This window comes from Pelophylax lessonae (genome assembly GCF_965119305.1).
Source record: "Pelophylax lessonae genome assembly, chromosome: 5".
Classification (NCBI taxonomy): Eukaryota; Metazoa; Chordata; class Amphibia; order Anura; family Ranidae; genus Pelophylax; species Pelophylax lessonae.
Window position 1 is genome coordinate 555,840,846 of NC_138772.1, and position 143,050 is coordinate 555,983,895.

Consider the following 143,050-nt stretch of genomic DNA (forward strand, 5'->3'; position numbering starts at 1 on the left):
CTGTGGCCATAGCACTTGCATCTTCGATGGCAAGCGTCCCTGCGATTTCTGAGCGCTGAAAAGTCAAGTTTGTAATATTCTATGGTTGAGATTTTAGTATTGCGGAGGCGGCCCTGGCAGCTCACTTTAGGACGCTCACTGGATTTCTGGAAGATCAAGTGTTGCTCCTCCCTCTTCTAATGCCCCATCTGCACTCTATGGCGCTACTGTATATCATAGGGAAGGTGACACTTTTTCAGATACTGCAGTGCTCCAGCTCTTACGTCACTGCCCAACATCCGGTCTGCTGTACTACTACCCCCCTGCTTATGAGTACCTCTCTCCCTCCTGCCCATCAGCTTGCAGAGCAGCAAGCCCAATTTCAGCTTTCAGCTGTTGTGTGGCAATTGAGCTGGCCTGAACTGAAACATGACTTTACAATCTTAAAGAAATATAAAAAGGATGAGAGCATCAAAGATTTAATACAAGTCTAAAAAGTCCTAATTGCACATGACAGGAAGTAAAATTCAATGCGTTTGGGGGCTCAGAACTCCTCCTTCATCAGGGCTTAGATGTTAGTAGTCAATGGGGAGAATAGAAGGCAACAAATGTCGAATAAAAGGATCTTGCTTTAGGTCAAAGATGAAATTCCTTTTATTTTGAATTTGTTATGCATTATTCTCTCCATTTATGGTCAACATCTAAGCCCTGATGAAAGGGGTTTTGGGCCCCTGAACCGTGATGGCTTTCAATTCGGACTTCTTGTCATGTGCAACAAAGTTTTATTTTTTAAGCTCCGCAGTGCAGTGCGCACACTCAAAACTGAAAACCAGGAGCAAAAAAAAAAAACCTTACTTACTTACCGGTGACGGTATTTCTAAGAGCCTTTCAGGACAGCACCTGGAGAGAGCGCAGCTCCACCCAATCCACAGGAAACACTGCAAATAAAAACTCCTCCTCTTCCACCATGCCTTAGTCATAGAGTAGCCTTCGACATGCTGGAAAACAAACTACCACAGGTTAAACATTTACAAATTATATTATAAACAAAACCAAGGGGGGGTAGCTGCTGCTGTCCTGAAAGGCTCTTAGAAATACCGTCACCGGTAAGTAACTAAGGTTTTCTCAGGTCGCCTTTCAGGACAGCACCTGGAGAGGATAAGCGAGTAACTTACACTTAGGGTGGGACCACTGCCTGCAGAACCTTTCTGCCCGAAGGCTTGATCCTGAGCTGACAACAAATCCAACCTGTAGTGTCTAATAAAGGTTGAATAGCTGGACCAGGTAGCTGCCTTGCAGATCTGATCAGGCGAAGCACCGGCCCTTTCAGCCCATGAGGTTGCCACAGACCTTGTAGAATGCGCCAAGATGCCTTCTGGAGGTTCTTCTCCTTGAGCTACATAAGCCTGTTCAATTGCCCATCTGAGCCATTTGCCTAAAGTGCTCTTTGATGCTTTTTCTCCTACACGGGACCCTGAGAAGATGACAAATAATGCATTTGTCTTTCTAAATTCCTTAGTTACCAGGAGGAACTGAAGTAAGCATCTCCTCACGTCCAAGGTATGAAAGGATTCTTCCCGAGTATTACTAGGAGTTGAGGAGAAGGTTGGTAAGACAATTTCTTGTGATCTATGAAAAGATGAAGCAATCTTTGGAAGAAAGGCTGGGTCCGTTCTTAGGACTACTCGATCTGCAAAAATTGTCAAAAAAGGGTCTGAAACTGAGAGGGCCTGGATCTCACTGATCCTTCTGGCCGAGGTTATTGCTATCAAAAAGATAGTCTTCAAAACTAAATTCTTCAGAGAAGCATCTTTTAAAGGTTCAAAAGGAAACTTAGTCAGACCTTGTAACACAATGGTCAAATCCCATTTGGGAAATACTTTAAGGGCTATTGGCCTATTGCGGGCTAATGCCTTGAAAAATCGAATGATTAGAGTCTCTTGGGACAAAGTCTTTTCGAAAAAAACTGAAAGTGCCGCAACTTGCGTTTTTAGAGTGCTCGCTGCTAGTCCTTTCTCCATTCCCTCATGGAGGAACTCAAGCACTGAAACTAAATTTTTTAATTCAAAATTTTTGCTGGAACACCAGAAGTTATATTTTCTCCAGACTTTTAAGTAAATATCCCTAGTCACCTTCTTCCTGCTGGAGAGAAGGGTGGAGATCACTTTTTCTGACAGGCCTCTGGCTCTTAAAAGGTCTTCCTCAGTAACCACGCTGTCAGTTGTAAGCGGTCCAGTTCTGGATACACCAGGTTCCCCTGTGTCAAAAGATCTCTCCTGTATGGAAGTCTCCAGGGAGGTTCTGAGGCAAGATTCAGCAGGAAAGCAAACCAAGGTCTCTTTGGCCAATAAGGTGTGATCAGAATCAAGTTGGTCTTTTCTTCTCTGAATTTTTTGAGAACCAACGGAATCAGCTGGAATGGAGGGAACGCGTAAGAAGGTTTTGTGACCCCTTCAGATGCACCGCTGTCAGAGAGGCTAGATTTTCCTCCGCCTAGGAGAGTAGCTGTATTGCCAGGTCTGATAGCTGCCTGCTTCTTGTGCCTCCTTGCTTTGACACATAGGCCACCGCTGTCATGTTGTCCGACAGAACTTGCACATGATGGCCCTTGACTGTCTGTTGAAAGGACCAAAGACCCAGAAGGATGGCTTTCAACTCCCGCCAGTTGGATGATTTCCTGGACTCTGCTTTGGACCATGTTCCTTGCATTGTCCGACCTTCCAAGTGGGCGCCCCAGCCCCACGAACTGGCATCCGTGGTCAGACGTTTGCTCGTCTGGAAAGTCCATTGCAGACCTTCTTCCAGATTTCTGGAATTTCTCCACCACCACAGAGATCTCTTTGCTTTCGTGGTGATTCTGATGGATTTCTCCAGATATTCCGGGTATGACCAATTCTGCAGAATGTCTCTCTGGAGAAGACGGGAATGCAGCCTTGCCCACTGTACTGCAGGGATAGCGGCTGTGAGCAAGCCCAGAGCTGCCATGGCCGACCTGACAGTAACCTGATGATTGGTTTGTAATCGAGCAACTGCGTTCTGAGTTTTCTCGATCTTTTCTTGAGGTAGAAACACCTTCTGGAGGACCGAATCTATTCTGTATCCCAGAAATTTTATCTGCTGAGATGGAATCAAGCTGGACTTCTCCAAATTCATGAGCCACCCCCAGACTCTCTAGGTGGTCCTGAGTCTCCTGAAGGTGTACCAACGCCTGGCTCTTGGACTCTGCAAAAATTAGCAGATCGTCCAGGTAAGGGACAATTGAAATACCCCTCAGCCTTAACGGCTCTAGGACATCCGCCATTACCTTGGTAAACACCCTTGGAGAAGATGAGAGGCCAAAGGGGAGGGCCCTGAACTGTAGATGCCAGACCGATTCCACCAGATTGACCGCCAGCCTTAGGAATTTCTGGCACTCCTGATTTATTGGGATGTGCAGGTAAGCGTCCCTCAGATCCAAGGATGCCATGAAACAGTTTGGGGACAACAGTTTGGTCACTGAATAGATGGTGTCCATCCTGAAGTGCTTGTACCGAATTGATCTGTTCAGGATCTTTAAATTTAGGATCATTCGGTACTTGCCTGAGGGTTTTTTCACTAGAAAGATCTGAGAATAAAACCCACAGCCTTGTTGCCCCTTGGGAACTTGGATAATCACTTCCTGTTGAATCAGCTCTTGTAAAAGAGACATCATTGAGGAAGCCTCTTCCGGATCCCTTGGAAGGGGAGTAACATGGAATCTGCTTGGAGGTGTCTCTGAAAATTCCAGTCTGTATCCTTGAGCCACTATATTCCTCACAAAGGGGCTTGCGGATACCTCTTCCCAACGTGGGAGGAACCATAACAGTCTTCCTCCCACTGGAAGACTGCTGTCACTTGCCTTTATTGGCCTGGTCAGGTGGTCTGAAGAGGACTCCACCTTTCCCTTTGCCTTTTTGGGAGGCCCTTCTTGATCTCTGATCTTGTTCACGACCTCTGTTGGTTTGCTGAACAGAACAAAATCTCTTTTTAGGAGGCGATTTCTTTTTTGACGGAAAGGCCTTCTTATCCGCCGTCCTGTCAAGGATTGCTTCCAATTCTGGCCCAAAAAGCAAGTCACCGGCAAAAGGTAAACCACAAAGTTTCACCTTAGAAGCTGAATCACCTGACCAGGTTTTCAACCAGACCGCCCTCCTGGCAGAGTTGACAAGGGCTGCTGACCTGGCGGACATTTTAATGGATTCAGCAGAAGCATCGGCCATATACTTTACTGCCTTTAGGAGCAGCGGAAACGAATCCAGGAGATCTTTCCTTGCTGTTCCAGCCTCCACATGCCCTTTAAGTTGTTCGAGCCAGCACTCAAGATTTCTGGCTACCACAGTGGAGGCCATGGCCGGCTTAAGGCTGGACGTAGAGGAATCCCAAGCCTTTTTAAGGAGAGAATCTGCCCTTTTATCCATGGCGTCTTTCAGAACACCCATGTCTTCGAACACCAAATCCGTGCGGCGAGACACCTGAGAAAAAGCAGCATCCACTCTGGGCTTCTTGTTCCATAAATGCGCCGTATCCTCTTCAAACGGAAATCTCCTTCTTAGGGATTTAGAGAAAAAAGGGGCCCTCTCTGGGTCCTTCCACTCTTTTTCAATAGATTCCGTAAGGACTTTATGAACAGGAAAAACCCTGCGTTTTGTCTGTTCAAGGCCTGGTACATTTTGTCATGAAGTGAAACTTGCCCTTTTTCTTCTGCGATTTCTAATGTGGTGTAAATCGCCTTCAGCAAATCATCAACCTCTTCCAAGGATAATTTGTATCTGGAAGATGTGGCCACCTCTTCCTCCTGCTGGGGCTCTTGTCTTCACTGTGGCTTTAACCTGGTAAAGAAAAAGCCACCATGAATCCCCAGTAACCACCAATAATAAAAAAACCACCACCTAGTGATTTTTTGCAAGGGAGAAAAAATCGTGACCCACACCAAAAAGGATCAGAAGAAAAGACTCCCAGATGCATATATATCCTGTTAGACTGGGAACAGTTACTCAGTCTACAGGGCAGGCTCCAAAGGAGGGAAGGAAGAAACCCCAAATTAAAAGCTCACAAAGTAAAGAAAAAAGAGGCACCACTGCACCTCTCCTACCTGAGCTTGGCCGGCGCTGGCGGTGCCTGCTTCCACCGTCGCTGCAGACTTTTCCTCCATGTTTGTTGAAAAGTGCAGCTTGCTGGCAGATCTCTCCATTTAAATACTGCTTCCCGCGCCCTCCTCTGTGGAGCGGAAGCGCCGACCTTGTGACCTGCCTCTGACCCCTGCGTGTATTGCGGTTGGAGCAAACGCCGCCACGCCCGCACCGGAAGTCCCGTCCACCGGAAATGACGCCGCGCGTCCCCGGGATCAGAGTCCGAAAGTGCGGGAGATTCGAATGCCAAAAGCGGCTCCCTGCCCGCCGACCGGCTGAAGCGCGGACCTCTGACACCCGGACCGGATCCTCCGATGGGACTCCGCTCCCCTGAGCGAGCGAGGTAAGAGGCTCCGGAGCGTACCCCCTTTGAAAACTCCAGGGAGGGGAGCTGGGATGGTCTCCAATCCAGACATAGAAAATGGGCAATTACTCCTATTCTCCCCCTGGAGAGAGCGCAGCCCTTCTACACAGCTCCTGCAATGCTTCCACCATGGCGGAGGAAACACAAATGACTGAGGCATGGTGGAAGAGGAGGAGTTTTTATTTGCAGTGTTTCCTGTGGATTGGGTGGAGCTGCGCTCTCTCCAGGTGCTGTCCTGAAAGGCGACCTGAGAAAATTGCTCACTTTTTAACAAAGTGCACTGGGTGTACACATGGAGGAGAAAGGACCCGAGTCCTGGTTCCCCCGGGGTGCAAGACTCCTGATAGGGACCGGGGAACTCGTGTCCCACCCAGCCAGACACCATTTTTTTTCAAGGGACCTGCCGAAGCAAGGTCCGTTCAAATGCTAGTACATACCGCCAAGTCCGGGGACCTACACCAGGGGCAGGAATGCCCAACCTATTGAACAGCCAGGGCCACTTAAGTGATTTGGTAACTGGTCCCGGGCCACAATGAGCAGAGCGGGTGGATGACAGGTCCATGTCCACTCTGCATATGCAGAGCAGACACGGACAAACCTGGCTCTATTCTATGGGCCCTCTGATCCGATCAGACGGAGGAGAACAGATCCCCTTCTGTTTTGTTTTAGCGGATCAGATTAGAGGTAGGCGGTGTGAATGGACACAAATCTGTTTACATCTGCCACTCCATAGAGGTGAGTGGAGTTTCTGATTGGGTCCCCCTTAAAAACAGACAGGGGGACCCAATCAGACTGATCGTGTGAATGGGGCCTAAGGCTGCTTTCACACTGATGCACTGCGGTTTACCCGCACCGTGGGTGCAGCGTAGTGCACCTGTGGCTTTCCTGCGAGTATCACTGGCGGCTGCTGTCCCCCAGGGCGGGTATGGCTGGTGGCTGCTGCTGTTCCCCAGGGCAAGTATGGCTGGTGGCTGCTGCTGTCCCCCAGGGCGGCTATGGCTGGCAGCTGCTGCTGTCCCCCACGGAGGTCATGGCTGGCGGCAGCTGCTGTCCCCCAGGGCGGGTATGGCTGGCGGCAGCTGCTGTCCCCCAGTGCGGGTATGGCTGGCGCCTGCTGCTGTCCCCCAGGGCGGGTATGGCTGGCGCCTGCTGCTGTCCCCCAGGGCGGGTATGACTGGCGCCTGCTGCTGTCCCCCAGGGCGGGTATGGCTGGCGCCTGCTGCTGTCCCTCAGGGCGGGTATGGCTGGCGCCTGCTGCTGTCCCCCAGGGCGGGTATGGCTGGCGCCTGCTGCTGTCCCCCAGGGCGGGTATGGCTGGCGCCTGCTGCTGTCTCCCAGGGCGGGTAGGTCTGGCGGCTGCTGCTGTCCCCCCACGGAGGGTAGGGTTGGCGCCTGCTGCTGTCCCCTAGGGCAGGTATGGCTGGTGCCTGCTGGTGTCCCCCAGGGCGGGTATGGCTGGCGCCTGCTGTCTCCCAGGGTGGGTATGGCTGGCGGCTGCTGCTGTCCCCCAGGGCGGGTATGGCTGGCGGCTGCTGCTGTCTCCCAGGGTGGGTATGGCTGGCACCTGCTGTCTCCCAGGGTGGGTATGGCTGGCAGCTGCTGCTTTCCCCCAGGGTCGGTATGGCTGGCGGCTGCTGTTCCAGGAGTGCATTTGGCATTCTAATGCCTGTGACAGAAGCCTGCGATATACCGAAAGCATCGGCTCTGCTCTCTACTGCAGCCACATGCTTCCACTACAGCCGGCTCCATTCTTCACCCTGATACTCTGGGATGGCAAGTCAGGAACCCACGATCTGGGCTTGCCAACCCACCATCCCAAAGCAAGAGGTCGCAGGCCATATCAGAGGGCGCCAAGGGAAGCAGTTGGGCACCCCTGACCTACACCCTACTAAATCGGGAGCGAGTAAAGTGCGTAGTGCCCTAAACAGTAAAACTGCCAACTCTGGGGGAACGAGCACAGTGGGCTTTTACTTACTGGACTTGCCCTTAATCTGTGGCCCTCTTATCCTTTTTATATTTTTTTGAGACTACGCCAGGATCTCCCCAGCTTACAGAGAGCGGCCTTTAAAATCTGGACTCCAAAACCTATATCATTGCCCACCATTGGGTTCAGTGGTCTGCCAACACTCCCTTTGTTAAATCACAACTTTAAAAAGGATAAAGGGAACTATATAGTTTTCTATATATTTGCCCGGACTTTTAGGCATCCTGAAGTTCTATAGATGAGAAGAAAGCAGATGAAGACGTGGACTCATGTAGATGCACACATTTATTTACAGATACAAATAATACATACAAAATAAAGCATATAGACAGCCAAGTAAACAAAGTGTATAAAAGCATTGGATAAAAACTGGAATGCAAAAACCACAAAACACACAATCTCCCCTGGCACACACGCCAATGCTCAGCAATGATAGAAAAAAAAAAAAAAAGCCTTCAAAGAAACGCACTTCACTGATCTAAAAAGGGGAGAACCTTCAAAGCCAGCCGCCAAACATTCTGATTGGACAGTAGGGATCATCCAATGGGCAGAAGAGCTGATTCATCACTTGAATTCTCCAGAATATAGTTGGGTTGGTGGAATATCAGAACATTTGGGAACCCGGGCAATCGCGATCTATGAAATGTATGAGTTGCGTCCATCACCATTGGACAACAAGAGAGAAGAACTCAGAAAAAACGCAATTTAGATTTCCTGTTGACCAACCGACAATGTAAAAAAGGACAATGGAGCTAAAGACTGAGGTGGGTGGAGGAACGTTGGAGCTGGCTGGCACACACCATTGGGTGGAGGAACGTTGGAGCTGGCTGGCACACACCATGCAGTTTCATGGAGTAGTCGTAAAGCAGGCTTGCGGTGCATTCAGCTAAGAAAGTGGTCTCCAAACTGTGGCCTGAGGGCCAGATGCAGCCATTTGCTTGCCTTTATCTGTCCCTTGGGACACTTCCTCCAGCTGACACCAATGATAGGACACCATTGATGGAGCATTATTTCTCCCACTAACACCAATGATGGGGCATGGCTTACTCCCACTTACGCCAATGGGTCACTATTCCTCCCACTGACTCTAGTGATGGGACACTATTTCTGACACCATCAATAGAGCACTTTTCCTCACTGCTGACACCATTAATGGGGCACTTTTTCTCCCACTAACACTATCAATGGGGCACTAGTCCTCCCACTGTACCCATCAATGGGGTACTAGTCCTCCAAAACACCATCAATGGGGCACTAGTACCCCACTGATCCCATCAATTGGGTACTAGTCCTCCTCCCACTGACACCATCAATGGGGCACTAGTCCTCCCATTGATACCATCAATGGGGTACTAGTCCTCCAAAACACCATCAATGGGGTACTAGTCCTCCAAACCACCCTTAATGGGGCACTAGTCCTCCAAAACACCATCAATGGGGCACTAGTACCCCACTGATCCCATCAATGGGGTATTAGTCCTCCTCCCACTGACACCATCAATGGGGCACTAGTCCTCCCACTGTACCCATCAATGGGGCACTAGTCCTCCCACTGTACCCATCAATGGGGCACTAGTCCTCCAAAACACCATCAATGGGGGCACTACTCCTCCCACTGACACCCTTAATGAGGCACTTTTTCTCCCGCTGACACCATTAATGGGGCCCTAGTCCTCCCACTGTACCCATCAATGAGGTACTAGTCCTCCAAAACCCCATCAATGGGGCACTAGTACCCCACTGATCCCATCAATGGGGTACCAGTCCTCTAAAACACCCTCAATGGGACACTAGTCCTCCTCCCACTGACACCATCAATGGGGCACTAGTCATCCAAAACACTATCAATGGGGCACTAGTCCTCCCACTGAAACCATCAATGGGGCACTAGTCCTCTTACGGATACCAAGAATTGAGCATGGTTTGCTCCCACTGACAAGAGACAGCCCCAGGATCCCTTTAGACATGCATGCTCCTCCCTACTGGCCGCTGGGTGCTGCATGACTTCAGCCATCATCAATGTTTCCTTCTCCTGAACAGTACCTGTCGTTAGCAGGTCCTTCAAAACTATTGGCTTTCTCTGCCATCAGTCATTTTTGGCTATTTTTCATGCGTCGGTGTGATCTTTAGGGCTGGCTCTAGTCAATGTTCAGGAACAGCAGTACAGTATTTGAAAGAACACATCCCCAGAATCCCTTTAGACATACATGCTCCTTCCTACTTGCCACTGGGTGCTGCAGACTTTAGCTGTGCAATCTGCTGATCAGTAGCTTTACTAAACCCTAACAGAGTAATCAGAAGATTTTACGGCTAAAGTCTGCAGCACCCAACGACCAGGAGCATGCATGTCTAAAGGGTTCCTGGGGATGTTCGGGAACAGTAGTACGGTGACTAGAGCCAGCCCTAAAGATCACACTGATCACTATGACAATAGCAACAAATTACTAATGGCAGAGAAAGCCAATAGTTTTTGAGGACAGGCTAACAACAGCACTGTTTAGGAGGAGAGAAGATTGATGGTGACTGAAGTTATTAGAGTAGGAAATGAACGAAGGCTCAAGCCACCATGCTAGCTCAGCATCCACAGCACAAAACTAAAACAAGGCAAAGTGCTCCATCCACAGGGGGGACTTGAGAAGAGATGAGGCTTCTTTAATGATGTCACAGGTAAATGAAATCCCCAATTTTACATCATATGGTATAAATGGAGCATGGTAAAGATTGGTGGTGGTGGTATTGGTGGTGGTAGTATTGGCGGTGGTGGTATTGGTGGTGGTGGGGGAGTTTGTAAAGAGCACTGTAAGGCGAATCCTAGAGTTCAGCTTTAAATCACGATTAAACTTTCAAAAACAGAATAGGAAAATCTAAACACCCCGGGATTCTGCCAATCATTTAAATAGAAAATAAAAAACACACACATACACCACAAGTAACATTCTAACAGTAAAACTGCTACGGCCAACTTAATAAAAACACTGAAAACACCCTCTCGTGCGTAACAAGACCGGCTTTGGCACGCTGGTGGTAAACTGGGGAAGACGGACAAGTGGAGTCAGAAATCCGCCACTAGTAACCGACCAAATAAAGGTTGGCTGTTTCTTGTAAACATTACTTTGTATAAAGCGTGTAACAAACTGACGATCCAATTAAACTGCGCCTCGCCAAGTCCGCCCACTCCCCTCAAAAAAGTTTAAACGCCAGCTCCTGCAACCGTGAAACTAGCTGCAAAATTACAACGCCTTGTTTAGACTAATGCCACCAAAGTAACTGTGCATCTCTAAGAAGGCAGCAGAGCTCCGCTGCCTTCTTCAGGCACGAGCTCCGCTGCCTTCTTCAGGCACCGAGCTCCGCTGCCTTCTTCAGGCACCGAGCTCCGCTGCCTTCTTCAGGCAGAGCTGCCATCTTCAGGCATCAGAGCTCCACTGCCTTCTTCAGGCGGCGAGCTCCGCTGCGATCTTCAGGCAGAGCTGCCATCTTCAGGCGCCGAGCTCCCCTGCCTTCTTCAGGCAGAGCTGCCTTCTTCAGGCGGCGAGCTCCGCTGCCATCTTCAGGCGGCGAGCTCCCCTGCCTTCTTCAGGCAGAGCTGCCTTCTTCAGGCGGCGAGCTCCGCTGCCTTCTTCAGGCGCGGAGCTCCGCTGCCTTCTTCAGGCGCCGAGCTCAGCTGCCTTCTTTAGACTAATGCCACCAAAGTAACTGTGTATCTCGATGAAACTTTCTGGAACAATCAAGCTAATTACTTTAAGTGATGTGTTCTTTCAACTATGACAAAGTTACATGACTCTTCAACAAACCCAACTAGCAAGGAGTTCTGTTCCCCAGGAGAAAGAGTACTTGTAGTACTGTTTCTCATCCTCCTAGGTGCTGTCTAAGCCTAGATGTGAGGTTAGACAAGGGTACTGCTCCTCCCTCCATGACATTCCGACAACGCAACTAGCAAGGAGTTCTGTTCCCCAGGGGAAAGAGTACTTGTAGTACTTTGTCTCATCCTCCTAGGTGCTGTCTAAGCCTAGCTGTGGCATTGGAATGTCTTGGAGGGAGGAGCAGTGCCCTTTTCTAACCTCACATTTAGGCTTAGACAGCACCTAGGAGGGTTAGACGAAGTACTACAAGTATACTTTCCCCTGGGGAACAGAACTCCTTACTAGTTGCGTTGTTGAAATGTCATGGAGGGAGGAGCAGTGCCCTTGTCTGACAACCCAACTAGAAAGGAGTTCTGTTCCCCAGGGGAAAGTGTACTTGTAGTAATTAGTCTCATCCTCCTAGGTGCTGCCTAAGCCTAGATGTGAGGTTAGACAAGGGCACTGCTCCTCCCTCCTTGACATTCCCACAACGCAACTAGCAGCTCCCTCCATGACAGTCGGACAACACAACTAGCAAGGAGTTCTGTTCCCCAAGGGAAAGAGTACTTGTAGTACTTTGTCTCATCCTCCTAGGTCCTGTCTAAGACTAGATGTGAGGTTAGACAAAGGCACTGCTCCTCCCTCCATGAGATTCCAACAACTCAACTAGCAAGGAGTTCTGTTGCCCAGGGGAAGGAGCACATGTAATTCCCCCCTCCATGGCTTTTCGATAACGTAGCCACCAATGAGACAGCTGCTTTGGCAGACAGCAAGTTGCCTGCACCTGAATGAGACAAGCATCTCACGGGCAATGCAGATGGCAGTTTTCTTCGTATCCAAGCATTTTCCCCAGAACATTTTGCATACAAGTGCGGGCAAATTGCTGTCAGCCAAAGCAGCTGTCTCCTTGTTGGTTGCGTCGTTGGAAGGCCATAGAGGAAGTCTCCGTGCCCTTGTCTGAAGGCTTAGACAGCTCCTAGGAAGGTGGAACAAATTACTTGTACCACGTGTATTGTCCCGCTGGGGAACCGAAGCCATTAATAAAAATTAAAGTTAGAAAAAAAAAAAAATTAAGTGAGACGACTTCTTTAATAATGGCATAAAAACATTGATCCTAGTCAGCTAATAGATAACGAATTGTGAGTGAGGTGAGGAGCGAAGGAAGGTGTTCTTATACTTATTTTGTTTTTTTCATATCGATAAAAAGGCATGATTCAGCTTCAAACTGCACAGAGCTTCAATGTAGCCATCTGCTAATTTGGAGGCATTAGTCTACTCGACAAATTAATTGGTTACGAGAATTTTGGCAGGATGAGACGAAAACAGAGCTGCCTTCTTCAGGCGCAGAGCTCTGCTGCCTTCTTCAGGCAGAGCTGCCTTCTTCAGGCGCGGAGCTCCGCTGCCTTCTTCGGGAGCGGAGCCCCGCTGCCTTCTTCCGGCGCGGAGCCCCGCTGCCTTCTTCCGGCGCGGAGCCCCGCTGCCTTCTTCCGGCGCGGAGCCCCGCTGCCTTCTTCAGGCGCGGAGCCCCGCTGCCTTCTTCAGGCAGAGCTGCCTTCTTCAGGAGAGGAGCCCCGCTGCCTTCTTCAGGCGCGGAGCCCCGCTGCCTTCTTCAGGCGCGGAGCCCCGCTGCCTTCTTCAGGCGCGGAGCCCCGCTGCCTTCTTCAGGCGCGGAGCCCCGCTGCCTTCTTCAGGCGCGGAGCCCCGCTGCCTTCTTCAGGCAGAGCTGCCTTCTTCAGGCACGGAGCTCTGCTGCCTTCTTCAGGCGCGGAGCTCTGCTGCCTTCTTCAGGTGGGGAGCCCCGCTGCCTTCTTCTGGTGGGGAGCCCCGCTGCCTTCTTCTGGTGGGGAGCCCCGCTGCCTTCTTCAGGCGCCGAAAGCTACCATTTTAAGGAGCTACCTTCTACAGGAGCTGAAAGCTACCTACGTCAGGAGCATTTCCAGCATTTTTTTTTTATAATTTGCAGACCACGGCTTGACGCCGAATGCATTTCCACCCCGAGCACCCGTGCCAGGTACCTCTGGCGAGACCGTAGTCACGTACACATTGAGGGGATAACAAAACACACGTGCACAACAATCAGCATTGAACTAGAACTTTTCGCTCCTTCGCCATCCTCTTCCGACGGTCCTCTCCTCTCGAGCGATTCACATTGTGGTAAACGTTGACTTTTTCTTTTTTTGTTGTCTCTTATTTTACCCAGCAAGAACTTCTGTGCATAAAAAAAAAAAAAAAAAAAAACTTGTCTCAAGTGTAACAAAATAAGTTCATGTGCAAACAGGAAAAGTGTCACTTCAATGTACAAATCCGCCCGGGATTACTTCAACGCCGAGGGTTTGTCAAATGTAACAAAAGCACTTCAGGTTACAAACGTCATCCGTCTCATACACACAAGACCCAACCAAAACTTGGGCGCTAAAACCTTTCTGGTAACAGGGGTGGTGCAGCAGGAAACGGTCCGCTGCACTTAAAATCAATGTCAGACCTTTTCCCAGAATTCCATGCTGTGCGAACTCCCTACTGTGGTGGAAGCTGAAGAAATGTAAAGGCCAGATGAGGCTTTTGGTTATAGGGCCCCCTCCCCCCTGCTGGCAGTTACTGTGAGGGCATTGTAGGGTTGGACTTGGGAGTCAGGAAGTTGCAGATCCTTGGAGCGGATCCTGGTCCATGCTACATCCCAGAGCCTCTATGTCATTACTTATGTCTGAAATCATGCGGTCCCATTCGTCTCCTTCTGAGGGCACGGACTGGTCGTCTGAGCCTTCGGCCGCACCGTTGCCATTGGTGGTGGAGTTCGAGGCGGTGCTCATAGTCCGTCTGTATCTGCCAAAGCTGTCTGTGATTATGCCGCGCCCGTCCTTCACGCCGATCGTTTCCAGGAAGTTCTCGAAATGCTGACTGTCCTTTTCAGGTATAAACGGTCGGAGACCTGAGTGAATGAGGAAAGAGAAAAGTTACAGAAGGGGGAGGGGAGAATACCTGTGTAATACACTCCTACTCTAAATCATGGGCTTTCAGTTGCATTTTTATCAAGTACTAATTGAGCAAAAATAACTGAGCATTTAAACTGCAAGTCAATCATATTATAAGAACGAGCCAATCAGGTGACACATTTACTTCTCCCAGCCTCTAATGCCAGGTCACCTAGGGTTCAGGCACCATGGTCAATCAAATGACAGGTCTTCTAAATGGTGTCTCCTTAAAATGTGAAGCAACGTGTTGCTAAGGCCAAAGTCGCTTTTCCCGCTGCAGTAACCTTACCTGTCCTCCGTGCTTGGTGAATATACAGCTTCAAGTTTTTGCTATGTTGCCCATGCTGTGCCCAAGTGTGCCCATGTGTCTCCGGGGCCCCATGTCTAGAAGTGCACCTCAGAGAATCTTGAGTCATTTAGTGACTTGTGTCCACACCTGTAGTTTTGGTGCGCCCTGAAAGCATCCGCTGTCATCTAGTGCTCTTGTGCCTCCCATGACCCCACTGCACTACTTAGCAGTCCGAATCATCTAGTGACCCCAGTGCACCCATGACTCCAGTGCACCCCAGAGAGCATCCTGTGTCATATAGTGACCCAACTGTGGGCCCCTGGGCATCCTGTGACTCCACTGCACCCCAGAAAGCATCCAGAGTCATCTAGCGACCCCTAGTGCGTCCATAACTCCAGTGCATCCAGGTGTCATCTGAGACCCAACTGTGCGCCCCTGTGCACCCTGTGAGTACATTGCACTACTGAGCATCCTGATTCACATAGAGACCAAGGAGACTAACTCCAGTGCACCCCAGAGAGCATCCTGTGTTATCTAGTGACTCAACTGTGCCCCTTTGCACCCTGTGACTCCAGTGCAAAATGGAGCATCCTGAATCATAGTGACCCAAGTGTGCCCGCGACTCCAGGGAACAACCTATGTCATCTAGTGCCCCTGTGCACACTGACTCCACTATACTAATCCGAGTCACTGTATGAGCATCCTGTGTCATCTAGTGACCTAACTGTGCCCCTCTGCACCCTGTGGCTCCAATGAACTACTGATCATCCCGAGTCCTCCTCTAGTGACACCCTAGTGTGCCCGTGACTCCAGTGCACCCCACAGAGCATCCTGTGTCATCTAGTGACCCAAGTGTGTCCCTGTGCACCCCCTGACTTCAATGCCCCACTGAGCATCCCAAGACATCTAGTCACTCCAGTGAGCCCGTGACTCCAGTGCATTCTGTGTCATCTAGTGCTCCTGTGCATTCTGTAACCCAACTGCACTACAGAACAGCCCAAGTCATCTAGTGATCCCAGTGCGCCCATTACTCCAGTGCACCCCAGAGAGCATGCTGTGTCATCTAGTGACCCAACTGTGCGCCCCTGTGAACCCTGTGACTCCACTGCACTACTGCGCATTCTGAGTCATATAGTGACCCAGGTGACTAACTCCAGTGCACCCCAGAGATCCTCCTGTGTAATCGAATGACTTAATTGTGCCCCTGTAACTCCAATGCATCACTGTACATCCCAAATCATATAGTAACCCCAGTGCAACCTGTAACTCCAATGAACCACTGATAATCCAGAGTCCTCTAGTGACCCTAGTTCGCCCATGACTCCAATGCACCACAGAAAGCATGTGTGTCATCTACTGACCCAAGTGTGCCCCTGTGCACCACTGAGCATTCCCAGACCTCTGGTGACCTCAGTGCCCCCCAAAGAGCATTCTGTGTCATCTAGTGACCCAAGTGTACCCTTGTTCACCCTGTGACTCCAATGCACAACTGTACATCCCAAGTCATATAGTGACTCCAGTGCACCACAGAAAGCATGTGTGTCATCTACTGACACAAGTGTGCCCCCTATGCACCACTGAGCATCCCCAGACCTCTAGTGACCTCAGTGCACCCCAAAGAGCATTCTGTATCATCTAGTGACCCAAGTGTACCCCTGTGCATCCTGTGACTCCGATGCACCACTGTACATCCAAAGTCATATAGTGACTCCAGTGTGCCTATGACTCCAGTGCACCACAGAAAGCATATGTGTCATCTACTGACACAAGTGTGCCCCCTGTGCACCCCCAGACCTCTAGTGACCTCAGTGCACCCCAAAGAGCATTCTGTATCATCTAGTGACCCAAGTGTACCCCTGTGACTCCAATGCACCACTGTGCATCCCAAGACATCTAGAGACCCCAGTACTCCTATGACTCCAGTGCACCCCAGTGCATTCCGTGTCATCAACTGACTCCTAGTGCACTTCTGTGACACCTGTCTCTCCATGCAGTTTCAGCCATGCTCAGCAGTTGTCTGACCTGCTACGCTCTGCTGCCAGTACCCTCTGTGGTTACGATGATCAGATCTGCATCCGCAGCCAGGAAATGTGTATAAAAATCTCTGTAATAACATTTTATCAAGGAAATGAGTCATCCTGAGGGGGTGAGGAAACCGTACTGAGATTCATAGGACGTCCTCCTAGAACAGTGATGGGGAACCTTGGCACCCCAGATGTTTTGGAACTACATTTCCCATGATGCTCGTGCACTTTGCAGTGTAGTTGAGCATCATGGGAAATGTAGTTCCAAAACATCTGGGGTGCCAAGGTTTGCAATTACTGTCCTAGAACAACAGGGGTCCCGTCCGTTCGTCATTTTACAATGACACGGGCAGGAAGCAGTTAAAGTGTGTTCAGCATTTACAAACTGGAGCTACATGGTACTTTTAAAGCTGCAACAAAGCTCTGCAAATGTTTTGTGAAAGCTTGCAGTTCACACACTGCTCTCACACAAGCTGAAGCCCCGTGTGATACTGGCCTAAAAGAGCCCTAACAGAAAAGGATTGTGGGAGCACATGGCACAGCGAGATATTCTTTGCTACATGTTGTCAATGTTCCGTCTGATGAACACCAACACACAGGCTGCAATCAAACAAGCAGATCACGCCCAGTGTCAGGGGTTCCTGTGGGACGTCGGTACAATATTGGTGGCTGTGTGACTTCTTACCCAGAAGCAGAAACTTGCGGCTGTCCCCATACAGCTGTCGGAGATTAATGCAGAACTCGTGAATGGAGGCTCCATTGCGGTATTCATGGAGAAGCATCGCAAACTGCCGGATCTCTTCGGAGGACAGCTTGGTCCGCAGCTGAAAACAAGAAATACAGGAATGGATTAGATCTCAGATACAAATCTTTCTGGATATCAGTGGTCAGGGTCAGGTGTCCTCACACACCGGAAGTGCTCTGCTGTTTTTCAGCAGGAATTCAATGGACTTTAAGCACTTCCTGTCCAGCGACGTACCCCTACGTCACTGGATTTGTACCAGGATGATATGCAGCTGCATCACCCTGGAATCATTTATTTAGAGTGGGCAGATGGCTCTCTTGTAACAGCAATCGGAGCGGCTTACCAACTGCTCGATTGCTATTACAAGCAGTGGGAGGGGACATCCCCCCCCCCCGGCGGCTGTCCCATCCCACCGGGAGACCCCAACGACCAGCCGGTGGGTCCATCAGCTGGGTTTGGCTGTTCGTAATAGTAACCAGAAGCGATGACTATTCTTCTGCTCCCCGCTGTTTACAACAGCTGACCGTTCTTTTCTCTCAGCGGGGAGCGACCGCGGGTGCCCGGCGGCAATTAAGGCCGCCGGCGCTGTGGACTGGCATTCCTGCTACCCAGTGGGGGCCCCCATGAGCACAAGCTCACCACCAGGAGCGCTCCCGCAAACCAACGTACCCATACAAAACAACAAAATATACAAGTAGGCACTTCATACCCACTTTGATGGTACAGAGAGGAAGAGGAGGAGCTCCAAGAGGAAAAGGTGGAGCTTAAAGAGGAAGGTGTGGTTTACAGATGACAGGGCGGGTCTGAAACAGGAAGGGGTGTGGCCTTGACAGGAAGGGGTGGGTCGTAGTTAAATTAGGGGGTGCATGAGTTTAGTCCGGCCTAGGGCAGCACAAAACCTAAATACACCGCTGACTATATGGGTATAGCTTTTTTTCCCCATGTCAGCTTGAAACAATATGAACGCACACAATCTCCTTAGGACACACCCCTGATGAAGGGTATGAACCTGAAACACGTCGGGTGCTATGGAGACAAGTGCGCTTCCATTGTCCTTAACAACCAGGATGTATAATTTTACATTTATATGAATTGTGGTATATTTTCTGTATCTGTGTCAATATGACACGTCATCTATATTTTTAATGTGATTTAATAAATGTACAAACTTTTTATTATATTGGTGTCTTTATTGCCCTTAAAGTCCCCAATTCATAGGGGGGGGATCATTTTTGTTCAGTTTCATGAGAAAGCCCGCCGCAAAAAAACAATACCGGGGTTATGGCAGACAGCTTGAGCCATAATCCTAGTAAACTACTCGCCAACCACAATGCATATATATATATATATATATATATATATATATATATATATATATATATATATATATTGCAGTTAGCAAGTGGATAATGCACTTTCATTTTGTTGGCAAGTTTGGATTTATGCTTTTTAATTTCTTTTTTTTTTTTTTTTAATTGAAAACAGTTAGGCTACATTCACATGTGGGCGTAGCGGATCGCGGGCAGAATCACCGCGATTCTGCCCGCGATCCGGAAATCAATGCAAATAGCGGGACACCAGTGCGATGCCCGTGATTTGCAATGGCACCCCAAGCGCTGTGCGATGTTACCGCGATATCCGCCTGCCGAATCGTGGTAACATCGCGCAAACGAAATCGTGGGACGCATTACACCCCAAAGAAGCTCTTGTACCTTTTTTGGGTGTCATGCGTCCTGCGATTTTGTTTGCGCGATGTTACCGTGATTCCGCAGGTGGAAATTGCGGTAACATCGCACAGCGTTTGGGGTGCCATTGCAAATTACGGGCAACGCACAGGCATCCCGCGATCTGCATTGATTTCCGGATCGCTGTGATTCTGCCCGCGATCCGCTACTTCCACATGTGAACATAGCCTAAAAAATGTGAAAAAAAAAAAAAAAAGCAAAACAAAATGTCACTCAGGTCATTCTTTTTCATTGTTGTGGCTTGGGGTTTAACCACTTCAGCTCCGGAAAGGTTTTACTCCTTTCATGACCAGGCCATTTTTTTGCTATTCAGCCCTGTGCTACTTTAACTGGCAAGTGCACAGTCATGCAACATTGTACCCAAATAAAATGTATCAATTTTTTTCACATAAAATAGAGCTTTCTTTTGGTGGTATTTGATCACATCTGTGATTTTTTTTTCTGTTTTATTATATAAGCGGAAAAAAAACACTGGCTGGGAAGGGGTTAACATGTGTAATGTGCGCTGCTTTTACTTTCTGATCTGGCTGTTATCTCTCCCGGCTTTCCAGGGAGACATAACAGCCAGATTGCTGTTCCTGTGCACACAGAGTTCTGTCTGTTTGTAAACACAAACTCTGTGCTGTGATTGGCCACAGCTGATTTCGCCAAAATGATTGGCTGAAAAAATCTGCTGGTAAACTCGTGCTGTGTCCAGAGCCGTCTTAAATATTGATTGGACCCTGGGAAAACATTTTCTTGGGCCCTCCTGAATCAACTTATTAACTATTTGCAGGCAGTGCAGGCTCAAGGGGAAGCTGCCTTGGGCCCCAGAACAATGACTGGGCCCGGTGCGGCTGCCCCTTTTGCCCTGTGTTAAAGACGGCCCTGGCTGTGTCCAATCACAGCACGGATAGGCAGGAGGCACGCGCATACGTACCCCGGACCCAGAAGACAGGCAGCGACGCACAGGGTCATTGTCCAGCCTGCCTGTGCTGCCCAACCGCAGCAAATCTACTGTGGGCGGGTGGCAAGTAGTTAACCCCTTGGCGCCGCCCGCAAATATGTGGCCTCTCGGTGGGTGGGGTTACTTGTGATCAAGATCTTTCCAATCATGCGATAGCCAATCACGGCAGTCACATGATCATTAATCCAACCCCACCTCCCGGCATCCTAAACCCCTTTCAGGCTGGGAGGCGCCAACTCCACGGGGTCGTGTTTAACCAACTTGCCGATTGCCCCACGCAGATTTACTGCGGCAGGGCGGCTCGCCTGCGCATAATCATGTAGATCTACGTAATATGTGCATGCGGTTTTGGAGCTGCACTCCCGCTGTGTGGGAGGAGCGGGCTCGATCGTCACCGTCCTCCCGCAATCTTCGGCAATACTGACAGGAGAGCCGTCTGGAATGTAAACAATGCAAGACGGCTCTCCTGTCAGGCAGGGAAAGATCGTGTGTCTCAGCTAAGCTCACCGATCTCTCTCTTCCTCTTTACTGTGGCGGGATGGCTCGGCTACACATAATCACATAGATCTACGTTACACGTGCACGCGGTTTCCGAGCCGCGCTCCTGCTGTGCGGGAGGAGCGGGCTCGATTGCCACCAGCCTCCTGCCATCTTCGGCAATACTGACAGGAGAGCCGTCTGGAATGTAAACAATGCAAGACGGCTCTCCTATCAGAGAGGCAGGGAAAGGTTGTGTGATTCAGCTGAGCTAACCGATCTCTCTCTGCCTCTGTTCAATCCATCCCCCACACAGTTAGTAAGCACATATAGGGAACACATTTAACCCCTTGATCACCCCCCTGGTGTTAACCCCTTCCCTGCCAGTGTCATTTATACAGTAACAGTGCATATTATTCAGCACTGATCACTGTATTGGTGTCACTGGTCCCCAAAAAGTGTCATATTCGTCCACGGCAATGTCGCAGTCCAAATAAAAAAAAAAAAAAAAAATCGCTGATCGCCGCCATTACTAATATAAAAAAATAAAAAGTTCATAAATCTATCCCGCAGTTTGTAAACGCCATAACTTTTGTGCAAATATACGCTTTTTGGGATTTTTTTTACCAAATGTATGTAGCAGAATACAAATTGGCTTAAACTGATAAAAATGGAAAGTTTTTATAGCAGAAAGTAAAAAATTGTGTTTTTTTCAAAATTGGCGCTCTTTTTTTGTTTATAGTGCAAAAAAAAAAAAAAAAATAGGAGGGAAAAAAAAAAAAAAAAAAAAAAAAAAAAAAAAAAAAATCGCACAGGGGGGAAACATCAATTATATTTGGGTACAGTGTCGCACGACTTCGCAATTGTCCGTTAAAGCAACGCAGTGCCGAATCGCAAAAAATGGCCTGGTAATTAAGGGGCGTAAATCTTCTGGGACTAAAGTGGTTAATTAACTTTATTTATTTTTTATTTTTTTATTAAAAAGGAGTCTATCTCAACCAGCCAGACAATATTCAGTACGCAGTCACATGACCAGCACAGGTCGGGGTTCTTACAGTCATCATGTAATCATGGAGTAGCTCTGCCGCTGAAGTGCTGAGTTCGCTCTCGCTGGCCGTCTTGTTATGAGGAGGAGAATTTCCATCGGCGTCCGGAGACTCCTGGAAAGAGCTAAAAAGAAGAAAGATAAGAGGTTGAGTAATATATATATATATATATATATATATATATATATATACTGTACATATATACTGCTATAGCTGCATGACAAGTGCCCCCTATCCCGATTCTGGGTGGCACGCGGGGCTCTGCTTTGATTTCATGCAGGGATTTTGGTTCGGATTTCCTGGCTTATTGTATGTTGGGTGTCAGAATTTCTGTTGTTGCATCCGCTGCACCCTGCGTGCCGACTAACAGCCAATACCAGCCTTTAGTTTTAGCACAGAACAATCATGACAGGCTGTCTACAGGGTACCCCCCGAAACCCTGGGGGGACGCAAGGGACCCCAGAAATCCCAGGTAGGAACCATGGAAACCGGGGGGGGGGGACACAGAAACCCCTAGAGGGGGCACAAGGGACCAAGGAAACACCAGGGGGAACACGCAGGGGACCACAAAAACCCCAGGGGGAAGACAAGGGACCACAGAAACCCCAGGGGGAAATTGAGGACCACAAAAAAAAAACCCAGGGGCTGGCAGAGGATCAGGTAAACCCCTGGGGGGGCGCAGGGGCCAATGGAAACCCCAAGGGGAACACAAGGGACTACTGAAACTCTAGGGGAACCCCAGGGGGGGGACACAGGGGACCTCGGAGACCCCGGGGGGGACACAGGGGACCTCGGAGACCCCGGGGGGGACACAGGGGACCTCGGAGACCCCGGGGGGGACACAGGGGACCTCGGAGACCCGGGGGGGGGGGGGACACAGGGGACCTCGGAGACCCGGGGGGGGGGGGGGGGGGGACACAGGGGACCTCGGAGACCCCGGGGGGGGGACACAGGGGACCTCGGAGACCCCAGGGGGGGGGACACAGGGGACCTCGGAGACCCCGGGGGGGGGGACACAGGGGACCTCGGAGACCCCGGGGGGGGGACACAGGGGACCTCGGAGACCCTGGGGGGGGACACAGGGGACCTCGGAGACCCTGGGCGGGGACACAGGGGACCTCGGAGACCCTGGGGGGGGACACAGGGGACCTCGGAGACCCTGGGGGGGGACACAGGGGACCTCGGAGACCCTGGGGGGGGACACAGGGGACCTCGGAGACCCTGGGGGGGGGGACACAGGGGACCTCAGAGACCCCGGGGGGGACACAGGGGACCTCAGAGACCCCGGGGGGGACACAGGGGACCTCAGAGACCCCAGGGGGGACACAGGGGACCTCAGAGACCCCAGGGGGGACACAGGGGACCTCAGAGACCCCGGGGGGGACACAGGGGACCTCAGAGACCCCGGGGGGGACACAGGGGACCTCAGAGACCCCGGGGGGGGACACAGGGGACCTCAGAGACCCCGGGGGGGGACACAGGGGACCTCTGGAAAACCTGAGGGGGACACAGGGGACCTCTGGAAAACCTGGGGGGACACAGGGGACCTCTGGAAAACCTGGGGGGGACACAGGGGACCTCTGGAAAACCTGGGGGGGACACAGGGGACCTCAGAAACCCCGGGGGGGGGGGGGGGGAGAGACAGGGGACCATGAAAAATGCAGGGGGGACACAAAGGGAAGGAGGAGGTCCAGCTAGCGCTAATGTATACAGATTTCACACCACGGCGTAAACTTACAAAACTCCGGCCTCCAGCTCGTAGGATTCCTTCACCTCCACCTTGCTGGAAGAATCGTCTGAAACGCGTCAATAAGAAACTTTAAAACATCTTTCATTATTTTATAACCAATGACAAAATACGACAAGAAGGCAAAAAACTCTTCTCTGACCATCAGCTCTTCTCTCACCTGTATGAAATAAACACCTAAAAATCCGGCATCTCCAGCTCTGTAAATGTATGAATCTCTATATCCATAAGGGCCGATTCACACCACAACACGCACTCCAGATCCATTCCCGACGCATTTCTGCATGCGCATTTTTAATGCATTCCAGTGCATTTTTTTTATACGTTTTACTGCGTAGTACAGTTCAGGAAAAATGCAGCATGTTCTACCTTTATTCTGGAACTGATCGCACGCACTGGTGTGAAATACGCCATTAGAAACCATATGACCGACTTTCCATGCAAAATACGCACTGGACTGCATGTGGTGTGAACTGCCCCTCACTTCAGCTCCGGAAGATTTTACCCCCTAATGACCAGGCCATTGTTTGCGAAACGGCACTGCACTGCTTTAACTGACAATTGCGCGGTCGTGCGATGCTGTACCCAAATAAAATTGATGTCATTTTTTCCCCACAAACAGAGCTTTCTTTTGGTGGTATTTGATCACCTGTGCGATTTTTATTTTTTTTGCGCTATAAATAAAAAAAGAGCGACAATTTTGAAAAAAAAAAAAAAATGTATATATATATATATATATTTTACTTTCTGCTATAAAACATTCCCAATAAAAAATTTTTTTTAAAAATCTAATTTTTTTTCATCAGTTTAGGCCAATTTGTATTCTGCTACATATTTTTGGTAAAAAATAAAAAAAAAATAAAAAAAAAAAAAATCGCAATAAGTGAATTTTGATTGGTTTGCACAAAAGTGATTGCGTCAATTCTGAAAAAAAAAAAAAAAAACACAATATTTTTTACTTTCTGCTATAAAACATTCCCAATAATTTTTTTTTTTTTTTAAATCTAATTTTTTTTATCACTTTAGGCCAATTTGTATTCTGCTACATATTTTTGGTAAAAAAAAAAAAAATCCCAAAAAGCGTATAATAATTGGTTTGCGTAAAAGATATTGCGTTTACAAACTATGGGATAGATTTTCTGACTTTTTATTTTATTATTTTATTTATTTTTATTCATTTTTTTATTTGTAATGGCGGCGATCAGTGATTTTTATCAGGACTGCACCATTGCAGCAGACAAATTTGACACTAAGCCCCCATTCACACTGGGGCGACGCTACTTCGCACCGCGACCTCCGAGGTCGCGGTGCGAGCAGCGCGCCGCTACCTCGGAGCGGCCGCCACGGACTTCGTAACATTGAAGTCTATGGCGGTCGCCTCCTGGTCGCCCCAAAGAAGCTCCGGACCCTTTTTCTGAGTCGGAGCGACTTGTGTCGCTCCTATCAGAACGGGTCCGCAGCTTCCCTATGGGAGGCGACCTGCGGCGACCTGTGAGGCGACCAGGTCGCCTCACAGGTCGCCCCAGTGTGAACGGGGGCTAAGTGACACTTTTTGGGGACCAGTGACATTAATACAGTGATCAGTGCTAAATCATTGTTTTCATCATTTTAGGCCAATTTATATTCTGCTACATATTTTTGGTAAAAAAAAAGAAAATCACAAAAAGTGTATATTAACCGCTTGCCGACCGCCGCACGACTATATACTGCGGCGGTCAGCCCCTTACAGGCAGAGTGACGTATCGGTACGTCACTAGCCTGGGAGGGTCTGGGGAGCGAGCGCGCGGCGCGCTCCCGCGCGGTCACGGACCCCCCCGCGCGTGTGACCAGCGGACCCGATGTCCGCCGGCCACTCTGCGATCGGCGGGGGAGAGGGAGAAAGTCAGGCAGCTTGTGTAAACAAGACGCCTGTCATTCTCCTCGGTGTAAAGACACTGATCACTCGGATCTAGTATGTAGATCCGTTGATCAGTGTCCTTACAGCTCAAGCCACAGCCAATCACAGTAGAAAGCACGCCCCTAGGGACACACACAGCCCCTCCCTCCCAAATAAAGTTAACCCCTTCACTACCAGTGTATTTTTACAGTAAGTGCATATATATAGCACTGATTACTGTAGTAATGTCACTGGTACCCCCAAAGTGTCAAAAATGTCAGTCAAGGGTCCGATCTGTCCGTCACAATGTCGCAGTACTGCAAAAAAAAATCGCAGATCGCCGCCATTACGCGTTAAAAAAAAACAACAAAAATGACAAAAATCTTTCCCTTTGTTAGTAAACGCGATAACTTTTGCGCAAACCAATCAAAATACGCTTTTTGCGATTTTTTTTACCAAACATATGTAGCAGAAAACAAATTGGCAGAAAATGTTAAAAAATTTTGATTTTTACATTTTTTTGGGGGGTATTTTTACTTTACAAAAATGTGAAAAATATTGTTATTTTTGCAAAATTGACGCTCTTTTTTTGTTTATAGCGCGTGATCAACAAATCGCACAGGTGATCAAATACCACCAAAAGAAAGCTCTGTTTGTGGGAAAAAAAGGACGCCAAATTAGTTTAGGTACAGCGTCGCACGACCGCGCAATTGTCCGTTAAAGTCACGCAGTGCCGAATCGCAAAATATCCCCTGGTCGTTTAGCAGCCAAATCCTCCGGGGCTTAAGTGGTTAATTGCTTTGCGCAAAAGTTATTGTGCTTACAAACTATGGGATAGATTTTCAGACTTTTTATTTTATTATTATTATTTTTTTTTAATTTATTTGTAATGCCGATCAGCGATTTTTATCAGGACTGCGACATTACGGCGCACAAATCTAGCACTAAGTGACACGTTTTGGGGACCGGTGACACTAATACAGAGATCAGTGCTAAATCTTTTTTTTGCTACATATTTTTAGTAAAAAAAAAAAAAAAATCACAAAAACTGTATAATAATTGCTTTGTGAAAAAGTTATCGCGTTTACAAACTACACGATAGATTTTTGGACTTTTTATTTTGTTATTTTTTTTTTAATTTTTATTTGTAATGGCGGCAAGTAGTGATTTTTAATAGGAATGCGACATTACGGCGCACAAATCTAGCACTAAGTGACACTTTTTGGGGACCGGTGACACTAATTACAGCGATCAGTGCTAAATCATTTATTTTTTTTCATAATTTTAGGCCAATTTGTATTTTGCTACATATTTTTGGTAAAAAAAAAAAAAAAAAAAAAATCCCAAAAACCATATAATTGCTTTGCGCAAAAGTTAGCGTGTTTACAAATTACGGGATAGATTTTCGGACTTTTTTTTTTATTATTTTTTTTTTTTTTAATTTCCATTTGTAATGGCGGCGATCAGCGATTTTTATCAGGACTGCAACATTGCGGCAGACAAATCTGACACTAAGTGACACTTTTTGGGGACCAGTGACACCAATAAAGTAATCAGTGCTAAAAATATGCAGCACTGTTACTGTATAAATTGACACTGGCAGGGAAGGTGTTAACACTGGGGGTGATCAAGGAGTTGAATGTGTTCCCTATATGTGCTTTCTAACTGTGTGGGGGGGGATGGGTTGAACAGAGGCACAGAGAGATCGGTGATTCAGCTCATCGGTGAAGGGAAGGGGTTAATACTGGGGGTGATCAGGGGGTTAAATGTGTTTCCTATATGTGCTTACTAACTGTGTGGGGGTGGGTTGAACAGAGGCACAGAGAGATCGGTGATTCAGCTCATCGGTGAAGTGAAGGGGTTAATACTGGGGGTGATCAAGGAGTTGAATGTGTTCCCTATATGTGCTTTCTAACTGTGTGGGGGGGGATGGGTTGAACAGAGGCACAGAGAGATCGGTGATTCAGCTCATCGGTGAAGGGAAGGGGTTAATACTGGGGGTGATCAGGGGGTTAAATGTGTTTCCTATATGTGCTTACTAACTGTGTGGGGGTGGGTTGAACAGAGGCACAGAGAGATCGGTGATTCAGCTCATCGGTGAAGGGAAGGGGTTAATACTGGGGGTGATCAAGGAGTTGAATGTGTTCCCTATATGTGCTTTCTAACTGTGTGGGGGGGGATGGGTTGAACAGAGGCACAGAGAGATCGGTGATTCAGCTCATCGGTGAAGGGAAGGGGTTAATACTGGGGGTGATCAGGGGGTTAAATGTGTTTCCTATATGTGCTTACTAACTGTGTGGGGGTGGGTTGAACAGAGGCACAGAGAGATCGGTGATTCAGCTCATCGGTGAAGGGAAGGGGTTAATACTGGGGGTGATCAAGGGTTAAATGTGTTCCCTATATGTGCTTTCTAACTGTGTGGGGGATGGATTGAACAGAAGCAGAGAGATTGGTCAGCTTAGCTGAATCACACGACCTTTCCCTGCCTCTCTGACAGGAGAGCCGTCTTACATTGTTTACATTACAGACGGCTCTCCTGTCAGTCTAACGGAAGATTGCGGGAGGTCGGCGGCGATCGCACCCGCTCCTCCTGCGGTGTCTATATGATTATGCGTGAGCCCCCCCCCCCCCCCCGACGCAGTAAATGTGCGTGGGGCAGTCGGAAAGTGACGTGAACAGCTTCAGATGATGCACAGAGATGGAACAAATCTCCCTACATAAGTTGTACCTGTTTATCTGCTGTCTTCAGCTTTATATATTCTTTAGAAAGTGAACATCACATTAGAGACTTTCTCTTCCTGTTCAGCACTGGGAGTGTAGTGAAGTCTTACACTGTGTGACAGCTGATTGGAGGAAAGGCACTCCCCCCCCCCCCCCCACCACACTCCACATAGGCAGAGGAAGGAAGAGCTGTGCTGTGACAAGACCAGCTCTCTGCTAATCTATTTATAACATCCTCCCAGGACAGGAAATTTCAGGCTGGTTTTATCTCCATTGATGGAGAACTTGTCAGAAGTTCTCATCCTGACAATAACAGAAGAACAGAGCTGGAGAAAGGCAAGGGGACTCCAGGCCAATGGAGAGAGAGATAAGAAAACACTGCAGATAGATGCGCTTAGGTCAAATTACATGAATTAGGTTTACACCCACTTTAATGTCATCAACCGCTTCCGGACCGCCCGCCGTCCATTTACTGCGGCAGGGCGGCCATCCTGTGCAAAACAACGTTGGTCACGCGCCTGCAGCTAAGGGGTGAGCACGCACTCCCGCCCCCACTCGTCAGCGGGGACTCCGATTGCCACCGGACACCCGCGATCGCTCCCCGCTGAAAGAGAAGGACGGTCGGATGTTGTAAACACAGCCGACCGTCCTTCTCCCTGGAATGATCACAGAGCTCCTGTGATCCTTCTTTATAGGATCACATGTCTCTATGGTCATTTCACAAGCCACGCCCCCATACAGTTAGAATCACTCCCCTAGGCTCACATTTAACCCTTTGATCACCCCTAATGTTAACCCCTTCCCTGCCAGTGTCATTAGTACAGTGACAGTGCATATTTGTAGCACTGATTACTGTAGTAATGTCACTGGTCCGCCCCAAAAGTGTCAAAAATGTCAGTTAGGGCCGATCTGTCCGCCGCAATGTCGCAGTCCCGCTAAAAATCGCAGATCGCCGCCATTACTAGTAAAAAATAAATAAATAAAAATGACAAATATTTCCCGTAGTTAGTAGACGAGATAAAACTTTTGTTCAAACCAATCAAAATACGTTTATTGCGATTTTTTTTACCAAAAATATGTAGAAGAAAACAAATTGGTCTAAAATGTTAAAAAAAATAATTTTTACATTTTTTTTTTGGGGGGGATATTATTTGGCAGAAAGTGAAAAATATTGGTTTTTTTTGCAGAATTGTTGCTCTTTTTTTGTTTATACCGCAAAAAAAAAATCACACAGGTGATCAAATAAAAAGATCTTGCTGCCCCCCCCCCCCTCAATTATCATGCACCAGCCGCCACTGATGTGTGTCCTAGTAAGATATAGAGAGGGAAGAAAGAGGATTACATACCGCTGTGTAATGACAGATGGCGGGTGGGTGTGGACGCCCCATCGAATATTGCCCGGTCTAAGAAGTCCATGGTGGATTCCGTGTAGACGATCTGGAAGACCTGTCCCAGGAGAGTACAAAGCTCCTCGGCGGCGGCCTGCGTGTACAAAACAGGAAATCTGTCAGGTGAAAGGCTGATTGATCGACAACTAATCCATTGTGAAAATAGCTGTCAGCTGTTTTCATAATCAATAAGTTGGTCAGCCGATTGGTTGGCCTGCATACAGAATCTATTATTTGCCAACATATTAGAGCTGCACGGTTCTGGGTAAAAGGAGAATCACAATTATTTTGCTTAGAATAAAGATCACGATTCTCGGCATAACATCTTTGACATTATACAAAAAAAAAAAAAATATGGGGTAACTTCACGGTTTAGTTTTTTAAATTCATTAAAGTGTATTTTTTACCCATAAAACTGTGCTTGAAAGACTTCTGTGCAAATAGAGTGACAAAAAAAGATTGCAACAATCGCCATTTTATTCTCTAGGGTCTCTGCTAAAATATATAATGTTTGGGGGTTCTAATTAATTATATAGCAAAAAATGTATACAGCCTCCCCCCAGGTATATATACAGCCTCCCCCCAGGTATGTGTACAGCCACCCCCCAGGTATGTGTACAGCCTCCCCCCCGGTATGTGTACAGCCTCCCCCCAGGTATGTGTACAGCCACCCCCCAGGTATGTGTACAGCCACCCCCCAGGTATGTGTACAGCCACCCCCCAGGTATGTGTACAGCCTCCCCCCCCGGTATGTGTACAGCCTCCCCCCAGGTATGCGTACAGCCTCCCCCCAGGTATGTATACAGCCTCCCCCCAGGTATGCGTACAGCCTCCCCCCAGGTATGTGTACAGCCTCCCCCCAGGTATGTGTACAGCCTCCCCCCAGGTATATGTACAGCCTCCCCCCAGGTATGTGTACAGCCTCCCCCCAGGTATGTGTACAGCCTCCCCCCAGGTATGTGTACAGCAGGAAATCTGTCAGATGAAGCTCCCCCCCCCCCCCAGGTATGCCCAGGTATGTGTACAGCCTCCCCCCAGGTATATGTACAGCCTCCCCCCAGGTATATGTACAGCCTCCCCCCAGGTATGCGTACAGCCACCCCCCAGGTATGTGTACAGCCTCCCCCCAGGTATGTGTACAGCAGGAAATCTGTCAGATGAAGCCCCCCCCAGGTATGCCCAGGAATGTGTACAGCCCCCCCCCCCCAGGTATGTGTACAGCCCCCCCCCAGGTATGTGTACAGCCTCCCCCCAGGTATGTGTACAGCAGGAAATCTGTCAGGCGAAGCCCCAGGTATGTGTACAGCAGGAAATCTGTCAGATGAAGCCCCCCCCAGGTATGCCCAGGTATGTGTACAGCCTCCCCCCAGCTATGTGTACAGCCTCCCCCCAGCTATGTGTACAGCCCCCCCCCCTCCCCCCAGGTATGTGTACAGCCCCCCCCTCCCCCCAGGTATGTGTACAGCAGGAAATCTGTCAGATGAAGCCCCCCCAGGTATGCCCAGGAATGTGTACAGCCCCCCCTCCCCCCCCAGGTATGTGTACAGCAGGAAATCTGTCAGGCGAAGCCCCAGGTATGTGTACAGCCTCCCCCCAGGTATATGTACAGCCTCCCCCCAGGTATGTGTACAGCCCCCCCCCCCCCCCCCAGGTATATGTACAGCCTCCCCCCAGGTATGTGTACAGCAGGAAATTTGTCAGGTGAAGCCCCCCCTCCAGGTATGTGTACAAATGGAAGACTGAACATCACCTTGTTCTCTGTGGCCAGAATAACCAGACAGCAGGACTCCACCGGGCCGCTCCCGCACTCCGACAAGGACCCGGACGTCAGAACTTTGGCGCTCTCTGCAGACAGACTCTGACTGGGAGAGATTCCGGGATCCGGCGCTGAAAAGAGAAGAACCGCCATGAACTCTACACGCTACACATACAAACGCCGTAAGGCCTCAAGATTGCAGATAACTGACTATCACACCTTAATAAGCTTGTTGGACCTCCCCCTCCAACGGTAGGAGAACTGACGTGACCCCCCCCCCCCACCTTATTCGGGGCAAGCGCTAGATGATGCTGGGCGTCCTCCAGCCAGGAAATGAGGTGGGGTCTATCTGACTGCTGCTTCTAATGCACACTGAGAAGCTCACAGCGTGCATTCGATCGATATGTATTTCCTGTGTATTATTCTGGCATTTTTCTGGCACTGAAGAGCTATGGGCGCCTTCTGTTATCCAACGGTGTCCCATAGCGACTGGTAATGGCGGGTGAAATCACAGTGCCCAGCGGGGGGCACACTAACCAGCACACCAGGAAGTATCGTTCTTACCGGCGAGCCCGGGAATCGATCCGGTGGTTTGCACCGCTGGCTATAGAGGTGAAGGGAGACCAGATCTTCTCTGATGACCTCTGATCTGGGAGGACTAGGGAGACCTCATGATGTCACTTCCGGTTTAGGGAGGAAGAATTGTTTTTTTTTTTTTTTTAAAGCACAAGATCAATTTTGTTATTTTTTTATTTTATGCTTTCTATGGAATAGGAGAGATGTGGGGTCTTACAAACCCCCAGATCTCTTCATAAAGAGAACCTGTCATCCCTTATTTCTATTAAAAGGAATGCATACATTGCTTGTGATTAGAGATCGACCTATTATCGGCAAAGCCGATATATCGAGGGCCGATATGCACAATCCCCCCCCCCCCCGATTTATCGGAATCGGCCTTTTCATTTACCGATATTTCGGGAAAGTGCTGTACCGGAGTGATTCCTGCAGCTAGAGGCATCCCCCCGGCACCGGCGTCCATAGCCGAAGGTCGGCTGTCTTGTAATGACAACCGATGTGGCTGAGAAGCCGCTCGGCTGTCATTACAAGGAGCGGGAGGGGACGGGCATCCTACCTTCACCGCCGCCGTCTGACCGAGTCTCCATTTCTTTGAATTCGGCGCCGCCGAGTACCCAGAAGTGATGTCATGAAATGACATCACTTCCGGGTACTGGCGGCGCCGAATTCAAAAACTTACAGCATTCAAAAACAGCCAAACTTGGCGTTTTGAATGCTTTTAACCACTTAAGCCCCGGAGGATTTGGCTGCTAAACGACCAGGGGCTATTTTGCGATTCGGCACTGCGTGACTTTAACGGACAATTGAGCGGTCGTGCGACGCTGTACCTAAACGAATTTGGCGTCCTTTTTTTCCCACAAACGGAGCTTTCTTTTGGTGGTATTTGATCACCTGTGCGATTTTTTGATCACGCGCTATAAACAAAAAAAGAGCGTCAATTTTGCAAAAATAGCAATATTTTTCCCTTTTTTTTTATATGAAATTCCCCCCCAAAAAAAATGTAAAAATCAAAATTTTTTAACATTTTCGGCCAATTTGTTTTATGCTACCTAGGTTTGGTAAAAAAAAAAAAAAAAAAAAAAAAAAAAAAAAATATTGCAAAAAGCGTATTTTGATTGGTTCGTGCAAAAGTTATTGCGTTTACTGACTAAGGGAAAGATTTTTGTCATTTTTGTTGTTTTTTTTTTAACGCGTAATGGCGGCGATCTGCGTTTTTTTTTTGCGGTACTGCGACATTGGGGCGGACAGATCGGACCCTTGACTGACATTTTTGACACTTTTGGGGTTACCAGTGACATTACTGCAGTAATCAGTGCTATACATATGCACTGTTACTGTAAAAATACACTGGTAGTGAAGGGGTTAACTTTATTTGAGAGGGAGGGGCTGTGTGTGTCCCTAGGGGCGTGATTCTAACTGTGATTGGCTGTGGCTTCAGCTGTATGCAGAGTGATCAACGGATCTACATAGTAGATCCATATGATCAGCTCTCATACAGCGAGGAGAATGACAGGTGGCTTGTTTACACAAGCTGCCTGACTTTCTCCCTCTCCCCCGCCGATCGCAGAGTGGCCGGCGGACATTGGGTCCGCCGGTCACACGCGCGGGGGGGTCCGTGACCACGCGGGAGCGCGCCTCCGGCGGCGCGCGCTCGCTCCCTAGACCCTCACAAGCTAGTGACGTAGCCCTACGTCACTTTGCCTGTGAGGGGCTGACCGCCGACGTAGATCGGCGTGCGGCGGTCGGCAAGTGGTTAAGTGCAGAGGAGGGGGGTTTGGGGTCTTTTAGACCTCTAGATCCCTCCACCACAGTACCTGTAGACCTTAAAAATAAATTTCGGCCGATACTGATATCCGATGACCAAAAAACTATATCGGTCGATCCCTACTTGCGATAGGAATAAAAGTGATAAAAAAACATTTAAAAATAGTATAAAAAAAAATAAAAAAAAAAGGGACAGTATAAAAATGAAACAAAAATAATAATAATAAAAAAAATGTAAAGCACCACCATCCCTCTGTGCTCGCGCGAAGAAGTGAACGCATACGTAGGTCACGCACGCATGTTCGCACCACACATGTGAGGTATCGCCGTGAACGTTCGAGCGAGATCAATAATTCTAGTGCCAGACCTCCTCTGCAACTCTAAACAGGTAACCTGTCAAAAATGTTTAATGTGTCGCCTATGGAGATTTTTAAGTATTGAAGTTTGTCGCCATTCCACGAGCGCGTGCAATATTAAAGCGTAACATGTTAGGTATCTATTTACCAGGTGTAACATCATTTTTTAGGTGTTACCAAAAATTTGTGTTCTATAGTGTGTTTTTCTGCATTATAATTCATTAAAGTGTATTTTTTCCAAAAATATTGCATTTGAAAAACCGCTGTGTAAATAAACGTGGCAAAAAAATTTGCAATGATCGTCATTTTATTCTCTGCTAAACATTTTTTTTTATAATGTTTGGGGGCTAAAACTAATTTTCTAGCAAAAAAAAAAAAAAATCAGATTTTTGACTTAACCACTTGCCGACCGCCGCACGACTATCTACGGCGGCGGTCAGCCCCTCACAGGCAAAGTGACGTAGGGCTACGTCACTAGCTTGTGAGGGTCTAGGGAGCGAGCGCGCGCCGCCGGAGGCGCGCTCCCGCTCCCGCGTGGTCACGGACCCCCCCCCCGCGCGTGTGACCGGCGGACCCGATGTCCGCCGGCCACTCTGCGATCGGCGGGGGAGAGGGAGAAAGTCAGGCAGCTTGTGTAAACAAGCTTCCTGTCATTCTCCTCTCTGTATGAGAGCTGATCATATGGATCTACTATGTAGATCCGTTGATCACTCTGCATACAGCTGAAGCCACAGCCAATCACAGTTAGAATCACGCCCCTAGGGACACACACAGCCCCTCCCTCTCAAATAAAGTTAACCCCTTCACTACCAGTGTATTTTTACAGTAACAGTGCATATATATAGCACTGATTACTGCAGTAATGTCACTGGTAACCCCAAAAGTGTCAAAAATGTCAGTCAAGGGTCCGATCTGTCCGCCGCAATGTCGCAGTACCGCAAAAAAAAAAAAAAAAAAAAAAAAAAAAAAAAAAAATCGCAGATCGCCGCCATTACGCGTTAAAAAAAAAAAAAAGACAAAAATCTTTCCCTTTGTTAGTAAACGCAATAACTTTTGCGCAAACCAATCAAAATACGCTTTTTGCGATTTTTACCAAACATATGTAGCATAAAACAAATTGGCCGAAAATGTTAAAAAATTTTGATTTTTACATTTTTTTGGGGGGGAATTTCATATAAAAAAAAAAAGGGAAAAATATTGCTATTTTTGCAAAATTTATGCTCTTTTTTTGTTTATAGCGCGTGATCAAAAAATCGCACAGGTGATCAAATACCACCAAAAGAAAGCTCTGTTTGTGGGAAAAAAAGGACGCCAAATTAGTTTAGGTACAGCGTCGCACGACCGCGCAATTGTCCGTTAAAGTCACGCAGTGCCGAATCGCAAAATACCCCCTGGTCATTTAGCAGCCAAATCCTCCGGGGCTTAAGTGGTTAATGTAAAATTCCCTTCTCTGATGTTCATTGATGGAACACAGCTCCTGATCTTCTTAACCATTGGGGTATACTGCCCCCCACAGGAGTAGGACACTAGGCAGAAAAAGTCTGGCTATGCCCATGGGCAGTCCCAGGGGGTATAATCCCTCTCTCTGCTGTAAGCACACAGATTTGTTACAAGCAGTGTCAGAAGTATTATAACTCCACAGAGGGGAGGGGGGTGCTGTGTCCTTCAATGAACATCAGAGAAAAAGGATTTTACGGTAAGTCAAAAATCCCATTTTCTCTTTCGTTCATTGATGACACCTCATCTTCTGATCTTCATAACCATTGGGACGTCCCAAAGCAGTGTTAAACATGAGGGGTGGGAACAGCAAAAAGGAAATTCCCAAGGCTAAACTATAGCCAACCAGGTAAACAGGAGCTCAACCAAAACAACTGGAGCCCACCTGAAAAAAAAAATACACCCTCAAAGACGACCAGGTCCTCTAAACAGCAGCCTACAAAACCTTGAGGCCAAAGGAAGCATCCACAGATGCCAACACATCCACTTTGTAGAACTTTTTGAAAGTGTGCACCAATGACCAGGTGGCAACCTTGCAAACCTGCGCCACTGGCGCCTGATGACGGAAGGCCCAGGAGGCACTGAATGCCCAAGTAGAGTGCGCCTTAACAGGGAAAGGAGGAATCTGACTCATGATGGAATAGGCCTAGATCACAGTCTGTCTGATCCATCTGGAAATGGTCGCAGAGGAAGCGGACAACCCTTTCCGAGGCCCATCCATGAGCAAAAATAGTGAGTCTGACTTCCTAAAAGACTCCGTAGCAGCCAGGTACATCCTAGTTGCCCGGACAACAACCAAGGCATGCAAGGTAATTTGGCCTGGGACACAGGGAAGGCAACACAATGTCTTCACTGAAATGAAAATCAGACAACCTCTGGAAGGAACGACGGACAGGGGGCGAAGAACCACCTTATCTCTGTGAACCACCGAGTAAGGTTAATGACAGGATAACGCCGCCAATTCCGACACCCTGTGCGCAGAGGTGATAGCCCATCAAAAAGGCCACCTTCTGGGACAGCTAAAGCAGGGGAATCCCCCGAAGATTCTCAAAAGGAGTCTTCTGGAGGACTGAAAGCACCAAATTGAGGTCCCAAGGTGGCAACAGAGACCGCACTGGAGGGACCAAGTGCCTAGCTCCCTGAAGAAAAGTATGCACCAGGGAGTATATGGCCAAGGGCCGTTGAAAGAAGACCGCTAATGCCAACACCTGACACTTGATAGTACTCAAGGCCAGATTCTGCTCAATCCCTCTTCGAAGGAAGGTCAAGATCTGAGCCACCGCGAAAGAACGAGGATGAACCTCAAGAGACTCACACCATGCAATGTACAACTTCCATGTACGATGGGAGATTGGAAGTGGATTTCCTAGCTTTTAACAGCGTTGGAATCACCGACTCAGACAAACCTCTATCCATCAGCACCTGGCGTTCAACAAGCTGTCAAAGCCAGCGACTAAAGCAGGATGGAAGAATGGTCCTTGGGACAGCAGATCTTCCCTGAGAGGAAGCTTCCAATGAACGTCGGCGACCAGCTGCACCATATCGCCGTACCAAGACCGGCGAAGCCAGTCCGGAGCTACCAAGATGACCGGAATCTCTTCTGCCTCAAGCCTGTGTAGAAGTCTTGGCAGAAGCTTGAGAGGAGGGAAGGCGTAAATAAGACGATACTGACCCCCACCGGGCAACCAGCACGTCTGTGGCGTCCGCCAGAGAATCCCTTGACCGAGCCCCAAACCTCTTCTGTTGAGCCGAGACGCCAACAGATCCACCTCGGGGATGCCCCAACCGAGACAGAGCTGATGAAACACCTCCAGATGAAGGGACCACTCTCCTTGGTCCAACGCCTGTCGACTGAGGTAATCCGCCTGCCAGTTTTCCACCCCGGGAATGTAAACGGTGGAGAGGGCTGGAACGACCGTTCTGCCCACCTTAGAATGCCGGCTACCTCCAGAGCCGCCAGGAGACTTCTTGGGCCCCCATGGTGATTGACATAAGCCACGGCTTTGGCATTGTCTGATTGAATGCGCACTGGACATTCCTGAAGGGCATCCGTCCAATGGTGCAGGCACAGTCTGATCGCTCGGAGTTTCAAGACATTAAATCGGTACTCCAGACTCTTCCAGTGTCCAGAGCCCCTGAGCAGAATTTTTGCTGAGGACGCCTCCCCAGCTGGACAGGCTGGCATCCGTGGTGACCACTGTCCAATACAAGGGGAGGAAGGATATGCCCAGCCGAAGTGCCAGAGAACGAAGCCACCATATATCAGGGAATCCTTTGTTTCCGGCTCAGGAGCTCCCAGAAGGTACAAACCCCCCCCCAGCACAGCCGATCGCCCGGTCGCCGGCAGCGCATCCCCCCTGCCCCCACCTCAGGAGGTGGACCAGACCACCCACACAGCCCCAGCATAAATGGAGGGGGGGGGGGGACAGATGAAGGGTGGGGGAGCCTGACGGGAAGGAGGGGAACCCTGGGGTCCAACCGTCCCAAGGAGGTGCCCACCCCAAACCCTCAAGGGGGAGAGGGGGGACAGCTACTCACCATACCAGCACTCAGGTGGGCACCGCTCTAGACAGAACATCCTCGCCATCTAAATGGGGAGCTGCAGGGCCAGGAGGAACGCTGCCACTCGAGCTGAGACCCAGTCGTATGCAAGCTCGTGATGCATTTAACTCGCAGGCCAGCCCCGTCTGGTGGGGCTATGTCATGTCGGACCTAGCGTGGAGCTGAGGTCTATGTGCGCTCGCTGTCCAGAATGGGATGACCACTGGATCTATATATCCAGCCCCTCGCCCAGTCCGGCAGTTTATTGTAGTTCTCACAGGAAAACACCAGGAGAAATCTAAAAAGAAAAATAGCCAGGACCAGAGATCCCAGCAAGAAACTAGGTCCTTACTCCTGACTATAGCAGAGAGAGGGAGTATACCTCCTGGGACTTCCCATAGGTGTAAAAAAAAAAAAAAAAAAAACAAGAGAAGGGCGCAAGGGCTTAGTGCAATTCTATTAAGTATTTATTGAAAAGTAAAACAAGAAATGTCATTCATCATACTCACAAACGCATATCAATGCACTGTATGGATAAATCTCCTACAGGACATGGACTATTCCAATGCTGCAAGGAGGTCAGATGGCATCTATATAGGCTGGCTGACGCGTTTCAAGGGAGAACCCTTTTCTTCAGAGCAAAAAGACACCTGAAGAAGAGGGTTCTCTCCCTTGAAACGCTGTCAAATGGTTATAGATAAATGTTTTGGTTGGAGCTTTTCAGGATTCCACCCCACCTAGCTGAGCCTTTGCATCTGCCTCTAGAATATAACCTGTAATACATTTATTATCTTACCAGTTTTGAGAAGCACCAGGTGCAGACAGTCGTCTCGAATGTAGGAGACGGCGGCGATGTCGTGGATGGGAACCCTGAGAATGATGTCCTCTCTGTCCCTCCATACCACCTTCACGTTGTAGGCGGACAGGCTGATGAGAGCGTCGTGCTCCTGGGTCAGCTGTGCTGGGAGGTGATGCAATCTCTGCAGGAAGAACAGTTGGTGAGATTACCTGCAGTAGTTTGTGTCTCTGCCCCTCCCACAATGGTGAGATTACCTGCAGTAGTTTGTGTCTCTGCCCCTCCCACAATGGTGAGATTACCTGCAGTAGTTTGTGTCTCTGCCCCTCCCACAATGGTGAGATTACCTGCAGTAGTTTGTGTCTCTGCCCCTCCCACAATGGTGAGATTACCTACAGTAGTTTGTGTCTCTGCCCCTCCCACAATGGTGAGATTTCCTGCAGTAGTTTGTGTCCCTGCCCCTCCCACAATGGGGAGATTACCTGCAGTAGTTTGTGTCTCTGCCCCTCCCACAATGGTGAGATTTTCCTGCAGTAGTTTGTGTCTCTGCCCCTCCCACATTGGTGAGATTTCCTGCAGTAGTTTGTGTCTCTGCCCCTCCCACATTGGTGGAATTCCCTGCAGTAGTTTGTGTCTCTGCCCCTCCCACAATGGTGAGATTTCCTGCAGTAGTTTGTGTCTCTGCCCCTCCCACAATGGTGAGATTTCCTGCAGTATTTTGTGTCTCTGCCCCTCCCACAATGGTGAGATTTTCCTGCAGTAGTTTGTGTCTCTGCCCCTCCCACAATGGTGAGATTTTCCTGCAGTAGTTTGTGTCTCTGCCCCTCCCACATTGGTGAGATTTCCTGCAGTAGTTTGTGTCTCTGCCCCTCCCACAATGGTGAGATTTCCTGCAGTATTTTGTGTCTCTGCCCCTCCCACAATGGTGAGATTTCCTGCAGTAGTTTGTGTCTCTGCCCCTCCCACAATGGTGAGATTTCCCCTGCAGTAGTTTGTGTCTCTGCCCCTCCCACAATGGTGAGATTTCCCCTGCAGTAGTTTGTGTCTCTGCCCCTCCCACAATGGTGAGATTTCCCCTGCAGTAGTTTGTGTCTCTGCCCCTCCCACAATGGTGAGATTTCCTGCAGCAGTTTGTGTCTCTGCCCCTCCCACAATGGTGAGATTTCCCCTGCAGTAGTTTGTGTTTCTGCCCCTCCTACAATGGCGAGATTCTCCCCCAGTGGTTTGTGTCTCCGCCCCTTTGCTCACCTTTGCATTGTCTAGAAGCTGCAGGATTTCTGTCCGGCTGGAGGGGTTGAGGTATCCGGGGATGGAGGTCAACTGCCCCAAATACTGCAGAGAGAAGTTGTAGAACGGGGTCAGATAAAACAAAAAAACATTTAGTACATCTCTTTAACACCTTCAGTCATGTGACACCAGGGTCTACCATGATGGGGATATATCAGGTCATGTGACACCGGGGTCTGCTATGATGGGGATCTATCAGGTCATGTGACACCGGGGTCTGCTATGATGGGGATCTATCAGGTCATGTGACACCAGGGTCTGCCATGATGGGGATCTATCAGGTCAGGTGACACCAGGATCTGCCATGATGGGGATCTATCAGGTCAGGTGACACCAGGATCTGCCATGATGGGGATCTATCAGGTCATGTGACACCATATTCTGCCATGATGGGGATCTATCAGGTCATGTGACACCAGGGTCTGCCATGATGGGGATCTATCAGGTCAGGTGACACCAGGATCTGCCATGATGGGGATCTATCAGGCCATGTGACACCAGGATCTGCCATGATGGGGATCTATCAGGCCATGTGACACCAGGATCTGCCATAATGGGGATCTATCAGGCCATGTGACACCAGGATCTGCCATGATGGAGATCTATCAGGCCATGTGACACCAGGATCTGCCATGATGGAGATCTATCAGGTCATGTGACACCAGGGTATGCCATGATGGGGATCTATCAGGTTATGTGACACCAGGATCTGCCATAATGGGGATCTATCAGGCCATGTGACACCAGGATCTGCCATGATGGAGATCCATCAGGTCATGTGACACCAGGGTATGCCATGATGGGGATCTATCAGGTTATGTGACACCGTATTCTGCCATGATGGGGGATCTATCAGGCCATGTGACACCAGGGTCTGCCATGATGGGGATCTATCAGGTCATGTGACACCAGGATCTGCCATGATGGGGATCTATCAAGTCAAGGGACACCAGGATCTGCCATGATGGGGATCTATCAAGTCAAGGGACACCAGGATCTGCCATGATGGGGATCTATCAAGTCAAGGGACACCAGGATCTGCCATGATGGGGATCTATCAGGTCATGTGAGACCACTGTCACATACGCAGAATAGAGAGATCGCTCACCTTGACCTCTTTCTCGATATAATCGTTCAGCAGCACATCCGGGTCCACGCGATGCTCGGCCGGTGATGGTGACACCGTATGCAGTGGCCTCCGCTCCGTCACCTTCTCCTGGGCCTTCTTGTCGCGTCCCTTCTCCCCCTTCAGGAAGACCCGTTTGAATGGAGACACGATTCCAGGCTGCTGGGAGAGAGGACACCACACACCTTACACACGGAAAATACATGCCATCTATTCAGGAAAAAAACATGTCACCGGCATAGCGAGGAAAATGCCTAAACCTTAAACTGAGGATCACCTATAAAGTGAAATGATTTGGGGGCACACAGGACTCCGGTGTCAGGCGATGAACATATTCTCTATAAAGGGGGCCAGGCAAACTGATTCAGTCCAGAGATGGAAGGTGCAGGTTTTTCGGGAGCCTTCTCTGAGGTCAGGGAGAGGATCTGTGGGGCCTTCAGGTCTTTAACCACTTAAGCCCCGGAAGATTTTACCCCCTTCCTGACCAGGGGGTATTTTGCCATTCGGCACTGCGTGACTTTAACGGACAATTGCGCGGTCGTGCAACGCTGTACCTAAACGAATTTGGCGTCCTTTTTTTCCCACAAACAGAGCTTTCTTTTGGTGGTATTTGATCACCTGTGCGATTTTTTGATCATGCGCTATAAACAAAAAAAGAGCGTCAATTTTGCAAAAATAACAATATTTTTCACATTTTTTTATATGAAATTCCCCCAAAAAAATGTAAAAATCAAAATTTAACATTTTTGGCCAATTTGTTTTATGCTACATATGTTTGGTAAACAAATCGCAAAAAGCGTATTTTGATTGGTTTGCGCAAAAGATATCGCGTTTACTAACAAAGGGAAAGATTGTCATTTTTGTTGTTTTTTTTTTTTTTTTTTTTTTAACGCGTAATGGCGGCGATCTGCGATTTTTTTGCAGGACTGCGACATTGCGGTGGACAGATCGGACCCTTGACTGACATTTTTGACACTTTTGGGGTTACCAGTGACATTACTACAGTAATCAGTGCTATATATATGCACTGTTACTGTAAAATTACACTGGCAGTGAAGGGGTTAACTTTATTTTGAGAGGGAGGGGTTAAGTGTGTCCCTAGGGGCGTGATTCTAACTGTGATTGGCTGTGGCTACTGGTTTAGGAACAGTGATCAACGGTCCTACATAGTAGAACCGTATGATCACTGTTCATACACCAGGGAGAAGGACAGGCGGCTTGTTTACATTAGCCGCCTGCCTTTCTCCCTCTCCACCGACGATCGCAAGTGACCGGCGGACGATCGGGTCCGCGGTCACACGCGCGGGGGGGGTCCGTGACCGCGCAGGAGCATGCCTCCGGCGGCGCGCGCTCGCTCGCTCCCGAGACCCTCACAGGCTAGCGACGTAGTACTACGTCGCTTTGCCTATGAGGGGCTGACCACCGCAGTAAATAGTCGTGCGGCGGTTGGCAAGTGGTTAACCCAACACTGGGGGTCTCTCTTCAGGACAACCCTCGCTAAGTACTTGGAGGACCGGCTTTGGCAGGTCCTTAACTACCTCCAGTACGGGCCAATATCAGACATTTCTCTCCTACATGCAAAAATCATTAGAAAATTACTCAGAACCCCCAAATATTATGCCAGGTCCTTACGCAGAAAAAAAACTGGAGCCCTAAAGCAGAAAGTGATGGTAAACACTCTGGGACTGCCCCTGGGGCGTAACCAAAAAGGTTTCCGCCTAGTCCTACTCCTAAAGAGAGAAAGCTCACAGAATGGCGGCTAACTCCAGAGTCGCCAGAACACTTCTTGTGCCCCCCCTGGTGATTGACATTGTGTCATTGTCCGATTGAATGCACACTGGACATCCCTGAAGACGATCCGTCCAATGTTCCAGGCACGCTCTGATTTTCCAGTGTCCAGATCCCCTGAGCAGAATTTTTGCTGAGGATGCCTCCCCACCTGGACAGGCTGGCATCCATGGTGACCACTGTCTGGCTGAGCACATCCTTCCTCCCCTTGTTTTGAAGCGCCGGAGAACGAAGCCACCATATCAGGAAATCTTTCGTTCCCCGGCTCAGCCGGATTCCATTTCCCAGTGACTGTGGATTCATGTCCATTTACCCAGAATCTCCCTTTACAGGGACCTCGCATGGAACTGTGCAAACTTAACCACCTTAAAAAAGGTAGACACCATCAGGCCCAGCACCCACATGCAAGTCCGGAGGGATGACCATCTGGAGTTTGTCCAGAGGAAGGAGCACTCTGGCTAAGGCCGAGTTCAGAGTCAGACCCACATAGTCCAGCTTGTGGATGGAACCAAAGCAGACTGCTGAAAATTCAGAATTCAGCCAAACTCCCTCAAGCTCGTATGGTGATTTCCAGGTTTTCCACCAGAGCAGGAGACAACTCTGCTCGCAGAAGGAGACTCTGCTCGCAGAAGGAGACTCTGCTCGCAGAAGGAGGACGTCCAAGAAGTCCAGTAACACGATCCCCTGTTGGCATAACAATGCAAGCACTGGGGGAGTTTGTCCAGAGGAAGGAGAACTCTGGCTAAGGCCGAGTTCAGAGTCAGGCACAGATAGTCCAGCTTTGTGGACGGAACCAGAGCAGACTTCTGAAAATTCAGAATGCAAACTCCCTCAGAGTTCGTATGGTGATCTCCGGGTATTTCACCAGAGCAGTAGGAGACTCTGCTCGCAGAAGGAGGTCGTCCAAGTAGCCAAGTCCCGCAATCCCCTGTTGGCGTAACAATGCTAGCACCTAGGCTAACACTTTTGTGAAGACCCTAGGAGCAGAGGCGAGACCAAAGGGTAACGCCACAAACTGACTTATGCAGGGATGCCACCACCGTGGGAATGGACTCCATCCTGAACTTCTGCACTCGGACAAAGCAGTTCAGCGCCTTGAGGTCCAGGATTGGACGCACCTTACCTTCCTTTCTGGGAACTATAAACAGGCTTGAGTAAAACCCCTGAAAACGTTCCGATGTCAGAATCGGGACGATCACCTCTTGAAGGAACAGGTCTTGCACCTCCCCAAAAAGACCCTGCAAGCGATCCAGAGACAGGCGCAAGTTGCAAGGAAAGAACCTTTCTGAAGGGTAGGAACTAAATTCAATCTTGTAGCCAGACCGTATGACTGTGGATCCACTTGTCTTGTACCAGGGAAGTCCATGGGTCCGGAAACCAGCAAAGATGTCCCCCCACCCCTGATACAAGTGAGGGCACACTTTCATGCTGAAGGAGCCTTGTCCACGGGTCTGGAGAAGCCTGCTCTCGACTTGCCAGATCAAGTTCGCTTGGATCCTCCAGAGGAGGCCCTGAAAGGCTTTGATCACATGTCAGTCGCTCCTGAGGGTCAAAAAACTTCTTATGAGCCGAGAAGGATGGCCCACACCCATGACCAGAGTCCTTGCCCTTAGTAGCCTGCAGAAGAAAGGTACTCTTCCCCCCCCTGCGAGAACCTTAATGATGTCACCCAGGGTAGCTCCAAACAGGCGATCTCATTGAAAGGGGAGATCAGGTATGGCCTTTTTAAAAGTCTGGTCTGCAGAACAGCATTTGAGCCAAAAAATACCATAGAACCACTGTTGAAAAAGAGAGCATAGCGACTAGGGGAGCTACATCCAAAGAGGCATCACCGATACATTGCAGCCCCTGGACCAACTGGTCTGCCAGCTCAGCAGAGGCGGGGGGAGCTGCTCCCCTTCTAGGTCACGTCGTAAAAGCTTAGCCCACTCGGTCAGAGTTTATGACACCAGTGCAATGGTAAATACCGGCCTCAGTGTACATATTGTGGGCCACAGCCTCTCCCTTCCTGTCACCTGGGTCCTTAAAGGCCGGGGACTCCTCAACCGGAATCATGGTTGCCATGTTCAACCTGGAAACCAGAGGGTCCACCACTGGTGTAACAGTACACTTTTTAAGAAGGGTACCGTATAGCAAATCGCTTAGGGACCACAAGGGGACATTTTGGTCGTTCCCACTCTTTAGCGACAATTCTGTGAAAATAGGTGGGGAAAGGAAACACCTTTGCCGCTCTGGTTGGCTGGAGTGCCAAAGGGGACCGACACCTCCGTCGCAGCTTTAGCTGTGTCCTCTATTTTTAAAGGTCTCACGCACAGGTACAAACAGTGCATCCACCAGCGCCTTTTAGTGCGCAGCTACAGGAGTGGAGGAATCATCCTCGCTATCTGAGAATTTCCGGGCGCGTGTTCGCAGACCCAGCAGAGTGACCCACGTCCAGAGCGGCCGAATCAGATTCATGATGTAAGGAGACAGATGAGGCAGGGGAAGGTGGGGGGACGCTTTTTGCTAGCCCGTCGCCCAAAAACCACCTCCACCCGGGACACAAAGTATTCCAGGACCGCCGTCAGTGCATCAATGGATGGTTGGGACCCGAAGGGCCCGCAGCCTCGGAGAGGGGATCAGGTGGGGAAATGTGCTCCAAGGACTCCATGAGTCAATAGGGGGGCCCTACAAAATAAAAAAAAAAAAAACACCCTTTGGCTGACATCAGCTGCCAAACTCGTACAGTGTCCAATTATAGCACAGGTCAGCAGGAGGCATCCCAAACCTGGGAACAAAGACCATGAAGTACCAGTATTATGCCCGACCGGCAGCTGCTGCCCACGCGTGGGTCAACTACTGGTAACGGTTAACCACCTGCCAGCATTGGACGTACCGGTATGTCACTTGACTTAAAAGTGGTTGTTTCGGGATGATATGCAGTCGCAGGCATCACCCCGGTACCGTTTTGTTTTTTTTCTTTAGATCCAGCGGTCTGCTCTCTTCATCAGCGCCATTTAAAAAAAAAAAATATCTGATTTGGCGTTTTGAATGCTTTTAAGGGCAGAGGAGAGATTTGGGGTCTTACAGAACCCTGATCAGATTCCCTACATAAAAAGGGTACATGTCACGTGGCTGCCAGCCACTCACCCACCGCAGGGTGCCAGCCAGCCACTCAACCACCGCAGGGTGCCAGCCAGCCAGCCACTCACCCACCGCAGGGTGCCAGCCAGCCACTCAACCACCGCAGGGTGCCAGCCAGCCACCCACTCACAGCAGCAGGGAGCCAGCCAGCCACTCACCCACCGCAGGGAGCCAGCCAGCCACCCACTCACAGCAGGGAGCCAGCCACCCACTCACAGCAGGGAGCCAGCCACCCACTCACCGCAGGGAGCCAGCCAGCCACTCACCGCAGGGAGCCAGCCAGCCACTCACCGCAGGGAGCCAGCCAGCCACTCAACCACCGCAGGGTGCCAGCCAGCCACCCACTCACAGCAGGGAGCCAGCCACCCACCCACTCACAGCAGGGAGCCAGCCAGCCACTCACAGCAGGGAGCCAGCCAGCCACTCACAGCAGGGAGCCAGCCAGCCACCCACCCACAGCAGGGTGCCAGCCAGCCACCCAGCCACCGCAAGGTGCCAGCCAGCCACTCACCCACCGCAGGGTGTCAGCCAGCCACCCACTCACAGCAGGGAGCCAGCCAGCCACCGACCCACTCACAGCAGGGAGCCAGCCAGCCACCCACTCACAGCAGGGAGTCAGAGATCCACGCACCCACCGCAAGGTGCCAGCCACCCACCCACCGCAAGGTGCCAGCCACCCACCCACCGCAAGGTGCCAGCCAGCCACCCACTCACAGCAGGGAGCCAGCCAGCCACCCACTCACAGCAGGGAGCCAGCCAGCCACCCACTCACAGCAGGGAGCCAGCCAGCCACCCACCCACAGCAGGGAGCCAGCCACTCACCCACCGCAAGGTGCCAGCCACCCACCCACCGCAGGGAGCCAGCCAGCCACCCACTCACAGCAGGGAGCCAGCCACCCACCCACTCACAGCAGGGAGCCAGCCACCCACTCACAGCAGGGAGCCAGCCACTCACCCACCGCAGGGTGCCAGCCAGCCACCCACTCACAGCAGGGAGCCAGCCAGCCACTCACCCACTGCAGGGTGCCAGCCAGCCGTAGTTGACCCCTAGTCTTAGGCATCTATTTACTCGGCGTAACATCTTTACAAAAAACTTTCGGTATATATTGTGGGTTTTTTTGCTTTAAAATTCATTGTGTATTTTTTTGCAAATACCGTATATGTCATAAAATATTGCAACAATCCCCATTTCATTCTCTAGGGTCTCTGCTAAAAAAAAAAACACTATATAATGTTTGGGGGTTCCAAGTCATTTTCTAGCAGAAAAAAAAAAAAAACCTGATTGTTCCATGTAAACAAAAAAGTGCCAGAAAAGGCGCGGTCTTCTGGTGGGAGATGGATTAGCGGACGGGCAGAGGTTTTATCTCCGGCTAACACAGGGCGGCTTGTTGTTGGCACCGACTGTAAAAGAGGAAGTGAAAACCACACAGAGGAAACGGCTTCCCTTCTCCACCTAGCAGGTGGTGGGCGGAGTATGGTGGGCGGAGCGTGGTGGGCAGAGTATGGTGGGCGGAGCGTGGCGGGCAGAGTATGGTACCCACCAAGAGACATCTGTGGTCTACAAGGGAAGGTGAAGAGGTGAACCGGTGCCAAGTAAACTCTCACTTAGAGAGAGCTCAGGAAGCCCAAATCACACGGTTTCCAAGAAGCATTGTGGGCATTTCACCTCATTAGGGACTGCACAGAGTCTTATGAAGGTTCTGTGTGGGGTTTGGGTTTCATTTTTATGACTAATGGGGCACTGAAATGAAAATTCCAGATGAAAACATGGCCAAAAACCAAAATGGACAGTTTAACCAGTTCTGGACCGGAAGGATTTGCCCCCTTAATGACCAGGCCTGTTTTTGCTTTCTGCTATAGAACATTCACAAATAAATAAATAAATAAATAAAATCAAAATGTTTTAATATTTTAGGCCAATTTGTTTTCTGCTACATATTTTTGGTAAAAAAAAAAAAAAAAAAAAAAAAGCGTATTTTGATTGGTTTGCGCAAAAGTTATTGTGTTTACTAACAAAGGGAAAGATTTTTGTCATTTTTCTGTTTTTTTTTTTTTTTACTAATAATGGCGGCGATCTGCGATTTTTAGCGGGACTGCGACATTGCGGCGGACAGATCGGACCCCTAACTGACATTTTTGACACTTTTGGGGGGGAACAGTGACATTACTACAGTAATCAGTGCTATAAATATGCACTGTCACTGTACTAATGACACTGGCAGGGAAGGGGTTAACATTGTGGGTGATCAAGGGGTTAAATGTGAGCCTAGGGGAGTGATTCTAACTGTGGGGGGGCGTGGCTTGTGAAATGATCATAGAGACATGTGATCCTATATAGAAGGAGCTCTATAATCATTCCAGGGAGAAGAACGGTCAGCTGTGTTTACAACATCCGACCGTCCTTCTCTTTCAGTGGGGAGCGATCGCGGATGCCCGGCAGCAATCTAAGCCGCCTGCCCCGGAGTCCGTGCTGCCGAGAGGGAACGGGAGCGCACCGCCAGCGGCGCGTGCTCGCCCCCTAGCTGCAGGCGCGTGAACGAAGTATACCTATGGCGGTTCGTGCAGAAGGGCCGCCCTGGCGCAGCATTTCTGCAGCGGGCTGTCTGAAAGCGGTTAAAAAAAAAAAAAACACAACGTGTGTGCATATTATATATATATATATATTATATATATATATATATATATATATATATATATATATATATATATATATATATACATACATACATACACACACACACACATACACTATATTGTCAAAAGTATTGGGACACCTGCCGTTATACGCACATGAACTTTAATAGCATCCCAGTCTTGGGGGGGGGGGGGGGGGGGGGCATCTTGCAATCCCTCTGTACAGCAGAGCACAGACTGGGAGAAGCAGCACAAGGAGCCAATCAGTTCTGCTAACAAGACACATCCTGGTAGGAGAACTGAAAGCTGCGTCTCCTTCTCCGGTCACAGGCTGGGGGAAGGGACCAGACCTGTAAGTGAAAATGAAAATGCAACACAAAAAACTATGAGGCCTTGCTGTGCTGTGTGACAGAGCTGTGTAAATCACAGGACTGGATGTCTGGCTTTATAACGTACATCCTGCAGATGACAACACTGAGTATGAGTTGCAGATGTCTGCCATGAGGCGTGCTTAGTTCTGCAACAGTGATAAAACAATGCCACCCCCCCCCCCCCCCCCTTCCAAAAAAATAAAGGCAGGCTGCCTCCCTCCTACCTCAGAGTCCATGGGTCAGTCCTGGAGGCTGGGCTTATCACAGACACACTTTGCATTGCCCCCCCATCAGCCCCGTACCCCAGAGCTGACACTCGTCCTGTGTGTATACACGGCGTACACAGGAAGAGGAGCAAACCACAGCTTCCTCCAGACTCACCGATGTGGAAACACCCTCCTATGACGCAGCACAGACCTGACCTGAGGATCCGATACCAATGTGAGGAGTAGAACCTCATATATATATATATATAATCTCATCACTGTGTGCGGAGTTCCTTGTGCCTCCCATCCCCAGAGGGCACATTCCCCGGGTGCTCCTTACGCCTCCCATCCCCAGGGGGAATATCCCCAGGAGTTCCTTGTGCCTCCCACCCCCAAGGGGACACATCCCCGTATGCTCCTTTGTGCCTCCCACCCCCAGGTGCTCCTTCGCCTCCCATTCCCAGGGGACACATCCCCGGTTGCTCCTTGCGCCTCCCACCCCCAGGGGGAACAGCCCCGGGTGCTCCTTGCGCCTCCCATCCCCAGGGGGAATATCCCCAGGAGTTCCTTGTGCCTCCCACCCCCAAGGGGACACATCCCCGTATGCTCCTTTGTGCCTCCCACCCCCAGGGGACACAGCCCCGGGTGCTCCTTCGCCTCCCATTCCCAGGGGACACATCCCCGGTTGCTCCTTGCGCCTCTCACCCCCAGGGGGAACAGCCCCGGGTGCTCCTTGCGCCTCCCATCCCCAGGGGGAACATCCCCGAGAGTTCCTTGTGCTTCCCACCCCCAGAGGACACATCCCCGGGTGCTCCTTGTGCCTCCCACCCCCAGGGGACACAGCCCCGGGTGCTCCTTGCGCCTCCCACCCCCCAGGGGACACAGCCCCGGGTGCTCCTTGCGCCTCCCACCCCCCAGGGGGAACATTCCCAGGAGTTCCTTGTGCCTCCCATCCCCAAGGGGACACATCCCCGGGTGCTCCTTGCGCCTCCCATTCCCAGGGGACACATCCCCGGGTGCTCCTTGTGTCTCCCACCCCCAGGGGGAACATCCCCAGGAGTTCCTTGGAAAATACTAACTGGTGCCCCCCCACTGTTCAAAAGGACACCAGCTTTCTTCCTCCCGAAAACTGATAAGAACAGATACTACACTTGATCCTGACCATCAGTTTTAACTACCCTTAAAAGGTACACTTTGCATTTATGTTGTCTTCAAGGTTGGATCAAGTTGCTCTAAAGCTACCCACAGTCACCTGACCCAGTCATCACCACGGGATTGGGCAACAATCTTTTCTGAGGAAGGCCCTGTCTGGGAGATAGGGCAGTAAAGTTAGACATGGACAGACCCATTCCTTCAGAGGACCCAACAATGGATGGAAACGAGGGTAGGCAAACAGCAGCAGAACATTTTAGCTGTACGGGTCGATCCAATGGCTTGCGCTTTATGGGTATCATATCATACAGACCAGAATTACCCCCATGTTTCGCACTTCTTGCTGGATTGATACCATATAGATGGTGCAGGCAGTGGCATTTTGCGTGGGCGGGGGGCTATAGGTGCGGTTGCCCTGGGCCCAAAAGTCCTAGGTTAGGGAAATTATAGCTCCCAACCTCCCTAGATTCTGTGGGACCATCACAGGATTTCAACAAAATCCCAGTCCCAGAGCCCGGCACAGGAACATGTTATGGCACTTGGCTCCATAAAAATTACCTGCAGGGGTGCACCAGCGCTAGGCTACCCACCCCTACATCTCCAGCGGGGTCCCCCGAAGCATTACCTCTCTCTCTCTGCAGCAGCCAGCATTTCTCCCCACCGGCTGCCTATAACAATACATGTCAGAGCTGAGGAAAGCCTGGCTCCCCCTTGGCTCTGCCATGTATCATGCACAAGGGAAGAAGGATCTAGGAGGAGGGGAGTCCCCCTGTATTGTGCCACACTGATCTGAGGTCTCTTTCAGGGAGAGAAAATTGCACCTGGGTGGGGGGGCGGGCATATGACCTGGAGGGAGTGGGGCAGTTAAAAAGATTTATGCTGGGGGTGCATTTAGGCTGGAGGAAGTGATTGGGGGGGGGGGGGTTGTAAGAAGATTTGTGCTGGGGAGTGGATTTGTTGAGAGGGATAAAAGGTGGAAAAATGGGGGTGATAGATAAATGAGGAAGGATTTGCACTAGAAGGGGAGGGGGGAGAGGATTTGTGCTGGGAGGGGGGGGGGGCGCAGTAGAGTTTCAGAGATTTGCGATTTGGAGAGATTGGTGAAAGGAATTCAGGGAGTGCTAACAGTCCATGAGTTGGGGGGGCGCAATAGTTGCCTTGTCCCAGGCGCTGAACACCCACGCTATGCTGCTGGGTTTGCGTAACTTGGAGTAGGCGATTATGAGGAATACTTCTGCCTCCACACTGATCCTCGGGATCATTGTTTTGGAATTGCCTAATCCTAGTTCTATCAACTTTTTTAGCCCAGAGGAACCCCTAAAATAAAAATGTCAGGTCTTCAAAAGAACCCTTTCTATAACCAATTTATCGGGAAGTCGATGGCCCTTAACACTGATGGTCAGTAGTAAAAAAAGTGAAACCCTTACAGATAGCTAAAAAAAAAAAGCCAATTGGCGTCATGCTGGTGCGGGGCCCGACAAAGTTGCTTGAAATCTAGGAGCCAGCTTTTTTCCATGCATTCCGAATGGCCGGCTTCTGTAGGACCGGCTGCCATACACACAGGCCCAATGGCGGCCAGTTTTTAATGAGCCGGCTGATGTTGCCCGGAATTTGACCCGTTTGGTTTACTTCTCCTGAGAGCTATTAAAAAGGAACACCCAACCACCGTGACCACTTCAGTGATTTGAAGTAATCATGGTTGGAGGAGTCAGAAACACTGTACATACTGGGATATTAATTATGTGCTGGGGGCTAGTTGCACCCCTAGCACATGTGACTTACTGCTGGCTGGATACTGCTGAGGCATACTGCTGGCTGGATACTGCTGAGGCATACTGCTGGCTGGATACTGCTGGCTGGATACTGCTGGCTGGATACTGCTGGCTGGATACTGCTGAGGGATACTGCTGAGGGATACTGCTGGATACTGCTGGCTGGATACTGCTGAGGCATACTGCTGGCTGGATACTGCTGAGGCATACTGCTGGCTGGACACTGCTGGCTGGATACTGCTGAGGCATACTGCTGGCTGGATACTGCTGGCTGGATACTGCTGGCTGGATACTGCTGGCTGGATACTGCTGAGGCATACTGCTGGCTGGATACTGCTGAGGCATACTGCTGGCTGGACACTGCTGAGGCATACTGCTGGCTGGACACTGCTGAGGCATACTGCTGGCTGGACACTGCTGAGGCATACTGCTGGCTGGACACTGCTGAGGCATACTGCTGGCTGGACACTGCTAAGGCATACTGCTGGCTGGACACTGCTAAGGCATACTGCTGGCTGGACACTGCTGAGGCATACTGCTGGCTGGACACTGCTGAGGCATACTGCTGGCTGGACACTGCTGAGGCATACTGCTGGCTGGACACTGCTGAGGCATACTGCTGGCTGGACACTGCTGAGGCATACTGCTGGCTGGACACTGCTGAGGCATACTGCTGGCTGGACACTGCTGAGGCATACTGCTGGCTGGACACTGCTGAGGCATACTGCTGGCTGGACACTGCTGAGGCATACTGCTGGCTGGACACTGCTGAGGCATACTGCTGGCTGGACACTGCTGAGGCATACTGCTGGCTGGACACTGCTGAGGCATACTGCTGGCTGGACACTGCTGAGGCATACTGCTGGCTGGACACTGCTGAGGCATACTGCTGGCTGGACACTGCTGAGGCATACTGCTGGCTGGACACTGCTGAGGCATACTGCTGGCTGGATACTGCTGAGGCATACTGCTGGCTGGATACTGCTGAGGCATACTGCTGGCTGGATACTGCTGAGGGGTACTGCTGAGGGGTACTGCTGAGGGGTACTGCTGAGGGGTACTGCTGGCTGGTACTGCTGAGGGATACTGCTGGCTGGTACTGCTGAGGGATACTGCTGGCTGGTACTGCTGAGGGATACTGCTGGCTGGTACTGCTGGCTGGTACTGCTGGCTGGTACTGCTGGCTGGTACTGCTGGCTGGTACTGCTGAGGGGTACTGCTGGTCTAGAGCGTGAGGATCGGCGCAGGAGAAAGCATGCAGAGCCGATGCTTCCTATATCTCTCCTGTCACAGGCAGAGTGCATTTGATATCACTCCGCCTGTGACAGGACGGAGCCGGAACTATACAGAAAGTATATTAACAAGCCAAGATTGTTGCCTGAACCATCTCCAGTGCCATGCCTGAACCATCTCCCGTGCCATGCCTGAACCATCTCCCGTGTCATGCCCACAGCCCTGCATCTCCTGTGCCATGCCCACAGCCCTGCATCTCCTGTGCCATGTCTGCAGTCCCTGCACCATGCCGCAGCCGTTTTGGGTCTTGTGGTGGTCCAGTTGGGTCCAGCAGCTGCTGCATTTCCCACCCTAGGCCTATACTCGAGTCAATAAGTTTTCCCAGTTTTTCGTGGTAAGATTAGGTGCCTTGGCTTATATTCGGGTCGGCTTACACTCGAGTATATACGGTACATTAAAATAAAATTAGATTTAGAAGCCTAAATGAAATCCCTTACAATAATATAAAGTCATTTTTTTTTTTTTACAGGAAAAAAAAGACAAATGTAAACATTTTTGCTGGATTTTTTCCCCTTTGAGTCACTGCAGAAATAAGGAATATCATAGACTTCAGGAAGCTTAGCAGAGGATTAGTCCAGAGATAAAGCACAAAGCTGAAGCGCTCAGATAATAAAGCGTAGACGTACCATGCTATAGGAGGGTTATCTGACGAGGAACGCTGAGCCGTGTCCATGCCTGACCAGTGTTATATATAGAGTGTGAGCAGGCGAGGAGAGACAATGGGGGCAGACAGGCACCCCACCTCTGTGACGAGAGGAAAGAAGACAATTCCCAGGAATCGGCCAGCCCAGCTTCTATTCCGAAGGGACGGAGAACAAACTGACTTCCCAGCTCCACCCTGACAGCGGCAGGAAGGCCGAGCTCTGCTCTCTATCAGAGGTTCTGGGGAATGTAAGCAGGACATGAAAGTCCCCCCAGATCCCCCCCGCCCCCGAACATAACCAGTATGTAACATCTTCATAAAAACATGGGAACGGTTCCATACATCCAACTATATACGGTATCTGTAAGCCACATACTGGCACCTCTGCATGGTGTGACCCCTATTGTCAAATCCTGACAACACCAACACCAGGACATACAGTCAGGTCCATAAATATTGGGACATGGACACAATTCTAATCTTTTTGGCTCTATACACCACCACAATGGATTTGAAATGAAACAAACAATATGTGCTTTAACTGCAGACTTTCAGCTTTAATTTGAGGGTATTTACATCCAAATCAGGTGAACGGTGTAGGAATTACAACAGTTTGTATTTGTGCCTCCCACTTTTTAAGGGACCAAAAGTAATGGGACAATTGGCTGTTCAGCTGTTCCATGGCCAGGTGTGTGTTATTCCCTCATTATCCCATTTACAAGGAGCAGATAAAAGGTCCAGAGTTCATTTCAAGTGTGCTATTTGCATTTGGAATCTGTTGCCGTCAACTCTCAATATGAGATCCAGAGACCTGTCACTATCAGTGAAGCAAGCCATCATTAGGCTGAAAAAACAAAACAAACCCATCAGAGAGATAGAAAACACATTAAGTGTGGCCAAATCAACTGTTTGGAACATCCTTAAAAAGAAAGAACGCATCGGTGAGCTCAGCAACACCAAAAGAACCAGAAGACCATGGAAAACAACTGTGGTGGATGACCGAAGAGTTCTTTCCCTGGTGAAGAAAACACCCTTCACAACAGTTGGCCAGATCAAGAACCCTCTCCAGGAGGTAGGTTTATGTGTGTCACCTTCACAACAGTTGGCCAGATCAAGATCACTCTCCAGGAGGTAGGTGTATGTGTGCCAGATCAAGATCACTCTCCAGGAGGTAGGTGTATGTGTGTCAAAGTCAACAATCAAGAGAAGACTTCACCAGAGTGAATACAGAGGGTTCACCACAAGATATAAACCATTGGTGAGCCTCAAAAACAGGAAGGCCAGATTAGAGTTTGCCAAACAACATCGAAAAAAGCCTTCACAGTTCTGGAACAACATCCTATGGACAGATGAGACCAAGATCAACTTGTACCAGAGTGATGGGAAGAGAAGAGTATGGAGAAGGAAAGGAACTGCTCATGATCCACAGCATACCACCTCATCAGTGAAGCATGGTGGTGGTAGTGTCATGGCGTGGGAATGTATGGCTGCCAATGGAACTGGTTCTCTTGTATTTATTGATGATGTGACTGCTGACAAAAGCATCAGGATGAATTCTGAAGTGTTTCGGGGAATATTATCTGCTCATATTCAGCCAAATGCTTCAGAACTCATTGGACGGCGCTTTACAGCGCAGATGGACAATGACCCGAAGCATACTGCGAAAGCAACCAGAGATTTTTAAGGGAAAGAAGTGGAATGTTATGCAATGGCCAAGTCAATCACCTGACCTGAATCCGATTGAGCATGCATTTCACTTGCTGAAGACAAAACTGAAGGGAAAATGCCCCAAGAACAAGCAGGAACTGAAGGTTGCAAATCCTTTGCAGTCAATTACAACCTGAAGTCTGGAACGCATAGACATCACCAGACGCTGGGTTTCATCTCTGGTGATGCTCTGCCAGTTGCAGTAGAGGCCTGGCAGAGCATCACCAGGGATGAAACCCAGCGTCTGGTGATGTCTATGCGTTCCAGACTTCAGGCTGTAATTGACTGCAAAGGATTTGCAACCAAGTATTAAAAAGTGAAAGTTTGATTTATGATTGTTAATCTGTCCCATTACTTTTGGTCCCTTTAAAAAGTGGGGGGCACATATACAAACTGTTGTAATTCCTACACCGTTCACCTGATTTGGATGTAAATTCCCTCAAATTAAAGCTGAAAGTCTGCAGTTAAAGAAGATCTTGTTTGTTTCATTTCAAATCCATTGTGGTGGTGTATAGAGCCAAAAAGATTAGAATTGTGTCCATGTCCCAATATTTATAGACCTGACTGTACACCGATATACCATAACATCCAGACCACTGACCGGTGACGTGAATAACATTGATTATCTGGCCTTCAATGGCACCTGGAAGTGGGTGCAATAGATTAGGCAGCAAGTGAACAAGTTGTCTTTAAAGTTATGTTGAAAGCAGAAAAAAACAATGGACAAGTGTAAGTATTTGAGGAACTTTGAACAGAACCAAATTGTAATGTGTATAGGATTGGGTCAGAGCAACTCCAATACTGCAGCTCTTGTGGGATGTACCTGGTCTACAGTGGTCAGGATCGGCTAAAAGTGGTCCAAATAAGGAAAACTGGCTCGTTGATGGAGGTGGGGGAGGGAGGGCTGCCCGACGGGAGGTGGGGGAGGGAGGGCTGCCCGACGGGAGGTGGGGGAGGGAGGGCTGCCCGACGGGAGGTGGGGGAGGGAGGGCTGCCCGACGGGAGGTGGGGGAGGGAGGGCTGCCCGACGGGAGGTGGGGGAGGGAGGGCTGCCCGACGGGAGGTGGGGGAGGGAGGGCTGCCCGACGGGAGGTGGGGGACGGAGGGCTCCCCGATAGAGGCAGAAAGGGAAAGATGGCCTGTGTAGTCTGATCCAATAGAAGAGCTACTGGAGTTCAAATTGCTGAAAAAGGAAATGCTGGTTCTGACAGAAAGGGTTCAGAACAAACAGAGCATCGAAATTTGTTGTGTATGGGGGCTGCGTAGCCACAAACTGGTCAGCGCGTCCACAGCCAGAAGTCCCTACAATCGGCATGTGAGCATCAGAACTGGAGCATGGAGCAACGAAAGAAGGATAGCCTATAATGAATTCAAGAATAGTTGGAGGAACACAACGTTTGAGGTGTTGACTTGGCCTTCAAATTCTCCAGAACTCAATCCAAAATCGAGCATCTGTGGGATATGCTGGAAAAACAAGTCTGATCCATGGAGGCCCCACCTCACCACTTACAGGACTTAAAGGAGCTACTACTGACAGCTTGGTCCCAGATACCACAGCATACCTTCAGAGGTCTAGTGGAGTCAATGTCTGGACGGGTCAGGGCTGTTTTGGTGGCGAAAGGGGGACCTACTCAATATTAGGTGGGTGGTCATAACGTTATGGCTGATCATTGTATATTGCAATACTGCAATGAAAACATCAAGTGCATGCTCACCTGAAGAGGACCTAAAACTCTGGTGAACAACCTGCGACCCTTTGGTACTTTTTTTGTGCAGCCTTCGGGGGGCCCCTGCAGGCAATAATCTGGGTTTCCCTATCCTATTGCCATGGTATAGCAGTCATTTCTAGCAGTCCCATGAAACATGTCTGCAGCCTTCGACCACCTCCTGTATCGTGTCCAGCATTTCCAACCTCTTGTATCATGTCCGCAGTCTCTGACCTTCTCCTGTACTACGTCCGCAGTCTCTGACCATCTCTTGTATCATGTCTGCAGCCTCTGACCATCTGCTGCATCATGTCCAGTGTCTCTGACCATCTCCTGTATCATGCCCATAGTCTTTGGCTATACTCTGTTGTGTGTCTGCTGTCTCGATCACGCATTTCACAGAATTTTATGTACCGCCCTTTGGTGAAGGGACACATTTGAAGCCAAGAAAGTTGACCACCACTGACCTAAAACCTCATTAGGGCAAAGCAACATGTTCAATTCAAACCCCATAGTCTCTGACCATCTCCTGTATCATGTCCACAGTCTCTGACCATCTCCTGTATCATGTCGACAGCCTCTGACCATCTGCTGTATCATGCCCATAGTCTCTGACCATCTCCTGTATTCATGCCCATAGTCTCTGACCATCTCCTGTATCATGCCCATAGTCTCTGACCATCTCCTGTATCATGCCCATAGCCTCTGACCATCTCCTGTATCATGCCCATAGCCTCTGACCATCTCCTGTATCATGCCCATAGCCTCTGACCATCTCCTGTATCATGCCCATAGTCTCTGACCATCTCCTGTATCATGCCCATAGCCTCTGACCATCTCCTGTATCATGTCGACAGCCTCTGACCATCTGCTGTATCATGCCCATAGTCTCTGACCATCTCCTGTATCATGCCCATAGTCTCTGACCATCTCCTGTATCATGCCCATAGCCTCTGACCATCTCCTGTATCATGCCCATAGCCTCTGACCATCTCCTGTATCATGCCCATAGCCTCTGACCATTTCCTGTATCATGCCCATAGCCTCTGACCATTTCCTGTATCATGCCCATAGCCTCTGACCATCTCCTGTATCATGCCCATAGTCTCTGACCATCTCCTGTATCATGCCCATAGTCTCTGACCATCTCCTGTATCATGCCCATAGTCTCTGACCATCTCCTGTATCTTGCCCATAGTCTCTGACCATCTCCTGTATCTTGCCCATAGTCTCTGACCATCTCCTGTATCTTGCCCATAGTCTCTGACCATCTCCTGTATCATGCCCATAGTCTCTGACCATCTGCTGTATCATGCCCATAGTCTTTGGCTATACTCTGTTGTGTGTCTGCTATCTCGGTTACATATTTCACTGAATTTTATGTACTGCCCTTTGGTGAAGGGACACATTTGAAGCCAAGAAAGTTGACCACCACTGACCTAAAACCTCATTAGGGCAAAGCAATAGCTTCAATTTAAAGCCGACATGTAATGTATGCATACAACACCTTCCCTTGTTCACCTTGCTAGGGTGACAACACTGTTTATCCACAGACACAATACAGTAAGTGAGCGTTGTCACCCTACTGGCAGGATCACAGAGGGGAAAAAAAAAAAAAGTATGAAAAAAAAAAAAAGAAAACAAATGCAGCCGCCACATGTAAGGACAGTAAGCTGCAATATTTTGCTTTAGATTTGAACACCCTTTAAAATATACCTAAAATGTAGGACTTTCTATACTTCTGGTGGCCTGAAGTAATTTTAACAAATATTGACTTGGCCATGTGTGTAAATGAGAGACTGCTCTGATTGAGAGGTCTGGATGGCCGTACACACAGGGCCGGGCCGGGTGAAGAAGGATGAGAGGACAACGCCCGGTATGTTCCACTTTCCTGTTTTCTATAATCAGACACCTGCGTTGGAAGGAGATGACACGTGTCAAGAAGCTGCAATGTTTAATGGAAAATCTCAGACATGGAACAGCACCTGATCACACAGAGCAAACACCACCGACATTTACTGAGACCCACATCACATCCAGTGACTCACAATGCTCCACGACGGTATGATTTACTGTCTACTACAAGGATCAGACAATGGGAGTACCGGGGCCAAGCAGCCATACTTGTGTGCCAAGGTATAGGCCCTGACTTGTGAAAACTGCACCTGAGTGCACAGAGCTCTGACCCAGTACAGCTCCCATCTAGGAGCTCTGTACCAGTCTGACCCAGTACAGGTCCCAGCAAGGAGCTCTGCAGCGGTCCGACCCAGTACAGCTCCCAGCAAGGAGCTCTGCACCGGTCCGACCCAGTGCAGCTCCCAGCAAGGAGCTCTGCAGCGGTCCGACCCAGTACAGCTCCCAGCAAGGAGCTCTGCAGCGGTCCGACCCAGTGCAGCTCCCAGCAAGAAGCTCTGCACCGGTCCGACCCAGTGCAGCTCCCAGCAAGGAGCTCTGCACCGGTCCGACCCAGTGCAGCTCCCAGCAAGGAGCTCTGCACCGGTCCGACCCAGTGCAGCTCCCAGCAAGGAGCTCTGCACCGGTCCGACCCAGTGCAGCTTCCAGCAAGGAGCTCTGCACCGGTCCGACCCAGTGCAGCTCCCAGCAAGGAGCTCTGCACCGGTCCGACCCAGTGCAGCTCCCAGCAAGGAGCTCTGCACCGGTCCGACCCAGTGCAGCTTCCAGCAAGGAGCTCTGCACCGGTCCGACCCAGTGCAGCTCCCAGCAAGGAGCTCTGCACCGGTCCGACCCAGTGCAGCTCCCAGCAAGGAGCTCTGCACCGGTCCGACCCAGTGCAGCTCCCAGCAAGAAGCTCTGCACCGGTCCGACCCAGTACAGCTCCCAGCAAGGAGCTCTGCACCGGTCCGACCCAGTGCAGCTCCCAGCAAGGAGCTCTGCACCGGTCCGACCCAGTGCAGCTTCCAGCAAGGAGCTCTGCACCGGTCCGACCCAGTGCAGCTCCCAGCAAGGAGCTCTGCACCGGTCCGACCCAGTGCAGCTCCCAGCAAGGAGCTCTGCACCGGTCCGACCCAGTGCAGCTCCCAGCAAGGAGCTCTGCACCGGTCCGACCCAGTACAGGTCCCAGCAAGGAGCTCTGCAGCTGTCCGACCCAGTACAGCTCCCAGCAAGGAGCTCTGCAGCGGTCCGACCCAGTACAGCTCCCAGCAAGGAGCTCTGCAGCGGTCCGACCCAGTACAGCTCCCAGCAAGGATCTCTGCAACGGTCCGACCCAGTGCAGCTCCCAGCAAGGAGCTCTGCACCGGTCCGACGCAGTACAGCTCCCACCCAGGAGCCCTGTAGTAGTCTGACCCAGTGCAGCTCCCAGCAAGGAGCTCTGCACCGGTCCAACCCAGTACAGCTCCCACCCAGGAGCCCTGTAGTAGTCTGACCCAGCACCTGGAGCATTTGGCAGGCTTTTATTCAGTTACTTTTGCTTTGAAGGTATTGCAGGTATGAGATCTCCCAGAATGCACTGGGAAACCAACAAGCGAAAGATGTCATCAGCAATTCAGGTCCATGTGTATATATTCTGAGAGTGACTGGTGCAGATGTCACTGATCTGGTCATCTTTTGTGCAGCCTGGAACAGCAAGACGGTATGGGACTACTCAGGGGAAGGGGAGAAAATCGGCAGAGCCGGGGGGGTTCCCACTGAACGGGGGGATTTGGCAGAGCCGGGGGGGTTCCCACTGAGCGGGGGAATCGTCAGAGCCGGGGGTTCCAACTGAGCGGGGCAATCGTCAGAGCCGGGGGTTCCAACTGAGCGGGGCAATCGTCAGAGCCGGGGGTTCCAACTGAGCGGGGCAATCGTCAGAGCCGGGGGTTCCAACTGAGCGGGGCAATCGTCAGAGCCGGGGGTTCCAACTGAGCGGGGGAATCGTCAGAGCCGGGCGTTCCAACTGAGCGGGGGAATCGTCAGAGCCGGGCGTTCCAACTGAGCGGGGGAATCGTCAGAGCCGGGCGTTCCAACTGAGCGGGGGGGGAATCGTCAGAGCCGGGCGTTCCAACTGAGCGGGGGGGGAATCGTCAGAGCCGGGCGTTCCAACTGAGCGGGGGAATCGTCAGAGCCGGGCGTTCCAACTGAGCGGGGGAATCGTCAGAGCCGGGGGTTCCAACTGAGCGGGGGAATCGTCAGAGCCGGGGGTTCCAACTGAGCGGGGGAATCGTCAGAGCCGGGGGTTCCAACTGAGCGGGGGAATCGTCAGAGCCGGGGGTTCCAACTGAGCGGGGGAATCGTCAGAGCCGGGGGTTCCAACTGAGCGGGGGAATCGTCAGAGCCGGGGGTTCCAACTGAGCGGGGGAATCGTCAGAGCCGGGGGTTCCAACTGAGCGGGGGAATCGTCAGAGCCGGGGGTTCCAACTGAGCGGGAGAATCGTCAGAGCCGGGGGGGTTCCAACTGAGCGGGGGAATCGGCAGAGCCGGGGGTTTCAACTGAGCGGGGGAATCGGCAGAGCCGGGGGGTTCCAACTGAGCGGGGGAATCGGCAGAGCCGGGGGGTTCCCAATGAGCGGGGGAATCGGCTGAGCCGGCGGTTCCCAATGAGCAGGGGAATCGTCAGAGCCGGGGGGGTTCCAACTGAGCGGGGGAATCGTCAGAGCCGGGGGTTCCAACTGAGCGGGGGAATCGGCAGAGCCGGGGGTTCCAACTGAGCGGGGGAATCGGCAGAGCCGGGGGTTCCAACTGAGCGGGGGAATCGGCAGAGCCGGGGGTTCCCAATGAGCAGGAGAAACTAGCAATGGCGCGGCCAAGTCGTGGCAGTGTGGGAGCAATATAGTGGGAAGTTAGTGGGGACCAGAGAGAAGGGAGGATCAGCAAACCAGGGGTTCAGCAGAGCCAGGGGATACTACTGAGCGAGGCATCGCCAGAGCCGGGGGTTCCTACTGAGCGGGGGAAAAAAAATCGGCAGAGCCGGGGGTTCCTACTGAGCGGGGGGAGATCGGCAGAGCCGGGGGTTCAATGGTAAAGGAAATCGGTGTCCTGTAATGAGGGGGTGACGCTGTGAAGACGCAGTCCCAGGGGGGCGTGTCCATGACACCCTGGGCTCACAGGAAGTAGGCTGAATGACACTGAGCAACATTCAAACAAGCAGTGATATGTCAGAAAACACTGGGGGGGTGTGATGTCATATTTTTTTTGGGGGGGAAGGTAAGAGTTGGAAAAAAAAAAAAAACACCATCATGCTTTAACCCTTTCACAGCCACGGTGGTTTTTGAGTTTTGCATCCATTTAAAAAAAAAAAAATCTTATAAAGCCTGAAGATTACTTAAAACCCCTCAAAACATATTTTCTGAAAGCAGAGACCCCTGGAGAATAAAACGGTGGTCCTAATTTTTCTTTTAATGTCACACAGTATTGGGCGCAGATCTTTGCCGGTCTCCCTCTCTCCCTACCCGATGACAGCAGCCATGCCGGTCAGGATAAACATGGCGGGGTGAGGGAGGGGGGGCTCTACAACCATCAGATTACAGCCAGAATGGCAGATTTACAGCAGCCAGAACTGTGTATAACCCCCCCCCCCTCCCCTCCCCGCTGTCAATGCCAGGACAATAAGAAAGATATAATAGATATCATAATAATAATAATAATAATAATAATAATAATAATAATAATAATGAGAGAAGTAGAGAATTCAGTTCCTATAGGAGGTTACACTTTACAACAGAAATGTCACATGTAGGTGAAGCTTGACAGATACTTCATGTACCCTCCCATCCCAGTACATTCTTATTTGGGGACACGGGCCACCCTCGGCGGGTCAGCACGGGGACACAGAGCTGTATCCACTTTCAGAGTGTGGCCTGTGTACATGTTCCGACTCGCACAGCATGTCCTATGTGCATGTATCACCACTTAACCTGGCCCGCCCACGCTCAGCGTATAGAGGGCACAGCCCACGCTCAGCGTATAGAGGGCACAGCCCACGCTCAGCGTATAGAGGGCACAGCCCACGCTCAGCGTATAGAGGGCACAGCCCACGCTCAGCGTATAGAGGGCACAGCCCACGCTCAGCGTATAGAGGGCACAGCCCACGCTCAGCGTATAGAGGGCATAGCCCACGCTCAGCGTATAGAGGGCACAGCCCACGCTCAGCGTATAGAGGGCACAGCCCACGCTCAGCGTATAGAGGGCACAGCCCACGCTCAGCGTATAGAGGGCACAGCCCACGCTCAGCGTATAGAGGCACAGCCCACGCTCAGCGTATACAGGGCACAGCCCACGCTCAGCGTATACAGGGCACAGCCCACGCTCAGCGTATACAGGGCACAGCCCACGCTCAGCGTATACAGGGCACAGCCCACGCTCAGCGTATACAGGCACAGCCCACGCTCAGCGTATACAGGCACAGCCCACGCTCAGCGTATACAGGCACAGCCCACGCTCAGTGTATACAGGTACAGCCCACGCTCAGTGTATACAGGTACAGCCCACGCTCAGTGTGTACAGGCACAGCCCACGCTCAGTGTATACAGGTACCGCCCTCGCTCAGGGTGCCAATACATTACTGCCGTCTTCTTACCTTTTTGCCCTTCTTGCCGTCATCTTCCATCTCTCACCTTCGGAGTCTCCTCCTCCTGCGGTCCTGGGTGGCGGATGACGAGCCGGGCGAGGTGGCGGGTGGTGTCGGTGTCGCCCGTCTTGGGGGATTCAATGACATGCCTGCAGCCCAGGAGCTACAGGGGGCGTGTCCAGGAATAAGGTGGCGCCCTCAGGTGGGAGGGGCTGTCAGACAGGGCGGGGCAGTTGGCTGGGACAGGAAGTGATGTCAGAGGATGATTGGCGTCTGGTCACAGAGATCCTGGAAGACAGGAAGGGAAGATTTAGCCGAGGACAGAACTGTCTGAGCCGTCTCAAACCACCAATCAGAGGCCTGGATGTCCGTATACAGTATGAAGAGGATTAGGGAAACACAGACAGTTTTTTGTGCAGAATCTTCCATACATAGATATCAGTGTAACACTCAGTAATGATAATGAGGGGACAGATATCAGTGTAACACTCAGTAATGATAATAGGGGGACAGATATCAGTGTAACACTCAGTAATGATAATGGGGGGACAGATATCAGTGTAACACTCAGTAATGATAATGGGGGGACAGATATCAGTGTAACACCCAGTAATGATAATAGGGGGACAGATATCAGTGTAACACTCAGTAATGATAATAGGGGGACAGATATCAGTGTAACACTCAGTAATGATAATGGGGGGACAGATATCAGTGTAACACTCAGTAATGATAATGAGAGGACAGATATCAGTGTGACACTCAGTAATGATAATGAGAGGACAGATATCAGTGTAACACTCAGTAATGATAATGAGGGGACAGATATCAGTGTAACACTCAGTAATGATAATGAGAGGACAGATATCAGTGTAACACTCAGTAATGATAATGGGGGGACAGATATCAGTGTAACACTCAGTAATGATAATGGGGGGACAGATATCAGTGTAACACTCAGGAATGATAATGAGGGGACAGATATCAGTGTGACACTCAGTAATGATAATGGGGGGACAGATATCAGTGTAACACTCAGTAATGATAATGAGGGGACAGATATCAGTGTAACACTCAGTAATGATAATGGGGGGACAGATATCAGTGTAACACTCAGTAATGATAATGAGGGGACAGATATCAGTGTAACACTCAGTAATGATAATGGGGGGACAGATATCAGTGTAACACTCAGGAATGATAATGAGGGGACAGATATCAGTGTAACACTCAGTAATGATAATGAGGGGACAGATATCAGTGTAACACTCAGTAATGATAATGGGGGGACAGATATCAGTGTAACACTCAGTAATGACAATGGGGGGACAGATATCAGTGTAACACTCAGTAATGACAATGGGGGGACAGATATCAGTGTAACACTCAGTAATGATAATGAGGGGACAGATATCAGTGTAACACTCAGGAATGATAATGAGGGGACAGATATCAGTGTAACACTCAGGAATGATAATGAGGGGACAGATATCAGTGTAACACTCAGTAATGATAATGAGGGGACAGATATCAGTGTAACACTCAGTAATGATAATGGGGGGACAGATATCAGTGTAACACTCAGTAATGATAATGGGGGGACAGATATCAGTGTAACACCCAGTAATGATAATGGGGGGACAGATATCAGTGTAACACCCAGTAATGATAATGAGGGGACAGATATCAGTGTAACACTCAGTAATGATAATGGGGGGACAGATATCAGTGTAACACTCAGTAATGATAATGAGGGGACAGATATCAGTGTAACACTCAGTAATGATAATGGGGGGACAGATATCAGTGTAACACTCAGTAATGATAATGAGGGGACAGATATCAGTGTAACACTCAGTAATGATAATGAGGGGACAGATATCAGTGTAACACTCAGTAATGATAATGAGGGGACAGATATCAGTGTAACACTCAGTAATGATAAAGGGGGGACAGATATCAGTGTAACACTCAGTAATGATAATGAGGGGACAGATATCAGTGTAACACTCAGTAATGAGGGGACAGATATCAGTGTAACACTCAGTAATGATAATGAGGGGACAGATATCAGTGTAACACTCAGTAATGATAATGGGGGGACAGATATCAGTGTAACACTCAGTAATGATAAAGGGGGGACAGATATCAGTGTAACACTCAGTAATGACAATGGGGGGACAGATATCAGTGTAACACTCAGTAATGATAATGGGGGGACAGATATCAGTGTAACACTCAGTAATGATAATGGGGGGACAGATATCAGTGTAACACTCAGTAATGATAATGGGGGGACAGATATCAGTGTAACACTCAGTAATGATAATGGGGGGACAGATATCAGTGTAACACTCAGTAATGATAATGGGGGGACAGATATCAGTGTAACACCCAGTAATGATAATGGGGGGACAGATATCAGTGTAACACTCAGTAATGATAATGGGGGGACAGATATCAGTGTAACACTCAGTAATGATAATGAGAGGACAGATATCAGTGTAACACCCAGTAATGATAATGAGGGGACAGATATCAGTGTAACACTCAGGAATGATAATGAGGGGACAGATATCAGTGTAACACTCAGTAATGATAATGAGGGGACAGATATCAGTGTAACACTCAGTAATGATAATGAGGGGACAGATATCAGTGTAACACTCAGTAATGATAATGAGGGGACAGATATCAGTGTAACACTCAGTAATGATAAAGGGGGGACAGATATCAGTGTAACACTCAGTAATGATAAAGGGGGGACAGATATCAGTGTAACACTCAGTAATGATAAAGGGGGGACAGATATCAGTGTAACACTCAGTAATGATAAAGGGGGGACAGATATCAGTGTAACACTCAGTAATGATAATGGGGGACAGATATCAGTGTAACACTCAGTAATGATAATGAGGGGACAGATATCAGTGTAACACCCAGTAATGATAATGGGGGGACAGATATCAGTGTAACACTCAGTAATGATAATGAGGGGACAGATATCAGTGTAACACTCAGTAATGATAATGAGGGGACAGATATCAGTGTAACACTCAGGAATGATAATGAGGGGACAGATATCAGTGTAACACTCAGTAATGATAATGGGGGGACAGATATCAGTGTAACACTCAGTAATGATAATGGGGGGACAGATATCAGTGTAACACTCAGTAATGATAATGAGGGGACAGATATCAGTGTAACACTCAGGAATGATAATGAGGGGACAGATATCAGTGTAACACTCAGTAATGATAATGAGGGGACAGATATCAGTGTAACACTCAGTAATGATAATGAGGGGACAGATATCAGTGTAACACTCAGTAATGATAATGAGGGGACAGATATCAGTGTAACACTCAGTAATGATAAAGGGGGGACAGATATCAGTGTAACACTCAGTAATGATAAAGGGGGGACAGATATCAGTGTAACACTCAGTAATGATAATGAGGGGACAGATATCAGTGTAACACTCAGTAATGATAATGAGGGGACAGATATCAGTGTAACACTCAGTAATGATAATGGGGGGACAGATATCAGTGTAACACTCAGTAATGATAATGAGGGGACAGATATCAGTGTAACACTCAGTAATGATAATGAGGGGACAGATATCAGTGTAACACTCAGTAATGATAATGAGGGGACAGATATCAGTGTAACACTCAGTAATGATAATGAGGGGACAGATATCAGTGTAACACTCAGGAATGATAATGAGGGGACAGATATCAGTGTAACACTCAGTAATGATAATGGGGGGACAGATATCAGTGTAACACTCAGTAATGATAATGAGGGGACAGATATCAGTGTAACACTCAGTAATGATAATGAGGGGACAGATATCAGTGTAACACTCAGTAATGATAATGGGGGGACAGATATCAGTGTAACACCCAGTAATGATAATGGGGGGACAGATATCAGTGTAACACTCAGTAATGATAATGAGAGGACAGATATCAGTGTAACAATCAGTAATGATAATGGGGGGACAGATATCAGTGTAACACTCAGTAATGATAATGAGGGGACAGATATCAGTGTAACACTCAGTAATGATAATGAGGGGACAGATATCAGTGTAACACTCAGTAATGATAATGGGGGGACAGATATCAGTGTAACACTCAGTAATGATAATGGGGGGACAGATATCAGTGTAACACCCAGTAATGATAATGGGGGGACAGATATCAGTGTAACACTCAGTAATGATAATGGGGGGACAGATATCAGTGTAACACTCAGTAATGATAATGAGGGGACAGATATCAGTGTAACACTCAGTAATGATAATGAGGGGACAGATATCAGTGTAACACTCAGTAATGATAATGAGGGGACAGATATCAGTGTAACACTCAGTAATGATAATGGGGGGACAGATATCAGTGTAACACTCAGTAATGATAATGAGGGGACAGATATCAGTGTAACACTCAGTAATGATAATGGGGGGACAGATATCAGTGTAACACTCAGTAATGATAATGAGGGGACAGATATCAGTGTAACACTCAGTAATGATAATGAGGGGACAGATATCAGTGTAACACTCAGTAATGATAATGAGGGGACAGATATCAGTGTAACACTCAGTAATGATAAAGGGGGGACAGATATCAGTGTAACACTCAGTAATGATAATGAGGGGACAGATATCAGTGTAACACTCAGTAATGATAATGAGGGGACAGATATCAGTGTAACACTCAGTAATGATAATGAGGGGACAGATATCAGTGTAACACTCAGTAATGACAATGGGGGGACAGATATCAGTGTAACACTCAGTAATGATAATGGGGGGACAGATATCAGTGTAACACTCAGTAATGATAATGGGGGGACAGATATCAGTGTAACACTCAGTAATGATAATGAGGGGACAGATATCAGTGTAACACTCAGTAATGATAATGAGGGGACAGATATCAGTGTAACACTCAGTAATGATAATGGGGGGACAGATATCAGTGTAACACTCAGTAATGATAATGGGGGGACAGATATCAGTGTAACACTCAGGAATGATAATGAGGGGACAGATATCAGTGTAACACTCAGTAATGATAATGAGGGGACAGATATCAGTGTAACACTCAGTAATGATAATGAGGGGACAGATATCAGTGTGACACTCAGTAATGATAATGAGGGGACAGATATCAGTGTAACACTCAGGAATGATAATGAGGGGACAGATATCAGTGTAACACTCAGTAATGATAATGGGGGGACAGATATCAGTGTAACACCCAGTAATATAATGGGGGGACAGATATCAGTGTAACACTCAGTAATGATAATGGGGGGACAGATATCAGTGTAACACTCAGTAATGACAATGGGGGGACAGATATCAGTGTAACACCCAGTAATGATAATGAGGGGACAGATATCAGTGTAACACTCAGGAATGATAATGGGGGGACAGATATCAGTGTAACACTCAGTAATGATAATGGGGGGACAGATATCAGTGTAACACTCAGTAATGATAATGAGGGGACAGATATCAGTGTAACACCCAGTAATGATAATGGGGGGACAGATATCAGTGTAACACTCAGGAATGATAATGGGGGGACAGATATCAGTGTAACACTCAGGAATGATAATGAGGGGACAGATATCAGTGTAACACTCAGTAATGATAATGAGGGGACAGATATCAGTGTAACACTCAGTAATGATAATGAGGGGACAGATATCAGTGTAACACTCAGGAATGATAATGGGGGGACAGATATCAGTGTAACACATAGAGAGCAGACACTGTGGGGAGGAGGGGGGACAGATAATAGTGTGACACTCAGTAATGATAATGAGGGGACAGATATAACTGTTACACATACAGAGCAGACACTGTAGGGAGGAGGGGGGACAGGTAATAGTGTGACACTCAGTAATGACAATGGGGGGACAGATATCAGAGGGACACATAGAAAGCAGACACTATGAGGAGGGGGGACAGATAATAGTGTGACACTCACCCCAGTGACAGTCGTTCCTCTCCTCTCTCAGGCCCGGCTGCCCCCCTCCTCTCCTCTCAGCTGCCATGTTGGGTGTAGCTCTCCCATAATGCCCCGCGCCGGGCCCTCCGTGAGAGAGAAAGAGAGGGCGTGGTCTCCGTGAGCAATAATGGGCGTATCCGCCGCCTGGGAAACCGAGAAGGGGGCGGGACCGAAGGTTTGAAAGCTTGGGAGGGCGTGGCCACATGCCTGTACAGGGCCGCTCTATCTCTGAGTGCACTCTATGGTTCCTGTGAGTGAAGGGGGCGGGGTAAGTCAGACCGTTACCGCCGCCATCTTGGTGGAGGCATCCGAGGAGGTGAGGAGAGATGTCCCGGGTGTGTGCGGTGTCTGTAGTTCCCCTCCCCCCCCCATATGATGTGTGTCTCCCTGTTATTGGTGTCCCCTCTCCGGGTCTATACTATAGAGATGCATTGTAGTCTGATTCCCCCCCTCCCCCCATTACATTCTTCCTCTTTACTCCTAATCATGTCATCACTGGCTCTCTGTGCTTCTCTAGGCAATGCAGGCAGATCATGGCTGGTGGGAGTGGCTGGCACGTTGCTAGGTAACGCCCACAGGTGATGCTGAGCCTCCATGATTGGAAGAACTGAGTCCAATGAATGAAAGGGGCGTGGCCAGGGACAGGCAGGCTGGGGAGGAAAGGGTTAGATGATACAGGGAAACAGGGACAACCAGGGGGGGGAGGGGTGATCCCGAGGACAGGGGGGGGAGGTGTGATCCCGAGGACAGGGGGGGGAGGGGTGATCCCGAGGACAGGGGGGGGAGGGGTGATCCCGAGGACAGGGGGGGGAGGTGTGATCCTGAGGACAGGGGGGGGGGAGGGGTGATCCCGAGGACAGGGGGGGAGGGGTGATCCTGAGGACACAGACCATGGGAAGGTAACGCGTTTCACACTAACAACGCGCTTCTTCAGAAGCAGGTTGTCAGTGGTGGATGCAGATGGATAACTCCGCCCTCTTCCCTCCCCCGCAGATCATGTCCACCCTCTTCCCATCGCTCCTCCCACAAGTCACCGACTCTCTGTGGTTCAATCTGGATCGGCCGTGTGTGGATGAGAACGAACTGCAGCAACAGGAGCAACAGCACCAGGCCTGGGTGAGTCCCCTCCCCCACCGTGACCTCAGATTACCCCCCCCCCCCTGCCGTGACCCTAAATAACCCCTCTTCCCCAGTGTGACCCCCCCACACCCACACAGTGACCCCAGAATCTCCCCTAGCTCCTCATCGAAATCCCAGAATCCCCCCCCCCCCCTTGACCCTAAATCATCCCTCTCCCCCCCCCCCCCCCCCGTCCTTGACAACAAATGCTCCCCCACACTGTGACCCCCAGATCCTTCCCCTCTACAGTGACCCCAAAATATTCTCCATGGTGACCCCAGATTCCCCCCCCCCATCCCCCCACCACAGTGACCCCAGAATCCACCCCCACACCATAACCCCACCTCCCCCCAGAATCCTCTCCATGGTGACCCCAGAATATTTTCCATGGTGACCCCAAAATGTCTCCATTGGTAACCTCAGAATCAATCCAGAATTCTCTCCATGGTGTCCCAAGGATTCCCCCCACTGGGTGATCCCAGATTCCCCTCCCCCCCCCCCCCCCCCACAGTGACCCCGGGATACTATCTATGGTGACCCTAGTCCATGGCGACCCCAGTATTTTCCACACAGTGACCCTCGTTCATTGTGACCCCAGAATCCACCTCCATGGTGACCCCAAAACCCCCACAGTGACCCCAGAATTCTCTCCATAGTGACCTCTGGGTAACCCCAGATTTCTCCCCCCCCCCCCCCAAAATCCTCTCCATGGTGACCCCAGAATCCTCCATACAGTGACTACAGAATATCCTCCATGGTGACCCCAAATCCCCCACAGTGACCCCAGAACACCCCCCCCCCACCACAACCCCCACAGTGACCCCAGAACACCCCCCCACCACTACCCCCACAGTGACCTCAGAACATCCCCCCCCCCCCCACCACTACCCCCACAGTGACCTCAGAACATCCCCCCCCCCCCACCACTACCCCCACAGTGACCTCAGCATCCCCCATGATAACCCTAGAAAGCCCTCTCCCCTTTGGTGACCCCAGAATCCCCCCATGGTGTGTCCCCTCCCCCGTACTTATCACTATGTTGGTATTTTCTCCTCCTGCAGCTCCAGAGCATCGCAGAGAAAGACAACAACCTGGTCCCCATAGGAAAGCCCGCCTCCGAGGTGAGACCACGCCCCCCACAGAGGGAGACCACACCCTCAAATGCAAAAGCACACACCCCTTTTTAATCTTTCATTGCCAGAGCTGGAGTGGAGGGAGGATGGGGTGCATAGTCTGGGGGGCGGGGGGGGGTGTTTTAGTAGAACCTCCCCCGCCACCTTCCATGGCTTTCCCAGGCTCTCCCATCCCACTGGGACCCCTTTATCCACCTCTACACCACGCTGTATATGTGGGTTGCGGCTTGCACCTGGTTTGGCGGGGGCTGTCTATAAAGCCATCAGCAATAACCATTTTTTTGGTCGCAGAATCTTGCTCCTAAAAGCGATCCGAGCGGCTGATTAGCCGCTGGGTCACTTTTAGGAGCAGTGGGAGGGGCCTAACAAGCCGCCTCCCCATGTGCTCATCATTGAACAAACCTACGGTTCGGTTCGTGTGGCTGGCCATAGAGATGAACAGAAACCAGATCGTCTCTGATCACCTCTATGATCTTGGAGGACCAAACCAACATTATGATGACATCACTTCCTGTCTAGGGCGGAGCTACACTACTTTTTTTTTTTTTTATATATACTTCACCCCTAAAGTGGTTGCAAAGGCAGAAGGTGGATTCTATACAATAGGATAAAAAAAAGCCTTCTGTGTGTAGCCGACCCCCCCCCCCCCCCCTAATACTTACCTGAGGTCCCTCCAGCTCCAGCGATGTTGTAGGATAGTCTCGGCCATCAGGGACTCTCCTCCTGATTGGCTGAGACAGCAGCTCAGCGCAATTGGCTCCTGCTGCTGTCAATCAAAGTCAGTCAGCCAATGAGTATAGAAAGGGGGCCGGGGGTGCAGCTCCTTGTCTGAATGGATACAGAGGGAGCTGTGACTCAGCTCAGGTGCCCCCATAGCAAGCTGCTTCCTGTGGGGGCACCCAAAAGGAGGGAGGGGCCAGGAGGAGGGAGGGGACCCGAGAAGAGGAGGATCTGAGCTGCTCTGTGCACAGAGGAGGGAAGTATAACAAGTTTGTTTTTATTAAAAAAAAAAAAAAGAAGACTTTACAACAGGGGTGTACTGACTTTTGTTGCCAGCGGTTTAGACATTAACCACTTGCCGACCGCTCACGTTGAGCGTACTGCGGCAAAGTGGCTCGTTATCGTCCAGCGGCGTAGACCTACGTCGCTGGACTCCTCCCCTTTTGGGCGGCGCGCGCGCGCCGCCGGAGGCTCGCTCCCGCTGTATTCAGTCACAGCGGGAGTCGGGCCAGGTGATCACCGCCGCTCTTCCCCGATCGTCGGGGAATCGAGTCTGGAGATCCGCCCACTTGTGTAAACAAAGTGGGCGGATCTCCTAAGTGACAAACAGTGACAGATTACAGGGTTCAGCATAGCTCAACCTGCAATCTGTCCCTGTGTCACTCAGTCCCCTCCCCCCACACACGTCAGTAAGCACCAGGCATACATTAACCCCTCCCTCTCCAATAAAATTAACCCCTTCCCTGCCAGTGTCATTATTACAGTAACAGTGCATATCTTTAGCACTGATTACTGCAGTAATGTCACTGGTACCCCAAAAATGTCGATCACGGGTCCGATCTGTCCGCCGCAATGTCTCAGTCCCGCAAAAAAAAAACACAGATCGCCGCCATTTCTCGTTAAAAAAAAAAACAATAAAAATGACATAAATTTCCCGTAGTTAGTAGCTGCGATAACTTTTGCGCAAACCAATCAAAACACGCTTTTTGCGTTTTTTTTTTTATTTATTTATTTATTTTTTTTTTTTTTAACCGAACATATGTAGCAGAAAACAAATTGGCCTAAAATGTTAAATTTAGATTTTTTACTTTTTTTTTTTGGGGGGGGGGGGGATTTCATATAAAGAAATGTGAAAAATATTATTATTTTTTGAAAATTGTCGCTCTTTTTTTTGTTTATAGCGCAAAAAGTAAAAAAAAAAAATGACAGAAATCTTTCCCTTTGTTAGTAAACGTAATAACTTTTGCACAAACCAATCAAAATACGTTTTTTGTTTTTTTCCCTAACGTATGGTAAAAAAAAAAACAAAATTGGCCTAAAATGTTAAAAAATTTTGATTTTTACATTTTTTTGGGGGGGGGGAATTTCATATAAAAAAATGTGAAAAATATTATTTTTTCAAAATTGTCGCTCTTTTTTTGTTTATAGAGCAAAAATTAAAAATCGCACAGGTGATCAAATACCACCAAAAGAAATCTCTGTTTGTGGGGAAAAAAGGACATCAATTTCATTTGGGTACAGCATCGCACGACCGCGCAATTGCGTAAAGTGTCGCAGTGCCGAATCGCAAAATAGGCCTGGTGGTCAGGAAGGGGGAAAAATCTTCTGGGGCTTAACCACTTAAGATTTTTACCCCCTTCCTGACCAGGGCCTATTTTGCGATTCGGCACTGCGTCACTTTAACGGACAATTGCGCGGTCGTGCGACGCTGTACCTAAACAAATTTGGCGTCCTTTTTTCCCCACAAACAGAGCTTTCTTTTGGTGGTATTTGATCACCTGTGCGATTTTTTGATCATGCGCTATAAACAAAAAAAAGCGACAATTTTGCAAAAATAACAATATTTTTCACATTTTTTTTTTTGTGAAATCCCCCCCCCCCCCCCCCCCCAAATGTAAAAATCAAAATTTTGTAACATTTTAGGCCAATTTTGTTTTTTTTTTTTACCATACGTTAGGGAAAGAAAAAAAAAAAATTGCAAAAAGCGTATTTTGATTGGTTTGTGCAAAAGTTATTACGTTTACTAACTAAGGGAAAGATTTGTCATTTTTTTTTTACTTTTTGCGCTATAAACAAAAAAAAGAGCGACAATTTTGCAAAAATAACAATATTTTTCACATTTTTTTTTTTTTTTTTTGTGAAATTCCCCCCCAAAAATGTAAAAATCAAAATTTTTTAACATTTTAGGCCAATTTCGTTTTTTTTTACCATACGTTAGGGAAAAAAAAAAAAATCGCAAAAAGCGTATTTTGATTGGTTTGTGCAAAAGTTATCGCGTTTACTAACAAAGGGAAAGGTTTTTGTTGTTTTTTTTTTTTTTTTTTTTTTTTTTTTTTTAACGAGTAATGGCGGCGATCTGCGATTTTTTTTTTTTTTTGCGGGACTGCGACATTGCGGCGGACAGATCGGACCCTTGACTGACATTTTTGACACTTTTGGGGGGACCAGTGACATTACTGCAGTAATCAGTGCTATACATATGCACTTAGGCTACATTCACACCTGAGTGTAGCGTTTTCGCGCGTTTTTTACCGCGATTTACAGGCGTTTTTACAGGCGTTTTTTGTGCAGGTGTTTTTAGATTGAATAGAAACCAATGGAAAACGCCTGTAATCTGCCCAAAAAGAAGCTCATGTACTTTTTTGAGCGTTGGGCGTTTTGCTTACAGCGTCAAAACGCTCAGATGTGAACAGGGGCCATTGAAATGAATAGGATTTGTCTTGTTGGGCGTTTTGAGAGCTGATCCTAGAGCAGAAAAACTCCCCAAAAACGCCCCAAAACGCCTACATGTGAACGGAGCCTTACTGTAAAAATGACACTGGCAGTGAAGGGGTTAACTTTTTTTTGAGAGGGAGGGGTTAAGTGTGTCCCTAGGGGTGTGCTTCTAACTGTGATTAGAATAAACAAGAGGTGACCAGCGCTATGGAGTTTACAATAAATATATTTAAAAAAAAACTAAGGTGTAAGCTGCCTACAACCAACCCTAAGAAAGGGTTAATAAATGAAAACGGGTGCAAAAGGTTGAAACAGCGCTACCTTTCAAGTGATAAAGGTGCCAAGCGAATAAATAAATAAATAAATAGTGATATTGTGTATATTTTATATCATTAAAGAGGAAGTAAACCCTCCTCGGGAAGTTGTACCTATAGGTAAGCCTATATTAAGGCTTACCTATAGGTACTGTAAATATCTCCTAAACATGCACCGTTTAGGAGATATTTACCTTTAATGCAGCCAGTGACGTCACTGGCGCATGCGCTCTGAAGGAACGGCTGATCGTGCCGTTCCTTCAGAGCCCCGTGCCGTGACCGTCGGCTCCCGCGCGCGTGCGCGGGAGTGACGTCACCGCGGCTCCGGCCAATCAGATGACCGGATGCCGCGATCCCGGAAGACGGGCGACATGTCATGTCGCCCGTCATACAGGTAAGAGAGCGGCACGGCGGGGGCTCGTTCTAAGGTAAGTATTTCATAATGAGCTAGTATGCGATGCATACTAGCTCATTATGTCTTTCTCTTGCAGGTTGTAAAAAAAAAAAAAAAATTTTTTAAACGAGTTTACAACCTCTTTAAGTGCTCAAGTGATTGATGGTCAATATAATGACCGACCTTTATTGACCCCTGAAAGATGCACACTGATTGGGTGCAAATAAATCAATAAAAGTTGAATAAAAAACAGTGAATTTATTTAGAGGGAACCTGCTGTTAAACAGCGTGATATATCAGTGATGACCGTGATAGGAATTCATAAAATCAATTTGATAAATGAACTAAATAGATTCCAAAAACGGTGAATTTATTTAAGAAGAGCCCGCTGTTAAGCAGTGTGATGTACCCGTGATAATAGTGATAAGAGTTCATAAAATCAATTTAATGACTAGAATAAAATACTAACTAACTTTTTTAGCTGGCTCCTAGATTTCAGGCAAATTTGTCAAGCCCTGGCCTTAAAGAGGCAAACGGAGTTTCAAAATTTGTGTAGCTGAGGCAAACACGTACACTTTATTTGTAGAAAGACATCGTGGTAAATGGGTTTTTTTTGGACTTTTTTAAAACCTAATAAAACTAGTAAAAAATACCAGTAAAAATTAGGTTAAAATGTTTAGGAAACCCTGTTAAAGGAATGTTAAAAAATGGTAAAGGGAGCTATAAGTACCTGGGAGGATGAAAACTGCATTACTGGGGAATGTTGTGTTCCACTGGGCATAACAAGGGAGGCCTTTTTAGATCTATGTGGTAGTAAAAAATATTGGCAAAAAATGGTAATAAAAATAGTAAAATTATTAGAATGTGTTTAAAAAGTGTTAAAAAATGGGAGGGCTTTTTTAAAAGGATCTTAATAAAAACTTGTTTAATTAAAACCTATAAAAATGATAATAATAAACAGATAAAAGGGAAATGGTGCAACACAATAAAAAAGGATAAAATGTATATAAAGAGATAAAAGGGGAGCGGGTGATTATACATCTATAATACAGCAGATTCTTTGTTGCATGACCCTCTCTGTTCCCCATAAAAACTTTAGAGTGGTATTTTAGCAAAGAGGATATGATCTAAATTCCTTCAATGGATATTTTTTTATCTACATTTTTTTTTATTTTTCAATTTTAAAAGTTTTGGGTTATATAATAAAAGCCTTTTATTTTATTTTTTGCAATTTTTGCACTTTTTTAAATTTAACTATGTTCGGTACAGGCTGTCCCGAAATGATAAGGGATTAGCTGCCACTCCATCGTAAATTAGGCTGGCATTGCAGCGAGGCATAACATGTCCTCTGACCGGCTTCTATTTGCGAGCACCAATATGGTGGCGGAGGAGGCCGTATGGTTGCAGCTATTTAATAGCCGGGAGCTCGATATGTTGACGCCGCTCCAGCAGACGTCCTCTGACGAAACGCATAGGGTGGAGTCATACGTCATTACGTCTCTTCCGGTTTTGGAGCCAGGGCCGTGGAACGCGGAAGCTTCCCGGTTTCTCTGCTGATCGCGGACAGCCGTAACTGTGAGTCACTACCTCAGCCATTTAAATTGCACTATATACTATACCAAGGGGTCCCCCCTCTCTCTCTATATTTTTGAGGAACAAGGAGGGAGATCGCATCGGAGGAACCCCAGGACATTACCATCGGTCCCATTATTTCTAATATACAGCAGGTTGTATATGAGGTGCGACACCAAGTGGTCACACTTGTGATTGCAACCGAAGTTTCTTTCTTAAACCACTTGCCTGGTCACCTATATATACAATTCTTCCGGTTCTTATTGTTGGTTATTGTTTTCAAAAAGAGCCGGAAACCTATTTTATTCTAGTCATTAAATTGATTTTATGAACTCTTATCACTATTATCACAGGTACATCACACTGCTTAACAGCAGGCTCTTCTTAAATAAATTCACCGTTTTTGGAATCTATTTAGTTCATTTATCAAATTGATTTTATGAATTCCTATCACTGTCATCACTGATATATCACGCTGTTTAACCGCAGGTTCCCTCTAAATAAATTCACTGTTTTTTATTCAACTTTTATTGATTTATTTGCACCCAATCAGTGTGCATCTTTCAGGGGTCAATAAAGGTCGGTCATTATATTGACCATCAATCACTTGAGCACTTTATGATATAAAATATACACAATATCACTATTTATTTATTTATTCGCTTGGCACCTTTATCACTTGAAAAGTAGCTCTGTTTCAACCTTTTGCACCCGTTTTCTAACTGTGATTGGCTGTGGCTGTGTGTGTAAGAACAGTGATCAATGGTCCTACATAGTAGAACCGTCTGATCTCCATTCTTACACAGGAGAGAATGACAGGCGGCTTTGTTTACATCAGCCGCCTGCCTTTCTCCCGGTGTAACGGACGATCGCGAGTGCCCGGCGGGAACGGGAGCACGCATCCGGCGGCGCGCGCTCGCTCCCCAGAGCCTCACAGGCTAGCGATGTAGCCCTACGTCGCTTTGCCTGTGAGGGGCTGACTGCCGACGTAAATCGTCGTTAAGCAGTCGGCAAGCGGTAAAAAATACGCTCATTGGGAATTTGTTTTTGTCACAGACATGTAGCTAAATACATTTTGGCCTAAATATATGACAAAAATTGAATATATTGGATATTTTTTAACTGTCAAAGTAGAAAAATATTGTTATTTTTTCAAAATTGTCGCTTTTTTTTTTATTATCGCAAAAAATGAAAATTGCACAGGTGATCAAATACCAAAAGAAAGCTCTGTTTGTGGGAAAAAAGGACGTAAATTTCGTTTGGGTACGGCATTGCATGACCGCGCAATTGTCAGTTAGGGGTGTACTTACTTTAGTGAGATAATATAAATATGTGTGTGTGTGTGTGTTTTATATTTATATATATATATATATATATATACATATATATCTGTGTGTGTATCTATATCTCTATATCTGTAACTCTGCCTACCTCATCCCCCAGCCCTACGACGAGGAGGAGGAAGAGGACGATGAGGATGACGAGGACAGTGAGGAGGATTCGGAGGACGATGAAGACATGCAGGACATGGATGAGATGAACGATTATAACGAGTCTCCAGATGACGGTGAGATTGAGGTCAGTGGAAGAGTCCGGCTGTGTCTGCCTGAGCTTTCATCCTCAGAGCAGTACCGCCCCCTACTGCCTGTCCAGGGACACATCGCCGCAGTACCGCCCCCTACTGCCTGTCCAGGGGCACATCGCCACAGTACCGCCCCCTACTGCCTGTCCAGGGACACATCGCCGCAGTACCGCCCCCTGCTGCCTGTCCAAGGACACATCGCCGCATTACCGCCCCCTGCTGCCTGTCCAGGGACACATCGCCGCAGTACCGCCCCCTGCTGCCTGTCCAGGGACACATCGCCGCAGTACCGCCCCCTGCTGCCTGTCCAGGGACACATCGCCGCAGTACCGCCCCCTGCTGCCTGTCCAGGGACACATCGCCGCATTACCGCCCCCTGCTGCCTGTCCAGGGACACATCGCCGCATTACCGCCCCCTGCTGCCTGTCCAGGGACACATCGCCGCATTACCGCCCCCTGCTGCCTGTCCAGGAACACATCGCCGCATTACCGCCCCCTGCTGCCTGTCCAGGGACACATCGCCGCAGTACCGCCCCCTACTGCCTGTCCAGGGACACATCGCCGCAGTACCGCCCCCTACTGCCTGTCCAGGGACACATCGCCGCAGTACCGCCCCCCTACTGCCTGTCCAGGGACACATCGCTGCAGTACCGCCTCCTACTGCCTGTCCAGGAACACATCGCCGCAGTACCGCCCCCTGCTGCCTGTCCAGGAACACATCGCCGCAGTACCGCCCCCTGCTGCCTGTCCAGGAACACATCGCCGCAGTACCGCCCCCTACTGCCTGTCCAGGGACACATCGCCGCAGTACCGCCTCCTACTGCCTGTCCAGGGACACATCGCCGCAGTACCGCCCCCTACTGCCTGTCCAGGGACACATCTCCGCAGTACTGCCCCCCTACTGCCTGTCCAGGGACACATCGCTTAAGTCAGTATTATTTTTCCTCAAACCGATCTTCTTTCTTAGTGAGGTACCCAGCCAGAGGTCGGTGACGTCATCACTGTGCGATAGAAACTGTGCCCGGGAGAAGGTATTAGAGTGATTCCTCCACCCACCCAATAGCGGGGCACTTCCTGTGCCTAGGCGCTCCTGATATCGGGGCACTTCCTGTGTCTAGGCAGGGCACTTCCTGTGTCTGTAGCCCTACGTCGCTTTGCCTGTGAGGGGCTGACTGCCGACGTAAATCGTCGTTAAGCAGTCGGCAAGCGGTTAAAAATACGCTCATTGGGAATTTTTTTTTGTCACAGACATGGCGCTAAATACATTTTGGCCTAAATATATGACAAAAATTGTATATATTGGATATTTTTTAACTGTGAAAGTAGAAAAATATTGTTATTTTTTCAAAATTGTCGCTTTTTTTTTATTATCGCAAAAAATGAAAATCGCACAGGTGATCAAATACCAAAAGAAAGCTCTGTTTGTGGGCAAAAAAGGACGTAAATTTCGTTTGGGTACGGCGTTGCATGACCGCGCAATTGTCAGTTAGGGGTGTACTTACTTTAGTGAGAACACATCGCCGCAGTACCGCCCCCTACTGCCTGTCCAGGGACACATCGCCGCAGTACCGCCCCCTACTGCCTGTCCAGGGACACATCGCCGCAGTACCGCCTCCTGCTGCCTGTCCAGGAACACATCGCCGCAGTACCGCCCCCTACTGCCTGTCCAGGGACACATCGCTGCAGTACCGCCTCCTACTGCCTGTCCAGGAACACATCGCCGCAGTACCGCCCCCTGCTGCCTGTCCAGGAACACATCGCCGCAGTACCGCCCCCTGCTGCCTGTCCAGGAACACATCGCCGCAGTACCGCCCCCTACTGCCTGTCCAGGGACACATCGCCGCAGTACCGCCCCCTACTGCCTGTCCAGGGACACATCGCCGCAGTACCGCCCCCTACTGCCTGTCCAGGGACACATCGCCGCAGTACCGCCCCCCTACTGCCTGTCCAGGGACACATCGCCGCAGTACCGCCCCCTACTGCCTGTCCAGGGACACATCGCTTAAGTCAGTATTTTTTTTCCTCAAACCGATCTTCTTTCTTAGTGAGGTACCCAGCCAGAGGTCGGTGACGTCATCACTGTGCGATAGAAACTGTGCCCGGGAGAAGGTATTAGAGTGATTCCTCCACCCACCCAATAGCGGGGCACTTCCTGTGCCTAGGCGCTCCTGATATCGCGGCACTTCCTGTGTCTAGGCGCTCCTGATATCGGGGCACTTCCTGTGCCTAGGCGCTCCTGATATCGGGGCACTTCCTGTGCCTAGGCGCTCCTGATATCGGGGCACTTCCTGTGCCTAGGCGCTCCTGATATCGGGGCACTTCCTGTACCTAGGCGCTCCTGATATCGGGGCACTTCCTGTGTCTAGGCGCTCCTGATTTCGGGGCACTTCCTGTGTCTAGGCGCTCCTTATATCTGGCCACTTCCTGCGTCTAGGCGCTCCTGATATCGGGGCACTTCCTGTGTCTAGGCGCACTTTTTCTGATTCTCATAACTATATCTACAGTGTGAGATCAGCTACGGCACTGCAGCCTCTCTGATTGCTGGCCTCAAAAGATTTGAAGTGAGATTTGGGGATGTCACTACTGTGCTGCTCACTGTTCTCCTTGCTGGAGAGGAATCTGTACCTGAGGACCTGCAGTGCAAGGGCCTCCCTGCTTCTGCTTCATCCTTTCTGTGGATCTTCTCTTCAGTGCACTGGCTGGTGGTTGCAGCTGTGACCTCATCAGGTACAATGGAGGATCATCAGTCCTGCACTGTAAATACAGACAGTGAGGGCCCGCCCACAATCTAGAGTGTCGGAGGGAAGACACTCTTCCTCCCCCCCCCCCCCCCCCAAGAAGGCTACATCACCAGTGCCTCCCAGCTGCCCCACCTGAGAAGGCTACATCACCAGTGCCTCCCACCTGAGAAGGCTACATTGCCAGTGCCTCCCAGCTGCCCCCCCCCCCCCCTGAGAAGGCTACATTGCCAGTGCCTCCCAGCTGCCCCCCCCTGAGAAGGCTACATCACCAGTGCCTCCCACCTGAGAAGGCTACATCACCAGTGCCCCCCCCCCCTGAGAAGGCTACATTGCCAGTGCCTCCCAGCTGCCCCACCTGAGAAGGCTACATCACCAGTGCCTCCCAGCTGCCCCATGAGAAGGCTACGTCACCAGTGCCTCCCAGCTGCCCCACCTGAGAAGGCTACATCACCAGTGCCTCCCAGCTGCCCCACCTGAGAATGCTACGTCATCAGTGCCTCCCAGCTGCCCCACCTGAAAAGGCTACATCACCAGTGCCTCCCAGCTGCCCCATGAGAAGGCTACGTCACCAGTGCCTCCCAGCTGCCCCACCTGAGAAGGCTACATCACCAGTGCCTCCCAGCTGCCCCACCTGAGAATGCTACGTCACCAGTGCCTCCCAGCTGCCCCACCTGAGAATGCTACGTCACCAGTGCCTCCCAGCTGCCCCATCTGAGAATGCTACGTCACCAGTGCCTCCCAGCTGCCCCACCTGAAAAGGCTACATCACCAGTGCCTCCCAGCTGCCCCATGAGAAGGCTACGTCACCAGTGCCTCCCAGCTGCCCCACCTGAGAAGGTTACATCACCAGCGCCTCCCAGCTGCCCCCCAAGAAGGCTACATCACCAGTGCCTCCCAGCTGCCCCATGAGAAGGCTACGTCACCAGTGCCTCCCAGCTGCCCCACCTGAGAAGGCTACATCACCAGTGCCTCCCACCTGAGAAGGCTACATCACCAGTGCCTCCCAGCTGCCCCCCCCCTGAGAAGGCTACATCACCAGTGCTTCCCAGCTACTGATCAAGCTGCAACATTGTAACTTTGTACGCTTGATATGATAACCGGAGTGTATGAGATGTCTCGGAAGTCATGTGACCTTATACGCTGAGCCTTGTGCCACCCTCTGAATCTTCTCTTCTGTTTTTCAGGCCGACATGGAGGGAGCTGAGCAGGACCAGGACCAGTGGATGATCTGAATGGATGAGGCCTTTGACCATCTGCTGATACTTCGTCTTCTCATCAGTCCCCGAACATCCACAAAAAACTGCTTGTAAATGTATTTATAGTGTAGATCATGATGATCAACGTTCATCCGGAGCGGGGGTGGGGGGGTGTGTTTTCTGTGAAAATTGAAAGAAGAGGGTTTCTTGTACATATTTTATACGGCCCAGAGTCAGCCGCCATTGGTGACCCCCACTGGTGCGTGGGAGTGGATCTCTTCTTCGGGTGAACCCTACTGTCGTATGGGGGAGGGATCTCAACTACAGGTGACCCTTATCGGTGTATGGGGGAGGCATCTCTCCTCCAGGTGACCCCCACTGATGTATGGGGGAGGGATCTCTCTTCCTGGTGACCCTTGTTGCAGGGGCTTGGGATCTCTCTTCCTGGTGACCCTTGTTGCAGGGGGGAGGGATCTCACTTCCAGGGGACCCCCACTGGTGCGTGGGAGTGGATCTCTTCTTCGGGTGACCCCCCCATACTATCGTATGGGGGAGGGATCTCACCTCCTGGTGACCCTTACCGGTGTATGGGGGAGGCATGTCTCCTCCAGGTGACCCGCACTGATGTATGGGGGAGGGATCTCTCTTCCTGGTGACCCTTGTTGCAGGGGGGAGGGATCTCACCTCCTGGTGACCCCCACTGGTGTATGGGGGAGGCATCTCACCTCCAAGTGACTCCTCCCTTATACACCAGGGTGGGGGGGGGAGAAATCTCTCCTCCTGACGACCCTAGTTGCATGGGGGAAGGATCTCTTCCAGATGACCCCCCCACTGGTGTATGGGAGAAGGATCTCGCCTCCAGGTGACCCCCACTGGTTTATAGGGGAGGGGGTCTCTCTTCCTGGTGACCCTTGTTGCATTAGAGAGGGATCTCTCCTCCAGGTGACCCCCACTAGTGTATAGGGGAGGGATCTCTCCAGTTGACCCCCACTAGAGAATGGGGGAGGGTTCTCTCTTCAGGGTGTCCCCCCCATTGGTGCATGCTAGCTCTGTCCTCCATCTTGGGCAGTGACATCAGCTGTATATTACCGGTCAGTATTGTATGTCCTTCCTCTGTTTATCGATCATTTTTGTGTAATTGTATTTTTTTTTTTTTTTTTTAAACATGAAATAAATATTGTTTTCCCAGATTTCTTCTGACTCTGTATTAATCCCTTCCTGCCTCCTGGACATCACATCCACCAATCACATATACCAAACAATGTGGAAGGGTGGGGGCTTCCACAGGGCTGGACTGCATTGCGTGCAATGGCTTTTGTTTTAATGGCACAGAGCTGGAATGTGGCCCTCTCCTCTGGTGTCCTGTGTCTCCTACATCCCCTCCATTCCCTATAATGGAAGAGGTATTTGTAACGGAACCGTAACCCACACTACTTGTGGACTTCCGTCAGTATACGGCTTCCTCCCAGTCGTGAACATAGATATCAGATTTTCCAGCCGCCCCCCATACAAAGCTAGCCGACAACTTGGCTTGTATAGGTTTTGGAATCTTCCAGAATAAGAACTGTTTATTCAAACACAGGCACAAAGAGATATACACTGTGGGACAACCTCCCCCTTAGGAGCCAATCCACATACACATATACATTCCATAATAGGTTGATCTTAAGGCAGACCGCAATAATAGAACAATGGGATACAGGCACTTGCCAAAACCAAACCGCACCCCACCTCACTAGCAAGGGTCTATGAGAGACTCCAACAATTTTCAAACAATCTGAAAAGTCAAATTGTTTATCTTTATATATATATATATATATATATATATCTTAAGGGATATTGAAGGCACCTCCTGAAACTCCTGCAAGCTAGGGTGAGGAAATATTCCGCACTGCTATCGCCCGACACCCAAGACGGGTGTCCCCAAATCAGCCTAAACCTCGCCACCCTAATTCTTCTGTCTCTAGGATGCCGACTTGCTAACGTTGTGGTAACACTACTCTCAGTGCACCTGCTTGCAAGTTCAAGGATGTCGTTTGTTTTCTCTGTGGAAAGACTGATCATATTGGGCGCTACCACAAAAGGTAGACGTTAACAGACATTTCCTGTGGATACTGGCAATAACGGCTTCAGCTCTAATGAGGAGACCTGTGGCCAGCATGTTGGACTGTTTCAAGTAGCTGGGAGTACTCCTGTGATAAAAGTGGATGTCACACTCAATAGCTGGCCTGTCTCCATGGATGTTGATACAGGGGCGGCTGTGTCTCTCATTCGGACTGATTTAAAGGCATCGGGTCTGTCCCTACCGCTCCAACGTACAAATCTCACACTACAAACCTACCGCAAGGAACTACTACAACCCTTGGGTAATGTGAAACCCCTTGTTACATTAGGCAACCGCAGTCAGACTCTACGCCTTTATGTTGTAAGCAAAGGAGGTCCTCCGTTGTACGGTAGGGACTGGATCAAAGCCCTGGGCATGCCTCCTTTTGCCATTGCCCAATGTACATTGCTTTCTGAAGTAGACCATTGGGTGGAATCTCTGAAGTCACGCATTAAGGAAGTTTTTGAGGACTCTTTGGGCACTGTAAAAGGAAAGATGGCCCACCTCCTCTTGAAGCCTGGTGCTACACCTCGTTTTTGTAAGGCAAGATCAGTACCTTTTGCCTTGCGGAAGAAAGTGGAAGCAGAGCTGGACCACCTATTGGCTGAAAAGATCATAACGAAAGTTGATAGAAGTGAATGGGCATCGTTAATTGTACCGGTCAAGAAAAAGAATCGGGACATTAGGATTTGTGGGGATTTCAGCATTGCCCTTAACAACCAACTTCTTGTGGATCAATACCCATTGCCTCGACTTGAAGATCAATTTGGCTCATTGGCTTGGGGGCAAATTACAAAAATAGACCTTAAAGCAAGCTTAACTGCACGTACACCCAGATTCATGCCATCTGTTGACCATTAACACACACAAAGGATTATTCCAATATAACCGCATGGTTTTTGGCATAGCCCCAGCTCCAGCCATCTGGCAGCGGATCATGAATGAGGTCCTGGCAGGCATGCCTTTCACCCAATGTCTACTAGATGACATGCTCCTCACCGGTCCCACTGATGAAGAACACAGAATGTTGAACTTGTGCTAGAGAGACTCCAAAGGTATGGTTTACGTGTCAATATTTCAAAATGCGAATTTCTCAAGTCTCGACTGGAATTTTGTGGCCACAAGGTGGACCGACATGAGTTACACACTACTGAAGAAAAGGTTAAAGCCTTTACCCATGCCCTTACTCTCCAGAATGTCACACAGCTCAGGTCCTACCTTGGCCTCCTAAATTACTACCACCGTTTCTTGCCGAACCTAGCACACCAGCTCTACCCGTTACATCGCTTACTGGATGCAAGGGTTAAATGGATATGGACAGAAAAATGCGAAGAAGCTTTGCGGCTTTCTGAAGAACTCATTCTGTCTTCTCGAGTCCTGGTCCACTATGGTTTAAAGAAACACGTCACCTTGGCTTGTGACGCCCTCGCCTTATGGACTGGGTGCCGTGCTTTCCCATGTCATGCCAGATGGTACGGAGCGCACCATTTCTTTTGCCTCCAGGTCTTTAACCTCAGCAGAACAAAATTACTCCCAGATAGACAAGAAAGCTTTGGCAATTGAATAGGCCACAAAAAAATTTCACACGTACATCTATGGTTGGGAGTTCACACTTATCACTGACCACAAACCTCTGTTGTCAAATCTGAACCCTCAGAAAGGAATTTCTACAACAACTGCATCTCGCTTACAAAGGTACGCTTTATTTTTGGGAGCTTATACTTATTCAAAATAGCCGGAGGTTTTTCAAATGCCTTCTATTACCTCAGCTGCTAGCATTCTAGTCTTAAGGAAGCTCTTTGCTTAATATGGCTTGCCAACAGCCATAGTCTCGGACAATGGAACTCAATTTACATCGCATGAGTTTCATTCCTTCCTCAGTGGCTGGGCATCCAACACTACAAAATAGCTCCTTATCATCCAACCTCAAATGGGCTGGCAGAACGGTTTGTGCAGATGTTTAAGAAGCACTTACTGTCCACTCTGGACCAGGTCGGAATGTCAGAGGAGAAGCTGCTGGAGTTCTAGACCATGTAACGAAACATGAAACGCGCTACTACTGGGCTGTCCCCAGCTTTTCTTATGTTTGGCAAGCATCTCCGCACCAAACATGATTTAGTTCATCCACAGGAACAGTCACCAACACCTCCTCCGCCAGGCCGTCCTGGATTCAGTGCCTGTGATCTTGTATGGTTTCGGAATTAGAGTTTTGCCTCGTTGGCTTCCTGGCATTATTAATGGACCTCTTGGTAGAAAAATGTACCTTGTTCGCCTGGAGAATGGCGTTTATGTTCGACGACACCTTTCGCAATTGAGAAAGTGCATTTGCCGGCCACTAGAGACAAACCCGACCCTCTTTCTAACCAACCACCAGAGTCTACTCTGAGCTCTGCTGGTGACATATGGCATGGTGTCTGGCATGATCCCACAAGTTTGCAACCAACCCCTGAAACGGTTGGTGACCATATTCCTGAGGAGCCCAGACATGTGCCTGGAGTTACAGAGACTGATTTGTCTGTTGGACACCCACTGACATCTCCAGAACCTTTTACCGACTCTATCCCTCCCAGTGCTGTGCCACTTCGTAAGTCTACCCGCCAAAGACCTCAAACTCCTTGTTGGCAAAGCACTGAAATCTTACGGGACACATTGGAGGTCAGGAAACGCAGACAAAGGGCTCATGAAGTGCTGCGGAAATCACTGAACTGAGTTGGAGATACTACTTGCTGAACTTATCCTGCTTGCCTTATGTTATGTGTTCCAACATTTTGTTCTGTTTTTTTTTTTTATTTTTTGGGAAAGAGAGGAGGTGTGTTGTTTGTGCAGGATCACTGTGACCCTTGCCCTTTTTCTCCTGATGCATGATGGGGGGAGGGGCTGTACCAAGAAGTCAGACACAGTGTGTGTGGGACTGCAAGCAGCCACATGAGACTGAGAAGGGATTACATCTGGTAGGAACAGAAGCCTGTTGTATTAAGACTCCTCCATGTAAGAATGTCATCATGTTTCTGAGTGAGTAATAAACCTTTCTCTGGCTAAAAAGTACATCTGGCCTGTGTGTAACTTGCTAAGTGAATACTGGCAGCATTGCTAGCAACACCCCGAGAGACCTTGTGTCGAAGGGACATAACACTTCTTGGTTCACAAGAGGCAGTTCGTTCCTCAGGATCTCAGGACAAGGGATTGAAATCCGTTTGAACCCCCTCGGGAGGTTCCAGAGGCCCTGGTCTGGTAACCCGAACGCCGGTCCCTTTAGACCAGCAGACAAGCCATCTTCTGCCTGAAGGGGTGCCCTCACCAGTATCTTGGGTGGGGGGACGTCTTCACTTTTTTCTAGACCCGTGGACCTCCTTGATTCAAGGCCGGCGGGTCCACGAACTGATTCGGTCGGGGGACAAGATCGAGTTTTGGTCTTGGCCTCCGGCAAGGTTTTTCCCTTCCAGCCTGTGTTTGTCCCCAAATCACCTGCAAGGTCTCCTTGGGGAGGTGCAAGACTTACTTCTACAAGAGATCGTGGAAGTTACTGGCATTCTAAGGTGGACGGAACACTTTGTTCAAGCTCTCTCTGCTGTGCATATTCTAGAGTGGCAGGCAGACTACCTCAGTCGACAGGCGCTGGACCAAGGAAAATTATCACTTCACCCGGAGGTGTTTCATCAACGGTCTCCAGTGGGGATCTCCCAAAGGACCTGTTGGCCTCTCGTCTCAACAGGAAGGTACAGAGGTTTGTAGCAAGGTCTCAGAATCCTCTGGCCAAAGCCACAGATGCTCTGGTGGCCCATTGGGGCCAGTATTGTCTGATATACGCCTTTCCTCCTCTAAAACTTCTGCCAAGACTTCTGCGAAGAATCGAGGCAGAAGGGAATCTGGTCATCTTAGTGGCCCAAGACTGGCCTCGCCGGTCTTGGTACTCAGATCTGGTACGATTGGTGGCCGACGTTCCTTGGAGACTCCCTCTCAGAAAAGATCTTCTGGCTCAAGGGCCGATCTTCCATTCTGCTTTACAGTGACTAGCTTTAACGGTGTGGCTATTGAAAGCCAGGTGCTGTGAGGGATAGAGGGTTGTCGGAATCAGTGATTCCCACGCTGTTGAAATCTAGAAAGGGTACTTCTAGGAAGATTTATCATCATGTCTGGAAGGCATACATGGCGTGGTGTGAGGCTCGGGGGTCTCCCCCCTGTTCCTTTTCGGTGGCTAGAATTTTGGAGTTCCTCCAAAAAAGGATAGATCAATGCTTGGTCTTAGGCACCATCAAGGGCCAAGTTTTGGCCTTGGCGATTTTCTTTCAATCCCTGTTGGCTACGCATTCCTTGATTCATATTTATTCAGGGGGTCCGCCACCTGGCTCCCCCGGTGAGGTCTCGGTTGCCTCCAAGGAACCTCAATTTGGTGCTGTCGGTTCTTCGGAAACCGCTTGTTAAAAATATTCATGAGATTCCTCTTCTCACTTTGACACAGAAGGTAGGTTTCTTGGTGGCTATTTCTTCTGCACGCAGGGTGTCGGAGTTGGCTGCGTTGTCTTTTCTTTCACCTTACCTAGTTGTGCTTCGTCCCTGTCAGTCGTTCCTTCCTAAGGTAGTTTCTGGTTTCCATCTAATTGTAGAAATTGTGTTGCCTTCCTTGTGTCCCAAGCCTTAACACCCTAAGGAGATTGCCTTACATTCCTTCGATGTGGTTCGGACAATCAGGGTGTATCTGGCGGTGACTGAGTTGTTTAGGAAATCAGAAATTAGTCCTTACTGATGGATCTCGTAAAGGGCTGGCTGCGTCTGCTGTGACCATCTCCAGATTAATCAGGCAGACAGTGGTGCAAGCCTATTGCATTAAGGGTCAGAAACCTTCTTTCCCTGTTAAGGCGCATTCTCCAAGGGCGCTAGTGCCTCTTGGGCCTTTCATCATTAGGCGTCCATGGTGCAGGTTTGCAATGTGGCCACTTGGTCGTTTGTGCACACTTTCACAAAATTTTACAAAGTGGATGTGTTGGCATCTGCGACGCTGCCATTGTCTGCAAGGTTTTGCAGGCCGCTGTTTGTAGTCCTCTTTGAATGTGTATTTTTCAGGTGAGCTCCAGTTGTTCCTGGTTGAGCTTTTGTTACCTGCTTGGCTAGGTTTAGCATTTTGGGAATTTTCTTCTGCTGTGTTTTTTCCCACCCCCTCATGTTTGACACTGCTTTGGGATGTCCCAATGGCCATGAAGATTCTGGAGCTCTCAGTCAATGAACGAAAGAGAAAATTTGATTTTTGTCTTACCGTAAAATCCTTTTCTCTGATGTTCATTGACGGACACAGCACCCACCCCTCTGTTGAGTTGGGTTATATTTCTTCTGACACTGCTTGCAACAAAAACTGAGTGCCTGTAGCAGGAAGTGGGAGTATACCCCCTTGGACTGCCCCATAGGCGTGGTAAAGTTTTTTTTCCTGCCTAGTGTCCCACTCCTGTAGGGGGCAGCATAACCCAATGGTCAAGTAGATTCTGGAGCTGAGTCCGTCAATGAACATCAGAGAAAAGGATTTTACGGTAACCCAAAAATACAATTTTTTTTTATTTGCGGTTTACTACTGCTTTAACTGCTCGCCGACCACATCATGAGGATGTACGGTGGCAAAGCGGCCTCCCTGTGCAGGATCATATACCTAGTACTTGATCCAAGCACGCCTGCCTGTCCAGCTGTGCTGTGATCACTGTACATGCTGATCAATGGGTCCCGGCCAATGAATGACCGCCGGCAATTGATGATCTGTTCTGATCTTTCCCGAACACGGCTCTGTGGTGCAGTACTGGGAGCCTCTGGATGGTTGGGGGGGAATCTTCATGGGGGTCAGGGTATGGGGGGAGCTGTGCAATAATGGGCTGTAAGTGGGGTATCCTCATGGGGCTCAGGTTATGGGGGGCATCTTTCTCATGGGACCTGTGCAGTTCTGGGGGGCTCTGGGAGGGGGGGGATCCTACTCATTGAGCTCAGGATATGGGGAGCTCTAGGTTGGGGCATCCTTCTCATGTGTCTCGAGTACAGGGGGAGCTGTGCAGTAATGGGTGGGATTCTCATGGGGCTCAGGAAATGGGAGGGACCTGTGCAGTATTGGGGGCGTGGGGTGGGATCCTCATAGATCTCAAAATATGGAGGGAATGAAAAATACTGGGGGCATCTTCATGGGCTCAGGTTATGGGGGGGCATTCTTCTCTTGGGACTCGGGGTATGGGGGGACCTGTGCAGTGTTAGGGGGCTTTGGGTGGGGGGGGATCCTTCTCATTGGTCTTAGGATATGGGTAGCTCTGGGTGGGGGCATCCTTCTCATTGGACTTGGGGTACAGGGGGACCTGTGCAGTACTGGGGTGGAATCCTCATGGGGTTCAAGATATGGGGGGACCTGTGCCTTATTGGGGGGCTCTGGGTGGGAGGAAATCCTCATGGGCCTCATGTCTCATACAGTACTGTTGGCTCTGGGTGGATATCCTCTTGGGGGTTGCTGTGCAGTAATGGGCTGTAAGTGGGGGGACCTGTGCAGTATTAGGGGGTTTGGGTGGGGTTGGATCCTCATGGGGCTCAGGATATGGAGGGTCTGAGAAGTACTGGGGGGCTCTGGGTAGAGGGATCCTCATTGGCTCAGGTTAGGGGGAGCTTCCTTCTCATTGGACTCGGGGTATGGAGGGACTTGTGCAGTTCTAAGGGTGGGGGGTGATCCTCCTCATTGGCCTCAGGATATGGGGAGCTCTGGGTGGGGGCTTCCTTCTCATGGGACTCGGTACAGGGGGACCTGTGCAGTACTGGGTAGGGATCCTCATGGGGCTCAGGATATGGGGGGGGTGGCATGTGCAGTATTGGGGGCTCTGGGTGGGGTGGTGGAGTGGATCCTCATGGGGCTCAGAATATGGGGGGACCTGTGCAGTAGTGGGGGCTCTGGGTGGGATGTGGGCCTCATGTCTGGTACAGTACTGGGGCGCTCAGGGTGGGGGTCCTCATGGGGCTCAGGGTATGGGGGGAGCTGTGCAGTACTGGGTAGGGATCCTCCATGGAGCTCAGGATAATTGTGGGATCTGTGCAGCATTGGGGACTCTGGTGGAGTGGATCCTCATGTGGCTCAGGATATGGGGGGACCTGTGCAGTATTGGGGGCTCTGGGTGGAAGGGGATCCTCATGGGCCTCATGTCTGGTACAGTACTGGGGGGTGGGCTCAGGTTATGGGGGGACCTGTGCCGTTCTAGGGGGCTCTGCCTTGCTTCGCTTCTATGGCCTTGGAGGACCAGTGCGACTCAATAACTTCCAAACCAGGGTGTAAGTAAAAAAACATTATTATTGTTATTTCGTATCAACTCAACTCACCGTGTTTGGAGGAGGAGGAATGCTGCCTATGACCTCAATAACACCATCCCCACCGTCAAACATGGAGGTGGAAACATTATGCTTTGGGGTAGTCTTTCTGCTAATGCTTTCTGGATGGGGCCATGTACTGTCAAATCTTGAGTGAGAACTTCCTTCCCTCAGCCATGACCTTGAAAATGGGTCGTGGATGGGTATTCCTGCATGACAATGGCCCAAAACACACAGCAACAAGGGAGTGGCTCAAGAAGAAGCACATTAGAGTCCTGGAGTGGCTTAGCCAGTCTCTAGACCTTAATCCCATAGAAAATTTGGGGAGGGAGCTGAAGGTTCGAGTTACCAAACATCAGCTTCGAAGTCGATACCTTAATGACTTGGAGAGGATCTGCAAAGAGTAGTGGGACAAAATGCGTCCTGAGATGTGCGCAAACTTGGTGGCCAACTACAAGAAACGTCTGACCTCTGTGCCAACAAGTCCTTTGCCACCAAGTACTAAGTCATATTTTGCGAAGGGGTCAAATAATTATTTCACTCATTAAAATGCAAATAAATGTATAACTTTTTTGAAATGCGTTTTGCTTGATATTTTTATTGTTATTCTGTCTCTCACTGGTAAAATAAACCGACCAATAAAATTATAGACTGATCATTTCTTTGTCAGTGGCCAAATGTACAAAATCAGCAGGGGGTCAAATACTTTTTTTCCCCTCACTGTAATTTACCTCTTTACTGGACAGACAACGGAATAAATGCCAAGGTTTGTGCAAACTACCATTGTAAGCAGTGGGGCGGGTAAATTTAATAAAGATGATCTGGGCCCCACATCTCTTATATATCTTCCATAACTCACCTATGTGGATCTCTAACAACGAATTGGCTCTCAATTTTGTGATCTCATATATTGAAGAAGAGCGGGCTCATATCAGCTTGAATACCATACAATGTGGCAAAGATAGGGGGCGTGGGGGGGATTGGCGGTTCCACATTCCAAAATGTATTTTTGCCATGCCTTATGGAGTAGTTTGCAGGTTGGGGGGCTTAGGGACACTAATGATCCTATTGCTCAATTGGAGTCTGTGACGGTACTCACCGCCACTGGGAGTGAAAGACAGATACTTTATGGTTTGGATAACTTCAAATAGGAGAGTAATATTTATCAACAATATCTCTCAAGAAATATGTGAGGACTATTTCTGTTTGATTCTGAACATGTTCATTGAAAGAGATAATCACATTGGCCTCTATTCCATGTCCTTCAATGTCAGAGACAGGCTTTCCCTATTGTTTGTGTATTGAGATAATGTGTATTGTAATTCAGGAGCTCGAGGATGGAATGTATGCTAGTTAATTGGCTCAGGTTGATTGAATCTCTGTCATCTGTTAGTTGCTGAGTGGAAATGGTATACTGCAGAGATCCTCAAACTACGGCCCTCCAGCTGTTGCAGAACTACACATCCCATGAGGCATTGTAAAACTCTGACATTCACAGACATGACTAGGAATGATGGGAATTGTAGTTCCTGAACAACTGGAGGGCCATAGTTTGAAGATCCTTGGTATACTGTATGTGTTGGTTGTTCTTTAGATATGTTAATTCTATTACTGTACACAATTTCATCTGCATAAGATAATGTAATCAGGCAACTCCCTGACTTGTGTGTGGTAATCTGATCAGGAGGGGGAGGTCCATGCTGTATATAAATTCTGTGTGATTGTTCAATAAACTGTGATTCCAGTACAAGCTAAGTTGTCGGCTAGCTTTTTATGCAGGGCGGCTTGGAAAATCTGGTATATATGTTCAAGACTGTAGGAAGCCGTATACTGACGGAAGTCATAGTTACATAGTTACATAGTTACATAGTGAGGTTGAAAAAAGACATAAGTCCATCCAGTTCAACCTATGATGTGTGTGTGTGTTTGCTTTTAACCGTACATTGTATACCCCTGTATGTTGTACATTGTATACCCCTGTATGTTGTACATTGTATACCCCTGTATGTTGTACATTGTATACCCCTGTATGTTGTGGTCTTTATGGTGTCCATCCAATAGTTTTTTGATACTATTAATGCTCCCCGCTGATACGACTGCTTGTGGAAGAGAATTCCACATCCTTACCGCTCTTACAGTGAAGAACCCCTTACGCACTTTAAGGTTAAACCGCCTTTCCTCTAGTTTTAGTGAGTGGCCACGTGTCTTATTGTATCTCCTTTCTCTGAATAGTTTGTTCCTTATGCTAGGGTCTCCAGTACAGTATTTGTACATTGATATCATATCCCCCCTCAATCGTCTCTTCTCCAGAGAGAATAAGTTCAGTGCTTGTAGTCTTTCCTCATAGCTGATGTCCTCCATTCCCCTAATTATTTTTGTTGCCCTTCTCTGGACTCTCTCCAGTTCCAGCACATCCTTCCTGAGGACCGGTGCCCAGAACTGGACAGCATACTCCAGATGTGGCCGGACCAGAGTCTTGTAGAGCGGGAGAATAATCTCTTTATTTCTGGAGTGAATCCCCTTTTTTATACAACCCAGTATTCTGTTGGCTTTGCTTGCGGCGGCTTGGCATTGCATGCCACTGCCAAGCCTGTTGTCTACCAGTACCCCCAGGTCCCTTTCCATCCTAGACTCACCCAGAGGTTCCCCCCCTAGTGAGTAGCTTGCTTTCTGGTTTCTGGCCCCCAAGTGCATTACTTTACATTTTTCTACATTAAATCTCATCTGCCATGTAGTTGCCCACCCCGTTATTTTGTTCAGGTCTGCTTGCAAGATTTCCACATCCTGCATAGAAGATATTGGCATGCCTAATTTAGTATCATCTGCAAATACTGAGATTGTACTAGATATCCCCTCCTCTAGATAATTTATGAATAAATTAAACAGGATTGGTCCCAGGACAGAACCCTGGGGGACCCCAATTTCCACACCCGCCCAATCCGAGTACTCCCCATTAATCACCACCCTCTGTACTCTCCCCTGGAGCCAGTTCTCTATCCAGGTACTCACCTTATGGTCCATACCTACCTTCCTTAGTTTGTACAGTAAGCGTTTGTGGGGAACGGTGTCAAAGGCCTTTGCAAAGTCCAGATATACCACATCCACAGGCTTACCTTTATCTAAGTGGCAGCTCACTTCATCGTAGAAGGTTAATAGATTGGTTTGGCACGAACGATTTTTCATGAATCCATGCTGATTACTACTTATAATACCGTTTTCATTACTAAAGTCTTGTATGTGGTCCCTTATCATCCCCTCCAAAATTTTGCAGACTACTGATGTTAGGCTGACCGGCCTATAGTTACCCGGGATATATCTCGGCCCCTTTTTAAATATTGGTACCACGTTGGCTTTTTTCCAATCAGCTGGCACCATACCCGTCTGTAAACTATCCTTAAAGATCAAGAATAATGGTCTGGCAATCACCTGGCTGAGCTCATTAAGAACCCTTGGGTGCAAGCCATCCGGTCCCGGGGATTTATTTATGTTAAGTTTCTCTAGTTTAGTTCTAAGTCTATCTTCTGTTAGCCATGGCGGCACTTCCTGAGGTGTATTATTTAGTTTGGCCTTACAAGCGGGGTTCGTGTAGCCCCCCCGATTCCTTTGTGAAGACTGAAGAGAAGAAATGATTTAACACTTCCGCCTTTTCTCTGTCCTCAGTGGCCATATTTCCTTTATCATCTTTTATGGGGCCAATGTGCTCTGGCCTCGCTTTCTTACTGTTTATATACTTAAAGAACTTCTTGGGGTTCTTTTTACTCTCCTCCGCTATATGTCTCTCGTGTTCTATTTTAGCCGCCCTGATTTCGTCTTTACATTTCTTATTACACTCTTTGTAATGATTGAATGCTGCCAATGACCCCTCAGTCTTGTATTTTTTGAAGGCCTTTTCTTTAGCTCTAATATACATTTTTATGTTGGAGTTTAGCCACCCAGGGTTTAGTTTTGCTCTTTTAAATTTATTTCCCTGTGGAATGCACTGGCCCACCCCCTTGTTAAGTATGCTCTTGAAGCACTCCCATTTTTCCTCCGTGTTCTTTGTTCCCAGGGTTCTATCCCATTTGATATTTTCTAGCAGCGAGCGCAGTTTAGGGAAATTGGCTCTTTTGAAATTCAGTGTCCTTATATTACCCCTCAGCTTCCTATTACTGTAATTAATACTGAAACCAATTGACCTATGGTCACTGTTCCCTAAGTTGTCCCGTATTTCTATATCCGTGAGCACGTCTGTATTGTTGGTAATCAGTAGGTCAAGTACCGCATTGTTTCTTGGCGGTGCATTCACCATCTGACCCATGAAATTGTCCTGCAAAACATTTAGGAACTGCCGAGCCTTGGCTGAATGCGCGGTTCCTTCTGCCCAGTCTATATCTGGATAATTAAAGTCCCCCATTATAATGACATTTCCCATCCTTGCTGCCAATCCTATCTGTAACATGAGGTCCGCCTCACCCTCCTCCCTCTGGTTGGGGGGCCTATAGCATACGCCCAATATTACCTTCCCCACCGTGCCTTTCCTTTGAAGCTCTACCCATAGGGATTCTGCCTCGTCCATAGCTCCATTATTAATATCATCCCTCATATTTACCTGTATACTGTTCTTAATATACAGACATACCCCTCCCCCTTTTTTACCCTCTCTATCTCTGCGATAAAGGGAATACCCCTGAATGGTCGCCATCCAGTCATGAGAGCTGTCAAACCAAGTCTCAGTTACCCCCACAAAATCTAAGTCCTCCTCAAACATCAGCAGCTCCAGCTCTCCCATCTTGTTGGCCAGGCTTCTGGCATTGGTATACAAGCCTCGTAATTTTGATCGGTTACATTTATCCTCATTTGATGTTTTTAGGCTGCTCTCTTGATTTTTCCCCGTACCCACCCTGGGTTTAGGAGCTCCGAACACCCTACCGCTAATGCCCCCATTTCTGCCCTCTGAAACTTGCTTTCCACTGGCTAATTCTACATCTGTACCCTCCCCCCCATTCCCTAGTTTAAAAGCCCCTCTAACTTTTTGGCCATCCTCTCACCCAGTACGGCTGCACCCACCCCATTTAGGTGCACTACGTCCCTACCAAAGAGCCGGTGACCGACTGAGAAGTCAGCCCAGTTCTCCAGGAACCCGAAACCCTCCTTACTACACCAGCTCCTCAGCCACTCGTTAACTTCCCTAATCTCCCGCTGCCTCTCTGGTGTGGCTCGAGGTCCACAAACAGTTACATAGTTAGTCAGGTTAAAAAAAGACACAACCAGTAATGAAAACCCAACCATACAGTACAATCCCATATACACAATCCTATACCCGCAGTTGATCCAGACACACAGTGTGGGTTGAAGTTCCGTTAGTGTCTATCTAATCCTACGCTATCAGCTGGTTCTCACCTGGAGATGGGTCTCCCAAGTATTCTCTCTTCCTCTCCAACGACGAGTCAGCTCCGGAAGGTTTGGCGAGCAACCAGGAAGGGCACTGTCCATTACCGGCCCTATGACGTTTACTCCACTGTGGAATAACCTTAATTATCCTGGATTATGTAAGCTACAGAGATTTTCCTTATGGAGGCAGCAGGGGATCCGTTTTTTTAGTCAATTATACTCTGGCGGCCCTCCTCAAGGCGTATGATCACTTATATGCTGAATTTTCACTAACGCAAAAACAATTCTATCAACATCTCCAACTTAGGCATGCGATACAGACCCAAAAACAAATGCTAAACCTGACTGTATCTAGTTCCTCGCTGCTGCAGGAGGTTCTGCATGCAACCGATCGCAAGGGTTGGATATCGCGAGTGTACTCAGTATTTTTATCATCCATTCAGCTCATCCTGCTTTACCTAAATGTAGAGCCTATTGGGCTACTGATATTGGAGATATAGATGGTGATCAATGGGATATGGCCCTGGAGTTTCTTCCGGTTGTGTCGATATCGGCTTCCCATGAACCTTTGCAACTATTTATCCTGCACAGAACTTATCGTACGCCTGATAGAGTACACTGCTCAGATAAATTAAAGGAACATTTTTTAATCAGAGTATAGCATCAAGTCAATTAAACTCCTGGGATATTGATCTGGTCAGTGAAGTAGCAGAGGGGGTTGTTAATTCGTTTCAGCTGCTTTGATGTTAAAGAAATTAACAACAGGTACACTAGATGGGCAACAATGAAACCACCACCAAAACAGGGATGGTTTAACATATGGAGTCCAGTGAGAATTTTTCCCTCACTCATCTTTTCTGAGTTTTGCATTTGGCTGGGGTCAGTGTCACTACTGGTAGCATGAGGCCATACCTGGACCCTATAGAGGGGGTCGGTGTCACTACTGGTAGCATGAGGCCTTACCTGGACCCTATAGAGGGGGTCAGTGTCACTACTGGTAGCATGAGGCCTTACCTGGATCCTATAGAGGGGGGTCAGTGTCCCTACTGGTAGCATGAGGCCTTACCTGGACCCTATAGAGGGGGTCGGTGTCACTACTGGTAGGATGAGGCGATACCTGGACCCTATAGAGGTTGCACAGGCAGTCCAACTCCTCCAGGATGGCACATCAATACGTGCCATTACCAGAAGGTTTGCTGTGTCTCCCTGCACAGTCTCAGGAGCATGGAGGAGATTCCAGGAGACAGGCAGTTACTCTAGGAGAGCTGGACAGGGCCAAAGAAGGTCCTTAACACATCAGCAGGACCGGTATCTGCTCCTTTGTGCAACGAGGAACAGGATGAGCACTGCCAGAGCCCTACAAAATGACCTCCAGCAGGCCACTGGTGTGAATGTCTCTGACCAAACAATCAGAAAGAGACTTCATGAGGATGGCCTAAGGGCCCAACGTCCTCTAGTGGGCCCTGTGCTCACTAGGCATAGACCGATATGGTTTTCGAGGGCCGATACCAATATTTTGGTCACAACCTATCAGTATCGGCCGATATTCTGCACATTCAATCACACATCCAATGCAGAGTGACTAGTGCCCCCATCAATGCAGAGTGACCAGTGCCCCATCAATGCAGGGTGACCAGTGTTCCCCATCAATGCATGGTTGCACCTCGTCTGGTATGGACTGGGTAATGTGTTAGGATCTATACTGGTATGGACTGGATAATGTGTTAGGATCTATACTGGTATGGACTGGGTAATGTGTAAGGATCTATACTGGTATGGACTGGGTAATGTGTTAGGATCTTTACTGGTATGGACTGGGTAATGTGCTAGGATCTATACTGGTATGGACTGGGTAATGTGTTAGGATCTACACTGGTATGGACTGGGTAATGTGTTAGGATCTATACTGATATGGGCTGGGTAATGTGTTAGGGTCTATACTGGTATGGACTGGGTAATGTGTTAGGATCTATACTGGTATGGACTGGGTAATGTGTTAGGGTCTATACTGGTATGGGCTGGGTAATATGTTAGGATCTATACTGGTATGGGCTGGGTAATGTGTTAGGATCTATAGTGGTATGGACTGGGTAATGTGTTAGGATCTATACTGGTATGGACTGGGTAATGTGTTAGGATCTATACTGGTATGGACTGGGTAATGTGTTGGGATCTATACTGGTATGGACTGGGTAATGTGTTAGGATCTATACTGGTATGGACTTGGTAATGTGTTGGGATCTATACTGGTATGGACTGGGTAATGTGTTAGGATTTATACTGGTATGGACTGGGTAATGTGTTGGGATCTATACTGGTATGGACTGGGTAATGTGTTAGGATCTATACTGGTATGGACTGGGTAATGTGTTAGGATCTATACTGGTATGGACTGGGTAATGTGTTAGGATCTATACTGGTATGGACTGGGTAATGTGTTAGGATCTATACTGGTATGGACTGGGTAATGTGTTAGGATCTAGGGTCACTGCTAAAAAAAAAAAAAAAAAAAAGTATAATGTTTAGGGGTTAAAATAAATACTAAATAAAAAATATAAATAATAAAAAAAAATGTAAAAAGCGCCCCCATCCCTCCATGCTCGTGCGTAGAAGCGGACACATATGTAAACGGTATTTAAACCACACATGTGAGGTATCGCCGCGATCATTAGAGCGAGAGAAATAATTCTATCCTAGACCTCCTCTGTAACTCTAAACTACTAACCTGTAAAGGTGTTGAAAGCGTTGCCTATGGAGATTTTTAGGTATCATAGTTTGTCACCATTCCAAGAGCGTGCGCAAATATAAAGCGTGACATGTTAGGTATCTATTTACCCGGCGTAACATCATCTTTCATTTTTTTACAAAAAAATTTGGGTAACTGTTGTGTTTTGGGTTTTTTTTTTAATTCTTTAAAATGTATTTTTTTACAAAAAAATTGCATGCGCAAATACGGTGTGTCATAAAAAAAATTGCAACGATTGCCATTTTATTCCCTAGGGTCTCTGCTAAAAAAAAAAAAAAAAAAAAAAAAAAGTATAATATTTAGGGGTTAAAATAAATAAAAAAATATATATAAATAATACAACTTTTTTTTTAAAAGCGCCCTCATCCCTCCGTTCTCGTGCGTAGAAGCGCACGCATATGTAAACGGTATTTGAACCACACATGTGGAGGTGTCGCCGCAAACGTTAGAGCGAGAGCAATAATTCTAGCGCTGGACCTCCTCTGTAACTCTAAACTGGTATTTACTCAGTGTAACATCATCTTTGACAAAAAAATTGGGGTAACTATCGTGATTTTTTTTTTTAATTCTTTAAAATGTATTTTTTTACAAAATAATTGCGTGTACAAATACCAAAAAAAATTGCAATGATCGGCATTTTATTCCCTAGGGTCTATGCTAAAAAAAAAACAAATAATAATAATGTTTAGGGGTAAATAATTAATAAAAAATATATAAATAATAAAAATATTTTTTAAAAAGGCTCTCATCCCTTTGTGCTCATATGTAAACGGTATTTGAACCACGCATGTGAGGAATCGCCGTGATCGTTAGAGCGCGAGCAATAATTCTAACCCTAGACCTCCTCTGTAACTCTAAACTGGTAACCTATAGAGGTGTTTAAAGCGTCCTCGCCTATGGAGATTTTTAGTATCATAGTTTGTCACCATTCCAAGAGCGTGCGCAAATATAAAGCGTGACATGTCAAGTATCTATTTACTCAGTGTAACATCATCTTTGACAAAAAAAATTGGGGTAACTATCGTGATTTTTTTTTTTTTTTATTCTTTAAAATGTATTTTTTACAAAAAAAATTGTGTGCGCAAATACAGTGTGACATATATAGATTGCAACGATCGCCATTTTATTCCAAGAGCGTGTGCAAATATTAAGCGTGACATGTTTGGTTTTGTTTTTTTAATTATTTAAATTGTATTTTTTCCAAAAAAAAATTGAGATTAAAAATACTGCTGTGCTATGTATCGCCAGCAGCAAACAATAGGTTAATACAATTATATATGCTACATCAATCATATCTCTCTCCAAGTAGACTTTATGCTATGCAAAGCATTGCATCTCCTAAATGCTTGAGATGCAGTGCTAAGCGGGCAGACTTTATACATATTATGTGGTTTTGTCCAGTGATATCAAGATTCTGGCAGGAAATAATTCAAATATTATCCTCTGTCCTGAATATGCCTGTACCTTTGACCCCAGAAACCTGTTTGCTGGGTATATTAGATGAAATAACATGGTCTAGATATCACAAGATAATGCTTAGAGAAACGCTGTTTATGGCAAGGAAAACAATCACAGTTAAGTGGATTCAAGGGAAGCTCCCTGTTGTTAAGAACTGGATAAGAGCGGTAAATCAGATTTTACCATTTGAAAAAGTATTGTATATGCATAGAGGATGCTCAACGAAATATAATAAAATTTGGGATAATTGGAGTCAATCAACATTAACCAATGGTTGAATATAAGGAGATAACTAAGAGGATATAGAGGGATGCACATAGTATGATGAGGAAATAAATCTATGAATGCGATGGCGCAAGGGGTTGGGGCACACCGGGACAACGGCGATCAATTAAGCTAAATGGATATACCTTGGCATAAAGAGATTATGAATACTAAGTAAACAGATAATTATTTGGATATTGTATCATTTTTTTGTTTTGTCCCTTTGTTGAAAGGACGTTTGGAATGTTCGTTTTTATGCACATATTGAAATAAAAAGAATTTAAGATAAAAAAAAATACTGCTGTACAAATACAGTGTGACATAAAAACAATAGCAACGATCGCCATTTTATTCCAAGAGCGTGCGCAAATATTTTGTTTTTTTTAATTATTTAAATTGTATTTTTTAAAAAAAAAAAACAATTGAGATAAAAAATAGTGCAGTGCAAATACGGTGTGATATGAAAAAAACAAAATTGCAAAGATTGCCATTTTATTCCCCGGGGTCTCTACAAAAAAATAATAAAAAAATGATAATGTTTAGGGGTTAAAATAATTAATAAAAAAATATATAAATAATAAAAAAAAATTTAAAAAGCGCCCTCATCCCTCCGTGCTCGTGCGTAGAAGCGGACGCGTATGTAAACGGTAATTGAACAACACATGTGAGGAATCGCCGCGATCGTTACAGTGAAGAGCAATGATTCTAGCGCTGGATCTCCTCTGTAACTCTAAACTGGGAACCTGTAAAACATTTTAAAGCGTCACCTATGGAGATTTTTTGGTATTGTAGTTTGTCGCCATTCCACGAGCGCGCGCAATTTTAAAGCATGACATGTTTGGTTTTGTGTTTTTTTTTAAATTAATTAAATTATATTTTTTCTACAAAAATTTAGTTTAAAAAACTGCTGTGCAAATACCGAGTGACTTAAAAAAAAAATTGCTATGATCGCCATTTTATTCTCCAGAGTCTCTGCAAAAAATATATATCTAATGTTTGGGGGTTCTAAGTAATTTTCTAGCAAAAAATACTGATTTTAACTTGTAAACAAAAAGTGCCAGAAAAAGCTCCGGTCAGCAAGTGGTTAAAAATGTCCGCTTTCCATCCGCACCCCAATCAGATCGGTGATCGATGTGTGAATGGGCTCATCCAGCGCTATGGGGGATCTGAGCGCCCTCTGCCGGATAATGAGATCACTGTGCGGGGAGCGCCCTCTGCCGGATAATGAGATCACTGTGCGGGGAGCGCCCTCTGCCGGATAATGAGATCACTGTGCGGGGCGGAGCGCCCTCTGCCGGATAATGAGATCACTGTGCGGGGCGGAGCGCCCTCTGCCGGATAATGAGATCACTGTGCGGGGCGGAGCGCCCTCTGCCGGATAATGAGATCACTGTGCGGGGAGCGCCCTCTGCCGGATAATGAGATCACTGTGCGGGGGGGAGCGCCCTCTGCCGGATAATGAGATCACTGTGCGGGGAGCGCCCTCTGCTGGATAATGAGATCACTGTGCGGGGCGGAGCGCCCTCTGCTGGATAATGAGATCACTGTGCGGGGCGGAGCTCCCTCTGCCGGATAATGAGATCACTGTGCGGGGAGCGCCCTCTGCTGGATAATGAGATCACTGTGCGGGGAGCGCCCTCTGCTGGATAATGAGATCACTGTGCGGGGAGCGCCCTCTGCCGGATAATGAGATCACTGTGCGGGGAGCGCCCTCTGCTGGATAATGAGATCAATGTGCGGGACGGAGCGCCCTCTGCCGGATAATGAGATCACTGTGCGGGGAGCGCCCTCTGCTGGATAATGAGATCACTGTGCGGGGAGCGCCCTCTGCCGGATAATGAGATCACTGTGCGGGGAGCGCCCTCTGCTGGATAATGAGATCACTGTGTGGGGCGGAGCTCCCTCTGCCGGATAATGAGATCACTGTGCGGGGAGCGCCCTCTGCTGGATAATGAGATCACTGTGCAGGGAGCGCCCTCTGCTGGATAATGAGATCACTGTGCGGGGCGGAGCGCCCTCTGCTGGATAATGAGATCACTGTGCGGGGAGCGCCCTCTGCCGGATAATGAGATCACTGTGCGGGGAGCGCCCTCTGCCGGATAATGAGATCACTGTGCGGGGAGCGCCCTCTGCCGGATAATGAGATCACTGTGCGGGGAGCGCCCTCTGCTGGATAATGAGATCACTGTGCGGGGAGCGCCCTCTGCTGGATAATGAGATCACTGTGCGGGGAGCGCCCTCTGCTGGATAATGAGATCACTGTGCGGGGAGCGCCCTCTGCCGGATAATGAGATCACTGTGCGGGGCGGAGCGCCCTCTGCCGGATAATGAGATCACTGTGCGGGGCGGAGCGCCCTCTGCTGGATAATGAGATCACTGTGCGCGGAGCGCCCTCTGCTGGATAATGAGATCACTGTGCGGGGAGCGCCCTCTGCCGGATAATGAGATCACTGTGCGGGGAGCGCCCTCTGCTGGATAATGAGATCACTGTGCGGGGAGCGCCCTCTGCCGGATAATGAGATCACTGTGCGGGGAGCGCCCTCTGCTGGATAATGAGATCACTGTGCGGGGCGGAGCGCCCTCTGCCGGATAATGAGATCACTGTGCGGGGAGCGCCCTCTGCTGGATAATGAGATCACTGTGCGGGGAGCGCCCTCTGCTGGATAATGAGATCACTGTGCGGGGCGGAGCGCCCTCTGCTGGATAATGAGATCACTGTGCGGGGAGCGCCCTCTGCCGGATAATGAGATCACTGTGCGGGGAGCGCCCTCTGCTGGATAATGAGATCACTGTGCGGGGAGCGCCCTCTGCCGGATAATGAGATCACTGTGCGGGGAGCGCCCTCTGCTGGATAATGAGATCACTGTGCGGGGCGGAGCGCCCTCTGCCGGATAATGAGATGACTGTGCGGGGCGGAGCGCCCTCTGCTGGATAATGAGATGACTGTGCGGGGCGGAGCGCCCTCTGCCGGATAATGAGATCACTGTGCGGGGCGGAGCGCCCTCTGCTGGATAATGAGATCACTGTGCGGGGCGGAGCCCCCTCTGCCGGATAATGAGATCACTGTGCGGGGAGCGCCCTCTGCCGGATAATGAGATCACTGTGCGGGGCGGAGCGCCCTCTGCTGGATAATGAGATCACTGTGCGGGGCGGAGCCCCCTCTGCTGGATAATGAGATCACTGTGCGGGGAGCGCCCTCTGCCGGATAATGAGATCACTGTGCGGGGAGCGCCCTCTGCCGGATAATGAGATCACTGTGCGGGGCGGAGCGCCCTCTGCTGGATAATGAGATCACTGTGCGGGGCGGAGCCCCCTCTGCTGGATAATGAGATCACTGTGCGGGGAGCGCCCTCTGCCGGATAATGAGATCACTGTGCGGGGAGCGCCCTCTGCTGGATAATGAGATCACTGTGCGGGGCGGAGCGCCCTCTGCCGGATAATGAGATCACTGTGCGGGGCGGAGCGCCCTCTGTTGGATAATGAGATGACTGTGCGGGGCGGAGCGCCCTCTGCCGGATAATGAGATCACTGTGCGGGGCGGAGCGCCCTCTGCTGGATAATGAGATCACTGTGCGGGGCGGAGCCCCCTCTGCCGGATAATGAGATCACTGTGCGGGGAGCGCCCTCTGCTGGATAATGAGATCACTGTGCGGGGAGCGCCCTCTGCTGGATAATGAGATCACTGTGCGGGGCGGAGCGCCCTCTGCCGGATAATGAGATCACTGTGCGGGGAGCGCCCTCTGCTGGATAATGAGATCACTGTGCGGGGCGGAGCGCCCTCTGCTGGATAATGAGATCACTGTGCGGGGCGGAGCCCCCTCTGCCGGATAATGAGATCACTGTGCGGGGAGCGCCCTCTGCTGGATAATGAGATCACTGTGCGGGGAGCGCCCTCTGCTGGATAATGAGATCACTGTGCGGGGCGGAGCGCCCTCTGCCGGATAATGAGATAACTGTGCGGGGAGCGCCCTCTGCCGGATAATGAGATCACTGTGCGGGGCGGAGCGCCCTCTGCCGGATAATGAGATCACTGTGCGGGGAGCGCCCTCTGCTGGATAATGAGATCACTGTGCGGGGAGCGCCCTCTGATGGATAATGAGATCACTGTGCGGGGAGCGCCCTCTGCTGGATAATGAGATCACTGTGCAGGGAGCGCCCTCTGCTGGATAATGAGATCACTGTGCGGGGCGGAGCGCCCTCTGCCGGATAATGAGATCACTGTGCGGGGAGCGCCCTCTGCCGGATAATGAGATCACTGTGCGGGGAGCGCCCTCTGCCGGATAATGAGATCACTGTGCGGGGAGCGCCCTCTGCCGGATAATGAGATCACTGTGCGGGGAGCGCCCTCTGCTGGATAATGAGATCACTGTGTGGGGAGCGCCCTCTGCCGGATAATGAGATCACTGTGCGGGGAGCGCCCTCTGCCGGATAATGAGATCACTGTGCGGGGAGCGCCCTCTGCCGGATAATGAGATCACTGTGCGGGGAGCGCCCTCTGCTGGATAATGAGATCACTGTGCGGGGAGCGCCCTCTGCCGGATAATGAGATCACTGTGCGGGGAGCGCCCTCTGCTGGATAATGAGATCACTGTGCGGGGCGGAGCGCCCTCTGCCGGATAATGAGATCACTGTGCGGGGAGCGCCCTCTGCTGGATAATGAGATCACTGTGCGGGGAGCGCCCTCTGCCGGATAATGAGATCACTGTGCGGGGCGGAGCGCCCTCTGCCGGATAATGAGATCACTGTGCGGGGAGCGCCCTCTGCTGGATAATGAGATCACTGTGCGGGGAGCGCCCTCTGCCGGATAATGAGATCACTGTGCGGGGAGCGCCCTCTGCTGGATAATGAGATCACTGTGCGGGGCGGAGCGCCCTCTGCCGGATAATGAGATCACTGTGCGGGGAGCGCCCTCTGCTGGATAATGAGATCACTGTGCGGGGAGCGCCCTCTGCTGGATAATGAGATCACTGTGCGGGGCGGAGCGCCCTCTGCCGGATAATGAGATCACTGTGCGGGGAGCGCCCTCTGCTGGATAATGAGATCACTGTGCGGGGAGCGCCCTCTGCTGGATAATGAGATCACTGTGCGGGGCGGAGCGCCCTCTGCTGGATAATGAGATCACTGTGCGGGGAGCGCCCTCTGCCGGATAATGAGATCACTGTGCGGGGAGCGCCCTCTGCTGGATAATGAGATCACTGTGCGGGGAGCGCCCTCTGCCGGATAATGAGATCACTGTGCGGGGAGCGCCCTCTGCTGGATAATGAGATCACTGTGCGGGGCGGAGCGCCCTCTGCCGGATAATGAGATGACTGTGCGGGGCGGAGCGCCCTCTGCTGGATAATGAGATGACTGTGCGGGGCGGAGCGCCCTCTGCCGGATAATGAGATCACTGTGCGGGGCGGAGCGCCCTCTGCTGGATAATGAGATCACTGTGCGGGGCGGAGCCCCCTCTGCCGGATAATGAGATCACTGTGCGGGGAGCGCCCTCTGCCGGATAATGAGATCACTGTGCGGGGCGGAGCGCCCTCTGCTGGATAATGAGATCACTGTGCGGGGCGGAGCCCCCTCTGCTGGATAATGAGATCACTGTGCGGGGAGCGCCCTCTGCCGGATAATGAGATCACTGTGCGGGGAGCGCCCTCTGCCGGATAATGAGATCACTGTGCGGGGCGGAGCGCCCTCTGCTGGATAATGAGATCACTGTGCGGGGCGGAGCCCCCTCTGCTGGATAATGAGATCACTGTGCGGGGAGCGCCCTCTGCCGGATAATGAGATCACTGTGCGGGGAGCGCCCTCTGCTGGATAATGAGATCACTGTGCGGGGCGGAGCGCCCTCTGCCGGATAATGAGATCACTGTGCGGGGCGGAGCGCCCTCTGTTGGATAATGAGATGACTGTGCGGGGCGGAGCGCCCTCTGCCGGATAATGAGATCACTGTGCGGGGCGGAGCGCCCTCTGCTGGATAATGAGATCACTGTGCGGGGCGGAGCCCCCTCTGCCGGATAATGAGATCACTGTGCGGGGAGCGCCCTCTGCTGGATAATGAGATCACTGTGCGGGGAGCGCCCTCTGCTGGATAATGAGATCACTGTGCGGGGCGGAGCGCCCTCTGCCGGATAATGAGATCACTGTGCGGGGAGCGCCCTCTGCTGGATAATGAGATCACTGTGCGGGGCGGAGCGCCCTCTGCTGGATAATGAGATCACTGTGCGGGGCGGAGCCCCCTCTGCCGGATAATGAGATCACTGTGCGGGGAGCGCCCTCTGCTGGATAATGAGATCACTGTGCGGGGAGCGCCCTCTGCTGGATAATGAGATCACTGTGCGGGGCGGAGCGCCCTCTGCCGGATAATGAGATAACTGTGCGGGGAGCGCCCTCTGCCGGATAATGAGATCACTGTGCGGGGCGGAGCGCCCTCTGCCGGATAATGAGATCACTGTGCGGGGAGCGCCCTCTGCTGGATAATGAGATCACTGTGCGGGGAGCGCCCTCTGATGGATAATGAGATCACTGTGCGGGGAGCGCCCTCTGCTGGATAATGAGATCACTGTGCAGGGAGCGCCCTCTGCTGGATAATGAGATCACTGTGCGGGGCGGAGCGCCCTCTGCCGGATAATGAGATCACTGTGCGGGGAGCGCCCTCTGCCGGATAATGAGATCACTGTGCGGGGAGCGCCCTCTGCCGGATAATGAGATCACTGTGCGGGGAGCGCCCTCTGCCGGATAATGAGATCACTGTGCGGGGAGCGCCCTCTGCTGGATAATGAGATCACTGTGTGGGGAGCGCCCTCTGCCGGATAATGAGATCACTGTGCGGGGAGCGCCCTCTGCCGGATAATGAGATCACTGTGCGGGGAGCGCCCTCTGCCGGATAATGAGATCACTGTGCGGGGAGCGCCCTCTGCTGGATAATGAGATCACTGTGCGGGGAGCGCCCTCTGCCGGATAATGAGATCACTGTGCGGGGAGCGCCCTCTGCTGGATAATGAGATCACTGTGCGGGGCGGAGCGCCCTCTGCCGGATAATGAGATCACTGTGCGGGGAGCGCCCTCTGCTGGATAATGAGATCACTGTGCGGGGAGCGCCCTCTGCCGGATAATGAGATCACTGTGCGGGGCGGAGCGCCCTCTGCCGGATAATGAGATCACTGTGCGGGGAGCGCCCTCTGCTGGATAATGAGATCACTGTGCGGGGAGCGCCCTCTGCCGGATAATGAGATCACTGTGCGGGGAGCGCCCTCTGCTGGATAATGAGATCACTGTGCGGGGCGGAGCGCCCTCTGCCGGATAATGAGATCACTGTGCGGGGAGCGCCCTCTGCTGGATAATGAGATCACTGTGCGGGGAGCGCCCTCTGCTGGATAATGAGATCACTGTGCGGGGCGGAGCGCCCTCTGCTGGATAATGAGATCACTGTGCGGGGAGCGCCCTCTGCCGGATAATGAGATCACTGTGCGGGGAGCGCCCTCTGCTGGATAATGAGATCACTGTGCGGGGAGCGCCCTCTGCCGGATAATGAGATCACTGTGCGGGGAGCGCCCTCTGCTGGATAATGAGATCACTGTGCGGGGCGGAGCGCCCTCTGCCGGATAATGAGATGACTGTGCGGGGCGGAGCGCCCTCTGCTGGATAATGAGATGACTGTGCGGGGCGGAGCGCCCTCTGCCGGATAATGAGATCACTGTGCGGGGCGGAGCGCCCTCTGCTGGATAATGAGATCACTGTGCGGGGCGGAGCCCCCTCTGCCGGATAATGAGATCACTGTGCGGGGAGCGCCCTCTGCCGGATAATGAGATCACTGTGCGGGGCGGAGCGCCCTCTGCTGGATAATGAGATCACTGTGCGGGGCGGAGCCCCCTCTGCTGGATAATGAGATCACTGTGCGGGGAGCGCCCTCTGCCGGATAATGAGATCACTGTGCGGGGAGCGCCCTCTGCCGGATAATGAGATCACTGTGCGGGGCGGAGTGCCCTCTGCTGGATAATGAGATCACTGTGCGGGGCGGAGCCCCCTCTGCTGGATAATGAGATCACTGTGCGGGGAGCGCCCTCTGCCGGATAATGAGATCACTGTGCGGGGAGCGCCCTCTGCTGGATAATGAGATCACTGTGCGGGGCGGAGCGCCCTCTGCCGGATAATGAGATCACTGTGCGGGGCGGAGCGCCCTCTGTTGGATAATGAGATGACTGTGCGGGGCGGAGCGCCCTCTGCCGGATAATGAGATGACTGTGCGGGGCGGAGCGCCCTCTGCTGGATAATGAGATGACTGTGCGGGGCGGAGCGCCCTCTGCCGGATAATGAGATGACTGTGCGGGGCGGAGCGCCCTCTGCTGGATAATGAGATCACTGTGCGGGGAGCGCCCTCTGCCGGATAATGAGATCACTGTGCGGGGCGGAGCGCCCTCTGCTGGATAATGAGATCACTGTGCGGGGCGGAGCCCCCTCTGCTGGATAATGAGATCACTGTGCGGGGAGCGCCCTCTGCCGGATAATGAGATCACTGTGCGGGGAGCGCCCTCTGCCGGATAATGAGATCACTGTGCGGGGCGGAGCGCCCTCTGCTGGATAATGAGATCACTGTGCGGGGCGGAGCCCCCTCTGCTGGATAATGAGATCACTGTGCGGGGAGCGCCCTCTGCCGGATAATGAGATCACTGTGCGGGGAGCGCCCTCTGCTGGATAATGAGATCACTGTGCGGGGCGGAGCGCCCTCTGCCGGATAATGAGATCACTGTGCGGGGCGGAGCGCCCTCTGTTGGATAATGAGATGACTGTGCGGGGCGGAGCGCCCTCTGCCGGATAATGAGATCACTGTGCGGGGCGGAACGCCCTCTGCTGGATAATGAGATCACTGTGCGGGGCGGAGCCCCCTCTGCCGGATAATGAGATCACTGTGCGGGGAGCGCCCTCTGCTGGATAATGAGATCACTGTGCGGGGAGCGCCCTCTGCTGGATAATGAGATCACTGTGCGGGGCGGAGCGCTCTCTGCCGGATAATGAGATCACTGTGCGGGGAGCGCCCTCTGCTGGATAATGAGATCACTGTGCGGGGCGGAGCGCCCTCTGCTGGATAATGAGATCACTGTGCGGGGCGGAGCCCCCTCTGCCGGATAATGAGATCACTGTGCGGGGAGCGCCCTCTGCTGGATAATGAGATCACTGTGCGGGGAGCGCCCTCTGCTGGATAATGAGATCACTGTGCGGGGCGGAGCGCCCTCTGCCGGATAATGAGATAACTGTGCGGGGAGCGCCCTCTGCCGGATAATGAGATCACTGTGCGGGGAGCGCCCTCTGCTGGATAATGAGATCACTGTGCGGGGAGCGCCCTCTGCTGGATAATGAGATCACTGTGCGGGGCGGAGCGCCCTCTGCCGGATAATGAGATAACTGTGCGGGGAGCGCCCTCTGCCGGATAATGAGATCACTGTGCGGGGCGGAGCGCCCTCTGCCGGATAATGAGATCACTGTGCGGGGAGCGCCCTCTGCTGGATAATGAGATCACTGTGCGGGGAGCGCCCTCTGATGGATAATGAGATCACTGTGCGGGGAGCGCCCTCTGCTGGATAATGAGATCACTGTGCGGGGAGCGCCCTCTGCTGGATAATGAGATCACTGTGCGGGGCGGAGCGCCCTCTGCCGGATAATGAGATCACTGTGCGGGGAGCGCCCTCTGCCGGATAATGAGATCACTGTGCGGGGAGCGCCCTCTGCCGGATAATGAGATCACTGTGCGGGGAGCGCCCTCTGCTGGATAATGAGATCACTGTGCGGGGAGCGCCCTCTGCCGGATAATGAGATGACTGTGCGGGGAGCGCCCTCTGCTGGATAATGAGATCACTGTGCGGGGCGGAGCGCCCTCTGCCGGATAATGAGATCACTGTGCGGGGAGCGCCCTCTGCTGCATAATGAGATCACTGTGCGGGGAGCGCCCTCTGCCGGATAATGAGATCACTGTGCGGGGCGGAGCGCCCTCTGCTGGATAATGAGATCACTGTGCGGGGCGGAGCGCCCTCTGCCGGATAATGAGATCACTGTGCGGGGAGCGCCCTCTGCCGGATAATGAGATCACTGTGCGGGGAGCGCCCTCTGCTGGATAATGAGATCACTGTGCGGGGCGGAGCGCCCTCTGCCGGATAATGAGATCACTGTGCGGGGCGGAGCGCCCTCTGCCGGATAATGAGATCACTGTGCGGGGAGCGCCCTCTGCTGGATAATGAGATCACTGTGCGGGGAGCGCCCTCTGCCGGATAATGAGATCACTGTGCGGGGAGCGCCCTCTGCTGGATAATGAGATCACTGTGCGGGGCGGAGCGCCCTCTGCCGGATAATGAGATCACTGTGCGGGGAGCGCCCTCTGCTGGATAATGAGATCACTGTGCGGGGAGCGCCCTCTGCCGGATAATGAGATCACTGTGCGGGGCGGAGCGCCCTCTGCTGGATAATGAGATCACTGTGCGGGGCGGAGCGCCCTCTGCCGGATAATGAGATCACTGTGCGGGGAGCGCCCTCTGCCGGATAATGAGATCAATGTGCGGGGAGCGCCCTCTGCTGGATAATGAGATCACTGTGCGGGGAGCGCCCTCTGCCGGATAATGAGATCAATGTGCGGGGAGCGCCCTCTGCCGGATAATGAGATCACTGTGCGGGGAGCGCCCTCTGCTGGATAATGAGATCACTGTGCGGGGAGCGCCCTCTGCCGGATAATGAGATGACTGTGCGGGGAGCGCCCTCTGCTGGATAATGAGATCACTGTGCGGGGCGGAGCGCCCTCTGCCGGATAATGAGATCACTGTGCGGGGAGCGCCCTCTGCTGGATAATGAGATCACTGTGCGGGGAGCGCCCTCTGCCGGATAATGAGATCACTGTGCGGGGCGGAGCGCCCTCTGCCGGATAATGAGATCACTGTGCGGGGAGCGCCCTCTGCTGGATAATGAGATCACTGTGCGGAGCGGAGCCCTCTGCCGGATAATGAGATCAATGTGCGTGGAGCGCCCTCTGCTGGATAATGAGATCACTGTGCGGAGAGCGCCCTCTGCCGGATAATGAGATCACTGTGCGGAGAGCGCCCTCTGCCGGATAATGAGATCACTGTGCGGGGCGGAGCGCCCTCTGCCGGATAATGAGATCACTGTGCGGGGAAGGGGCGGAGCTCCCTCTGCTGGTCACTGAGCGCACTGCAGACTCCCGGACTGTACCATTCTTACACTGGGTGGAGGGGGGGCTCGGGCACACAATGCCGGGTTCTGGGCGTTTCGCTGCGATCACCCTGAGAGAGAGAAGCGATCTGGGCGGTAATAAACAATCGGGGGGAGTCCAGATCGGCCGACTGAGGAGGTTGGAGGCATACACAGCGGATGAGGAGGGGGAGGGGGAGGGGTGCGGTGGTTGAGTCCGGGAGGAAAATGCAGGGGGGGGGAGGGGAGGTACTTCCGGTGTAGTGCGCGTGGTGAGCTGGAGAGCAGGTAGAGGGGGATGGGGGGGTTTCCTCATGGGGTGCGAGGTATGGGGGGAGCTGTATAATAACATCTGATGTTTAGGATTGGGGGAGGGGATCCTCTTTGGCTCAGGATCTGGGCAACCTGTAAAGTTCTAGGGGGGCTGTGAGGGGGAGGGGAATTCTTCTCATGGGGTTTAGGATATGGGGGGGGGGGGGGACCTGTGCAGTAATAGGGGGGCTCAGGGCGGGGAGGATCCTCATTGGCTCAGGATATGGGGAGAGGGGGTGGGGAGGATCCTTATGGGGCTCAGGGTATGGGGGAGGGGGGACCTGTGTAGTATTGGGGGGGCTCAGGGTGGGGGGGGGGGCCTCATTGGCTCAGGATATGCGGTAGGGAGGACCCTCATGGGGCTCGGGGTAAGCGGGGGGCAAACAAGTACTGGGGGGCTCAGGGTGGGGGGCATATTTCCCATGGGCTCTGAATATGGGGGGGCTGTGAAGTAATGGGGGGCTCGGCGTGGGGATCCTCATTTGTTCAGATTATGTGGGGGGGATCTTCATGGGCTCTGGATATGGGGGGACCTGTGCTGTAATAGGGGGGGCTCAGGGTGGGGGGAGATCCTCATTGGCTCGGAATATGGGGAGGGGGGGATCCTCATGGGCTCTAGATATGGGGGGGCCTGTGAAGTAATGGGGGGCTCAGGGGGTGGGGGTGAATCCTCATTTGCTCAGATTATGGGGGGGGGTCTTCTCATTGGCTCTGGATATGGGGGGACCTGTGAAGTAATGGGGGGCTCAGCGTGGGGGGGGGAACCTAATTTGCTCAGGTTATGTGGGGGGGATCCTCATGGGCTCTGGATATGGGGGGGCCTGTGCTGTAATAGGGTGCTCAGTGTGGGGATCCTCATGGGGCTCAAGATATAGGGGGGCCTGACAAGTACTGGGTGGGGAAATCCGATTCAGGGTATGGGGGGGGGGACCTGTGCAGTATTGGGGGGGACACTGGCTGGGTGGTCAATCCTCCTCATGGAGCTTGGGATATGGGGGTGGGGGACCTGTGCAGTATTGGGGGGGGGATGGGTGGGGATCTTCATGGGGCTCCTGTTTGGTACAATTCTGGGGTCTCCTCATAGTAATAGGCTATAACTGGGATATCTCATAGGGCTCAGGATATGGGGGGGCTTGACAAGTACTGGGGGGCTCTGGGTGAGGGAATCCTCTTGGGGGGCTCTGGCTGGGGACCTCCTTCTCATGGGGCTCAGGTAGAGCTGCACGATTCCGGCCAAAATGAGAATCACGATTTTTTAGCTTGGAATAAAGATCGATTCTCTGTGTAACAAAAAAAAGAATTGGGATAACTTTACTGTTACGTTTTTTTTTTTTCATTCATTAAAGTTTATTAATTGCGTTTGAAAGACTGCTGCGCGAATACAGTGTGACATAAAATATTACAACAATCGCCATTTTTTTTCTGCAGGGTCTCTGCTAAAAAAATATATAAAATGTTTGGGGGTTCTAAGTTCTTTTCTAGCAAAAAAAACTGATTTTAACTTGCAAGCAACAAGTGTCAGAGAAAGATCCAGTCTTTGAGAGGTCAGGTTTAGATCGTCAGGGGGGGGTGAATCGAGATCGCGATTTTCATGCGATTAATCGTGCAGCTCTAGGCTCAGTGTATGGGGGGGGGGGCAGTAATGGGCTCTAAGTAGGGTATCCTTATGGAGCTCAGGATATGGGGGAACTTGTGCAGTACTGGGGGGACTCTGGGTGGGGTCCTCATAGGGCTCAGGATATGGGGGGGCTGACAAGTACTGTGGGTCTCTGGTTCAGGGCATCCTTCTCATGGAACTCAGAGTATGGGGGGGTTACTGTGCAGTTTTAGGGGGCTCTGGGTGGGGGGGTGGATCCTTATTGGGCTCAGGATATAGGGGGCTCTGGGTAGTGGCATTCTTCTTGTGCAATTCAGGGTATGGGGGGGGGGGGTTCTGGGTGAGGGGTTCCTCATTGGGCTCAGGCTATGGGGGACCTGTGCAGTAATAGGGGGGCTCAGGGTGCTGGATCCTTCGCATGGGGCTCTGGATATGGGGGACCTGACAAGTACTGGGAGGCTTTGGGTGGGGAGTTTCCTCATAGGTTCAGGTTATGGGGGCTCTGAGTTGGGGGTATCCTCATTGGGCTTAGTATATGGCAGGCGGTGGGTGAAGACATCCTTCTCATGAAACTTGGAATATGGGGGGACCTGTGCAGTACTGGGGGCTCTGATTGGGTGGTGGATCCTCCTCATTGGGCTCAGTATATGGCAGGCGGTGGGTGAAGACATCCTTCTCATCGGACTCGAGTTACTGGGAGGACCTGTGCAGTACTGGGGGGCTCTGGTTGGGTGGTGGATCCTCCATATTGGGCTCAGTGTATGGCAGCCTCTGGGTAGGGGCATCCTTCTCATGAAACTTGGAATATGGGGGGACCTGTGCAGTACTGGGGGCTCTGGTTGGGTGGTGGATCCTCCATATTGGGCTCAGTATATGGCAGGCTCTGGGTAGGGGCATCCTTCTCATGAAACTTGGAATATGGGGGGACCTGTGCAGTACTGGGGGGCTCTGGTTGGGTGGTGGATCCTCCATATTGGGCTCAGTATATGGCAGGCGGTGGGTGAAGACATCCTTCTCATTGGACTCGAGTTACTGGGAAGACCTGTGCAGTACTGGGGGCTCTGGTTGGGTGGTGGATCCTCCATATTGGGCTCAGTATATGGCAGGCTCTGGGTGAAGACATCCTTATCAGACTTGGGGTACTGGGAGGACCTGTGCAGTACTGGGGGGCTCTGGTTGGGTTGTGGATCCTCCTCATTGGGCTCAGTATATGGCAGGCTCTGGGTGAAGACATCCTTATCAGACTTGGGGTACTGGGAGGACCTGTGCAGTACTGGGGGCTCTGGTTGGGTGGTGGATCCTCCTCATTGGGCTCAGTATATGGCAGGCTCTGGGTGAAGACATCCTTATCAGACTTGGGGTACTGGGAGGACCTGTGCAGTACTGGGGGCTCTGGTTGGGTTGTGGATCCTCCTCATTGGGCTCAGTATATGGCAGGCTCTGGGTGAAGACATCCTTATCAGACTTGGGGTACTGGGAGGACCTGTGCAGTACTGGGGGCTCTGGTTGGGTGGTGGATCCTCCTCATTGGGGCTCTGAACAAGCCGCCCATGTCTAGCTGTGGCTCTGGTTACTCCTGTAGACTCGTAGATCATCCCTGGACTGGTTTGGAGTCTCATCTTGCCCCTATCGGAGGAGGTTGTAGGAATCTCGGACAGTTCAATGATGGTTCAGCAGTGTGGTGTCATAGGGTACCAGGACCATGCTGGAACCAGAAGCAAGCCTCCAGTTCAAAGTAAATGTGGCGTTTTGAAGGCACAAACCAACCAGGTCTATAATGGCCGCATGCAGGTCTTCCAGCGTGTCCGGGCTGACTGTAGCTCTGGTCACTCCTGTGGACTCTGCTAGATCATCCTTGGGGTGGTTTGAGGCCTCCTCCTGCATCTCTGGGAGGAGGTTATAGAAACCCCAGATACTTCTTAGTAAAGCAATGTAGATGGTGTGTGACTTGGTGGATATTTGTTGTTTCTTTACCTCTTTACTCTTCTCGTCTCTCCAGATAGTGGACGATGTCCCAGGATCCTCTCTGGTGTTGAGGACGTGGCTGGATACAAGGTACCTCCTTTTTCCATGTCTAGGGACTACTTGCAGATCTCCCAGCGTGTCTGGGTTGGCTGTAGCTCTGGTCACTCCTGTGCTAGATCAGTGGTCCTCAACTCCGGTCCTCGGGTCCACTAACAGGCCAGGTTTGCAAGATAACTGAATTACATCACAGGTGATCTCATTGGCTGCTCAGTGATGGCAGTATTTTAGTCTGCATCTCCCCAAAGTAATACTTAAAATCTGGCCTGTTAGTGGGCCCTAGGACCGGAGTTGAGGACCACTGTGCTAGATCATTGCTGGGGTGGTTTGAGGTGTCTTCCTGCCCCTGGGAGGAGGTTATAGAAACCCCAGACACTTCTTTGTAACACATGATGATGGGACACCTGCCTTTACACGCATTTTATATAATTCATCCCAAAGGTTTTCTATTGGGTTGAGGTCAGGACCAGTCAGGTTCCTCCACCCCAAACTCACTCATCCATGTCTTTATGGACCTTGCTTCGTGCACTGGTGTGCAGTCATGTTGGAACAGGGAGGAGCCATCCCCAAACTCCTCCCACAAAGTTGGGAGCATGAAAATGTCCAAAATGTCTTGGTATGCTGACGCCTTCACTGCAACTAAGGGGCCAAGCTCAACCCCAACCCTTGAAAAACAACCAGGGGAAAGAGAAGGAAGCGCCACCTAGGTGTAGAAGTTACGTGGATTTTATTAACAATGGTTTTATAAGCTCACAGGAGTAATTAGTAGAAAATTCTCATCAAGACATGGAGATGCCACCCTGGTCCATCCTGCAGACACCGCACTGTGCCGGGGAAGAGATGGATGGAGCGTCCTGTGGCCACAAGGAAGTCCATGCCAACCACCATGGAACGCACAGCGGATGTGACGTCACTGGAAGAGAAGAGACGGCCAGAACAGCAGGCTACGCACTCGGAGTACCAACTCCTTCTCCAGGCCTGCAGAGCGACATCTCCATGTCTTGTTTACTACTCAATCCCATGAGTTTTTATAACCATCTTTAATAAAAAAACAACGTAATTGTTACACTTAGGTGGCGCTTTCTTCTCATTACACAGAGCTGGCTATACTCTGAGGAAAGCTGCTGCCACTTGCTAACAAATATTAAGAACTTATGGACTTCCCTCTAGATATTCAATACTAGTGCTGTATCCCCATATGGACTTTTGCTCCGTATGGTCACATACTTTTCATGCCCCAGAAGCTGTCATAATAAGTAACCTGAAAAACAACCCCACACCATAATCCCCCCTCCCCCACACCATAATCCCTCCCTCCAACAAATGATTTGGACCAGTGCACAAAGCAAGGACCATAAAGACATGGATGAGTGAGTTTGGGTTGGAGGAACTTGACTGGCCTGCACAGAGTCCTGACTTCAACCCAATAGAACACCTTAGGGATGAATTTAGAACGGAGACTGCGAGCCAGGCCTTCTCGTCCAACATCTGTGCCTAACCTCACAAATGTGCTTCTGGAAGAATGGTGAAACATTCCCATAGACACTCCTAAACCTTGTGGACACATTTCACAGAAGAGTTGAAGCTGTTATAGCTGCAAAGAGTGGGCCAACGCAATATTGAACCCTACGGACTAAGACTGGGATGCCATTAAAGTTCATGTGTGTGTAAAGGCAGGCGTCCCAATACTTTTGACAATATAGTGTACCTGCTGTGTCTTTTACCTTTTTGTTTTCTTCTTCAGATAGCGGACTAAGTCCCAGGATCTTCTGTGATGGTGAAGACCACAGCTGGATACAAGGTGCGTCCTTTCTTTTGTCTGAGCCTCATGCAGGTCTTCCAGCGTGTCCGGGCTGACTGTAGCTCTGGTCACTCCTGTGGACTCTGCTAGATCATCCTTGGGGTGGTTTGAGGCCTTCTCCTGCATCTCTGGGAGGAGGTTATAGAAACCCCAGATACTTCTTTTGTAGTACACATGGATGGTATGTGATGTGCTGGATGTACATGCTGTTTTACCTTTGTATTCTTCTTTCTTCAGATAGTGGACTAAGTCCCAGGATCTTCTGTGATGGTGAAGACCACAGCTGGATACAAGGTGCGTCCGTCCTTAATTTCTAGGAGCATAGAAAAAGGTTAAAAAAATAAAAAAAGCGGACTTTGTACCAGGAAATCTACAACAAATAAAAAATGTTTTATTGATTATTTTTTTTTGTAACATTTTATTGGAATTTTCCAAAATACAGAAGAGCGAATGTACAAAAACTGTGAAACCCTGGGGGGGATTTCACAGGAGCAGTGGAAGCAAATGGCTCTAAGGTTAAAAGGAAAAGAAGAAAAGGGAGGGTAAGGGGGGAGGGGAGGAGGGAGGGTATGGAAACAAGGAAGGGGAGGAGGAGGGTATGGAAACAGGGGAGGAGGGAGGGTATGGAAACGGGGGAGGAGGGAGGGAGGGTATGGAAACGGGGGAGGAGGGAGGGAGGGTATGGACACTGGGGAGGGAGGGTATGGACACTGGGGAGGGAGGGTACGGACACTGGGGAGGGAGGGTACGGACACTGGGGAGGGAGGGTACGGACACTGGGGAGGGAGGGTACGGACACTGGGGAGGGAGGGTACGGACACTGGGGAGGGAGGGTACGGACACTGGGGAGGGAGGGTACGGACACTGGGGAGGGAGGGTACGGACACTGGGGAGGGAGGGTACGGACACTGGGGAGGGAGGGTACGGACACTGGGGAGGGAGGGTACGGACACTGGGGAGGGAGGGTACGGACACTGGGGAGGGAGGGTACGGACACTGGGGAGGGAGGGTACGGACACTGGGGAGGGAGGGTATGGACACTGGGGAGGGAGGGTATGGACACTGGGGAGGGAGGGTATGGACACTGGGGAGGGAGGGTATGGACACTGGGGAGGGAGGGTACGGACACTGGGGAGGGAGGGTACGGACACTGGGGAGGGAGGGTACGGACACTGGGGAGGGAGGGTACGGACACTGGGGAGGGAGGGTATGGAAACGGGATATGGGGGGGGGGGGGTAGAACCACTGAAAAAGATCTTACACGATGAGAGCCGTCATTTGGCTCGAGAGGTTGCAAACATTCAATGTAGAAGAAAGTAACGGAGAGGGGGAGTTGAGTGAAAATGTATAGATTGGAACTAGTGGTGAATATTATCACAGGAGGGGGGGGGGGGTGGAGAGAGAATCGGCTACACAAATTGAAACCAGGTATAGATAGGGTAGGGTGTGAGTGACCCCATCAGATGAGGCTTGGAGGATGAAGTGGTCTCAGCGTCAGTCATTTGTGTGGATTTATTGGGAAAAGGGAGGGTAGAAGGAAAGGTTTCGCCCATTATCAGGTGGGGGGGGGGGTGTGTATGTCCTTGGAGAGATGTCCACAGAATGTGGGAATTTAGTCAGGAAAGAGTCCCATTTATTGTAAAAGCGCGAGTGGTTGCAAGTGGAGAAGACTAGGTCCAGTTTTTTTTCTTTGTGGTGTAGGCTGATGGGTTCAGTTCTCACATCGAAAGATGTAGGGGGGGGTGGTGGAGGTCCATTATTTATTTTATTTCTGATGAAACATTGACTGCCCTTTTCTAGTTTTTGCTGTCCGCTACTGGACACCTCCTCTGGTTCCTATTTCAGGTGACATGTCACTTTTTAATGAACATGTGAAAAGGGTCCTGAGGAAGCACCTATGTGAAACATGTTGACCTATTTGGATTATCTTGCTCAAAAGCCCTGTGGTTTTTGTGACTTCTATCATGAAGAAATATAATTGATCTGTTATCCCATTGCTTTTATATCCTGTGGTTTAAAGCGGAGTTCCACCCTGGCTATACATTTTTTAATAAAAATACCCCCGGGACAGTCAGGGCTAGCACATTCCACAATGGATAGCCTCTGATCTGTCCCGGTTCGCACTTACCTTTTAGAAGAAATACTTACCTTGAAAATGTCTTGTCCAGCGCTGCCATCTCAGGTGTGGGCAGCTTGAAGCCAGCGCGATCCTCTTCCGCATCCTCTTCCTTTTTCTTCGGTCCCACGATGCACTGCACCGACCCTGACGTCACTTCCAGGGCGCGCGCGTCATCCCTCCACAGCTTCTGGGCATGCCCAGAAGCTGTTTAGAAGGGAATGACGCGCGCGCCCTGGAACTGACGTCAGGGTCGGTGCAGGCGCAATGATTCCTGGGAGCGATGACGTTCAGCTCCCAGGAATCATTGCAAAAGCCAGGAAGTGACGAATCGCCGTGGCCGCCGAGGGGAGGAAGAAGGAAGTAAGGTAAGTATATTTTCTCTACAAGGTAAGTAAAAAAAAAAAAAAAAAATTTGCGATTATCCATTTGTTTTTCAGGTGACCCGGAGCGAGAAGATGGAGGTAAGTGTAAATTTAGGGTGGAACTCCACTTTAACATGAATCAATAAAACCCGTTTTGTTAAAGTTTCCCTGGTACCAGTAAAGCCAAAATAGAAAAAGGTCAAAAAAGAGAGGCAACTATATAGGATGTGGTACTTATTTTGTCAGCATTTATATTTAGGAGCCTCATGCAGGTCTTCCAGCGTGTCCGGGCTGTCTGTAGCTCTGGTCACTCCTGTGGACTCTGCTAGATCATCCTTGGGGTGGTTTGAGGCCTTCTCCTGCATCTCTGGGAGGAGGTTCTAGAAACCCCAGATACTTCTTTTGTAGTACACATGGATGGTATGTGATGTGCTGGATGTACATGCTGTTTTACCTTTGTATTCTTTCTTCAGATAGCGGACTAAGTCCCAGGATCTTCTGTGATGGTGAAGACCACAGCTGGATACAAGGTACGTCCATCCTTAATTTCTAGGAGCATAGAAAAAGGTTAAAAAAATAAAAAAAAGCGGACTTTGTACCAGGAAATCTACAACAAATAAAAAATGTTTTATTGATTTTTTTTTTTTTTTTGTAACATTTTATTGGAATTTTCCAAAATACAAAAGAGAGCATGTACAAAAACTGTGAAACCCTGGGGGGGATTTCACAGGAGCAGTGAAAGCAAATGGCTCTAAGGTTAAAAGGGGGGAGGAAGTGTATGGAAACTGGGGAGGGAGGGTATGGAAACTGGGGAGGGAGGGTATGGACACTGGAGAGGGAGGGTATGGACACTGGGGAGGGAGGGTATGGACACTGGGGAGGGAGGGTATGGACACTGGGGAGGGAGGGTATGGACACTGGGGAGGGAGGGTATGGACACTGGGGAGGGAGGGTATGGACACTGGGGAGGGAGGGTATGGACACTGGAGAGGGAGGGTATGGACACTGGAGAGGGAGGGTATGGACACTGGGGAGGGAGGGTATGGACACTGGGGAGGGAGGGTATGGACACTGGGGAGGGAGGGTATGGACACTGGGGAGGGAGGGTATGGACACTGGGGAGGGAGGGTATGGACACTGGGGAGGGAGGGTATGGACACTGGGGAGGGAGGGTATGGACACTGGGGAGGGAGGGTATGGACACTGGGGAGGGAGGGTATGGACACTGGGGAGGGAGGGTATGGACACTGGGGAGGGAGGGTACGGACACTGGGGAGGGAGGGTACGGACACTGGGCAGGGAGGGTATGGAAACGGGATATGGGGGGGGGGTAGAACCACTGAAAAAGATCTTACACGATGAGAGCCGTCATTTGGCTCGAGAGGTTGCAAACATTCAATGTAGAAGAAAGTAACAGAGAGGATGAGCTGAGTGAAAATGTATAGATTGGAACTAGTGGTGAATATTATCACAGGGGGGGGGGGGGGGGGTGGAGAGAGAATCGGCTACACAAATTGAAACCAGGTATAGATAGGGTAGGGTGTGAGTGACCATCAGATGAGGCTTGGAGGATGCAGTGGTCTCAGCGTCAGTCATTTGTGTGGATTTATTGGGAAAAGGGAGGGTAGAAGGAGGAGGAAAGGTCTCACCCATTATCAGGTGGGGGGGGGGTGTATGTCCTTGGAGAGATGTCCGCAGAATGTGGGAATTTAGTCAGGAAAGAGTCCCATTTATTGTAAAAGCGCGAGTGGTTGCAAGTGAATACTAGGTCGTTTTTTTTCTTTGTGGTGTAGGCTGATGGGTTCAGTTCTCACATCGAAAGCTGTAGGAGGGGTGGCGGAGGTCCATTATTTATTTATTTTATTCCTGATGAAACATTGACTGCCCTTTTCTAGTTTTTGCTGGCCACTACTGGATACCTCCCCTGGTTCCTATTTCAGGTGACATGTCACTTTTTAATGAACATGTGAAAAGGGTCCTGAGGAAGCACCTATGTGAAACATGTTGACCTATTTGGATTACCTTGTTCAAAAGTTCTGTGGTTTTGTGACTTCTGTCATGAAGAAATATAATTGATATGTTATCCCATGGCTTTTATATCCTGTGATTTGAACACAAATGAATACAACCTGTTTTGTTAAAGTTTCCCTGGTACCAGTAAAGCCAGAAAGGTCAAAAAAGAGAGGCAACTATATAAGATGTGGTACTAATTTTGGGATCATTTATATCTAGGAGCTTCGCAGGTCTTCCAGCGTGTCCGGGCTGACTGTAGCTCTGGTCACTCCTGTGGACTCTGCTAGATCATCCTTGGGGTGGTTTGAGGCCTTCTCCTGCATCTCTGGGAGGAGGTTATAGAAACCCCAGATACTTCTTTTGTAGTACACATGGATGGTATGTGATGTGCTGGATGTACATGCTGTTTTACCTTTGTATTCTTCTTTCTTCAGATAGCGGACTAAGTCCCAGGATCTTCTGTGATGGTGAAGACCACAGCTGGATACAAGGTGCGTCCTTCCTTAATTTTTAGGAGCATAGAAAGGTTAAAAAAAAAAGCTGACTTTGTACCAGGAATTCTCCAAGGAATAAAAAATGTTTTATTGATTTTTTTATTTTTTTTGTATTTTATTGAAATTTCCCAAAATACAAAAGAGAGCATGTACAAAAACAGTGAAACCCTGGGGGGGGGATTTCACAGGAGCAGTGGAAGCAAATGGCTCTAAGGTCAAAGGAAAAGGAGGGAGGGAGGGAGGGTATGGAAAGTGGGGAGGGAGGGTGTGGAAAGTGGGGAGGGAGGGTATGGAAAGTGGGGAGGGAGGGTATGGAAAGTGGGGAGGGAGGGTGTGGAAACAGGGGATGGGGAGGGTGTGGAAACAGGGGATGGGGAGGGTGTGGAAACGGGGGATGGGGAGGGTGCGGAAACAGGGGGTGGGGTATAACCACTGAAAAAGATCTTGCACGATAAGAGCCGTCATTTGGCTGGAGAGGTGGAAAACACTCATTCAGTGTAGAAGAAAGTAACGGAGAGGGGGAGTTGAGTGAAAATGTATAGATTGGAACTAGTAGTGAATATTATCATGGGGGGTCTCAGAGAGTCAGCTACACAAATTGAAACAAGGTATAGATAGGGTAGGGTGTGAGTGACCATCAGAGGCTTGGAGGATGCAGTGGTCTTGGCGTCAGTCATTTGTGTGGATTTATTGGGAAAAGGGAGGGTAGAAGGAGGAGGAACTTATCCGAGAGGCAGAAATTACTCATTGCCCAAGGAACCCCCAGCAACCTCTGGAGGAACCCTGGTTGAGAAACCCTGTATTAGGGTATCCCTTAATAGTAAATTGTGTTTTAATGGTGGCGGGAGGGAGTTGACTCTGCAGTGTAATATAGCGGACAGTTCACATGGATCAACCATCTGGGATCCAAGATCATAGTTGGAGCATCTGGATGTCCCCGACAAACCAGTCCAAACCCACTCTGACGAGGCAGAGGATAAATTATACATTTGGATTTTCAGTAGATTAGCGCCCCCCTATTTTTGTTTTAAGATCACAGGATATAAAAGTAATGGGATAACGCCTATTCCTAGTGTACAATCCTTTTGAGCATGATAATCCAAATAGGTCAACGTGTTTCGAATGAGTGCTTCCTTAGGACCCTTTAAACAAGGCGAATCCTGAATTTTTGTGGCAGTTATGTCAGTCGGTGTTGGAAGTCCACTCTTCAGTATTGGCAAGTTGTTACCATATCTTTATAGACTACCTGAGTATTATTGCAATCCCCCCTTTGTTAGGCTTTGGGCTGTCCATGGTGGTGATCCATTATATGTATTTACACTGGAAGGAATTTTTGGTGCTTTTTCTGTTATTCCATCCTCCTTGGATACATTTTGCCAGATTTATATTTTTTTAAAATTGGTCGGTAAGGGGGGGGTTTGTAGGTGGCACCTTTTTATACCGCATCGGTGGATTGAGGTTGTACTACCATTTAGGTTGATGCTTGTCTTTTAAACCTATAGATGTGTGCCTTTGCCTCTTTTTACTATTCCTGATGAAACATTGACTGCCCTTTTTTAGTTTTTGCTGGCCGCTACTGGACACCTCCCCTGGTTCCTATTTTAGGTGACCTGTCACTTTTTAATGAACATGTGAAAAGGGTCCTGAGGAAGCACCTATATGAAACATGTTGACCTATTTGGATTATCTTGTTCAAAAGTTCTGTGGTTTTGTGACTTCTATCATGAAGAAATATAATTGATATGTTATCCCATGGCTTTTATATCCTGAGATTTGAACACAAATCAATAAAACCTGTTTTGGTAAAGTTTCTCTGGTACCAGTAAAGACAGAAAGGTCAAAAAAGAGAGGCAACTATATAGGATGTGGTACTAATTTTGGGATCATTTATATCTAGGAGCTTCGCAGGTCTTCCAGCGTGTCCGGGCTGTCTGTAGCTCTGGTCACTCCTGTGGACTCTGCTAGATCATCCTTGGGGTGGTTTGAGGCCTTCTCCTGCATCTCTGGGAGGAGGTTATAGAAACCCCAGATACTACTTTTGTAGTACACATGGATGGTATGTGATGTGCTGGATGTACATGCTGTTTTACCTTTGTATTCTTTCTTCAGATAGCGGACTAAGTCCCAGGATCTTCTGTGATGGTGAAGACCACGACTGGATACAAGGTGCGTCCTTTCTTTGTCTAGGAGCCTCATGCAGGTCTTCCAGCGTGTCCAGGCTGGTCGTAGCTCTGGTCACTCCTGTGGACTCTGCTAGATCATAGCTGGGAGGGTTTGAGGCCTCCTCTTGCCCCTCCGGGAGGAGGTTATAGAAATCTCAGACAGTTCTTGGAAAAGCTTGTCAGTGGTATGTGAGGTGGTGGAGGTACCTACTGTTTTCATTACCTCCGCTCTTCTTTCTCCAGATTGTGGATTAAGTCCCAGGATCTTCTGTGATGGTGAAGACCACAGCTGGATACAAGGTGCGTCCTTCTTTTATGTCTAAGAGCCTCTTGCAGGTCTTCCAGCGTGTCCGGGCTGACTGTAGCTCTGGTCACTCCTGTGGACTCTGCTAGATCATCCCTGGGGTGGTTTGAGGCCTCTTTCTGCCCATCCAGGAGGAGGTTATAGAAACCCCAGATACTTCTTTGTAGCACACATAGATGGTATGTGATGTGCTGGATGTACATGCTGCTTTACCTTTGTATTCTTCTTTCTTCAGATAGTGGACTAAGTCCCAGGATCTTCTGTGATGGTGAAGACCACAGCTGGATACAAGGTGCGTCCTTCCTTTATTTCTAGGAGCATAGGAAAAGGTTAAAAAAAAAAAAAAAAAAAGTGAACTTTGTACCAGGGAATCTACAACGAATAAAACATTTTATTGATTTTTGTTTTTTTTTGTAACATTTTTTATTGGAATTTTCCAAAATACAAAAGAGCAAATGTACAAAAACGGTGAAAGCCTGGGGGGGAATTCACAGGAGCAGTGGAAGCAAATGGCTCTAAGGTTAAAAGGAAAAGAAGAAAAGGGAGGGTAAGGAAACAGGGGAGGGAAGGAGGGAGGGTATGAAAACAGGAGGGGAGGAGGGAGGGTAAGGGAACAGGGTTGGGGAGGAGGGAGGGTATGGAAACAGGGGAGGGAGGGTATGGAAACAGGGGAGGGAGGGTATGGAAACAGGGGAGGGAAGGAGGGAGGGTATGGAAACAGGGGAGGAGGGAGGGTATGGAAACAGGGGAGGAGAGAGGGTATGGAAACGGGGAAGGGGAGGAGGAGGGTATGGAAACAGGGGAGGAGGGAGGGAGGGTATGGAAATGGGGGAGGAGGGAGGGTATGGAAACGGGGGAGGGGAGGAGGGAGGGAGGGTATGGAAACGGGGGAGGGTATGGAAACAGGGTTGGGGAGGAGGAAGGGTATGGAAACAGGGTTGGGGAGGAGGAAGGGTATGGAAACAGGGTTGGGGAGGAAGGAGGGTATGGAAACGGGGTTGGGGAGGAGGGAGGGTATGGAAACAGGGGAGGGGAGGAGGGAGGGTATGGAAACGGGGTTGGGGAGGAGGGAGGGTATGGAAACGGGGTTGGGGAGGAGGGAGGGTATGGAAACGGGATTGGGGAGGAAGAAGGGTATGGAAACAGGGGAGGGGAGGAGGGAGGGTATGGAAATGGGGTTGGGGAGGAGGGAGGGTATGGAAACGGGGTTGGGGAGGAGGGAGGGTATGGAAACGGGGTTGGGGAGGAGGGAGGGTATGGAAACGGGGTTGGGGAGGAGGAGGGTATGGAAACGGGGTTGGGGAGGAGGGAGGGTATGGAAACGGGGTTGGGGAGGAGGGAGGGTATGGAAACGGGGTTGGGGAGGAGGGAGGGTATGGAAACGGGGTTGGGGAGGAGGAGGGCATGGAAACGGGGGAGGGTATGGAAATGGGATTGGGGGGGGTAGAACCACTGAAAAAGATCTTACACGATAAGAGCCGTCATTTGGCTGGAGAGGTAGAAAACACTCATTCAGTGTAGAAGAAGGTGACGGAGAGGGTGAGTTGAGTGAAAATGTATAGATTGGAACTAGTAGTGAATATTGTAAAACGATAAAACCTCGCGCTTGTGGTAAGAATAGTATAAGTGAATAAGGTGCTTGTATTCGTGCTATAACAACTGTGGGGAATAGATAAATAATAAATCATGCTGTGCATGTGAAAGCTGCTTGCTGCAAGAAAAGTGCTAGTGCTCTTTTAAATGTGTAGGTCCGTGATTGCAGCGCTGCTTAAATAAATATGAATATATACTGTGCTAATATCCCAATAGTAAAATTCATCGATGGCAAATGTAAAATATAAAAAATATAGAAATATAAAATATCAAAAACTCAAAAAATTAAGAATAAAAAATATATGTATCAATAAATGTCCATAATCAAGTCCATCAGAAAAAATGCAGATAAAGCAGTACACAAATTGAAAGAAGGTATAGATAGGGTAGGGCATAAGGGTGTGAGTGACCATCAGAGGCTTGGAGGATGCAGTGGTCTCGGCGTCAGTCATTTGTGTGGCTTTATTGGGAAAAGAGAGGGTAGAAGGCGAAGGAAAGGTCTCACCCATTATCGGGGGGGGGGGGGGTGTATGTCCTTGGAGAGATGTCCCATTTATTGAAAAAGCACGAGTGGTTGTAAGTGGAGAAGAATAGGTCCAGTTTTTTTCTTTGCGGAGTTGGCTGACCAGTTCAGTTCTCACATCAGAAGCTGTAGGAAGGGTGGGGGAGGTCCATTTTTTTTGAGGATGGCCCTTCTGGCCACCATGAAGCATGTGTGGAAAGCCAAGCTTTGTTGTGTCCAACAAACAGAGACTGCGTTTTTGAATATCCAAGGGGAGATCTTTCCAGAAAGCCAAATAGCAAGGGGAAAGGGTCTTTACATGGTTGATACCCAGTCACTGTGGCTGCAAGATTTTCTATTTGGTCCCAGAAGCCTGAGATGAGAGGACGGCTCCACAGCCTGTGATACAGCGTTGGTCTGGAGGCACCATGAGCATTGTTGTGGAGGTTGAGGACATTGAAAAAGGTGAGTATGCTCGGTGCTTGATGTTCAGTTGCTGCTCCCTCCACAATTCGTTGGTGATGAAGGCACAGGTGGTGTTGTAGCCCGCAAGGATGCAGTCTCTTGACCATGGAAAGGAGAAATCCTTGTTTCCGCGGGGAGGTTTGATCCGGGTGGGGAGGCTTGACAAGTTGGGAAGTTAGGGGTTTTTAAATGTCCGGAATTTTAACCACTTTACCTCTGCTCACATGGAGGCTACTGCAGCAATGTGGCTCGTTCCCGTCCAGCGACGTAGACCTACGTCACTGGACTCCTCCCCCTGTAGGCGGCGCTCGCGCTGTTTTCAGTCACACCATGAAGCATGTGTGGAAAGCCAGGGGTTTGTAAATGTCCGGAATTTTAAGGTGGGCAAGATCCAATAGGATTCCCAGTATGGATGCGCGAAAATGCTTACCCCCCCTGTCATGGCAAAGTGCTAGCTGCAAAATGAATTGCTTGTCGGATATTTAGGAACTGGTGGGCTGGTAGGTTGTAGCGGGTTGGAATAACCGTGAAGGGGAGGGTTGAGCCAGAGGGGAGATCAAAACCTTGTGCCAAGCTTGTAAGCCTGTGGTAGGCCCATGTGGAAAAGGCCGCCTATGTGGGAAGAGAGGGTGACCATTTATTGGAAGGTGGCGTGATATAAAAGGGGAGAGGCCCAATTGTTTTTTCCTGATCTCCCAAGCTATTGGGGCAACCTTTCCAACACAGAGGAACCCTTAAAAAAGAACTTTCAGGTTTCAGGGAACCCCTGATAAAAATAACTATATCTTCAACTCATGATACATTAGTGTGATGGTCAGTTGGAAGAATGCTACATACACTGGTGGTCATTGTGAAGAATTACCTCCATCCAGATAGGTAAAAAAGATGAATGGTTTCAGTGGGAACTCATCCGAGAGGCAGAAATTACTCATTGCCCAAGGAACCCCTAACAACCTCTGGAGGAACCCTGGTTGAGAAACCCTGTATTAGGGTATCCCTCAATAGTAAATTTGTGTTTTAATGGTGGCGGGAGGGAGTTGACTCTGCAGTGCAATATAGCGGACAGTTCACATGGGTGTCAACCATCTGGAATCCAAGATCATAGTTGGAGCATCTGGATGTCCCCTACAAACCAGTCCAAACCCACTCCGAGGAGACAGGATAAGTTATACATTCGGATTTTCGGTCGATTAGCGCCCCCCTATTTTTGTTTTAAGATCACAGGATATAAAAGTAATGGGATAACGCCTATTCGTAGTGTACAATCCTTTTGAGCATGATAATCCAAATAGGTCAACGTGTTTCGAATGAGTGCTTCCTTAGGACCCTTTAAACATGGCGAATCCTGAATTTTTGTGGCAGTTATGTCAGTTCCGTGTTGGGGAAGTCCACTCTTCAGTATTGGCAAGTGGTTACCATATCCTTATAGAATACCTGAGTATTATTGCAATCCCCCTATTTGGTAGGCTTTGGGCTGTCCATGGTGGTGATCCATTATATGTATTCGCACTGGAAGGAATTTTTTGTGCTTTTTCTGTTATTCCCATCCTCCTTGGATACATTTTGCCAGATTTATATTTTTTTAAAATTGGTCGGTAAGGGGGGGGGGGGGGTTTGTAGGTGGCACCTTTTTTATACCACATCAGTGGATTGAGGTTGTACTACCATTTGGGTTGATGCTTGCCTTTTAAACTATAGATGTGTCCCTTTGCCTCTTGTTACTATTCCTGATGAAACATTGACTGCCCTTTTTTAGTTTTTGCTGGCCGTTACTGGACACCTCCTCTGGTTCCTATTTTAGGTGACCTGTCACTTTTTAATGAACATGTGAAAAGGGTCCTGAGGAAGCACCTATGTGAAACATGTTGACCTATTTGGATTATCTTGTTCAAAAGTTCTGTGGTTTTGTGACTTCTATCATGAAGAAATATAATTGATATGTTATCCCATGGCTTTTATATCCTGTGATTTGAACACAAATCAATAAAACCTGTTTTGGTAAAGTTTCCCTGGTACCAGTAAAGCCAGAAAGGTCAAAAAAGAGAGGCAACTATATAGGATGTGGTACTAATTTTGGGATCATTTATATCTAGGAGCTTCGCAGGTCTTCCAGCGTGTCCGGGCTGACTGTAGCTCTGGTCACTCCTGTGGACTCTGCTAGATCATCCTTGGGGTGGTTTGAGGCCTTCTCCTGCATCTCTGGGAGGAGGTTATAGAAACCCCAGATACTTCTTTTGTAGCACACATGGATGGTATGTGATGTGCTGGATGTACATGCTGTTTTACCTTTGTATTCTTTCTTCAGATAGCGGACTAAGTCCCAGGATCTTCTGTGATGGTGAAGACCACTGCTGGATACAAGGTGCGTCCTTCCTTTATGTCTAGGCGCCTCATGCATGAGAAATCCTTGTTTCTGCTGGGAGGTTTGATCCGGGTGGGGAGCCTTGACAAGTTGGGGAAGTTAGGGGTTTGTAAATGTCCGGAAATTTAAGGCAGACAAGATCCAAGAGGGTGTCCAGTATGGACGCGCGAAAATGCTTACCCCTGTCAGGGCAAAGGCTAGCTGAAAAATTGCTTGTCGGACATATAGGAACTAGGGATAGACCGATGTGGTTTTTTCAGGGCCAATACCGATATTTTGGTCACAATGTATCGGCCGATTATTTTGTACATTTAAAATTTTTAAAAATAAAGACAATTTTTGACACAAATCTTGTACTGAACATGTTAATGTTTATTTAATGCCTAGTGGCTGGCTGGCACCCTGTGGGTGGGTGGCTGTCTGGCACCCTGTGGGTGGGTGGCTGTCTGGCAACCTGTTTGTAGGTGGCTGGAACTTTTGAGCATGATAATCCAAATAGGTCAACGTGTTTCGAATGAGTGCTTCCTTAGGACCCTTTAAACAAGGCGAATCCTGAATTTTTGTGGCAGTTATGTCAGTTCCGTGTTGGGGAAGTCCACTCTTCAGTATTGGCAAGTTGTTACCATATCCTTATAGAATACCTGAGTATTATTGCAATCCCCCTTTGTTAGGCTTTGGGCTGTCCATGGTGTCGATCCATTATATGTATTCGCACTGGAAGGAATTTTTTGTGCTTTTTCTGTTATTCCCATCCTCCTTGGATACATTTTGCCAGATTTATATTTTTTTAAAATTGGTCGGTAAGGGGGGGGGGGGGGGTTTGTAGGTGGCACCTTTTTATACCACATCAGTGGATTGAGGTTGTACTACCATTTGGGTTGATGCTTGCCTTTTAAACTATAGATGTGTCCCTTTGCCTCTTGTTACTATTCCTGATGAAACATTGACTGCCCTTTTTTAGTTTTTGCTGGCCGCTACTGGACACCTCCCCTGGTTCCTATTTTAGGTGACCTGTCACTTTTTAATGAACATGTGAAAAGGGTCCTGAGGAAGCACCTATGTGAAACATGTTGACCTATTTGGATTATCTTGTTCAAAAGTTCTGTGGTTTTGTGACTTCTATCATGAAGAAATATAATTGATATGTTATCCCATGGCTTTTATATCCTGTGATTTGAACACAAATCAATAAAACCTGTTTTGTTAAAGTTTCCCTGGTACCAGTAAAGCCAGAAAGGTCAAAAAAGAGAGGCAACTATATAAGATGTGGTACTAATTTTGGGATCATTTATATCTAGGAGCTTCGCAGGTCTTCCAGCGTGTCCGGGCTGACTGTAGCTCTGGTCACTCCTGTGGACTCTGCTAGATCATCCTTGGGGTGGTTTGAGGCCTTCTCCTGCATCTCTGGGAGGAGGTTATAGAAACCCCAGATACTTCTTTGTAGCACACATAGATGATATGTGATATGCTGGATGTACATGCTGTTTTACCTTTGTATTCTTCTTTCTTCAGATAGCGGACTAAGTCCCAGGATCTTCTGTGATGGTGAAGACCACAGCTGGATACAAGGTGCGTCCTTCCTTTATTTCTAGGAGCATAGAAAAAGGTTAAAAAAAAAAGCGGATTTTGTACCAGGAAATCTACAACCAATAAAAAATGTTTTATTGATTTTTTTGGGGGGTTTTTGTAACATTTTATTGGAATTTTCCAAAATACAAAAGAGCGAATGTACAAAAACAGTGAAACCCTGGGGGGGATTTCACAGGAGCAGTGGAAGCAAATGGCTCTAAGGTTGAAGGAAAAGAAGAAAAGGCAGGGTATGGAAACCGGGGAGGAGGGAGGGTATGGAAATGGGGGAGGGGAGGAGGGAGGGTATGGAAACCGGGGAGGAGGGAGGGTATGGAAACCGGGGAGGACGGAGGGTATGGAAACCGGGGGAGGGGAGGAGGGAGGGTATGGAAACCGGGGGAGGGGAGGAGGGAGGGTATGGAAACGGGGGAGGGGAGGAGGGAGGGTATGGAAACGGGGGAGGGGAGGAGGGAGGGTATGGAAACGGGGGAGGGGAGGAGGGAGGGTATGGAAACGGGGGAGGGGAGGAGGGAGGGTATGGAAACGGGGGAGGGGAGGAGGGAGGGTATGGAAATGGGGGAGGGGAGGAGGGAGTGTATGGAAACGGGGGAGGTGAGGAGGGAGGGTATGGAAACGGGATTTGGGGGGGGGGGGGGGTAGAACCACTTAATAAGATCTTACACGATAAGAGCCGTCATTTGGCTGGAGAGGTAGAAAACACTCATTCAATGTAGAAGAAGGTGACGGAGGGGGTGAGTTGAGTGAAAATGTATAGATTGGAACTAGTAGTGAATATTTGCATGGGGGGGGGGGGGCAGCTACACAAATTGAAACAAGGTATAGATAGGGTGTCAGTGACCATAAGAGGCTTGGAGGATGCAGTGGTCTCGGCGTCAGTCATTTGTTGGATTTATTGGGAAAAGAGAGGGTAGAAGGAGGAGGAAAGGGTCTCACCCATTATCGGGTGGGGGGGGGGGGATGTCCGCAGAATGTGGGAGTTTAGTCAGGAAAGAGTCCCATTTATTGTAAAAGCGCGAGTGGTTGTAAGTGGAGAAGAATAGGTCCAGTTTTTTTCTTTGCGGAGTTGGCTGACCAGTTCAGTTCTCACATCAGAAGCTGTAGGAGGGGTGGTGGAGGTTCCATTTTTTTGAGGATGGCCCTTCTGGCCACCATGAAGCATGTGTGGAAAGCCAAGCTTTGTTGTGTCGAACAATCAGAGACTGCGTTTTTGAATATCCAAGGGGAGATCTTTCCAGAAAGCCAAATAGCAAGGGGAAAGGGTCTTTACATGGTTGATACCCAGTCACTGTGGCTGCAAGATTTTCTATTTGGTCCCAGAAGCCTGAGATGAGATGACAGCTCCACAGCCTGTGATACAGCGTTGGTCTGGTCTGGAGGCACCATGAGCATTGTTGTGGAGGTTGAGGACATTGAAAAAGCTGAGTATGCTCTGTGCATGATTTTCAGTTGCTGCTCCCTCCACAATTCGTTGGTGATGAAGGCACAGGTGGTGTTGTAGCCCGCAAGGATGCAGTCTCTTGACCGTGGAAAGGAGAAATCCTTGTTTCCGCGGGGAGGTTTGATCCGGGTGGGGAGCCTTGACAAGTTGGGAAGTTAGGGGTTTTTAAATGTCCGGAATTTTAACCACTTTACCTCTGCTCACATGGAGGCTACTGCAGCAATGTGGCTCGTTCCCGTCCAGCGACGTAGACCTACGTCGCTTGACTCCTCCCCCTGTAGGCGGCGCGCGCCGCCGGAGGCGCGCTCCCGCTGTTTTCAGTCACAGCGGGAGTCGGGCCAGGGGAGGAGCAGCGGCAATCGCCGCCGCTCTTCCCCGATCGTCGGGGAATCGAGTGAGGAGATCCGCCCGCCTGTGTAAACAGAGCGGGCGGATCTCCTAAGTGACAGGGAGTGACCGATCGGAGTGTTCAGCATAGCTGAACATCTGATCTGTCCCTGTGTCACTCAGTCCCCTCCCCCCACACACGTCAGTAAGCACCAGGCATACATTAACCCCTCCCTCTCCAATAAAATTAACCCCTTCACTGCCAGTGTCATTTTTACAGTAACAGTGCATATTTATAGCACTGATTACTGCAGTAATGTCACTGGTACCCCCAAAAGTGTCAAAAATGTCAGTCAAGGGTCCGATCTGTCCGCCGCAATGTCGCAGTCCCGCAAAAAAATTGCAGATCGCCGCCATAAGCGTTAAAAAAAAAAAAACACCAAAAATTACAGAAATCTTTCCCGTAGTTAGTAAACGCAATAACTTTTGCGCAAACCAATGAAAATACGCTTATCGTGATTTTTTTTACCAAACATAGGTAGCAGAAAACAAATTGGCCAAAAATTTTTAAAAAATTAGATTTTTACATTTTTTTTGGGGGGGGGAATTTCATATAAAAAAAATGTTAAAAATATTGTTATTTTTTCAAAATAAACGCTCTTTTTTTGTTTATAGCGCAAAAAGTAAAAATCGCACAGGTGATCAAATACCACCAAAAAAAAGCTCTGTTTGTGGGGAAAAAAAGGACGTAAATTTTGTTTGGGTACGGCGTCGCACGACCGCGCAATTGTCAGTTAAAGTCGCACAGCGCCGAATCGCAAAAGAGTGGCCTGGACGTAAGACAGCAAAATCCTCCGGTGGTAAAGTGGTTAAGATGGGCAAGATCCAAGAGGATGCGCAAAAATGCTTCCCCCCCCCCCCCCCCCCTGTCATGGCAAAGGCTAGCTGCAAAATGAATTGCTTGTTGGACATAAAGGTCCGATGTGGTTTTTTCAGGGCCGATACCGATATTTTTTTATACCACATCGGTTTATTGAGGTTGTACTACCATTTGGGTTGATGTTTGTCTTTTAAACTATAGATGTGTCCCTTTGCCTCTTGTTACTATTCCTGATGAAACCTTGACTGCCCTTTTTTAGTTTTTGCTGGCCGTTACTGGACACCTCCCCTGGTTCCTATTTCAGGTGATATGTCACTTTTTAATGATCATGTGAAAAGGGTCCTGAGGAAGCACCTATGTGAAACATGTTGACCTATTTGGATTATCTTGTTCAAAAGTTCTGTGGTTTTGTGACTTCTGTCATGAAGAAATATAATTGATATGTTATCCCATGGCTTTTATATCCTGTGATTTGAACACAAATCAATAAAACCTGTTTTGTTAAAGTTTCCCTGGTACCAGTAAAGCCAGAAAGGTCAAAAAAGAGAGGCAACTATATAGGATGTGGTACTAATTTTGGGATCATTTATATCTAGGAGCTTCGCAGGTCTTCCAGCGTGTCCGGGCTGTCTGTAGCTCTGGTCACTCCTGTGGACTCTGCTAGATCATCCTTGGGGTGGTTTGAGGCCTCTTCCTGCATCTCTGGGAGGAGGTTATAGAAACCCCAGATACTTCTTTTGTTGCACACATGGATGGTATGTGATGTGCTGGATGTACATGCTGTTTTACCTTTGTATTCTTCTTTCTTCAGATAGCGGACTAAGTCCCAGGATCTTCTGTGATGGTGAAGACCACTGCTGGATACAAGGTGCGTCCTTCCTTTGTCTAGGAGCCTCATGCATGGGAAATCCTTGTTTTCACGGGGAGGTTTGATCCGGGTGTGGAGGCTTGACAAGTTGGCAAGTTAGGGGTTTGTAAATGTCCGGAATTTTAAGGCGGCCAAGATCCAAGAGGGTGTCCAGTATGGTTGCGCGAAAATCTTAACCCCTGTCAGGGCAAAAGCTAGCTGAAAAATGAATTGCTTGTCGGACATATAGGAACTAGGGATAGATTGATGTGTTTTTTTTCAGGGCCAATACCGATATTTTGGTCACAATGTATCAGTATTGGCCAATATTTTGTACATTTAAAATTTTGAAAAATGGAGACAATTTTTGACACAAATCTGGTACTGAACATGTTAATGTTTGTTTAATGCCTGGCTGGCACTCTGCGGTGGGTGGCTGGCTGGCACCCTGTCTGTGGGGGGCTGGTACAGGGCCTGTGGATGTGGGTGGCTGGTTGGCACCGTGCTGCTGTGGGTGGGTGTATGGCTGTGATACACTCCCGCAAGACTAGTCCTGACTCCAGACATCAGGGGAAAGTGCATATCGACCTTGCTGATTATCGGTCTATCCCTAATAGGAACCGGTGGGCTGGTAGGTTGTAGCGGGTTGGAATAACCGGGAAGGGGAGGGTTGAGCCAGAGGGGAGATCAAAACCTTGTGCCAAGCTTGTAAGCCCGTGGGAGGCCCATGTGGAAAAGGCCGCCTATGTGGGAAGAGAGGGTGACCATTTATTGGAAGGTGGCGAGATATAAAAGGGGAGAGCCCCATTTTTTTTCCCTGATCTCCCAAGCTATTAGGGCAACCTTTCTCAACCTTTCCAACACAGAGGAACCCTTAAAAAAATAACCTTTTAGGTTTCAGGGAACCCCTGATAAGTCACTATATCTGCAACTCATGACACATTAGTGTGATGGTCAGTTGGAAGAATGCTACTTACACTGGTGGCCATTGTGAAGAATTACCTCCATCCAGATAGGTAAAAAGCTCAATGGTGTCAGTGGGAACTCATCTGAGAGGCAGAAATTACTCATTGCCCAAGGAACCCCCAGCAACCTCTGGAGGAACCCTGGTTGAGAAACCCTGTGATAGGGTATCGCTTAATAGTAAATTTGTGTTTTAATGGTGGCGGGAGGGAGTTCTGCAGTTTAATATAGCGGACAGTTCACATGGGTCAACCATCTGGGATCCAAGATCATATAGTTGGAGCATCTGGATGTCCCCGACAAACCAGTCCAAACCCACTCTGAGGAGGCAGAGGATAAATTATACATTCGGATTTTCGGTAGATTAGCACCCCCCTATTTTTGTTTTAAGATCACAGGATATAAAAGTAATGGGATCACACCTATTCCTAGTGTACAATCCTATTTCTTCATGATAGGAGTCGCAGAACTTTTGAGCATGATAATCCAAATAGGTCAACGTGTTTCAAATGAGTGCTTCCTTAGGACCCTTTCACATGTCGCATTCTGAATTTTTGTGGCGGTTGTTATGTCAGTTCGGTGTTGGGGAAGTCCACTCTTCAGTATTGGCAAGTGGTTACCATATCTTTATAGACTACCTGAGTATTATTGCAATCGCCCTTTTTGGTAGGCTTTGGGCTGTCCATGGTGTCGATCCATTATATGTATTCGCACTGGAAGGAATTTTTTGTGCTTTTTCTGTTATTCCCATCCTCCTTGGATACATTTTGCCAGATTTATATATTTTTTAAATTGGTGGGGGGGGGGTTGTAGGTGGCACCTTTTTATACCACCGCTTGTCTTTTAAACTATAGATGTGTCCCTTTGCCTCTTGTTACTATTCCTGATGCAATAATATTCACAAAAAATGCAGCGCTAAACTTAAAAATGAATCATAAATGCAGTGACGGAAAAATATCATACGAATGGTATTGTGAAAATAACATATAAATTAGGTATAGAGTGTCTAAAAATCCCAAAGTAAAACAAATCCAAGAAAGTGGTTGTGATAACAGTCCTTCCTCCTGTGACACCCAGGGAATGTGTAAGGTGGGGACACCACAGTGCACTAATGAGGGTAGCAGCTTGCCAAAAAGCCGTGGCTACTCCACTTAATGAGAAAGCCTCGCCAGATAAAGCATGTCTCAGGAATTCCAAGAAACCATAGGTAGCACCGTAGAAAATTGATTCCTCAAAGGAGCTCCATAGTGGTCAGATGAATATATAGGAAAAAAATTGTACAAAAGACCATAGCGTAACCCCATAAATCATATTGATGATTATTAAAGAAAACTACTCACATGGATGTAGCACATATAAAACGGTAGCTGGAGATACAATCGCGGCGTCCCGCAAATAACTCGTCAGCATAGATCACAGCCCTTTTTTAGTTTTTGCTGGCGGCTACTGGATACCTCCCCTGGTTCCTATTTTAGGTGACCTGTCACTTTTTCATGAACATGTGAAAAGGGTCCTGAGGAAGCACCTATGTGAAACATGTTGACCTATTTGGATTATCTTGTTCAAAAGTTCTGTGGTTTTGTGACTTCTGTCATGAAGAAATATAATTGATATGTTATCCCATGGCTTTTATATCCTGAGATTTTAACACAAATCAATACAACCTATTTTGTTATAGTTTCCATGGTACCAGTAAAAGTCAGCATAGAAAAAGGTCGAAAAAGAGAGGCAACTATATAGGATGCGGTACTTATTTTGGCAGCGTTTTATATTTAGGAGCCTCATGCAGGTCTTCCAGCGTGTCCGGGCTGACTGTAGCTCTGGTCACTCCTGTGGACTCTGCTAGATCATCCTTGGGGTGGTTTGAGGCCTTCTCCTGCATCTCTGGGAGGAGGTTATAGAAACCCCAGACACTTATTTTGTAGTACACATGGATGGTATGTGATGTGCTGGATGTACATGCTGTTTTACCTTTTGTATTCTTCTTTCTTCAGATAGTGGACTAAGTCCCAGGATCTTCTGTGATGGTGAAGACCACAGCTGGATACAAGGTGCGTCCTTCCTTTATGTCTATGAGCCTCATGCAAGTCTTCCAGCGTGTCCGGGCTGTCTGTAGCTCTGGTCACTCCTGTGGACTCTGCTAGATCATCCTTGGGGTGGTTTGAGGCCTCTTCCTGCCCCCTCCAGGAGGAGGTTATAGAAACCCCAGACACTTCTTTGTAACACATGTGAATAGTATGTGATGTGGTGGACATACCTGCTGTATTCTTTTTTTCTTCAGATAGTGGACTAAGTCCCAGGATCTTTGGTGATGGTGAAGACCACAGCTGGATACAAGGTGCGTCCTTTTTTTTGTCTAGGAGCCTCATGCAAGTCTTCCAGCGTGTCCGGGCTGGTCGTAGCTCTGGTCACTCCTGTGGACTCTGCTAGATCATCCCTGGGGTGGTTTGAGGCCTCTTCCTGTCCCCTCCAGGAGGAGGTTATAGAAACCTCAGACATTTCTTGGAAAAACTTGTCAGTGGTATGTGATGTGCTGGAGGAACCTTCTTCTGTTTCGTTACCTCTGCTCTTCTTTCTCCAGACTGTGGACTAAGTCCCAAGATCTTCTCTCGTAAAGACCACCGCTGGATACAAGGTGCGTCCTTCCTTCCTTTATTTCTAGCAGCCTTTTGCAAGTCTTCCAGCGTGTCCGGGCTGACTGTAGCTCTGGTCACTCCTGTGGACTCTGCTAGATCATCACTGGGGTGGTTTGAGGCCTCTTCCTGCCCCTCCAGGAGGAGGTTATATAATTCCCAGACACTTCTTTGTAACGCACATGGATGGTACACTGTTTTCAAAAGTATTGGGACGCCTGCCTTTACACACACATGAACTTTAATGGCATCCCAGTCTTAGTCCGTAGGGTTCAATATTGAGTTGGTCCGCCCTTTGCAGCTATAACAGCTTAAACTCTTCTGGGAAGGCTGTCCACAAGGATTAGAAGTATGTCTATGGGAATGTTTGACCATTCTTCCAGAAGCGCATTTGTGGGGTCCGGCACTGATGTTGGATGAGAAGGCCTGGCTCGCAGTCTCCACTCTAATTCATCCCAAAGGTTTTTTTATCGGGTTAAGGTCAGTACTCTGTGGAGGCCAACCAAGTTCCTCCACCCCAAACTCACTCATCCATGTCTTTATGGACCTTGCTTTGTACACTGGTGTGAAGTCATGTTGGAACAGGAAGGGACCATCCCCAAACTCCTCCCACAAAGTTGGGAGCATGAAATTGTCCAAAATGTCTTGGTATGCTGACGCCTTAAGATTTCCCTTCACTGGAACTAAGGGGCCAAGCCCAACCCCTGAAAAACAACTCCACACTATAAAACCATGTCTGAGCCTTTGCTTAATATACTGACAATGACTACTCCGTCAGGGTGCAATTAGACCCAGGACCTCCCCCCAAGATGTGTGTACATAGTTTGATGGCCCCTGTCGCCTTGCCCAAATGAGTTTGCATGACTAATTCCCTAATCCGGGCTTCTCCTGTCCAACGAAGAGAGTGTGTCATAAATGCAATTAAAACTAATTGGATAAAATCGCATTGGATTAAAAAGCACATAAACCTAGATATAAAAGTAAATGCTAAAACTGGATCCCATAGCTGGGCTTCTCTCAGCAGAGTATATGTCTCTCCTAAGGACGTCTGTGTGAGACCTTCATCTCTGTCCTAGTTGTAATCTAGTAAAGCAAGGATTCCCAAACTACGGCCCTCCAGCTGTTGCAGAACTACACATCCCATGAGGCATTGTAAAACTCTGACATTCACAGACATGACTAGGCATGATGGGAATTCTAGTTCCTGAATAACTGGAGGGCCGTAGTTTGGGAAACCGTGCAGTAGAGGAAATGGAGAGGGTGGTTATGTATCCCTAGCCTTTGTGTGAGCCTTATCTCCCCAGGAATCATGATGTCCCTTCCTTGTGTAGGCCGCTGTGTAGTCGACTGGAACGCATGCCGCTGAACCCAGAAGTGCGTCGTGCATACCAGGCCTCCAATTCAACCGCAGCACTTCCTGTAAATGTATTAATGGCTCTACAGGATGGGATCACGCCCTCAGGGGCGTGGCTATGAACGTCCCAGGTATGAAAACGACACCCCCTTCATTACATCACCCCACATATATAGCCAGAGATGAAAGAAGACTTGTATGTGCCTTGGCCACGCCTCTAAAGGTGCTGCGTGTTTCTAATCCTCTCCTACTGTAAGACTGTGTAACAAAGGACGGTGCAGACAATTCGCATGTACTAAGTAAAACTGTGCATGAGTATTAGATTAATTTGGACTTATTGGGCATGACTTAAAGAAGAAACAGCACCACGTGTGTATGTGTGTATATATTTATTTATATATATGTATGTGTGTGTGTATATATATAAAACCATCTGTAACACACACTGTCACCTCAGACAAGAATGTTCAGATTTATCCTAGACAGTAGCGCTCTTTCAGGAGACAGGTTCTTTTGGGTCAGTTTGCGTTTAAGAGCTTAGAGACAAAGTTAACACTTTTCAAAATAAGGTTTAATTATAAGAAAGGTTAAAATTGGTGCGAATAAAAATATTTACAGAAAAATGATACAGCAATTTAGAAAGAATGAAAATACTTGCATTAAAACGGTCCTGGTATTACCTTAGTTTCAGGCGCTGAACAGGTATGATTGGTTCCCCTTGAGCGATGTTATGGCTTGGATGGTAGGATGAGAACTGACTGCTCTCTCATTTCCTGTCTTTTTTTTCTCTGAGTTCAAAAGGGGTGGTGACGGACACCCCTGACCAATTACAATCAGAGTGGCAAAAGGGCTGTCCTGTGGTTTATGACTATTTCAAATGTACTTTGTGGACAGAGTCATACCACTCATAAAATATCAGTTTCAAGAATGTAACCCTTACATATGTCAAGATATTAAAACTAAGCATGTCATTTTCTTTCAAACAATATCAAACATGAATATATTTTATCACAGAGGGGATATCTTATCGATCGTTTCAATTTCCTGTACTACAGGGTGACCATGTGTGGTCT

The 143,050-nt window shown here is 49.3% G+C and overlaps 3 protein-coding genes across 8 annotated transcripts in view; 2 read left to right on the forward strand and 1 right to left on the reverse strand.

Moving 5' to 3' along the window:
• Positions 1 to 13,232: 13,232 nt before the first annotated feature.
• On the reverse strand, positions 13,233 to 70,242 carry CCM2 (CCM2 scaffold protein). Of its 5 annotated transcripts, none has more exons than XM_082259236.1 (11): positions 69,903 to 70,242; positions 63,895 to 64,173; positions 40,968 to 41,144; positions 39,821 to 39,904; positions 38,573 to 38,756; positions 31,037 to 31,173; positions 29,245 to 29,380; positions 23,293 to 23,350; positions 21,564 to 21,678; positions 17,281 to 17,419; positions 13,233 to 14,239 (listed from the first exon to the last, which is right to left on the reverse strand). In XM_082259236.1, the coding sequence occupies exons 2-11, from the start codon at positions 63,922 to 63,924 to the stop codon at positions 13,941 to 13,943; spliced, it is 1,359 nt and encodes a 452-aa protein (XP_082115362.1). In that variant the 5' UTR covers positions 63,925 to 64,173; positions 69,903 to 70,242; the 3' UTR covers positions 13,233 to 13,940. The 5 variants fall into 5 exon arrangements, with proteins under 5 accessions (XP_082115362.1, XP_082115361.1, XP_082115365.1 ...); XM_082259235.1 differs by having other exon boundaries at positions 40,968 to 41,147; XM_082259239.1 differs by lacking the exons at positions 63,895 to 64,173; positions 69,903 to 70,242 and adding an exon at positions 53,951 to 54,066.
• Positions 70,243 to 70,905: 663 nt separating this feature from the next.
• LOC309555989 (anaphase-promoting complex subunit 15) lies at positions 70,906 to 83,717 on the forward strand. Of its 2 annotated transcripts, none has more exons than XM_082258241.1 (4): positions 70,906 to 71,039; positions 72,104 to 72,163; positions 79,334 to 79,468; positions 83,398 to 83,717. In XM_082258241.1, exons 1-4 carry the CDS (start codon positions 70,920 to 70,922, stop codon positions 83,443 to 83,445), a joined length of 363 nt encoding a protein of 120 aa, XP_082114367.1. In that variant the 5' UTR covers positions 70,906 to 70,919; the 3' UTR covers positions 83,446 to 83,717. The 2 variants fall into 2 exon arrangements, with proteins under 2 accessions (XP_082114367.1, XP_082114368.1); XM_082258242.1 differs by having other exon boundaries at positions 79,334 to 79,457.
• A 34,837-nt stretch (positions 83,718 to 118,554) lies between these two features.
• The window catches only part of LOC309556605 (uncharacterized protein), a gene marked incomplete at both ends in the record, with an annotated part of 37,035 nt that continues 12,539 nt past the window's right edge, over positions 118,555 to 143,050 (forward strand). The window contains 13 exons of the mRNA XM_082259043.1: positions 118,555 to 118,672; positions 119,513 to 119,569; positions 119,807 to 119,863; positions 122,524 to 122,580; positions 124,498 to 124,554; positions 126,667 to 126,723; positions 126,963 to 127,019; positions 127,259 to 127,315; positions 131,889 to 131,945; positions 133,458 to 133,514; positions 136,992 to 137,048; positions 139,985 to 140,041; positions 140,272 to 140,328. Of these exons, the coding sequence (XP_082115169.1) occupies positions 118,555 to 118,672; positions 119,513 to 119,569; positions 119,807 to 119,863; positions 122,524 to 122,580; positions 124,498 to 124,554; positions 126,667 to 126,723; positions 126,963 to 127,019; positions 127,259 to 127,315; positions 131,889 to 131,945; positions 133,458 to 133,514; positions 136,992 to 137,048; positions 139,985 to 140,041; positions 140,272 to 140,328 (802 nt within the window). The remainder of the gene's footprint in view (positions 118,673 to 119,512; positions 119,570 to 119,806; positions 119,864 to 122,523; positions 122,581 to 124,497; positions 124,555 to 126,666; positions 126,724 to 126,962; positions 127,020 to 127,258; positions 127,316 to 131,888; positions 131,946 to 133,457; positions 133,515 to 136,991; positions 137,049 to 139,984; positions 140,042 to 140,271; positions 140,329 to 143,050) is intronic.

Coding starts and splice junctions, on each gene's coding strand:
- CCM2 (XM_082259235.1), bottom strand. CDS start 63,924: ATGGAAGATGACGGCAAGAAGGGCAAAAAG. Junction 29,381..31,036: donor TTCTGGCCACAGAGAACAAG/GTGATGTTCAGT, acceptor TTGTACACGCAG/GCCGCCGCCGAGGAGCTTTG. Junction 21,679..23,292: donor GAGCTGGAGGCCGGAGTTTT/GTAAGTTTACGC, acceptor TCTTCTTTTTAG/CTCTTTCCAGGAGTCTCCGG.
- LOC309555989 (XM_082258241.1), top strand. CDS start 70,920: ATGTCCACCCTCTTCCCATCGCTCCTCCCACAAGTCACCGACTCTCTG. Junction 71,040..72,103: donor AGCAACAGCACCAGGCCTGG/GTGAGTCCCCTC, acceptor CTCCTCCTGCAG/CTCCAGAGCATCGCAGAGAA. Junction 79,469..83,397: donor CAGATGACGGTGAGATTGAG/GTCAGTGGAAGA, acceptor TCTGTTTTTCAG/GCCGACATGGAGGGAGCTGA.